We start from the raw sequence: 144,179 nt of genomic DNA on the forward strand, positions 1-144,179 counted from the left end.
TTTTTAGAGTAGATTAGAAATTAGGGAATAAATGGAGGAAGAAAGATGAGATTCCTAGGCGCCCTTGACTTGTTTGATAGTAGCATATATATTTAGGCTTTGCCATGCGTAGTATCCTCCCTATGTGCTAAAAGTGCTTATGATACTTTGGTTATTTGGATAGCATATTTTGTGATGCCTATGTCTCATTTTCTTGACTTATGTTCACTTTGTTCTTAATGCTTAACATCTCGTGGCTCCGTGAATACTTACTTTAGTTTGAGAGTCGGAATGAAACCGTCCTTAGTGAGTCATGTGCCATGTGTGGTGAGATTTTTGTATTAGTCCATATTATTGTGCTTGTGTCTAGAACTTGCCCAGTATGTGAGTTGAAGCGAAATTTTAGGTGATACTCGGTTTGAAAAATAATTTTAGGCTATTTTTGTTCTTTTTGAGTTTAATGCTTATCACAAATAAAATATATCTCTAGTTAACCATTTTGAGCTTATAGACTTTTATTTGGCACCCACATTACAAGCCTAAACCTCTTTTGTTCTAAATTAACATTGTTTTGATCCTTTTACCTCTTAAAGCACTTTAATTATGAGATGAGCGCTAAAAGGAGTAAGAAGGGACTAAGTGTGGGGTAAATTTTGAGTGGAACCGGTGAAAGGAAGAAAGGTGTACTTGTTTTGTAAAAGAATACACCACTAGTGGAAATTGCAAAAGAGAAAAAGAAAAAAAAATTAGATGAACAAATTGATATTTTGTTCTTGCTAGTGGAGTGTAAATAACGATAGTGCTTAAAGAAAGAGGGAACGTTGTTAGGGATGATTTTAGTTGTGAAATTAAAATTGCGATTGAAGAATTTGCGCTTAATGTTTATTATGTGATGTGTTAAAGTGCTTAGGAGGGTTAGCTACTATTCCTAAAATATATCCTTCCCATCCCTTAGCCCACAATACAACCATAAAAAAAGTCCTAATTATATTTAGACGGAGTGAGGCTACATTAGTAGAGATTTACATTAAGGGCAAGCCTATGGTACCAATTGCATGCATGTGACTTCTTTTATGAGAGTGAGTGATATTCTTTGAAATATATGAGTCTTTAAAATATATTTGAGCATTTGATTTAAGTGTGTGGATTCAACTTACTCTTTTGTTCTTGTTGTGAGGGTACATGGTTTCATGAGGGATAGGTAACATTATTAAACTTCTCTTTATGATGTTGGGTGTTCAAGCCATGAGTGCATTGTGACATTGAGTTGGTTTTTGAGGCTAGGATTGTTAGGAGCATGTTGTCTTTGTTGTGAATATTAGTGAAGTATGGCATAAGAATAGGGAAGTGTATGTGATTGCATATGCTAAGGTTTAATTGTTGCTATCAACTATGGTCATTGGTGCAGTGTGCCTCAATTGTGTAAAATTAAAGTGCTCAAGGATAGTGTGAATTGTTGGTTGACTCGAGGATGAACAACGTTTAAGTGTGGGGTAGTGATGTTTGGCTATAATTTCGTATTTTTAGTGTATTACTTACCTTCAATTTTGGGGCTTTAATGCTAAACTATACTATATTTGTGCTTAATTGAGTTTATTTTATGTGTAGATACATTGAAGATGAAATTGGAGCAAAGTTAACATTTAAAGTGTAATTCATGCACTAAAACAATGAGCTTATGATTATATAATAATAAGAAAATTATTTATGAAGAAAGAATAATTGAGACAAGGATTGAAGACCAATGCGAAAGAAGACAAAAAGAAACAAGGCAAAAGAAGAGTTGAAAAGTAAGAAACGAGAATGAGAAAGGAATTGAAAAAGTTGGCAACAAAATTGAATTGAAGCAGCAGCAGGCGTAGCGAGATACTTAGCTTGCTATAGAGAAGGCGAGGCGAGCTTTTTTGCTCGTGACAGAGCGTGCGTTGCGAGGCCTGTCGCGAGGTGTTCGCGTGTTTCGTATTTTAAAGCCTATTTTGTCTTCTATTTGGTTTTGTACTTGGTTATTTTGTTTGGGTCTTTTTCCTACACATATAAATAGTCATTAAACATAATTTTTAGAGGAGGAGACCGATTTGGAAACCGAGATTAGACCTAGGGAGTGCACGGAGCCGCCGTGGAGGCCGGAATTCATCAGATTCCATCTTTCTTCCATCAAACTTAGTAATCTTTACTTTTTCTTGATGATTTGTTGTTTTGCTACCATATCTATGTGGAGTTAAACCTCACGTTCTAGGGTTGTGTTTGTCATGAATATTGATGTTTATTAATTATATTACCGTTAATTTGAGTTATCATCTTTGGTTATTTCTCTAATTCTGTGCATATATAATTGCTTAATTGTTTGGCTAGCAGTTGAGTTCTATTTACTATCTATGCTATGCTTAGGAACCGAGATTAGACCTAGGGAGAGCACGGAGATTAGACCTAGGGAGAGCACGGAGCCGCCGTGGAGGCCGGAATTCATCAGATTCCATCTTTCTTCCATCAAACTTAGTAATCTTTACTTTTTCTTGATGATTTATTATTTTGCTACCATATCTATGTGGAGCTAAACTTCATGTTCTACGATTATGGTTGTCATGAATATTGATGTTTATTAATTATATTACCGTTAATTCGAGTTATCATCTTTGGTTATTTCTTTAATTCTGTGCATATATAATTGCTTAATTGTTTGGCCAGCAGTTGAGTTCTATTTACTATCTATGCTATACTTGGGAAAGCCGTGCTTAGATTAGAGTAGAATTGGAGAGAGCTTGTTTCTGAACCCGTGGCTCGGGGAGAGATTTCACGGTTAGGATAGGAATATACCTAACAGTCTTGCTTAGTTGAATACCGTATTATATTCATTCATGATAGATTCAAGACCATAGGAATATAGGGTTGATATATTATGGATAGACGGATAGTAATGTAGAAACATGCTATTTATATAAACGATCCGGTCAACTAGCAACCATAGATAATTTGGATTAACAGGTGTAATTACGAACTCAATAGGATTGATAAACCGACCACAACCCTGGAATTTATATCTCCCTTGGTTACATGTTTAAATTTCACAATAGTAGTTGTAATAGAAAAGTTAAACTTTTGATCATCTTGGACAGTAAATTGATTTTAGTTTTCTTAGTTAACGGTTAATCTAAATCTTTGTGGGTTCGACATCCGACTTTCGAGTCACTTTATTATTTGACGGTCATATATTCGTGCGTGTACTTGGGGAACCAACAGTTAATTCTAATAAACAATTTAAAAAGTATAAAATTATCTCGGACAAATGTTTTAACAAAAACACTTTTTACCTTAACACTTCAAGCGAACATGATTAAGTAGAAATGAGATATGTAGCAAAAAATGACAATAAGTTTTCAATGACGTTAGTATGGTAGTAATTGTTTACTCTAATTGCTTAGAAGTATAAATATGGACTCCTACTTTTATTAAAGTGAGGCTTTTCATTCTTGCAACATTGCCTAGTAAGGTATGTAGACTTGCGTGAAGGGTTTGTGGTTTCAGGTAAAGAAAAGAAGGTATGTAGACTTGTTAAGTCTTTATACGGACTAAAACAAGCACCCAAACAATGGCATGCGAAATTTGACCAAACAATGTTGTCAAATGGTTTTAAGATAAATGAATGTGATAAATGTGTGTACATTAAAAATGTTCCAAATCACATAGTCATTGTTTGCCTATATGTGGATGATATGCTGATAATGAGTAATGACATTGCCAACATAAATGCTACTAAGCGTATGCTCAATAGCAAGTTTGATATGAAAGACTTGGGAGTTGCTGATTTAATTCTGAGAATTAAGATACATAAGACTCCTCAAGGTCTGGCATTGTCACAATCTCATTATATTAATACAGTACTTGAAAAATTCAAGCACTTGGGCTTTAAAGTTGCAAAGACTCCAATTGACGTGAATCTTGCATTAGCAAAAAATAAAGGCCAAAGCATATCACAATTGGATTATGCTCGTGCGTTGGGATGCTTAATGTATATCATGAATTGTACACGACCAGATATAGCTTGTGCTATAAGTAAACTGAGTCGATATACGAGCAATCCAGGCCAATCTCATTGGATGGCAATAAAATGAGTTTTGGGATATTTAGAACATACCCAGAACTTTGACTTGCACTACAGTAAATTCCCTGCGGTGATTGAGGGATACTGTGATGCAAATTGGATCACCGGTTCAACTGACTCTAAGTCCACGAGTGGATATGTATTCACTATTGGTGGAGGAGCGGTATCTTGAAAGTCGTCCAAACAAACATGTATTGCCCGCTCTACAATGGAGGCTGAATTCATAGCCTTAGATAAAGCCGGTGAAGAAGCTGAATGGCTCCAGAATTTCTTGGAAGACATTCCATTTTGGCCCAAACCGTTGGCACCAATATGCATACATTGTGATAGTCAAGCGGTAATTGGAAGGGCTGGGAGCGTTATGTATAACGGTAAATCTCGTCATATACGACGAAGACATAAAACCGTTAGGCAATTACTCTCTAGAGGAATTATCACGATTGACTATGTAAAGTCAAGTGATAATGTGTCGGATCCACTTACAAAAGGCCTAACTAGAGAGGTAGTTGAGAAATCATCAAGGGGAATGGGGCTATGGCCGAGAACAAGTCATTGTGGCGGTAACTCTACCTAGAAGACTGGAGATCCCAAGATCTAGGTTCAAGGAGATCAAACAAAGTCATTAATGACGGTTCAACATTGTCAAATAAAATTTTAGTCCATTCTCGTGATGAGACAATGTTCAGTACCAAGGATAAAGCATTAAGGCTTTTTAATGATTTCTAAATTTGATACGGGGTATATCAAATAGTGTATCTACAGGATGACACGTTTAGGAATCACCTATGTAAGTGTGAAGTGTTAGCCGCTTCAAGGAGAACTTTGTAAGGCCAGTTCTCTACGCACTTATGAAACCAGGCGGTGTTCATGGCTGAAACGAACACAACAATGAGAACCAAAGACGGTTAAGGGTTGATTGTGTGACTTATGGTTGTCTAGGTATACACCAAAGATCGACGGTTCAAAGATATCAAATCTACCGATTGACCGAGTATATCCGACATAAGTTTACTACGGAAAGTTCAAAGGAAAACCTACTTATCCAGATGCGATTAATCCTTGCTTGTAAATCACACAGTTTTTCCATGCATACTTCCGTGATATAGCCATTCCCCATTCATGTGGGGGATTGTTGAGGTTTTTGTTTTTAAGATGAAATAGTCTTAAAATGAGGGTGAATGGGAAATGGAGGAAAAATAAAATTTTTGAGTAAAATTTTAAGTTTCCCTCTTGACAATGAGACATTGTCCCATATTGGAAGAGGAAAAGATTTTTGGTGGGTATATATATAATTGCTCTTCTTGTAGCTCTTAAAGAGTTAAGAAGAAAGCAAGCCTCGCGTCGTCGTCGTCGCTCGCTCGCTCGGCTCTGCTTCGGCTACGGCTTCGGCTTCGGATTTGGATTTGGTCAAATGATCGATTGATTGATTAATTTTTTGAACCAAATTTATTTGTTAATAGTAAATATTAATGTAAGATTATCCATATTTGTAACGGATATTTTCCAATCCGTGTATTGACCACAAGGCAGCCGCCTAATGCTCTTCCCACCATGAATGTACTTGCTCCACAAACAAGTGCTTGCTCCACAAACAAGCTAATGCTTGCTCCACAAACACCATGGAGGGTGGACGATTGTTCTTCTTCAACACTGGCTGCTATATATATGTGCAGCAGCTGTTGAAGAAAGACACATAATTCACAAGACAAAATCTGAAAACGCTCAACAGATTTGGCTATACATTGCACTCCTTCCTCTCAGCATTTCCATATGATTTTCTGAGTTTCTACTCCTTCGTTCTGCATTGTTTTTAACTTCAAACAAAGCAACTGTAAGTGTGATTTGCTACCGAATTTTATGTTCGCTGAAATACTGGGGTTTGAAGTACCGCTACACCAGTGTGTGATTCGTTCTATCCTGGGAGGAAATAATCCATTACCTTGGGTACTAGGAGGGGATTAAATTCCTTAAGGAAACACTGTGAATTCAGTGGGCTCGAATTAATTACTGTTTCATTACGATACTTATATTTTGCAGAATTATTATTTACAAATACAGCAATATTGGCGGGACTAACAATCTTAAGGAATTTAATATTTATTTCTGTATTTGTGTTATTCTTATTATTATGCAAACTAAAACCTTTGTGGTTTTGTGTACTCCCGTTTTGGAGAGTAAAGCCTTCGTGACGTTTTGTTGGAGATTAAAATCTACGTGATTTTTACTCCAGTTTGAAAACGTTTATTAAACGTTTGTTTATGTCATTCTTTTACAGAAAAAATGACGACTGAAAGCGAAAACCAAGCTGTTCCGATGGTGACTGCCAACGCATCTACAAGCCGAACACCGGCATTGGCACCGGCAGAAAAACCCGAAAAATTTTCTGGGATTGAGCAGAAGATGTTCTTCTACTTAACTACGTTATGTCTACAGAAGTTCATCAAGGAAGATGTTCCTGATCTGCCAGATAAAACTCCAGAGAATGAACGCTTTATCGTGATTGAAGCGTGAAAGCATTCTGATTTTTTATGCAAGAATTATATTCTTAGCGGACTGGATGATAATTTGTATAATGTATACAGTAGCGTGGAGACGTCAAAAGAATTGTGGAATGCGCTTGAAAAAAAATATAAAACTGAAGATGCCGGGATGAAGAAATTCGTTACCGCAAAATTTTTGGACTACAAAATGGTAGATAGCAAGTCTGTTATTACCCAAGTCCAGGAATTGCAAGTGATTATTCATGATCTACTTGCTGAAGGTCTTGTCATCAATGAAGCATTCCAAGTAGCAGCAATGATTGAGAAGTTGCCTCCGTTGTGGAAGGACTTCAAAAATTATTTGAAACACAAACGAAAGGAAATGTCCCTTGAAGATCTCATTGTTCGGTTGAGAATCGAAGAGGACAATAAAGCTGCTGAAAGGAGAGGCCGTGGAAATTCAACAATAATGGGAGCAAATATTGTTGAAGATAACAAAAAGAGGAAGAAGGCTTCTGGTCCGAAATACAACCCAAGCAAGAAGCGGTTCAGTGGAAACTGCTACAACTGTGGAAAAACCGGACACAAATCTATGGAGTGTCGTGCTCCGAAGAAAGACAAGAAAAGGGGTCAAGCAAACATGGTAGTAAACCATGATGATGTTGATAACTTGTGTGCCATGCTTTCTGAATGTAACTTGGTGGGAAATCCTAAACTGTGGTGGTTTGATTCAGGAGCCACTCGCCATGTTTGTGCAGTTAGAGAAGCTTTTGCTACTTATGCTCCTGCTGGACCCGGAGAGACAGTTTATATGGGAAATGCTTCAACAGCAAAAGTTGAAGGATATGGGAAGATATTTCTGAAAATGACTTCTGGCAAGGTCATGACTTTGAACAATGTCCTTCATGTTCCTGAAATGAGAAAGAATTTAGTCTCTACTGTACTTCTTGTTAAGCACGGTTTTAAGTGCGTTTTTGTGTCCAACAAGGTTGTCATTAGTAAGAATGAAATATTTGTAGGAAAAGGTTACCTCACCGAGGGCCTTTTCAATCTGAATGTAATGGTTGTGGAAAACAATAATAATATTTCAGCTTCTTCTTACTTACTTGAGTCAAATGATTTATGGCATGTACGTTTGGGTCATGTCAATTATAAAACCTTGCGAAAAATGATTAACTTGGAAGTACTGCCTAAGTTTGAATGCGAAAAATCAAAATGTCAAACATGTGAGGAATCTAAGTATGTTAAACATCCTTATAAGTCAGTTGAAAGGAATTCAAATCCTTTAGACTTAATTCACACAGATATTTGTGACATGAAGTCAATACCATCTCGCGGTGGAAAGAAGTATTTCATAACTTTTATTGACGATGGTACTCGATATTGCTATGTTTACTTACTGAATAGTAAAGATGAAGCAATAGACGCATTCAGGCAATACAAAAATGAAGTTGAAACGCAACTTAACAAGAAAGTAAAAATGATAAGAAGTGATAGGGGTGGTGAATATGAATCTCCTTTTGAAGAAATATGTTTAGAATATGGAATTATTCATCAAACAACAGCCCCTTACACGCCCCAATCTAATGGGATTGCGGAAAGAAAGAATCGCACATTAAAGGAGATGATGAATGCGTTGTTGATAAGTTCTGGTTTGCCACAGAACTTGTGGGGGGAAGCCATTCTTACGGCTAATCGAATATTAAATCGAGTGCCCCATAGCAAAACACAATCCATTCCATATGAAAAATGGAAAGGAAGGAAGCCCAACTTGAATTATTTTAAAGTGTGGGGGTGTTTGGCAAAAGTGCAAGTTCCTAAACCCAAAAGGGTAAAGATAGGACCGAAAACCGTTGATTGTGTTTTCATAGGATATGCGACAAATAGTAAAGCATATCGATTTCTGGTTCATAAATCAGAAAATCCCGACATTCATAATAATACGGTTATAGAATCAGATAATGCTGAGTTTTTTGAAAATATATATCCGTATAAAAAGGAATGTGAGTCGTTTGGTGAAGGATCTAAACGACCTCGGGAAGAAACAAAAGAAAGTACATGTAATCAGGAGAATCCAAGACGTAGTAAACGTCAAAGAACGTCTACTTCATTTGGACCAGATTTTGTGACTTTCTTATTGGAGAATGAGCCTCAAACATTTAAAGAAGCTATGACTTCTTCGGAATCATTGTTTTGGAAAGAGGCAGTCAATAGTGAAATAGAATCCATATTGAACAACCATACATGGGAATTGGTTGATCTTCCTCCTGGAAATAAACCTTTGGGTTCTAAATGGATTTTTAAGAGAAAAATCAAAGATGATGGCACTATTGATAAATTCAAGGCAAGGCTCGTAGTCAAAGGGTATAGACAACGAGAAGGTCTAGACTACTTTGATACATACTCTCCAGTTACAAGAATTACGTCCATACGGATGTTAGTAGCATTAGCTGCAGTGTATGGTCTTGAAATTCATCAAATGGATGTTAAGACGGCCTTCTTAAATGGAGAGTTGGAGGAAGAAATTTACATGGAACAACCTGAAGGGTTTGTGGTTCCAGGTAAAGAAAAGAAGGTATGTAGACTTGTTAAGTCTCTTTACGGACTAAAACAAGCACCCAAACAATGGCATGCGAAATTTGACCAAACAATGTTGTCAAATGGTTTTAAGATAAATGAATGTGATAAATGTGTGTACATTAAAAATGTTCCAAATCACATAGTCATTGTTTGCCTATATGTGGATGATATGCTGATAATGAGTAATGACATTGCCAACATAAATGCTACTAAGCGTATGCTCAATAGCAAGTTTGATATAAAAGACTTGGGAGTTGCTGATTTAATTCTGGGAATTAAGATACATAAGACTCCTCAAGGTCTGGCATTGTCACAATCTCATTATATTAAGACAGTACTTGAAAAATTCAAGCACTTGGGCTTTAAAGTTACAAAGACTCCAATTGACGTGAATCTTGCATTAGCAAAGAATAAAGGCCAAAGCATATCACAATTGGATTATGCTCGTATGTTGGGATGCTTAATGTATATCATGAATTGTACACGACCAGATATAGCTTGTGCTATAAGTAAACTGAGTCGATATACGAGCAATCCAGGCCAATCTCATTGGATGGCAATGAAACGAGTTTTGGAACATTTAGAACATACCCAGAACTTTGGCTTGCACTACAGTAAATTCCCTGCGGTGATTGAGGGATACTGTGATGCAAATTGGATCACCGGTTCAACTGACTCTAAGTCCACGAGTGGATATGTATTCACTATTGGTGGAGGAGCGGTATCTTGGAAGTCGTCCAAACAAACATGTATTGCCCGCTCTACAATGGAGGCTGAATTCATAGCCTTAGATAAAGCCGGTGAAGAAGCTGAATGGCTCCGGAATTTCTTGGAAGACATTCCATTTTGGCCCAAACCGTTGGCACCAATATGCATACATTGTGATAGTCAAGCGGCAATTGGAAGGGCTGGGAGCGTTATGTATAACGGTAAATCTCGTCATATACGACGAAGACATAAAACCGTTAGGCAATTACTCTCTAGAGGAATTATCACGATTGACTATGTAAAGTCAAGTGATAATGTGTCGGATCCACTTACAAAAGGCCTAACTAGAGAGGTAGTTGAGAAATCATCAAGGGGAATGGGGCTATGGCCGAGAACAAGTCATTGTGGCGGTAGCTCTACCTAGAAGACTGGAGATCCCAAGATCTAGGTTCAAGGAGATCAAACAAAGTCATTAATGACGGTTCAACATTGTCAAATAAAATTTTAGTCCGTTCTCGTGATGAGACAATGTTCAGTACCAAGGATAAAGCATTAAGGTTTTTTAATGATTTCTAAATTTGATACGGGGTATATCAAATAGTGTATCTACAGGATGACACGTTTAGGAATCACCTATGTAAGTGTGAAGTGTTAGCCGCTTCAAGGAGAACTTTGTAAGGCCAGTTCTCTACGCACTTATGAAACCAGGCGGTGTTCATGGCTGAAACGAACACAACAATGAGAACCAAAGATGGTTAAGGGTTGATTGTGTGACTTATGGTTGTCTAGGTATACACCAAAGATCGACGGTTCAAAGATATCAAATCTACCGATTGACCGAGTATATCCGACATAAGTTTACTACGGAAAGTTCAAAGGGAAACCTACATATCTAGATGCGATTAATCCTTGCTTGTAAATCACACAGTTTTTCCATACATACTTACGTGATATAGCCATTCCCCATTCATGTGGGGGATTGTTGAGGTTTTTGTTTTTAAGATGAAATAGTCTTAAAATGAGGGTGAATGGGAAATGGAGGGAAAATGAAATTTTTGAGTAAAATTTTAAGTTTTCCCCTCTTGACAATGAGATATTGTCCCATATTGGAAGAGGAAAAGATTTTTGGTGGGTATATATATAATTGCTCTTCTTGTAGCTCTTAAAGAGTTAAGAAAAAAGCAAGCCTCGCGTCGTCGTCGCTCGCTCGGCTCGGCTTCGGCTACGGCTTCGGCTTCGGCTTCGGATTCGGATTCGGATTCGGATTCGGATTTGGATTTGGATTTGGATTTGGTCAAATGATTGATTGATTAATTTTTTGAACCAAATTTATTTGTTAATAGTAAATATTAACGTAAGATTATCCACATTTGTAACGGATATTTTTTAATCCGTGTATTGACCACAAGGCAGCCGCCTAATGCTCTTCCCACCATGAATGTGCTTGCTCCACAAACAAGCTAATGCTTGCTCCACAAACACCATGGAGGGTGGACGATTGTTCTTCTTCAACACTGGCTGCTATATATATGTGCAGCAGCTGTTGAAGAAAGACACATAATTCACAAGACAAAATCTGAAAACGCTCAACAGATTTGGCTATACATTGCACTCCTTCCTCTCAGCATTTTCATATAATTTTCTGAGTTTCTACTCCTTCGTTCTGCATTGTTTTTAACTTCAAACAAAGCAACTGTAAGTGTGATTTGCTACCGAATTTTGTGTTCGCTGAAACACTGGGGTTTGAAGTACCGCTACACCAGTGTGTGATTCGTTCTATCCTGGGAGGAAATAATCCATTACCTTGGGTACTAGGAGGGGATTAAATTCCTTAAGGAAACACTGTGAATTCAGTGGGCTCGAATTAATTACTGTTTCATTACGATACTTATATTTTGCAGAATTATTATTTACGAATACAGCAATATTGGCGGGACTAACAGAAGTTTCATACCTTTCTCACACGAACACCACAGAGACTCATTTCCAGTTGGTTCTACAAGTTCTGTAAATCTTTGACGCTCAGACCAGAAAGCTCTTCACCCATCATTTGTCTAGAGTTCATAAATCAACTGTACATTAAGAAACATGCTACTTCAACATAAAAATTGATACTTGACTGATATAACTTAGATATACATCCCATTTCTAACAATTGTGACTTACCACTTCTTAAATCTATAACACCATTTGAGATGGTTTTATTATCGGATTTTCACTCCCCTACATTGAGCGGTTTCTGAGTTTATATAGTATAAATACCTCTATAGAATCCTTCAGTAAATTGCATAATTCACTGCGGTATATTTAGCAAAATGTAGTATTCTTTAGAAGAGCATGCTAAGCCTCATTTTTTTTAAAAAAAGTCTTCTAATCATAAGAGAGACTGAATGACGTTGCTTGATACTTCAACGCCTTGATGTGAGGGATGGTAGTAAAGACATTGTTGGGATATTACTATTGTAACTTATATTAAAGTTCAGCAAAATTAACTTGTTCTTCCAATAAGAAATACGACAACCAAAGACTAGCAGTAAATATGATCTTTTTGGCTTGAATTTATTTTCTTTATTCTGCTCTCTACCGAAGTTTCTAAGCGTTTGACTAATCAGATTAAATAGAAACGAAGTTATTTTTTTATAAATAAATAGAAAATGTCACTGCCTTTCCCATTAGAGACATGGGATCCAAAGGATTATTCAAAGTTATAGCTATGTTACTTTCTTTTCATCCCTCGCGAATTGAGCTTCTCAAATTATATCTCAAATAACAATAAACTGATATATCTCATAGAAATTTATAGAGGTTTTAGGCCTACAAGGCCTTTTACAATATTAAATTTAAGAAAATGTCTTTTTTAGATTTCTCACGTGTAAAAGAAAGATCTCTTACGTGTAAAAGTAAATCTCCCCTGTGTAAAAAAAGAGGTAGGATCATAAAACTAAAAACATGTTTGTAAAAGGCCAAAAAATCAATTGACCCTAGAAATTTATCCATTCTTTTTATAAAATATTATTCCTATGAGTTTGGGCCTGGGCTCAGCACAGGCCATTCTCGTAAAAATTGTGTTGGGTAGCCACTTTTTAAAGTGGTATTTACTTTTTATCCAGCATTTTTAATCCTGAACAAAAGTAGCCACTAGTTTATTAAAATTAATATGAAAAGACGGTGTTGCCCTTTCTTCTATCTCTTTTCCTTCCCAAACGGAAATACAGTATTTATACCGGTGATGATAAAAAAATGGTTCGCTATCAACATAACATGTGGCTTCTCCATAAGAGTATTCCGAGAAACTTATACTATTGGAATTTGGAGGTACAAATTCAGATTACGGAGTTAGATGTGTCAAGGACAATTGATCCAGAACTTAGAGTTGGAAGTTCAAAAATTAAGGATACTTGGTCCTTAACTTAGAGTTACAAGTACAGAAATTAAGGACATGTAGTCCTAAACTTCGAGTTCCAAGTTCAAAAGTTAAGGACATGTAGTCCTGAACTTAGAGTTACAAATTCAAAAGTTAAGGACATGTAGTCCTAAACTTAGAGTTACAAGTTCAAAAACTAAGGACAAGTAGTCCTTAACTTAGACTTACAAGCTTATAAATTAAGGACAGTTAGTCCTGAACTTCCAGTAACAAACTCATAAGTTAAGGACACTTGGTTCTGAACTTAGAGTTGGAAGTTCAAAAATTAAGGACACTTGGTCCTTAACTTAGAGTTACAAGCACAGAAATTAAGGACAAATAGTTCTTAACTTAGAGTTACAAGCACATAAATTAAGGACAGGTAGTCCTGAACTTCGAGTTCCAAGTTCAAAAGTTAAGGACATGTAGTCCTGAACTTAGAGTTACAAGTTAAAAAGTTAAGGACGAGTAGTCCTAAACTTAGACTTACAAGTTCATAAATTAAGGACAATTAATCCTGAACTTACAGTAACAAGTTCATAAGTTAAGGACACTTGGTCCTGAACTTTATGAGCAGAAGGTTATTTGCGTCCGGACGGGTAGAGTTTATTAAAGCAGTTGCTAAAGACTAAAGATATTTTAAATTGTGACTTAAAAGTAAATATATGTCTTATGTGCATTTTCCCCACCATTCTACACTAGTATTATAATTATTTTCTACTTATTTAGAAGGGGGAGTTGAGCTGCTCTTCGTCGTCCTGCTTCGGGGTTATTTTTGGAATTTTTCATCCATGCTTCAGGGTTATTTTCGGAAATTTACCCTCTAAGTGGCTTAAAGTTGTTGTGGTGTACATCCCTTTTGTTCAACACGTAAGCGCCAGGACGGTCTTCAGTTTCTCATCTCACCCCGTGCGCTCTCTCTCTCTCTTTCTCTCCTCTTTGTCTCTCTTTAGATTCTTTGGGTATAGATCTCTCTATTCCACTTCGTTTTCTCCCTAAGTTTGGAATTAAAGCTGCATATTATAGGCTGTTGATTTTGTTCCTGGGTTTCTTTTGGTATTCGAGAGGTCTGGTTGATTTGAACCCAAGACGAAGTTGCTTCCACTATAACTCTTCGCAACAAAGCAAGACTGGAGAAGATGACCATTTGTGATTGGCTATTTGCCGCGTCTATCAGGTGTTGGGGTGTACTTTGCTTTGTCAAACATGTGGTATGCAATTCTTGAATCTTCCCATGTGTCTGTCATTCCTTCTTTGTTTTTCCTTTTAGGTTTGGAATTAAAGCTATGTAATTTGGGTTGAGTTCATTCTCATAGGATTGGAGTCAGTGCTGGATATGTATCTTCAAAGAGCGACGAGTGTAGGTCTTGTAAAACGTGGCTGCCAACGAAGTTGGACTCACTGTTTGTCTGCTCATCCTCTTCCTCACTCTGCTTTGCGCAATTCGATTTTCTTTTTATGGTTGCTGGGTGATTTATTTCTCTTACTCCTGTTGTTCCCCGTGATGGCGCTGCTGAAACGTAAAATTACGAGTTCTGTTGAGAGGCGAGACTTGCTTTTGTCGGAATGTCATATACGTTGTTGTGTGCTACTTTGATGACAAGTTTGACTTGGTTCTTTCAGTTAGCTTTCTGTTTCATCTTGTTAAATCTTATGGATCTAATTGGCTTATTAACTGACATATAACGAACTATATATATGAATTAAGTTGTTAGTTAAAGCTGACATAGGATTCATGGCAATTCGATACTATAAATGAATTCAGGATGAGGTGCATTTTTTTGGTTTTAATATTTAAAAAGCGATAACCAATTGCTTGACTTATTTTTATTGGGTTCTCTGGAGTTTTATTTGGATTAAGGTTTAGGAAATTGGATAAACGAGGAGAAGTAAAGAGAAAAAAGACAGGCACATCGAAAAAGGGGAAGAGACTCTATGTCGCGGAATTGTTGGAGATGGATGCTGACTTAAAGGGGGTGGCAGGAAATGAATTGGGAGTTGGTGAGGTTGGAAAGATTTGAGACTCTGGCTGCTGAAATTTTGAAGAGGTCGAGTTTTCTTTGTGTAGGCTACGATAATTTATTTTATTTAATTTCGGTTTAGCGTTGGGATATATGTTACCTGGAGGAAGATTATTATCACATGACAGATTGGTTAGGTCATTGCGAAGAAAGAAATTTACCTTTTAGAATACAGAAGATTGGTATGGTCGTGTAACTGCATTAGATGACGTGATCGTAGCAGCAGATTTATCAGCTCCTAATATGCTCATATGTGCTTACAAAATTAACAATGAGACCGAAAAAGAAGAATAGTTTGCAAGGAGATACTTGTATGTGCCCCTATGATTACTTTGTATTCGTCGATTACAGAGAAGCTGAATATTGATGTTGTTGCATTTTCTCTTGCTTCCATTATTTTCACACATTGGAGAACTTCAATTAAGTTGTCGATAACACCAGCAGACATAATGAGGATCTTGTTATTCTCATGTATTGAAAGGTTGAGCAATGTTGTGACTGCATTCTCCCGGATTCTTGTATCACGGGAACCAAGCATAGTCACCAGAAATGGAATAGCTCTAGACTCAACTATGATTCTGCGATTGTCCATTCCAGTTTTCGCGAGCAATCTTAGCTCATATGTTGCCCGTCTCTGTATATCTGGAGATCCTGTTGCCAGTTTTCTAACTAAAAACTCTGCTGTCATTTTCACAGCATATGTGGCAGCTTTAGTAGCAGAAATGTAGTCAATCGCCTTGTCACATTTCTTAATCTTACTGCTGCTGCTACTTTCTGAATCTGAAGAATATAATGTAGGTTATGTTGTTGGGATGTTGTTCTCTTGGCACCATTGATGGATTAGACTTTTCAGTGCATAGTTGGGAATGAGAGCCACATGTATCAGCCTCTGACCACTTTTTGGACAAGTGTGGTGCCTTGAATTTATCCACTGAGCAATTGAATTCCGATCATAAATATGGCCTGATGCTACTATCACAGGGTTCCTCATCAAGTCGAGTGAAATTGGACAGCAGGATCCATCAAGGATGTCGAAAACCACTGAATAACACGAGGAGGGTTGACCAGCACGAGTACTCATTAGTTCTGGCAGCTTCAAAGTTTGCTTAATCATAAGGTGTTCTTCCAAAATTGTTGCTTTAAAGTTTGTCTCCAGATTGTGTGAACCAGCTTGAAAATGCAATTTATTTGGCAAATGAATAAGACATGCATACAAGAATTATTTTTTTGGTCTTTTACTGATTGTATATGATATTGCATTCACTTATATGATGCGCTTGTATATTTGTACCTTCATTTTGGCTTAGAGCATTCTAAACTTTGGTTCTCAAAGTGCAAATGGAAAATATTATAAGCAAGATAGAAAGTATTAGAAGATGAAATGTAGCTTTTGGTGAACCAAGTTGTTCAACTATGCAAGAACTTATATTAGGAGACATGTCTTGTTAACTTCTCTTATTGTGCAAAAGATGTTTGGCTTGTGAACTTACTACAGAAATACATGTTCATAACTTTATCTGTCAAAAAGGTATCCATCTTAAATTGCCAATTACAATTTGACGAAATGATAATCTTACACCTCCACTGACCCCTTCCTTGGCAGGCTAATCGGCATTTTAGTTCTACGAAGATTCTATGGTATGCTCCTCTATGAATAAACAGTTTGTTCTCTTGGACTAACTTTTCCCCTTTTAGATCTGGATTTCATCATTTGAAATGAATTGTCTTTGCGGTCTCCCTTCATCCATTCTCAACTTGTAGGTACTCTATTCGAGCTCTCAAAGGACGAGGGGTGAATCACTACTTTAAACAATTCAACTTTGCTTATGGAAGCTTAGATATTATAGTTGTGCATACATGATTGTATGAGGTAAACCGCTTGTTTGTTTTATCTATTTAATTGGCTTTCTGTGCCTGTTAGCATTATTGGTGTCTCTGAGAATTATAAATGAGCTGCATTTTTCCTTTCTATTTTATTGCTTTGGTATCTTTACTCGACCACTAATTGATTGCATTATTGAACATACATATGGTTTCCACTAACTGATAGTATTTGCAAATGCGGTTCCTTGTCATCTGAATAATATGCACTTTCAACTTCTTTGTCGCTTATCCGTCAAACCAATATAAGGTTATTGAATAATACTTTCAATACAACAGTTAAGAGTTTCAACACCAATATATCAGATAACTTCTGAAATCTTAGCTCGCCTCATATTTGATAGTCATATTAACTTTGCCAAATTTTGGATTGTGTTAGATTTGATAATGTTATAAGTAATTTCGGATGAAAATAAGGGTTGTGATGCCTCCTACTATGGAAGTTAGTAGGGTTCTATAAGCACTTTCGACTGTCTTCTTTGATGTTATTTGGCTTTTATATTTTCACTTGGCATTATACATACAGCCAGAAATTCTCTCATATTCAAATTCGGAGATTTTAACTTTTTAGTCAACGCTGAACATTAATGTGAATTTGCGAAATGGATAAATATAGAAGAATGAAGATATTTATAAACTGCTACAATTATGAGTGCAGAAATGGCTTCTGACCTATTGTGTACCATAGCTACCTCACTGCCTGGATTCTGCTTCAGCCTCTCCCCCAGCTGATTCTTTGTCTTGCTTCATTTTTTTCCGTTGGATTGGAATTTGGTTTTCGAGAAAATAAAAATGGATCTTCAAGAAAACTGCTTTTATCATGTCTATATTTAACAAGGATGGGAAGTTGGTTAGCCTTTTGTTGTCGAGCTTTCTATGGTAAACTTTTAACTTTATTTTTCTTGTTGATGTTGTTGTTGTTGCTAGGTTACTTCAAATGGTGTTGGAGATAGGCAATCACAATTGCTGAAAGACACACTTGAAAATAGTGAAAGCAAATGGTAACTTCAAGCTGCATTATTTTTAATCCAAAGAGAAAATATGATAATGCATTTTGTGACCTGATCTCCGTATGTGACTAAAGTGATATCGTGTAAATGTAGGTGCATTGCTGTCGGAATTCATCTATTGGTAGGTTGCGAAGAAGATACTACTCTAACGGAACTAAAACACAAATTACAGTCTTTACATGGCGTATTCCTGAAATATGGAGTGGTAAGTCAAAGTATTAATGCTAATAGTCCATATCTCCAAGAACCTAAGGAATACCTAATACCATATACCATTTTCATCTGCAAATCTGTTTCTCAATATCCACAAAATCTAAACATATCCCAAGGGCTTTGATTTTGTAGTAAGAGCGCAACACATGGTGTACATTAGGTGTACGCCACGGGTTCGAATCTTGCCGAAGATAAAAGCTCGGATTTTAAGGGGAAAAGGGTAGAGGGATATGAACATTATCTAATGAGGTTCGAGCCGTGCGCCACTGACCATCGGGAATTTCTTGTTTATAAAAGAAATTTAATTAACCTATGTTGTTCTGGTTTTGCTTTTTCCTATTTAGGATGCATATATAAGTGGACATGATTGTGCTGATAATGTTGAGAAAAGACCTATTGCAAAATCCAAAACTGGAACTGTCAGATATAAAGGACCTTTGCTGACTAAAGTGAATCAGAACTTGCCCTACTCTATGTGAGTATTTCTCTTGATATTCAGTAGACTTTTGAGACTAAGTTTACCCTTTTTACTACCATTGTATACATATTCTCTTCATTTTTGGTTTTCTTAGGCAAAATGTAACTGGGTTCCTACTTCACGAAGTCTGTGCTATAAAGATCGTGAGTATCTTGCATCTGGTTCAATATTTTACATAAGCACCTTATATTATGTTGTTGATGTTATAACAATAAGTATTTCTAGCAGGTATCCTACTTAGTCACCTTGAAAGGTAATGTTGTGCAGAAATTTTTTCTCCATCAAAGAGGCAAAGAGATTATGTAGATATACCGGGAATATTGATGTTTGTATTTGTTATTGTCATGAGAAGGAGTGAATAGAGATCCAATCAATTTTTGGTGATGAATCCAACTTTTTCCCGTTCTTTGGAGTAAGGGGGGAGGGGGCGGGAGGGGAAGAGAAGGGACCAAAAAAGTGAATTCATTCGTGATAGTTGTAATAGTAATCATTTGATCTGACTAATAAAACTTTTGATTTTAATCAATTGTTAAAATATTGCAATTGGGTTGAAATTATGAGTTTGTCACATTTTTAGTTTAACAAGTTTTAGCAATATTGAAGAAGGCTGTGTGTTTACATGGCCATTTTCATCTTTTCTTTAATTATTTTGGTCGTGGATATTGAAGGAAAAAATGTAAGTAATGAAGAGGGAGTTAAGGAAAGTATTGGTATTTGGAAGGTCAAAGTGCGTTGGAAAATAAAGCAGGTAGCCATCAAGAAGAAGATGAGTTGTGAACTTTTTTCTTCTGGCTTCTGCATAGTTATGTTCTGTTATTAAGTGGTAAAAGTGTAGATTTTATTAGATATTAATGTTATTTTTTCTTGTTAACTTTTGACGTGTAGAAGTAATTGCAGTAGTAATCCTTTGATTTGACTAATACAACTTGTTAATTTTGATCAATTTTGAGTGCTACACTAAAACTGATTTTAGTTTAACTTCAAGTATTTGAATATAATAATTTTCCACCATTCATAGGATATCACTAAAATGAATTAAGATAATACCTTTTCCTCAAGTGAGCTCCTCACAACCAGTAATATATAATAGAGTTCTTTTACGCACTTGATCCTTTTTAACTATTATTTAAAAAAATAGCATCATTTATTATTTATTCCATAAAGAGCATTTTTTTCATTATTAGCATATTATAAAAATTAAGCTCAATATTTATCTTTTTCACTCCATTTTTAAAAATCTGATGCATATGTGAATGCCACCTAAATTCAGATGTATTGATTTATACGTCTTTTATACTTTGTATATCAAGTATCACTTTTAATTCAAAATGTATTTTTATGTATATAATTTTTGTATATTTATTTGTGAAGTGCCATCTTATTTTAAGATGTATTTTTAATGTATATTTCAAATATATTTTATATGTCAAGTGTCATTCTAATTCATGATGCATTATATATATATATATATATATATATATATATATATATATATATTGTATATTTATATGCCATCTTAATTAAATTTAAGCTATATCTTTTTTATGTATATTTCACATGTCTAAGTGTCATCTTAATTGAAGATGTATTTTTTATGTATATTTTTTGTATATTTTATATGTGTTAATTCAATATATATTTTTTATATACATTTTGTATATATTAATATATATTATTATCGAAGTAAGATCTTTATGTTAAGAAAGGAAGAAAGAAGGAAGAGAAAAACTTAAGAAAGATAATTAAAAGGAAAACGAATGGAACAAATTTAGAAATTATATTGGATTCGGAAAAAAATAAAATTAAGAAAATGAAGAAAAAGAAAGAAAGCTAATAGATAAAGAGAAAAAAAAAAGCATGATTTTTGTACAAAGAATTATGGGGGAAGTGCACAGATAGTCATTGATTAGAGATGTCTTTACTTTTTAGCCACTGTTTTAAATGTATTTACTCTTTAACCAGTGCTTAATAAATTTTTACCCGTCGGACAAAAATACCCCTGTGCTAGACATAGGTGTTGTGTAAATATTAAGGACATGGTGTCCTTAACTTCATGAATGTTGTATAAATATTTAGGACAAAGTGTCATGTATTTGCACCTTCTGCTGCTAAACTTTAGGACATCATGTCCTTAACTTCATATGTGCAGTGTAAATGTTAAGGACATGGTATCCTTAACTTCATGCATGCAATGTAAATGTTAAGGACATAATATCATTAACTTGTATTTGCAACTTCTGTTGTTAAACTTTAGGACATCATGTCCTTAACTTCATATGTATAGTGTAAATATTAAAGACATGATGTCCTTAATTTCGTGTATGCAATGTAAATGTTAAATACATAATGTCCTTAATTTGTATTTGCACCTCCTGTTGTTAAACTTTAGGACATCATGTCCTTAACTTCATATGTGAAGTGTAAATGTTAAGGACGTGGTGTCCTTAACTTTATGTATTCATTATAAATGTTAAGGACATAGTGTTCTTAACTTCATGAATGATGTGTAAATATTAAGGACAAAGTGTCCTATATTTGCACCTTCTGCTGATAAACTTTAGGACATCATGTCCTTAACTTCATATGTACAGTGTAAATGTTAAGGACATAGTGTCCTTGACTTCATGTGTGTAATGTAAATGTTAAGGACATAATATCATTAACTTGTATTTGCAACTTCTGTTGTTAAACTTTAGGACATCATGTCCTTAACTTCATATGTATAGTGTAAATGTTAAGGACATGGTGTCCTTAACTTCATGAGTGATGTATAAATATTAAGGACATGGCGTCCTTAACTTCATATGTGCAGTGTAAATGTTAAGAATATGATGTCCTTAACTTCATGTGTGTAATATAAATGTTAAGGACATAATATCATTAACTTGTATTTGCAACTTATGTTATTAAATTTTAGGACATCATGTCATTAACTTCATATGTGCATTGTAAATGTTAAGGACATGGTGCCCTTAACTTCATGTGTGCAATGTAAATGTTAAGGACATATTGTCCTTAATATTTTACACATCATTCATGAAGTTAAAGACACCATATCCTTAATATTTACACATCACTCTTGAATCAATTTTAATAGAATAGTGGCTATTTTTGCTCAACATTAAAAATACTGGCTAAAAAATAAATACCACTTAAAAAAGTAGCTATACCACGCCATTTCTACAAGAATTATTAACTTTCCATTCAAATTGCTTATGTTTAGAGATTAATAATTAATATTTCTATTTTAATGGAATTATGTAATACAAATATAAATATTTTTCTGCCACAACTGTAATATTGGATTTCATATATTTCTTTTAAATTATAAAAGGTACGTAAAGTTCTCTATATAATAAGTAAAGGTTTTTGGTCGTCCAAGGATAAAATCGTCATTTTGATACCAACACGTGTTTTCTAACTCTTCTTTTCTTCGTATCCATAGAAATAGAATGTGTTCCAATAATCCATTTTTTACCGAGCTCTCTCTCTCTCTCTCTCTCTCTCTCTCTCTCTCTCTCTTCTCTTACATCATATTCTTCCCGCTTCTGATTTTTTTGTTTTCGAAATTGTCAAGTTTAGTTCAAGAGTTTTGCTCAGCGCTACTGTATATATTTATGACTAACAGGTAAGTATTCACGATTTGGTGATTTTCCCTCTTCCTCTTCTAATTTCATAGACTACATTTGCCGCATATGCTAGAGTTACTTGTTTCTTTAGCTCTTTCCTTAACTGATTCTACTTATGCATGCTTTGTTTTGGATATTTGGTGCCAAATTTGTTGGTTTTGTCCAGATGACTTCAAAAGGACGTTCTTTGAGAGGTCCTGACGTTTAGGAGATCTAGGCGGTCTACAATGAGGTATTGTCCTAGAGATTTTGCCCTTTTCTCCTTCCTCCTCCATCACCGCTGGCCCCATTAGAAAAAATAAATTTATTGAAGGCAACTGTAGAATTTTCGAGCCTTTGGCTCTTTTTTAAAGTGATTCTGCACATGCCTGTGTTCATTCGCTATTTAGTGTCAATTTGGTAGGGATCAATGGTACTAAAAGTAAGTCAATGGGAATAGAAAAAAGATCTGTGAACAAAACTCTCAAAGGTCAATAATGAATTTATGTTCTACCAATTATTTTGGTTGCCTTTTATCTTACTTATCTTCTGCATTTGTGCCATTTTTTTTCCTAACAATAATGGATCGTGGAGTGTACGTCTATTCAAAAAATATTGTTAGCCCTGCTATGTTCTTTCCTACTATCTTGTATGTCTAAAGGTGAAGGAGTACTACAAGGCACAATATAAAACATTTGCGAAGCCGTTGAATATTAGCTGAAATATCTTGAATTTCTGAGAAGACACAAGTATGTTTAGATTCTCGGATTATGGTCATTATGTATATTCTTTTACGTGCTATAATTCCCTTGAAAAGAATTTACATCAACATTTATGGATTTCTTTTTGTTTCAACAGATTTATGCTCTTAAAGGAGAGGATATAAATTTATTGGTAGAAATTGTCATACTACAATGTTCTGACCATTTTATTCTCTTTGATGCATTTCTAGGTTGTTACAAAGCATACCACAAGCAACCATTGTATTTGGCTATCAAGAGTTTCACTACTGCTTCAGACATCAAAAAAGAAAAAAAGGAAATTCACTATTGCTTCGGTGTACTATTGTTATGCTTAACTCTCCCCCAAGTTGAGTCTTCTGTTCTTTTGTTTTGTATGCAAGGAAGAACTAAAGAGTAACTGGATTAAAAGAAGAATTCATGAACTGCTCTCCAAGGCAGCCACTTATGCAGCTTCTGTATGTAGTCCAGGTCAAAAAGAACTGCAGTTTTGTCTTCTTCAGAAAACCAGACAGGTTTCTGGAATCAGATTGTAGAAGTGGTCATGTTGCTGGTTTGCGCTTGGAGAGGAAAATTCTTAAAGGTAACAGTATGCTGCTAAAGCCTGTTAAAGAGACTACATGCTTATAAAAAATTTCTGGCCTCCCTTTTTTTTAGGGGGTAGATTTTTCTTCACTAGAACTTTTCTACTCTTCTTTTTGTTCTATTTAATGGTTTTAGCATGGAGTTGACATTGGCCAGTGAGTACTTTTAATGTTGTAAAGATTTATTGATAAGATGGGGGAATCTCGCACACAGACGTGTGTACAAAAGGATCTTTTGACGAGGATTTATGTTTTGTTAGGTGCTACATGTTGAATTAGTTGAGGTCCGTATAAGTTGATATGGACATTATCTTCACTTATAAAGACATAATCTATAAAACTTGGTTGAAAACCAAATGATCCCTTAATTTTTTGTGTGTGTTTGTGTAATTCAACAGATGCATGTTCTCTAAGGTTATTGCTAAATTTTTTACCATTACTCTAATAACTCTTTATAGATAATTTTGATGACGATACTTAAAATATAGTACATGAGAGGTTTCATCCTGCAACTCAAGAACTGTATGTAGTAATGTCTTCATCACAAAAGCTTCGCTGGTTAACTAGATACTTGCACATCCTTTGTAAAATAAGATAGCTGCACACTATTCTATCATCAATTGTACAATCCAAAACTATCAGATCTTGCACCTACTAAAATATTTGAAATTCATTCTATTCCGTCCTAAAATATAGCTTGTTGAATGTGAGTTTATCTCAGTTACCTGCTTTTGGCTTTTTTTTGATAAAGTTATTGTAACGCCCCGATCGGTCATTTTGAGTTCTAGCGCGTCGTTCGGCGGTTTGAGGCCTTGAGTAGCTTCACTTCAGGTGTTATGATTTGTACGCGTGGTCGGAATTTAATTTCGGGAAGTTCGGAGTTGGTTGGAAAGAAAATTCTAAATTTGGAAGCTTTAAGTTGGAAGAGTTGACCAAACTTTGACTTTTGAGTAAATGGCCTCGGAATCGTGATTTGAAGGTTCCAATAGTTTTGTATGATGATTTCAGACTTGGGCGTATGTTCGGGTCAAGTATCGGGTGGCCCGGGAGTATTTTGGCGCTTATTATGGAAAGTTAATATTTTAAAAGTTTAAGAATTTCCTAGTTGAAGTGGATTTTGAAGTTATCGATGTCCGTTAGGGATTCCGAGCCTGAGAATAGTTCCGTATGGTGATTTTGGTCTTAGGAGCATGTCCGGATGTTGATTTGGAGGTCCGTAGGTCATTTCGGCGTCATTTGGCGAAAGTTGGAAATTTGGATAATTTTAGGAAGTATGACCGGGAGTGGACTTTTTAATGTAGGGGTCAGATTCCGATTCCGGAAGTGGGGGTAGGTCCGTAATTTCAATTATGACTTGTGTGCAAAATTTAAGGTCAATCAGACTTGATTTGATAGGTTTCGGCGTCGAATGTAGAAGTTTGAAGTTCTAAGGTTCATTAAGCTTGAATTGGAGTGCGATTCGAGGTTTTGATGTTGTTTGATGTGATTTGAGGCCTCGAGCAGGTTCGTATTGTGTTTTAGGACTTGTTGGTAGGTTTGGTTGAGATCCCGAGGGCCTCGGGGTGGTTCCGGATGGTTAACGGACAACACGAAAAAACCATTGTTCAACTCTTTGACAACATGAAAAAACTAAAAGCTCTGCCCTGCAATCAATTTTTGGATTAAGGGAATGCTGAGGCAGCTGGTATCTGGTGTAACCGCACCTGCGTGAAAAGGGCCGCAGGTGCGATCCCGCAGAAGCGGAAGAGAGTGAGGACTGGAAGTCAGCATGTGCGGAAGATTTTTCGCTGAAGCAGATGCGCACCTGCGGTGAAGGAGCGCAGAAGCGAAGGAGCTGGCCTTGGGGGAGAGCCGCACCTGCGAGTAATCCTTCGCAGAAGCGGCAAAAGGACCGCAAGTGCGAAGGCCGGGGCTGGGCAGTGAGTTGTTTTTAAGACGAGATTTGGTCCATTTCTTTCATTCTCTCTTGGTTTGGGGCGATTCTTGGAGAGCTTCAAGTGGAGGTTTTCATCATCAATGGCAAGGTAAGTTATCCCCACCTATTGTGAGTTAAATACAAGGATTTTATATGGATTCAAGCATGAAAATATGTAGAAATTTGGGATTTTGAAGAAAAACCTAGAATTTGGTATTTTTGGATTTTGACCACGAAATCGGACATGAAATTAGGAATAAATCATATATTTGAGTTCGTGATGTTATGGGTAAAGTTTATCTTCGAAAAGTTTCGGAATCCGGGCACGTGGGCCCGAGAGTTGATTTATCGACTTTTCGAGCGGAGTTGAAAATTTTTTATATTGATTAATTATGGGTATTATAACGCATTTTGATTGGTTTGCACCTTGTTTGCATAGTTTTGGATCGACAACCATCGGTTTGAGGTGTTAGAGTGGCGTTGGAGCCGACTATGGAGCTTTGGAGCGAGGTAAGTCTCTTGTCTAACCTTGTAAGAGGGAATTTACTCTATAGGTGATTTAGATTAATAATTGTTGCTAATTGAGGGGGCTACGTACGCACAAGGTGACGAGAATCCGTGCGTAGCTACTAATTATGCTATGTCCGGGTAGTTTAGGACTCAAATCATGAATTACTTGTAATGATTGCATCCTTTATTAATTAAAGCACTGGAATTATAGTAGAAATTGTTAGAGGAAATAGTAAAAGACTGAAATTTCACATACTTGAATTTTTTGTGCAAATTACTTGACCGTTAATAGAAATTGTACATCCTTATGTGTTAGCCTTGCGATAACTTCTCATTCCGAAGGTTCATAAAAAAATGTCCTCTTGTGGATCGGGCCGAACACTTCGGCAATATAGATGCATCTATGGATTGTGCCGCACGTCCCTCGGCAATGTACACGACACTCTGGATCAGGCCGAACGACATCGGCATAAATCGTGCTTAATAATGAAAATTACACGATGCCTTGACATTTTATTGCAGCTTGTGAAGATAATTGATTAATTGAAAAATTATTGTTATTCACCTAAACTATGTCTATTTAAATATTTCTATTTTAATATTATTGACCCATAGTGAGTGTCAAAGTCACCCTCTTGTCACTACTTGTTCGAGATTAGACTTGATACTTACTGGGTACACATTGTTTACGTACTCATACTACACTTGCTGCACATTTTTGTGCAGGTACATGTATGTCTAGTGATCTTTTGGGCGCAGAGGCGCAACTATCGCGGGAACTTTCGGTGAGCTGCATCCCGTGCTACGAATTCGCAGCTACAGAGTCTCCATCAAAGTTATTTATATACTTCTATCTAATTTGTATTCTAGACAGATGTTGCATTTATCATGTTTTTCCTAGTTGATGCTCATGCACTTGTGACACCGGGTTTTGGGGGTTCCTACTGGATGTTTGGTACGGTAGTTCACATAACCATCATTGTTTCACTCTGTAAATCTTATTTTATACTAATTAGTTAATGGAAATTTTGATTTCATAGGTAATAAAGATGGGTAATTGAATTAGTACATTACCGTTGGCTTGCCTGACGGCGGCGTTAGGCGCCATCACGATCTACAGTGGATTTTGGGTCGTGACAGTTCTATTGGGGGTCGCTAATATTAATCTTCTACTCTTGTTTGTACAATAGTTTGATAACTAGACAGTCCATTAATCTGGTCTATTTTACATGTAAAGATTATTAAATGAGAAGGAGTGCTCAGATTTTTCAAGCAGATTAGTGATCCTGAATGATAACACAAAAGTCATGCAAGATATTCGGCTTTGCTAATTATGATATGGTAACCTATCCTATCTGGTTCATCTTTATCAATCATATGGTTTCTTAATCAGTACATTGTTCATGAAGTAGGGATCATTGATTCTTTGACTTGCAGGAGTTGCTCTCTCCTATGATGCAGCTTGGGAATTGAATTCTTTTTTCTGGCTGACGGCGAAAACTCTTTGAGGTCAATGATTTTCTACTTGATTTTCGCAATACTTTTTTTTGTAAGTGAAGGTAGTAATTGGCCAATGTGTTCTGCATAATGGGTTGGGAAAGAGGAAGGTTTATTTGCATATTATCTCCTATGTCACTCCATTGTATTATTAATTGGGATTTAGCCTGGCTATTTTTACAAGTATGTGACTTCTTGTTCTGTGCTGTGATAGTTTCTTCTCAGATAATTAGTGTAAATGATTTCATGAAGTTTTTCCTGCCATGTTTAAATTTATTTGGTTAATAGTATAGGAAGCCTATCAAAATGTGCTTGTAAGCCACATTTCTCTTGCTTTGCTTGGAGCAGTGAGGTTATGACTCTATCTGTTGATGACCTTTATTATTAGAGTCTCTGCAAAAGAAAACCCTTTTCTTCTTTCGTGAAACTTCCATATGATCTACTTATCTAGGAGTCTGGATATCATAATCGTGTGTGAATTTGAAAATCTTCTTATAAATGAGTTCATGTGAGTAGGTGTGTATTAGCTCTCACTCCCTGAATCATTATGTTATCAGTAGATAGATCATTGTTCTTTCCGCTACCAGAAATGCACAAACTTATGTGTATTTTTAGGAATTTGTTTCTATTAATGCTCAAGGGGTGGTATACTTGGTCTTCTGGATAAAAGTTCAATTGGAATCTTTCAAAAATAGTTTCTCTTACCTTAAAGATTATTTGTGGCTAAATTTCCTTTTTTTTCCATTCACTTTTTTCCCCTTCAGTTTTCCAGTTCTATTTGGTAGTTTTATGTACTTCCACACCACATTGATTCAATCCCTTAAAAAATATATGATGTTTCAATTGCTCTCGCTTTAATTATGTAGGTTGTTGATCTGGTACTAAAGTTTATGCGCCTAGATCCATCTTGGTTCATAGTTGATTTTCCATTTTATCGATTTTTCTCTGTGCGCTTGTAATTGCTTTATTTTTGTTCCTATTACTCTTCTGAATATAGTGACCTCCAGATCTGTAACTTATGAAATATACTCAGACAATCCAAGGATCAATTTCTCTAAAATGCATTACTTCTTCAGTGCCTATCCAGATTTAATGCGTTGAAAGGCTTGCCCACTTAACATTTATTTATTGTAGTTCTAGGGTGTGTTTGGCTTGAATTGGTTTTTGATGTTGTTTGATGTCATTTGAAGGCTCGACTAAGTTCGCAATGTATTTTAGGACTTGTTGGTGTGTTTGGTTGAGGTCCTGGGGGCGTCGGGTTGATTTCGGATGGTTAACGGATCGAAATTTAGACTTAGTGCATTGCTGAAGCTGGGAGTCTACTGGTGTAATCACACCTGCGGAGATTTGATCGCATGTGGAGCTCGCAGGTGTGTGTTGTGTTGTGCATATGCGATTTTGGAGGGGAGTGTGCAGTGGTCGCAGGTGCGCGGGAATTCCCGCACCTGCATGACCGCATATGCGGTGATGGGAGCGTAGAAGCGGAAATGGAGATGAGAGCTGGGTCCGCACAAGCGGCTTTGTGGCTCGCAAAAGCGAGTCCGCAGGAGCGAAACCGTGGGCCGCAGGTGCGGAGGAAACTGCAGAAGCGGGCGATGGGTCGCTCCTGCGACACCGCAGAAGCAGGTAAGTGGCCGGAGGTGCGAGAAGGCCTGGGCAGTGTTTTAAAAACGAGGGTTTCGTATTTTTCTTCATTTTGAACATTTCAAGCTCGGGAATTGGCGATGTTTTAGAGGATTTTCGAGGGCTTTCTTGAGGTAAGTCTTTTGTGCTCATTTTTAATCAATAATCTTGTTTCCCCATGGAATTTCCTACCTAGTTTGTGTGTATTTAAGGTGGAATTTGGGAGTTTGAGGCTAGGGATTTGGAAAGTTTGATTTGGGAATTTGAGTGGCAATTTGGTGTTGGATTTTGGTAAATTTGGTATGGTTGGACTCGTGGTTGAATGGGCTTTCGGGTTTTGCGACTTTTATCGGATTACGAGACGTGGGCCCGGGAGCCAGCTTGTGAGCCGATTTTTGACTTTTGATTTATAACTTTGTATTTCCTTATGGAATTGTTTTCTTTAGCTCGTGTTGATTGTATCGTACTGTTTGTGGCTAGATTCGGGATATTTGGAGGCCGATTCGCGAGGCAAGGGTATGTTGGAGTAGAGATTTGCGCGATTTGAGGTAAGTAACAATTCTAAATTTGGTTCTGAGGCTATGAAACCTCGTATTATGTGCCATATGATTGGTTTTGAGGTGACACACATGCTAGGTGACGGGCGTGTGGGCGTGCACCGTAGGGATTATGACTTGATCAACTTCCATGGAACTGTATAGTTAAAGAATCTGTTGTTATCCGTACATTCTCCATGTGTTATAGAAATTGAACTGCAAATCATATTAGAAATCATGTTTAGACTATGTGTTGGCACTGTAGGGACCCACAAAGGTCGTGTATATGTTGATTATTTGCTAAGTTGTTGTTTTGTACTCAGTCATAGTTTTTCTTGCATATTATATCTCAGTCTTTATTTGTTCTTTTTTGCTACATTATATCATTTCTGTTGGGCTGATTATTATGATTATTGAGAGCCCGAGAGACTGGAGAGGTTGATGACTGAGTGAGGCCGAGGGCCTGATTGTGAGGATATTTATAGGATCGGGTTGCATGTCGCAACATGTTTCATTGATTTATGCAGTGATTGGCTTGTTATAGCGCTTGGGCTGAAGGAGCCCCTCCGAAATCTGTACACACCCCCAGTGAGCGCATGTACCTACTGAGTGCGAGTGTCGAGCGACTGAGAGGAATGAGTGACTGTGAGGTTGGAGTGATCGTGAGGTTGGAGTGAATGGGAGAACTGAGTGACTGATGCTCTGAGAGGATGCATTTGCCTTCATTACTGTTTCACTTCAGCTGTCATATATCATCGTCTTGCAATTTCTGAAAGATGTTATATTTTGTTTTACTTGAACTTGACATGAATTAACTGTTTTGGCCTTAATTGTCGAACTTGAAAGCATGCCTACCTTCCTATGTTGAAATTACTGTAATTAAACTTTACTTGTGAAGCTCGTCACTACTTTCAGTCTTTTATTTAGTCTTGTTCCTTATTGAGTTGGTTGTACTCACGCTACATCCTGCATTTTGTGTGCAGATCCAGGTATTTTTGGACACGGTGGATGTTGATTTTCTTTGCGCAACTCGATCGTTGGAGATTCCAAGGTAGTTGCCCGGCGTTCGCATACCTTGTCTCTCCTTTCCTATCTTTCCGCTTATTCTATTTAGTTTCAGACTATCATAGACAATATTTTCCAGACTTATGATGTATAGATGCTCATGTATTCTGTGACATCCCAATATTTGGGAACTTGCGCGTTGAGTTTTGGGTTTCTATCCTGTTTATGAGAACTTTTTATTATTTAAACTGCTTTAACTCATTTTCGGTTAAAAGTGTTGGAAATAATTTGAAATGTCGGCTTGCCTAGTACCACGTTAGGTGCCATCACGACAGATTAGGATTTTGGGTCGTGACATTATCGGTCAGTTTTTACACTTCTCATGTAAGATATCACTAATAAAATGTCCTATATTATAAAAAATATAGTTGGATACAAACGCAACTCAATATTTGAAGGGCATATAAGGAGTTATCACTATCAAGCATACTAAACCACATTTGTAATGTGTTCTTAATAAAGACAAAATAATTGATGAATAAAAACATCTTGATAGGGGACCATAACTCTTTTACTTAAGATCAACAAGTTTCAAAGTCGGAGATATAGTTCAGCTCTTCAGAGTCAGAGAAACAACAGAGGGAACAAATGAACATCAGTTCCCTTGGTGACTGTACCAATCAACTTCCCAACAGATGTAAAGTTGCTGCCTGCACACGCAACAATGCAAAACAGTGCAGCAGTCAACTTCATTGGGAATGCTCCTGTACCAAACATGTTTGTATCATTCAAGTGATATTACCAATATTATATTAATATTAAGCCAAAGATAAAACATCATTTGAACATTTTAAAGAATCAATCCAGCTTTCTTTCAAGTTTGTGCATCAATCCAGCAATCGATTCTCAAGTGCTTCAAGAACAAAGAACTATATAACAAGGATTAGTTCCCTGCATTGAGTCATCACATGTCCTTAGTTGTGTCGCACCTTTGTTAAAGCTTCTTACTTGTAATTCCTACTTAGCTTAGTTAGAAGCAATTGCGTAGGAAAGTTTTGTTAAATCATAAACTCTGTGTTTGTGTCTTGGCTAGGTTTAGTCGAGTTGTAAGTCTTTGTAATAGAGTTGTTACAAGTTAGTAAGGAATTAAGAAGTTAATTCCTAGGTTACAATAGGTTGTAATCTAAAGTTGGCTCAGTAGTGAAGTTGAAATCCTACAAGGGTAAGTCGTGGTTTTTAATCCCGTGAGCTGGAAATTTTCCACTTAAAATTTTACTGTGTCATTTACTTACTGTTGTGTGTGTGTTCTGTGGGAACAGATGTACACTCTTAGTTTCTATCAACCATACTTTTTTTTTCTTTCAACCAAACTAGCTTATAACTTTGTGCCAATTATAAATGTTCTCTGGTTTAGCAAACAACAAAAAACTTGAAATTATCGGTCAGTTTTTACACTTCTCATGTAAGATATCACTAATAAAATGTCCAATATTATCAAAAATATAGTTGGATACAAACGCAACTCAGTAATTGAAGGGCATATAAGGACTTATCACTATCAAGTATATACTAAACCACATTTGTAATGTGTTCTTAATAAAGACAAAATAATTGATGAATAAAAACATTTTATAGGGGACCATAGCTCTTTTACTTTTGATAGTATCACTTTTCTATTTTTCTATTATACTAAGAGCCCGTTTGGGCATATAAGTTTTTTCCCCTTTTTCCAAATTGTTTTTTTTCGAAATCAGCGTTTGTCCATAAAATTTTTAATTTTCACTTGAAGATGCATTTTGAAATTTTTTGAAAATTTGAAAAATTCCAAAAAGTTATTTTTCAAAATTTTCACTCAAATCACTCACAAAACTTCAAAATAACCCAAAATTATATTTATGTCCAAACACTAACTCTAAATTTTAAATACTATTTTCACTTATAAATTGTTTTTTCTCCTAACACCCACTAAGTAAGTATTATTTTTCCTTCTGTCTTTTTCTTTATTTTCTAATGCAGTGGATATATCTTTATGGAGCAAATGTGTGGTGGCCAAAGCCTTTAAAAAGTGATAAAAACGTGTATTTACCAACCAACAAAAAAAAGTGTACGGTGGCTGTTGATAAAAACGTGTATTTACAAACAATAAAAAAGCGGTGTAGAAATGAAACTAGGATTTCAGCCTTATAGATTCTGAATTTAAGGACCCGTTTACGGTTTGTCCATAGTATTTTTTTTCTTTTTTTCAGATTTGTTTTTTCAAAAATATATTTGTCCATGAAATTTTACAAGTTTTTGGAGATTTTTCAAAAATGAGTTTTTCAAAAACTAAAATTTCAAAAATTTCAAAAAAGAAATTCCCAACTCATAAAACTGCAATATTGTTTTAAGTGAAATGCATATCCAACCCTAATTTTAAATTACTAATGCTATTTTTCACCTTAACTACAAATACTACTTTCTTTCAAAAATTATAATTTTTATGTTCAAATGCCTACTTAGAATGACGACTTCAAGTGTTAACAATAACTGGGTTCTACACTAAATATTGATACATGTTGAATGAATTTCTTAATACCAAATATAATGTTTGAGTAAAAGTTACTGAGTTGGACCAAACCAATAACTAGGTTTCTTGCCTCAGCCCCTGTACAGTGGTGGTTGAAAGAATAAATAACTCACGTAAATGAGGTACTAACTCACTATAAATAACCTGTGGAATCAGTGAGTTTTGACACAAAACAATTTGGACTTTCTTTCTTTGTATTTTTCAAAGCAAAGGCAATGGAGGGGAAGACTATGGTCAAGTTATCTCATGTGGTTGCTTTCTTGCTTCTTGCATCACGTAAGTTAGCCTTTTCTCACGCTCATTTCTACTTATTTTTATTTAAATATTTATTTCAAATATTCAAAAACAGAACTTATTACCTATATTATCTCTCAAATAAGTAGTAGTAATTATTTTTGTGAATTATTTATTAATTTGAATTACAGTTTTTCAACCTCTTACGGCAAGAGATCTGGTATTCGAAGTGAGTGATGAAATAGATGTCTTGCGATTTCCAATGGCAAAAGAAAACCAAGTGAAAACACTTGATGATGTCTCTAAACCCTTTTTTTGTCCAGGTTTGCTCTCTACTCTTTCTTCTTCTTTTAGTTACAAATAACAACAATAACTAATTTTTGGTCTCAAATAACCTAATGTCGATTGTATGAATCACAATGTTACACTAATTAATTAAACTCATCTCGTTCCAATAATATGTAAATACAAATAATAGTATTTCCTAGTTTCAAAGCTATTGTATTTTTTAAAGTTATTAGTAAGGATTTAAATTATATATACTTATAGTGAAAGATTTTTTTTATTATCAATGTAGTTTAACATGTGACAGAAAGTTAGTTATCAATTTTAATAGGTTGACTCTTATTAATGTTTATTATATATAGAGATTTACTTGTACTTATTTTACAAGTGAGTTGATTGTTCAATAATTATTTTCATCTGTTAGTACCACGTAAACTCTCTTAATAATATTTTAAAATAAAACATGAGCTAGGGAAAAGAGTAGTTTATGTTTTTTTTTTTTGGGGGGGGGGGGGGGGGTGGGAGAATATAAAATAATGTAAAAGGCCTTTGTGTTTCCATGATGTTTACGCACTTATAGTTTATGTATAATAGATTTTTATAAGTATTATTATAGTGTCATGTACTATATATTCTTTTTTCTTTTGTTTCATTATATATTCGGCAAGGGCCAAATATACTCATCTATTTTCGAAAATGGTTTAAAAATACTCTTCTTTATACTATTGGGTTATCTATACCCCTGCAGTTATACATTGGGTTCAAATATACCCCTCATTTAAACGGAGGGACACGTGTCATCGTCCTATTGGTCAATTCTAAATATCTCCTAATTAATTAAAAGACTCATTATACATACCCAAAAAATAATTTTTTAAAGCAATTATTTTTTGTAAAAACTGAAATTATTTTTACTAAAAACTAAAAAACGAATTTCTTTTTTTCAGTTTTTACAAAAAATCGCTTTAGAAAAAACTGAAAAATATTTTCTAAAATAATATTTTTGTAAAAACTGAAAAAAAAAACTAAAAAGCAATTTTCTAAAACAATATTTTTTGTAAAAACTGAAAAAACAAATATTTACTTTTTTGAGTTTTTAGTTAAAAATATTTCAGTTTTTTCCAGTTTTTAATTGCTTTAGAAAATTATTTTTCAGTTTTATTTTTCAGTTTTTACAAAAATATTATTTTAGAAAATATTTTTCAGTTTTTTTAAAGCCAAAAAAAATATTTTCGTTTTTTTCAGTTTTTAGTAAAAATATTTTTTAGTTTTTTTCAGTTTTTACAAAAAAAAAAAAAAAATTATTTTTCGGATATGGGTAATGAGTATTTTTAATTAATTAGGAGATACTTAGAATTGACCAACAGGGCGATGACACGTGTCCCTCCGTTTAAATGAGAGGTATATTTGAACCCAAATTATAACTGCAGGGGTATAAATAGTCCAATAGTATAACGATGAGTATTGTTACACCATTTTTGAAAATAGAGAAGTATATTTGACCCTTTGCCGTTATATATTTTTAACTATAGGAAAGCAATCATGGCCTGAACTTGTGGGGAAGCCAGCGGAGACTGCTAAGAAAATAATTGAGAAAGAAAATCCCATAGCCAAAGTTCAGTTTTTGTTCCCTGGTATGGTTAAACCATTGAATTATGTTTGTGGTCGAGTTTTTGTGGTTGTTAACTGGAAACTCATTGTTCAAATTACTCCCACAATGGGTTAATTAAATAGTTCTATGGGACTATATATTATGGAAGATTTAGAATAAGCTGCCCCAAGAATTAATAAATAGAGTACTGGTGTTGTATAGTGTACTCTTCATTTACTCTACTATTTCAAGATAATAAATAAAATAAGCGTGGCTTATTTAATTTGTGTTGTATATTATAATTATCTTGCTTCATTCTCTTTTATATTTGTTGTACGTCAACGTATCTTTTATTTAATTTGGCGTTGTATATTATAAGTCTCTTTCTTTACAATTTAAGTTTTTAAACGAAATAATCATATAATTTGATATTGTATATCACAGCAGGCACTAGACAAATGCATGTGAGGGAGCTTGTTAAAGGCATAATTTATTAAACAAATATGTCTCTCTTCGGTACAACTTAAATATTTAAATGATATAATTACATAATTCAACGTGATATCAGTAGGAAAATATCCAGAGTTCCATCTCATTGGCACACATAAAAAAAAAATATATTCTCATTGTTCATATTAATGTTTACCCTAAAAAATGGATAACAATTAAATTTATAAATAGTTTTAAGAATACGCGGATTAATTCGATACAAACGGTAAATTACGTTATATTAAACAGATAAATATATACTCCCTCCGTTCTAATTTATGTGAACCTATTTTCTTTTTAGTCCGTTCAAAAAAGAATGACCCATTTTTAAATTTGGAAACAATTTAGTTTAAACTTTCAATTCTACCCTTAATGAGAAACTTTTATAACCACACAAATACTCTAGACCTCTTTTTGACTTGTTTAGGACCACAAATTCTAAAAGTCTTTATTTTTTCCTAGACTCCGTGCACAATCAAACATGTTCACATAAATTGAAACGGAGAGAGTGGTAAATTATCAAACCGCTTGAGGAGGATGATTCCAGCCTTAATGAAATATCCACCCTCGATCCGGACTCACAATGGCCAACACTGATGAACAAGAATAAGAACTTTCAATAACAGAAAAAATAATAGTATCTTGTCTTGGAATGCGTGCGTTACAATGTCTTCAGTGAATAATGAGACTCCCCTTTATAAAAGGGAAGTTTTACTGTTATGACCCAAAATCTACTATAGGCCGTGATGGTGCCCAACGTCGTCGTTAGGCTAGCCAACACTTAATTATTTATTTTTATTATTTGTAAAGTCATAAATCTTGTTCAAATAGAGAGGTCGGTGCATTAAAATAACTCGTAGTTACTTACATTTTACTGAAAATATAAGGTAAAAGTGTGCCAATGCAGTTCACCGTAAAGTCCTCGCAACAGCCGCGCTTTTGCTCCCGAAAGACCATCAGACATATATATTCATACCTGCACGATAAGTACAGCAAGTGTAGCATGAGTACGTAAATCAACACGTACCTAGTAAGTATCTAGCCTAACCCCGGAGAAGTAATGATGAGGGGTCGACATCGACACTTACTAGAGGTCTAATAAAGCAGTATGCAAAATCCTAAATAGATATGAAGCACAACACAACAGTAATAGTGGGATAAAACGGTATCCAGCATAATCTTTCAAAATTCTTTTAAAGATATAAATTTCTCAATCTCGTATCCTATCTCAACAGCTCGGAAAAATATCAAGTGCCAATATCAAATGAATAAGAAATACCATATAAAATGCAAGGCATCAATGGAAGGATAATCTCGTAAATATTTGGACTACTAGCGATATAACACACGATTATGCCGAGGTCGTACGACCCGATCCCGTAAGAAATATGATACTACCGAGGTGAACAACCCGATCCCATTATAAATGTGTACGCTACCGAGGGTCGAACAACACGAATCATAGATGCATCTATTATACTGCCGAGGCGAACGACCCGCTCCCACAAGAGTGTGGTATATAATCTTGCCGAGGCGAACGGCCCGATCCCATAAGAGTAAAAAGCTTTAACGGGTCCTTGACCCCACTCACGAATATACGTGTGAGTTACGACATTTAAGAAAAACTTTGTAATGAATATGCACAATGCGAGAGAAATTCATAAGGGAAGCACAAATTATTCCGTGAATTATCAAGTAGCTCGTTACATCTCTACAATAGCGAGTCTATCACCCTATGCAAGTCTTGTCTCAAGTCGTAACGCGAAATAAAGAAATTAAACAAGCAAAGATAACCCAAATAATACAATTATAGCATTGTGTGAACCTAAGTCTATCTGGACATAATAAGAAATTCTAGCATATGCACGAGCACCCGTCACCTCATACGTGCCTAGCTCCCACAACATGTAGCACATAAGAATATAACACGTACGGGGTTCCCTCTCACAACGTTAGAAATGAGACTTACCTCGCTCCGAAGTTTCATAACCAGCTCCAACGCCACTCTAACACCTCAAATCGATGCCCGTTGCTCCAAAACTAGTCAAACAATGTGCAAACCAATAAAAATATACTCTAATACTCATAATAAATCAATTTATAACAATTCCTAACACTGCTCGAAAAGTCAATAAAGTCAACCCTCGGGCCCACGTGTCCAGATTTCAAAAATTATTGAAAATAAATATTACCCATAACTCATGTGGTCTATATCCAGAAAATCATCCAATTCCATCGATGAATCGACTCTCAAATCAAGGATTTACCATTTCTCAACTTTGAGCTCAAAATCCTAATTTCTACAATCCAAATACGGATAAAAGTAATACCCAACGGAAATAACCATGGATAAATATCAAAATAAAGGTCATATATTTACCCCCTTGTTGAGACGAGAACAACGTCGCAAAAATCATATCAAACGGAGCTCTACAACTCAAGATATGGCCAAAATACTAAAGTTCTCGGTTTAAAACACTGTCTAGATGATTTTTCTTCATCGCCTTCGCGGGATACCTTTGCGTTCGCGAAGAGTAATTTTTTGCGTCGACCGGTCAACTCAGAAATCCTTCTTCGCGTTCGCGGAACCTCTCTCGCTTTCGCGAAGAACAAAGCTTCGCACCAAAAACCAGCAATTTTGTCCGACACGGAAATGGGCATAACTCTCTCATACGACATCAAAATTCAATGATTCTTATTTCTATGGATCCGTAATTACGATATGGGTCTGATAATTCAATATAATCACAAATAAAAAGTCATTTTCTCAATATAGTTCCCTTTATGCCCAAAGAGACGATGCCGAAATATCAAATAAAAGCGCGACACAACCCAAACACATCCTAAACACATCCGAAGCCTCCGGGACCCCATTCAATCATACAAACCAGTCCCAAAATATAATACGAACCTACTTGAGGCCTCAAATTATACCAAACAATATCAAAACCATGAATCGCACATCAATTCAAGCCTATTGTACTAATGAACTTTTAAACTTCTAAAACTCATGCCGAACTATACCAAACCAACCCGGAATGACCTCAAATTTTGCATGTAAGTTCCAAATGACATAACGGACCTATACCAACTCCCGAAACCATAATCCAGAATCGATATCAATAAAGTCAACTCTCGGTCAAATCTATCAACCTTCTAAACCTTCAATCTTCCAACTTTTGCTAAAAAGCATCAAATCAACCTACGGACTTCTAAATCCAAATCCGGACATACTCATAAGTCCAAAATCATCATACAAACCTATTGAAACTTTTAAATCTTGATTCTGAGGTCGTTTACTCAAAAGTCAAACCTTAGTCAACTCTTCCAACTTAAAGCTTCCGAATTTAGGAGAAGCCTACGATTGAGAATAGGATAGTTCTTCAAAAAACCCAAGCAGAATTGAAAAAATATCTAAGCTTAGAGGAGCAGTACTGGAAGCGGAAAGCAGGGATGACATGGTTTGCTGAAGGTGATAGAAACTCTAACTTTTTCCACAATTATGTTAATGGTAAAAGGCAGAAGTTGCAATTGAAATGGATACAAAATGCTGATGGCAACTGGCTAGAAGATCAGGAACATATGGCTAATACTGCAATTGAGTTCTACTAGAAGCAGTTCACTACAGAATGGGATCCCACAGATTACTCTATGCTGGAGAACATACCTATAATGGTTACAATGGAGCAAAATTTAGAGCTGTGTAGATATCCAACACTAGATAAAGTTAAGGCTGCAGTTTTTGCACTTAGTGATAATAGTGCCAGTGGTCCTGATGGATTTACTGGACTATTCTATCAAGAGTGTTGGGATGTAATTTGCAATGACATACACAACATGGTTCTTCAATGTTATGTGGGTGCAACACTACCAAAGTTAATCACTTATACCAACTTGGTACTACTGCCTAAGAAGAACATGATTGAGACTTTCTTAGACTTAAGACCTATAAGTTTGAGTAACTTTATAAACAAGGTGTCGTCCAGGGTGATTTATGACAGACTACAAAGATTTCTACCTTCTCTAATCTCTCTTAATCAATCTGGATTTGTGAAGGGTAGGAACATATTTGAGAATATACTTCTTACACAGGAAATTGTCACTCACATAAGACTGAGAGGTAAGCCAGCTAATGTTGTCATTAAGCTGGATATGGCAAAGACTTACGATATGATATCTTGGAAGTATATGTTGCATGTATTAAGGAGAATGTGATTTGCAGAACACTTTATCACAATGCTGTGGAATTTGATCTTTAATAATTGGTATTCGGTCTTGGTGAATGACCAAACCACATGTTTCTTCAAATCAACAAGGGGAGTGAAGCAAGGAGATCCTTTATCTCCAACATTATTTATATTATTAGCTGAGGTACTATCTAGATCTTTGATTTGAGGATACAACTTTTAAGGGATTTGGTATGCCTAAATGGACTGATCTTTTGAATCACCTTGCATATGCTGATGATACAATAATATTTGCGTCAGCTCACCCCCCTTCATTGAACAAGATCATGGCAGTCCTTCATAGATATGAGCAGGTATCAGGCCAGTTGATCAACAAAGCTAAGATCTCATTTTACATGCATGATAATGTATCACGTGTAGTGTCTCAGGCAATGGGAGATATTACAGGATTTACCAGAGGATAATTCCCAGTCGTTTACTTAACGTGTCCTATTTTCTATGCTAGAAGAAGGAAGGAATATTATGCTGAGCTAGTGAAGAAAGTTAAGGCTAAGTTGCAGTCCTGGAAAGGAAAACTCCTATCGTTTGGAGGAAAAGCAACACTGATTAGTAGTGTGTTGCAAAGCATGCCTTTGTATCTACTATCAGTTCTTGACCCCCCTAAAAATATTATGGAACACTTACATCAGATCTTTGCAAGATTCTTTTGGAGTACTAAAGAGGAAGGAAGGAGTAGACATTGGACTTCTTGGCAAAACTTATGTCTTCCTAAAGAGTAGGGAGGACTAGGTTTCAGATCAATACATGATGTCTCAAGGGCACTTTTTGCTAAACTTTGGTGGAGATTTAGGACCACCAAAACTCTATGGTCTAACTTTATGTGGAACAAATACTGCAAAAAAATAATACATACTGTTATGCAATTCATACAAGGTTCTCATGTGTGGAGAAAAATGTTGAATGTTAGGGAAGAAGTAGAACATGAGATCCTTTGGGAATTGAAGAGTGGAACAACAAATATATGGCAAAAAAACTGGATATGTTTGGGTGCACTATATCATGTAGTGCCACCAGAATTCCCAATAAATGAGGAATTACAAGAGGTATCAAATTAAGGTAAGGAGGAGCATGGAATGAGCAGCTGCTGGAACAAAGTGTACCTGAAGATATTGCAGAACACATTAGACAACATTTCCACTATGAAGGCAGTGAGGAATACTGGGACAAATCACAATGGATGCCAAACTCTTCAGGCAAGTTTACTATTAGTAATGCCTGGCATTTCCTCAGACATAGAGAAATCCCTATTCCAGAATTCAAACACATGTGGATTAAAGGATTCCCATTCAAAATCTCATTTTTCTTGTAGATATTATGGAGAAATAAATTACCTACAGATGATATATGGAAAAGGAATGGATATATACAGGTATCAAGATCTTGGTGCTGCCAAAATCCACAGGAAGAGACCATTGATAATATTATAACGACCCGACTTGTCGTTTTAAGAATTAGTGTCCCGTTCAATGGCTTAAGACCTCGAGCATCTTCATAGTGTGTATTATGACTTGCGCGCGCGGTCGAGTTTGATTTTTTGATGATTCAAGATTTAATTGAAAGAACAATATATTCTTGTTTTGGAAGCTTAAATGAAAAGAGTTGACCGGAGTTTGACTTTTGTGTAAACGACCTCGTAATGGAACTTTGATGATTCCAATAGTTTTGTATGGTGATTTTGGACTTAGGCGTATGTCCGGAATTGGAGTTGGAAGTTCGTAGTATAATTCAGCTTATTTTGGCAAAATTAGAAAGTTGATATGTGCTCATTATATTATTCTGTGTGTAGACAAGGACTATTAATATGATGGATATCAATTGGATATGATAATAAGTGTACGAGGCATATTATAAGTGATGTGGGGTCTAAGGAGAGGACTCCATATAAGGAGTTATGTGATTTATGACCTATAAAATTAAAGCTTTTCGAGTCTAGTTTCTAACGCTTCAAACCGTTTGTCATTTGGACACTCCTACAAGAAGTTATAACCAAATTACTAAATGCTGGCATAATACAATTCTGCGGCCAATTCTGCGGTCCGCAGAAGTGGTTATGCGACCACAAAATGGTCGCAAACTTGTCCAGTGAAGCCCATTTCTGGGCATCAGTTTTGCGGTGCAATGTGCGACCCGCATACCAATTGTGCGATCCATTATGCGACCGCAGACTTGAGTTCGGAGGGTTAATTTTCCTATTTTCATAACCCGACCCATTTTGATAAATAGCCTTTGGGGCTTATTTTGGGGTGTTAATCTGAGGGTTTTAGAGAGAAGTAAGAGCATTTTAGAGAGAGAAGGAGAGAATCTAACATTTGAATCATCCAATCTTGCACCAATCTTCAAGAATCAAGGAATCCAATCACATGATCTTCATCTAAGAGGTAAGATTCAAATCCCCAGTCTTCAATTTCAAGTTTTGGGTAACAGATGGGTGATTGAGAGTATGATTCTTGGATGTAAGAGTATTATGCATATATGCTTATACCAATAAGGTTTGTGGGAAGATTATTGAGCTCAAATAAGTAAGGATTGGGTTGTGGAGTGAAGGAAATCTTGTAGAAGAATCTTGTAACCAAATTTGCACACCTAGTGTTTGATAAAATGCTCAAATGAGCTGAAACCATGCATATCTTCCTAATTATAGTTCACTTTTATTATGTTTATAAATAGATTGAAGTTGCTAGGATTTCTGGAACATTGTAGTAATGTAAGGAAAGCTCAAGAAAGATTAGAGCCGTCCGGAGGCCAATTCATATGAGAATGCTATTTTGGAATATCGGCCTTAACTCCGTTAAGGTAAGTGTCTTGTATAACTTTGTGTGGGGAAAACTACCCCTTAGGATTTGATATGATTGTGTCATTCATGTTATGTGAAGGTCGTGTACGTGAGTTGACGAGTGGGTACATGACCTATATGTGGTATTTGACCAGTTTGGACCGTTAGGCTCCTTTTATACACTTGTTTGTAAATATCGTGTCATGATTATATCTTTTGTTGTTAGAATTGTTTGTACATGCTTTACTTGAAATTTTTAGCACATATTCCATCCTTGTTGTCAAGTTTACCCTTATATGCTAATTGTTAATTGTAGTCACTTGTTGAATTACTGCTTTGTTTGTTACATGCCTTAATTATTAATTGATGCGTATAAAATATGCCTTGATTGTGGATTGTTATTACCTTTCTATTTGACTTCGTGAGCTATCATGTAGCTTTTTCATTAATTGTGACTTCTTCGTGTAGACTCGTTCTTCCTTTTGATTTTGTGGTACACCGTAATTAGTTGTTTAATTTGTGTTATTGGAGGAGCGGGTTGCACGCTGCAACTGGATTTTTTTTATGTTTATATTGTTGAAGCGGGTTGCAGATTCAGGTACCTCAGTGTTGTTGATAATCTTACTAATTGATCGGACATTATTGTGGAGACTTAAGGTATACCTGCTGTCACGTTCGCATGCCTCAAAGTCACCTTCTGATATTTTCCTGCACTGTTGATTTTATTATGGAACAATTGTATTTAGAAATTTTCTAGTAAACTCTGTAGAGCTTGTGACTTGTATTACCGGTTTTGGGATTGTAGGAAAATTTTCTATTTCATATTTATTCCAGATATTTGGTTGAATTATTATCATTTCAACTGAATTTTTTAAAAATGGCTAATATTATTCTAACGTTGGCTTGCCTAGCAAGTAAAATGTTAGACGCCATCACGGTCCCGAAGGTGGGAATTTCGGGTCGTGGCAAGTATATTCCTAACTAGCCCCACTACTGACAAAGTTTGGAGGACATTCTTGGGGGCAGCAGGGATTAATATCTTACTGGTGCAGGTTAAACAAGTTATAAGGGCTTGGTGGAATGCAAAATGTTGTCCAAAACTGAATCCTTTGTTTAAGACAGCTCCAGCTATCATCACTTAGGAATTATGGAAGAAGAGAAACACAGGCAAAAATGGGGGATCAGTGTCTACTAATAGAGTCATACATAAAGTTAACAAGACTCTTCACTTCTTGGCAAGAGTTAGATATTCATGGTTATCCAATATACCATTACTATGGCCTGGCATGATCGAGGTTTTTGAAGAATATAGACCTATTCTGATCACTAGAAAAGTCACATGGCAGATGCCTTATGGAGGATGGTATAAATGTAACACTGATGGTGCTTCAAAAGGAAATCCGGGACATAGCTCAATTGAAATTTATGTGAGAGATGATGCATGTGATTTGATTCATGCAAGAGCAGTTGAAGTTGGCATCACTACCAATGTTGTAGCTAAAGCAAAGGCAATACTAGAAGGTCTGGAATACTGTGTTGAACAAGATCTACATCCCCTCATATTGGAGACAGACTCCTTGGTTTTGAAGAAGGTGATAGAAGGGGAATGGGATCCACCTTGGTGCTTAGGTGCAGAAGTACAGAAGATCAAGGAGATAAGGAATCGTTTCAGTATGATCTTCCAACACGTGTTCAGAGAGGGCAATACAATGGCTGATTTCTTAGCTAACATGGTGTTTTCTTTTGCAGTTAATCTTCAGTTTAACAACTTTTATGAATTGCCTACTGCAGGAAGGAGACTGATCAACAAGGACAAATCTCAAATCTCTAATCTAAGAGTAAGGATAGCAAAGAGAAAAGCACCTGATTGATGGATAGCAACGTTAATAAAATGACAGATGTTGCTTCATGCTTATTCACTTATGCCTCTGTGTCTCAATAAGACATCTCTCAGTGGTATTAGCTAAGCTCATTCTGGTGGTGTCTTATTGAGATATGGAAAAACTCAAATAAGAAGGCAAATGAGTTTTTGTCATAAAAAAAACATTATGCTCCATTCCAATGTGACTGCATACTGGAATTCAATGTTCTACAGTCCACATATAGCATTACAATTGCTGCAGAGTTATGATTCTGGAACATGACTATTGTTAGGCTGCATTAGGAAGCTCGGGAAATCAAATTGCAAGATCTTTACAAGGCATTCTAACAGAATGCAAGGATGGCTGCTAAGAATCTTGAAATTCAACAACATGACAACACAGGTGGGCAAACAGTGCTGTGATATTTGGACAAACAATACACGTGGTCAGGTAATTAATCTCTCTGTCGGGATGTACAGTGTAATCCTATATGGCATCATGAGTTCAATTGATATTAGTAAAGATTCTGGGTATTGGACTGTAATGGGCAAACAAGTCTATTATATTACTCAAGAATTATACAAAATGTGCAAACGTGTTCTTGGGTGTATATGGTACAGCAAAACCAAATCAACAGTTAATTTGGCTCCTGATAGTGAAGAATCTTTCACGGCTACATCTGATGAACATCCTACCAAGATGCATGGTTTATTTTAGATATTACGACATTTTCTTTGTTCTGGGGTGGCAGATTTGAACTGAAAAAGAGCATATCGAGACAAATAGCTGATCACAAATAGTGGATGTTGAAGGGTCGAAACTGGAAAGAAACATCTTCCAATGCTGCGAGTGAGCACATATGTGATATTACAGATTAAAGAGCAGATCACACGTCTTCAGAACGATCCCATTTTGGTACTACTTCTCACATTTCTTTTGTCCAGTGGTATTAGTGTGGTTGCATACTCATTCTGGAGATGAGAAAATACTATATTGTACACATTCTTCAAGCGAGCAGTGTTTGTTTTATCCAAATGATCTTATTAGCCCCATGACTGACTACAAAGAAAAAAGGAATACATCATTGAGGAGGTCATGCTATACATGGATTTATCAGATTTGGATAGCTTCAGTGCAACGGTAAGACTGGCTGGAGTCCATACTTGCCTTGTCCATTGGAATCTTGTCCTATGGAATGCATAACTTGGTGCCTGATGTGAACTTTGGAGGTGCTACTGTTTGGTTGTTGCTCTTGGCTGTTGGATCACTAGCACTACTTTTTCCTGGAAGCATATATCCCATATCATTGTAATAGCTAGCTTATTATTTCTAGTCTTACTATTAGATACTAGAAGCTTTCATTTATTACATTGTCTTGAAAATCTTGTAATTTTGGACCCCTTTTTTTGGGTTATATATATATATATATTAGCCACTAAAAAAAAACTTCCCAAAATTCAACTCCGACCAACCGTACAAGTTATAAAACATGAAGTGCAGTTACCCAAGGCCTCAAACCACCGAAAGATGTGCTAAAGCTCAAAACGACCGGTCGGGTTGTTACATTCTCCCCTACTTAAATATACGTTCGTCCTCGAACATGCCAAGAACTGCTCTGGAGTTGTCCAAAATCACTGTTTAACACCTCATGTACCTACCCGTGCCACAACAACTCATGTGAGCGTATTAGCTGGAGCCAGACTGAAGATCCTTCCTATAACCTTAGCGAACAAGCTTCAGAACCAAATTCCAACATCCAGAATTCTCCACGAGACCCAATTCTAACATAAGAACACTACATCAATCACCACACACTGTACCAAATACTATCATGCTACTCCGCTGAAATCACACCATGCACTACATAAGTCGTTTGACCATAAAAGCATCCTCCGACCACAATAGCTGAAGTTTCACGAATCTGATGCTCGCAGTACACCTCATAACACATATAAGCTCTGTTCCAACTCTCGCAATACTGCCACGATGAAAGAGATGTGTAAAAACTCATAACCACCTACCGAATCAATAAATCATTGAGTCTCTCATCCTGACAAGAACAATTACCTCATTATGAATTGAATAACGATAGTTTCTCTTTAAAATACCCAACATAACTCCGATCGCACTGATCTAAGGCCCAATAATCTCGTCTCACCCATACAAGCTGCTTGGGCAATAAACCACCTCAAACAACGTCTAAAATCTCATACGATGCCATTAAAGCACCAACACGCTTCAACCCGAGTATGACCCATAAGGAAGAACGAACTCTGGCAAAGAACCATCCAACCCGCGTAACTAATAACACGGCCAAACAGATGTTATTAACCTATCTTATAGATGAGAAACAAGGCACACAAAATAAGTTTAAGGGACCATACTCAACATCTCACTGTTGCGGCATGCAACCCGATCCATACATGATACCGTTACGGCTTACTACCCAATCCGAATGTGACATTGTTGTGGTGCGCAATCCGATCCACAAAACATACCCTTGGTGGCGTGCCACCTGATCCAAATAATGTACCCGTGGCGGCGTGCCACCCAATCCACACATAACAATCAATAAGGAAAGACCCATCAAGCCGAAATGCTTATACTTACGAAATGTCCAAATGTCGGCCACAAGCACGCCAAGTGCTTAATACAATTTTGGGGAGACGGATAACACCATACGCTACAAAAACCCAAGCACAATTAAGGTGAAATAAATGACCTGTATTTCGAGAGCTATCTTGCTCATACAACACCACAAGCTACACATGATCACAATACATGTGCAAATAATCAAGGCTTTTGGACAACGCACATGGCATAATATAGTATTACATAGGATAGTTGACGAGATGAATAATATCTAACACCCGAAGACTCCTCCACAAACAGTGCTATGCTGAATGAAAACATATGACCTAACGTAGAGCATACATTCACTTTAGGTCCACCAATGGACCTCAAGCCGATTCTGATCATACCATATTGGGATAACATCCTTTCAAGGATCCACAATGACCATATTCATGACACACACGAGCAGTCGTCCAATTTGGACCAAACTTCCATAGTCCACAACCAAATGAATAGAGCACCTTTCAGGCATAAACTTCTCACATTAGCGATAGTACCCGAATCTACATACTTGGTTTCAACCCTTAACAATCAAGTGGCTAATATGTCACACTTATACAAATTTTTCCGTGGGATACGCTCCCACGACCTTCCGCACTAGGAAGCGAAGTCTGCACCTCCATATCACCAATCGTACTAATTTTGTAAAGCAAATCAAGAATCCGCAAATCGATACACATGCCCCTTACCCCGGACACCATTCTCAGGTGATACTGAAGAAAATGCCATCTTACTCTGAACATATGAATTCTTCCCTGCTAATCCGATCTCATGACATTCTTATCAACACCGAGTCACAACCTTGATCCTCAACTTCCAATTCCTATGCCGCTTACTACGCCTAACATGTCGTTACGCAAGAGTACAAGAATTCATTATAACCCCTGAACTACAAGTAGAATAAGTACTTCATTGGCTAGAAACCTTCCACTTAACTCATTTCAGAAGAACAATTGCAACACGCAACTGAATTCCTATAATCGCAGAAAATACAAACATCAAGTTGTGGTCTAAACTGCCATAACTCTTCTGGAATCCGCTTACATATAGCAATGCCATAGGAATCGAATACCTCCCAAATCCAACAAGTTATGGGGGCTGTCAAGCCTGCACGTACAACCACAAACCACTTGTATAACTTAACACGCCGAAGGAACTGATCATTGCCACAAACACATTGATTCAAACTATTACTAATCGTCCCAACTTCTTCCAATTTACTCTTGACTTGCCTTAGATATAATAATAGCTCCATTCAAAATAAAATATAACAAATTCAATCAGCACTCATCCTGAGTGACCGGAATCACGAGACCACATCGTCTTAATACCCATGAACCATCTCATCCACCCCTTATGCGCACAATAACATCTCCAACGGGTACCCCTATTCTGAAAGATCCTCTACGAATACGAAGTTATTTTCTTCCATCTCTGTAACATCGTACCGCAGACCTCCGGTGCCAACATAGAAACACTCCAAGTCCTTTTTATAATCCACTGTAAAAACTCGATCCTTAGCCACACAACGGACCCAAAATCCTTAGATGTTGTACTTTAATTCTTAAACCTACTTGAACCCTAGTTGAGAGTCACCTACTTTAACCTGGTCCCAAATATAACTAATTTCAACGCTCTGTCAGCACATGAACACTCTCTCAAAGAAGCAACCGAATGAATTCTTTCCCTTATGCATCACATCCACAATAAGCATAAGCTCTAAGTCTTCCCAAAACTTGCACAAGCAGACAACCGCGCGACCCAATTGTAGACGGTGGGCTCCCCCACTTAGCTTTAAGATACAATCACATAAATGTCAAACCCACAAAGATTCCTCCTTCTCAATTACCATGATCTCGCACCGTTAATCCACCATATTTCTCGAAATATCTTGTTAAACTTTTCATGAACATTCCGAATTATCAGCCACAATCGCATATTCGACCTTCTGCCCGGTAGTAAGTAGAACTCTTCGTAGAAACTTCATCAAAATTACGCAACCGCTAACCTTCTCACAGGAGATAACCCACCTGTGAAATTCCATACCGACATCTTCCAATGACACTGCACTTGTTACCACTACTACGAAATCAATAGAACCTTTTGACCATCATTGCTTCTGGATGTTTGGTACGGTAGTTCATATAACCATCATTGCTTCACTCTGTAAATCCTATTTTATACTAATTAGTTAATGGAAATTTTGATTTCATAGGTAATAAAGATGGGTAATTGAATTAGTAAATTACCGTTGGCTTGTCTGACGGCGGCGTTAGGAGCCATCACGATCTACAGTGGATTTTGGGTCGTGACAGTTCTATTGGGGGTTGCTAATGTTAATCGTCTACTCTTGTTTGTACAATAGTTTGATAACTAGACAGTCCATTAATCTGGTCTATTTTACATGTAAAGATTATTAAATGAGAAGGAGTGCTCAGATTTCTCAAGCAGATTAGTGATCCTGAATGATAACACAAAAATCATGCAAGATATTCGGTTCTGCTAATTATGATATGGTAACCTATCCTATCTGGTTCATCTTTATCAATCATATGGTTTCTTAATCAGTACATTGTTCATGAAGTAGGGATCATTGATTCTTTGACTTGCAGGAGTTGCTCTCTCCTATGATGCAGCTTGGGAATTGAATTCTTTTTTCTGGCTGACGGCGAAAACTCTTTGAGGTCAATGATTTTCTACTTGATTTAGTACATTTTTTTGTAAGTGAAGTAGTAATTGGCCATTGTGTTCTGCATAATGGGTTGGGAAAGAGGAAGTTTTTTTTTGCATATTATCTCCTATGTCACTCCATTGTATTATTAATTGGGATTTAGCCTGGCTATTTTTACAAGTATGTGACTTCTTGCTCGAAAATATGTTCTGCATGTTGATTTTGAGTAACCTATAGCTGTGCAAATTAAACAAATAATGTGTCGGGCAAGCGCCCGTGCGGTGTACGGGCGCCACTCGTCTAGTATATATCAACACAATTTGTTTTGTAGTACATCATGCATTAGGCCACCCGATCGAGTATCTAACATAGTTAAGCTAAATAAGGTAATTATCCATGAAAAGACAGTTTCCAGTCGTTGATATTGAATTAGATATATAGTAGTAGCTGTGATGATCAAAAAATGTCATCTTTAATTTAAATATTCATTTCTGTGTTTTATGAAGATGTTGGGAGCTTACCTGCTATGAGTTACGTATCACCTGAATAGTTGATGTTAATGTCGTTCATTTTCTAGAAATATATTGCTTATGAGGCCACTGTTAGTATTGTTTTGTTTTCATGTTATGTTACGTTGATTGGATTATGTATGTGTTGTTAAGATTGGTTTCTGGGATTCTCTGGCAGGTGGATAGGCCCAGTTACAAAGGAAACTTTGGCAAAATATTTGAAAATTTTGGGAGTTAGTAAAATACGGGAAATTGAAATGTGCGAAAGAAGAGATAAGTTATGTTATGTGTTTGGGGGCGGACTCTATTTCTCATTCGAGGACTATTAACATGATGGACACCTATTGGATATGATAATAAGTGTACGAGACATATTATAAGTGATATGGAGTCTAAGGAAAGTCCTAAGTCTAAGCCAAGTTGAAAAATTTCATAATAGACTAAAGTTCCAAATGAGTACGCACAAGACCAAATTTTTGATGAGCATATATATATATATATATATATATATATATATATATATATATATATATATATATATATATATATATAAGGAGTTATGTGATGGACAACCTATCAAATGAAAGATCTTCGAGTCTATTTCTAACATTTCAAATCGTTCATTATTTGGATATGTATACAGAAAGTTATGTCCATTTTACTGGACCCGTGTCATATGCGCGCCCAGATGCGCGATCACTTGCCCAATTGCGCGGCCGCGCACGTAGAAGCTCATTTAATACCTCCAAGGCCGGGTAGGGAGAGGGGCTAAGTTATTTTTGAACTAAAACCTGATATTTTTAGAGAGAAGTGAGAGTGTTCTAAAGAGAGGAAGAAGTTCAAGTGTCTTGTTCATCAAATCTTGCTCAAGCCTTGAAATCCAACAAGAAATCTCTCAAGTTCTTCATCTAAGAGGTAAGGTTCATACTCTAGTTTTTTCAATTTCGGATTTGGGAATAAGATGGTTGATTAGGACTATGATTCTTGAGCCTAAGAGTGTTATTTATATATGCTTATACCAATAAGGTTTGTGGGAAGATTTTTGAGTTCAAATGGGTAAAGATTGAGATGAAAATGGTAGAAATCTTCAAAGACTTTAATTTAAGATTTGAAGGTTCATTTGACATCGGAATTTGATAATTTTTGTATGGTTGGACTCGTCTCGGAACAGGTGTTCGGATTTCGTAAGTTGTTTTGAGATTCGAGATGTGGGCCCCATTGATGAATTTTTAGATGAATTTCGGATTTTAATCTGGAAAAATTAGTAAATTCATATTGAATTAATTCTTACGATTTGTATTGAGTATATTGAATTGTTTATGACTAGATTTGAGGATTTCGAACACGAATTTACGAGGCAAGGGTTTATTGGATTCTTGAATTTGCTTGGAAAGCGAGGTAAGTGTCGTGGTTAACCTTGACTTGAGGTAATAGAACCCTTAAATTATTTGTTATATGAAATGCATGTGAACGACGTATAGGCGAGGTGACGAGTGTCTATACGTCGTCAAATTAATTGTTTGTATAATTACTTGAAAAATCATAAATCGTTTTAAATCATGAATTAATTATTATATTAATTGTTTCTCTCGTGTTCTTTGCTCAATATCATGCCTTGAATCCATGCTATAATTACTACATGCTTATTTGATTTGTGTGACATAATTGCCACTTGACGTTTAGTATACTAATTATTAAAATGCCTATTGCATCCTTAATTTCTATAATTAATTGCTACTTGTCATCACTTATTTCTAATAAATCATAATTATTGTATGTTTGTTGTCTTATAATTTCATATTAATTGTTACATTTATTGGAGTAATTTCTTTTATAAGAATTGGTAAATGAATATATTGGAGGAGCGGGTTGCACGCCCCAATGAAAATGAAAGTGAATATATTGGAGGAGCAGGTTGCATGCCACAACAGAATTGATTGAAATGAATATATTGGAGGAGCGGGTTGCACGCCGCAACAGAATTGATTGGAATGAATATATTGGAAGAATGCGTGCAGAATTGATTGGAATGAATATATTGGAAGAACGGGTTGCATGCCACAACAGAATTGATTGAACAGATATATTATTGGAAGAACGGGTTGCACGCCGCAACATAATTGATTGAACAGATATATTGGGATCGGGTTGTACGCCGCAACATAATTGAATATGAATATATTGTGGGATCGGGTTGCACACTGCAACGAAAACTGATTGAAATAATAATTGATAATGACTGCCAAGTTGGCTTCAATTGTTGAAAAAGGATACCTGTTTTATTTATATTATTGTTGTTATTATTGTTATTGCGTACATGTTAATGTAAGTGACCTGCCTTAGCCTCGTCACTACTTCGTCGAGGTTAGTCCCGGCACTTACTGGGTACATGAGGTTTGTTGTACTTATACTACACTCTGTACTTCTTGTGCAGATATCGGAGTTGGTCTCAACGGCGTATAGTAGATTTGCTCGGATTCAGCTATTCGTAGGAGACTTGAGGTATATCTGTATGGCGTTTGCAGTTCTGAAGTCCCCTTCCACTTTATCATAGCTGTGTATTTCTTTCAGACAACTTTATTTTCATTTAGACCTTTATTTGTATTATTCTAGTAGCTCGTGCACTTGTGACATCAGTTCTGGGATGGTATTTAAATATCGCTATTATTATGGATTATTCACTTGATTTTATACTTTATTTTCGCATTTGTTTCATTGTTATTAATTAATTTAAAATAGTTTTAAAATGGCTAATATTATTCTAACGTTGGCTTGCCTAGTAAGTGAAATATTAGGCGCCATCACAATTTCGAAGGTGAAAATTTCGGGTCGTGACAGTAGCTTTCAACTTCTCTACGGCCAATTTGTTCTTTATTGTCTTTTCGATGCAAGGCATTAATTGCATGTCCAATAATCTTGCTGAATTAAACAATCAGATATACTTATTTTAAAGTAGTTTATATTAATTTTTAGTTGTTCATCACACGTCATTATTATGCGTCGGATTTTGAGTTTGTATTATTTATGATCAATATTCATTCAACGTATTATATGACGAAAATAATTTTTCCCTAGATTCTAATTGAACTGATTTTTTTTCTTCTTATTCTTCTTTTGTTGTAATGCAAATAGGAAGTTTAATTAATGCTTTACAACAACCCGTGTTTGGGATAGGGTTTAAGAATAGATGACACGATGGTTCTGGTTAGGGTGTTCAAATCGAATCGGACCTGCTCAAGTTTAATTTGATTTGATTTGGTATTGAGTAAAAAAATTCGAACCAAACCGACATATAAATATATAATTTTTATATATACTTTTAACACTTTATATAGAATTTTCTTTTAAAAAAATATCTAAAAATATTTGTAATCCTCTCATTGGATGTAATATTTAATAGAACTATGAAGTCTATTCATTTTTTTGTACTTTACATAATGGATTGTATTATCACTTTTCTTTATAAGTATTGTTAAAATGTGTCAATCTCTTTGTTCGTCCATATTCATATATCAAGAACTATTAAATTCTTATATCTTTTTGAATTTAAAATGGTATTTTGATAATTTAAAATTAAATAGGACAATAATATTAATTTTTATGTTTAATTATTAAATTTGATTACCTTAAAATCGTACATCAACAAAAAATTATTATTAGACGAAAAAAATATCTATCATATGTTACTAAAAATATTTTTCCATAAGAATATTTTAATAGATTATATTTGTCGGTTTTTCAAATCTTCTAACCAAGATATGATGAAGCTCTTGATCTTCTCAAGTTATCATATGTTACTAAAAATGTTCTTCCATAAGAATATTTTAATAGATTATGTTTGTCGGTTTTTCAAATCTTCTAACCAAGATATGATGAAGCTCTTGATCTTCTCAAGTTTTAGTTTCTGCCTCAAGTTGTTTCATATTGGAAACTCGTCTTACACATTGAGGAATCCTACCTAGTTTATAATACATACTAGCAAAAAGTCCTAGTGTAACATTGTGATCAAATCAAAGGAATTTTTTTCTTTTCTTTTTTTGGTGTTAAAGTACTATCAAGAGGTGGCAGTATTGTCTTAATATAAAGCATAAACAAAAAGAAAAGAACAAAACGAAGGACGATATTAGACCAAACTTCTGCGAAAAGATATAATTAGAGTGAAAGAGAGCAAAAATCTCAAATCTCCTTTACGTGAGTTAGTGTAATTAACAGATTTGATGCATGTTTATAATTCAAAAGAATCAAATTCAGCCTATGGTAGATAATAATTACCCGCATCAAATGTTTACATCAAACCATAAAAACTACCTTACTTAGCAGCTAAAAAATAAAGCGAGAATACATATCATTTGAAGTAATTAAGTGATAAATACTTGTATAAAAAACATGTGTCTTGCATTTAGTTTGGTGTAAACGTTATAGTTAAGTGATAAATGTGTATATGAAAAACTTTCTGCTTATAAATTTCTCTTTTCTGGTTTTGTTTGAGTCTTGTCCTTAAAGACTACTGTCTAATTTATTGAATTTTATGCTCAAAATTATATAGAAAGCTAAGCAGGTCTGTAGTTAATTGTGCATATATATTAGAGCATCTTTTACAAAATCAAATTCAAAACAAATACAAGTTCAATCCATAGGCTAAAAAGATAATGTAACTAGAACAAGTCGAGTATCATATCATGATACGGGAAATTTCCTTTCCCGAAAAATTGTATTATGCAAGTAAAGTAAAAATAAATTTTTAGTTATATGTGAACTGTTAAATTCCCTTAACACGAGAAAAAAAATTATTAATTTAGTGATAAAGGTGATTCAAAAATTACCTTGGATAATAAGTTCAAATCCAACGTGTGACGCTCCAGTATTTTTCTGAATGCTATTGTAATATGAATTTCTAGCTTCACTACCAATTACATTCGGGGCTAGTATATATACCCACTAGCAAAAGGAAATATTGAAGCCTATTATACGCAAACAAAAGGAAAAAAAATACAAGCTAGTATATACAACCACACTTTTTTTTCTTTCAACCAAACTAGCTTATAACTTTGTGCCAATTATAAATGTTCTCTAGTTTAGCAACAAAAAAATAAAGCTTGAAATTATATGTAACGAATCGGCCGGTCATTTTGAGAGTTGTAGCCATGTTCTCCTATTTACATTTCATTTTGTGTCTTATAGTTGTTATGTGACTTGTCGGGGTAGTCGGTTCTGGTCCGGAGGGATTTCGGAAGGAATTGAGACACTTAGTCTCAAGGTTGAAAGTTTAAGTTGGAATGGTTGACCGGATGTTGACTTATGTGTAAACGACTTCAGAATGGAGTTTTGATGGCTCCGTTGGGTGATTATGGACTTAGGAGCGTGTTCGGATAGTGATTTGGAGGTTCGTAGTTGAATTAGGCATGAAATAGCGAAAGTTAAAAATTTAGAAGTTTGACCGAGAGTGGACTTGGTGGTTACCGAGCGTGGATCAGGGTTCCGAGAGCTGGAGTAGGTCTGTGGTGTCATTTGTGACTTGTGTGTAAAATTTGAGGTCAATTGGACGTGATTTGATAGGTTTCGACATCATTGGTAGAAGTTGAATTTTCTTAGTTTCATTAGGCTTGAATTGAGGTGCGATTCGAGTTTTTGATATTTTTTTATGTGATTTGAGGGCTCGACTAAGTTCGTAATGTGTTTAAGGACTTGTTGGTGTGTTTGGTTGATGTCCTGGGGGGCGGGGCCACGGGTTGATTTCGGATGGTTAACGGATTGAAATTTAGACTTAGTGCATTGCTGAAGCTGGGAGTCTGCTAGTATAATCGCACCTGCGGAGCTTTGATCGCATGTGGAGATCACATGTGTGGGTTGTGTTGCGCAAATGCGATTTTGAAGGGGAGTGTGCAGTGATCGCATGTGCGAGGGAATTCCCACACCTGCGTGGCCGCAGATGCGGTGATGGAAGCGTAGAAGCGGAAATGGAGATGGGAGTTGGGTCCGCAGAAGCAACTTTGTGGCTCGTAGAAGCGAGTGAGCAAGAGCGAAAGCGTGGGCTGCAGGTGCGGAGGAAACTGCAGAATCGGGCGATGGGTCGCTCCTACGACACCGCAGAAGCGGGTAAGTGGCCGCAGGTGCGAGAAGGCCTGGGCAGTGTTTTAAAAACGAAGGTTCCACATTTTTCTTCATTTTGAAAATTTCAAGCTCGGGAATTAGCGATTTTTGAGAGGATTTTCGAGGGGTTTCTTGAGGTAAGTCTCTTGTACTCATTTTTAATGAATAATCTTGTTTTCCCATTGAATTTCCCACCTAGTTTATGTGCATTTAAGGTGAAATTTGGGAGTTTGAGGCTAGGAATTTGGAGAGTTTGATTTGGGGATTTGGGTGGCGATTTGGTGTTGAATTTTGGTAAATTTGGTATGGTTGGAATCGTGGTTGAATGGGCTTTCGGGTTTTGTGACTTTTATCGGATTACGAGACGTGGGCCGATCGGCCGGCTTGTGAGCCGATTTTTGACTTTTGATTTATAACTTAGTATTTTCTATTGGAATTATTTTCTTTAGCCTGTGTTGATTGTATCGTACTGTTTGTGGCTGGATTCGGGATATTTGGAGGTCGATTCGAGAGGCAAGGGTGTGTTGGAGTAGAGATTTGCGCGGTTTGAGGTAAGTAACATATCTAAATTTGGTTTTAAGGGTATGAAACCTCCTATTATGTGCCTTATGATTGGTTTTGAGGTGACACACATGCTAGGTGACGGGCGTGTGGGCATGCACCGTAGAGATTGTGACTTGGTCAAATTCCATGGAACTGTATAGTTGAAGAATCTGTTGTTATCCATACATTCTCCATGTGTTATAGAAATTGAACTGCAAATCATGTTAGTGTCACGACCCAAAATCTAATCGTCGTGATAGTGCCTATCGTGGAACTAGGCAAGCCACAACTCAACATCTCAACACAGTAAAATCTTTGAACATAAAGATGGAAGCAATTTAATAATTAAGGAAAGCCTTTTCGAAAACAGAAATATCCAAAATACGACACAATCCATCCCAAAACCGGGGTGTCACAGAGTATATGAGCGTCTAAATCAGAATACAGTCCACTACAGTATTTAGAGAAATAAACTGAAAATACAACTAGTGATAAAGAAGGAGAGTCAAGGCCTGCGAATACCGTGTAGCTACCTTTGTAGTCTCCAAACTCTGAAGCCTAAATCAGCAACCGCCGCCATGACCAGAAACGCCTGGATCTGCACACGAGGTACAAGGAGTAACATGAGTACATCCAACTCAGTAAGTAACAAGTCCAAAATTTAGACTAAAAGGTAGTGACGAACTCAACCGATACAGATAAAATAGAAATAAATGTGCAGAAACGTAGGCATGCTTTCAAATTAAATAGGCAACTCAAAACAGTAAGGTACAGAAAATCCGAACAAGGTAAAGAATATAACTCTGCTATATCCACATGCCAATGCACATGTTGTATGTGATGCACCATGGTGTCAGCCTCATGTGCTCACACTCTCGAATGCTCAACCACTCGGTACTGTATATGGCCCATACGACCAAGGGAAGATCCATCCCAAAACATATACATCACTGATTATAAGTCACCCAGTACCGAGGAAGGCCAATCCAGCCCTGTGGAGAAGATCCATCTCCAAGTATCAAGTACTTTGGACAAGATCCATGTCCAGGGAAGATCCATCCCTCAATAATATCAACCACGCTCACTGGGGGTGTGTACATACTCCGAAGGGGCTCCTACAGCCCAAGCGCTATCATAAAATCAGCATAACTGCTGCGGCGTGCAGCCCGATCCCATAACTGTCACTCATAATCAGGCTCTCAACCTCACTCAGTCATCAATCTCTCCAGTCTCACTCACGGGCTCACAATATCATGTAAACCAGCCCAAAACAATGATATGATGTATCAATAAATAACAATTGAGACTAAGATATGATATGAAATGCATGAATATGAATGAGTACATAATATCAATGAAATTAGTGAGATGACATCAAGAAACGACCACTAGGGTTCCCAATAGTACCGGCATAAAGCCTACATATGATATCCAGCATGATTGACAGCTCAATTACTTTATCACATGATGAGAACACGGATATCAACAAGATAGAGTCACTATACAGTGCCATGGAATCAACCAGGCCACAATTTTGAAATAAGACTACAATCGCGAACCTTTGTTTTTAAACATTCTGTCCAGGCTTTCCACACCTGCGGCAACTTAGCCGCTTCTACGGTCTCTCATGCGCGCCCACAAAGTCCGCTTCTGCGCCAAACTCCGCACATGCGCCCAATTTGTCCGCACCAGTGCACTCGCTTCTGCGAGACAAACCTCCGCTTCTGCGGAGTCAAGCTTCAAGGCCAAATCCGCTTCTTCGCCCCTTATGCCGTATCTGCGGTCGCGCAAATGCGGGAACATCATCGCACCTGCGACCTTCAGCTGCATCACTCACTTGGCCGCTTCTGCAGCTTACCTCCCGCTTCTGCGGGCACACATCTGTAATGAGACTTCCGCAGGTTCGATTACACGAGCTGAGTCCAAACTTTAGTAGCCTTACAACTTCAAATCTTGACCCATTAATCACCCGAAATCAACCCGATACCCCCGGGACCTCAACCAAATATACCAACAAGTTTTATAACTCGATACTAACTTAGTCAAATCCTCTAATCACCTCAAACATCGAAAACATGAATTACACACGGATTCAAGCCTAATGAACTTTGAAATTTCCAAATTCTACAAATGACGTCAAAACCTATCAAATCACATCCGATTGACCTCAAATTTTGCACACAAGTCATAAATGATACCACGAACCTACTCCAACTTCCGAAAATCCAATCCGACCCCGATATAAAAAATTTCACTCCCGGTCAAACTTTCCAAAATTCCAACTTTAGGCATTTCAAGCCTAATTCTACTACGGACCTCCAAATCACAATCAGGACGCGCTCCTAAATTCAAAATCACCTAACGGAGCTAACGGAACCATCAAAATTCAAATCCGAGGTCGTTTGTACATAAATCAACATACGGTCAATTTTTCCAACTTAAGCTTTCAAATAAGAGACTAAGTGTCTCAATTCATTCCGAAATCACTCTGGACCCGAACCAACTAACCCGATAAATCATAATACAGTTGTAGAACACAAAAGAAGCAGAAAATGAGGAAACGAGACTACAACTTTCGAGACGACCGGCCGGGTCGTCACATCCTCCCCCTCTTAAAAAAACGTTCGTCCTCGAACAAAGATAGAGACATACCTGAAGTGGTGAAAAGATGAGGATAACCGCTGAGCATATCATGCTCGGTCTCCCAAGTCGCTTCCTCGACCGGTTGACCCCTCCACTGAACCTTTACAGAAGTAATATTCTTCGACCTCAGCTTTCGAACCTGCCTATCCAAGATCTCCACCAACTCTTCAACATAAGATAAATCCGCATCCAACTGGACTGAGCTGAAATCCAACACGTGAGACGGATCGACGTGATACTTTCGGAGCATAGAAACATGGAATACTAGATAAACTCCTGCTAGACTGGGAGGCAAGGAAAGCTCATAAGAAACCTCCCCAACACGTTACAACACCTTAAATAGGCCGATAAACCTCGGGCTCAGCTTGCCCTTCTTTCCGAACCTCATAACACCCTTCATGGGTGACACCCGGAGCAAGACTCGCTCTCCAACCATGAATGCAACATCACGACCCTTCCGATCCGCACAACTCTTCCGTTTGGACTGGGCTGTGCGTAGTCTATTCTGAATCACCCTAACCTTCTCCAGAGCATCCTGAACCAAGTCTGTACCCAATAATCTAGCCTTGCTCGGCTCGAACCAACCCACTGGAGACCTACACCGCCTACCATATAAAGCCTTATACGGTGCCATCTGGATGCTCGATTGATAACTGTTGTTGTAAGCAAACTCTGCAAGAGGCAAGAACTAATCCCACGAACCCCCAAACTCCATCACACACGCTCGAGGCATATCCTCTAATATCTGAATAGTGCGCTCGGACTGCCCGTCCGTCTGAGGGTGAAATGTTGTGCTCAACTCCACTCGAGTACCCAACTCATGCTGCACGGCCCTCCAAAACTGTAATATAAACTACGCACCCCGGTCAGAGATGATAGATACCGGTACGCCATGAAGCTTGACGATCTCGCCGATATACACTCGAGCCAGCTGCTCGGAAGAATAGGTAGTCATCACAGGAATGAAATGAGCTGACTTGGTCAGCCTATCCACAATCACCCAAACTGCATCAAACTTCTGCTGAGTCCGTGGAAGCCCAACAACAAAATCCATAGTGATCCGCTCCCATTTCCACTCCGGATTCTCTAATTTTTGAAGCAACCCACCTGATCGTTGATGCTCATACTTCACCTGCTGGCAATTTAGACACCGAGCCACATACTCTACTGTCCTTCTTCATTCTCCTCCACCAGTAATGCTATCACAAGTCCTGATATATCTTCGTGGCACCTGGGTGACTAGAATACCACAAATTGTGAGCCTCCTGGAGAATCAACTCATGCAAACCATCTATATTGGGCACACATAGCCTGCCATGCATCCGCAATGCACCATCATCCCCAATAGTGACCTTCTTAGCATCACCGTGCTGGACCGTGTCCTTTAGGACAAGCAGATGGGGGTCATCATACTGACGCGCCCTGATACGATCATAAAGAGAAGACCGAGAGACAACACAAGTCAATACTCGACTCGGCCCAGAAATATCCAATCTAACAAACTTGCTAGATAAGGCCTGAACATCCAACGCCAATGGACTCTCTACTGCTGGAAGATATGCTAAGCTCCCCAAACTCTCCGCCCGGCTACTCAAGGCATCGGCCACCACATTGGCCTTTCCGGGATGGTACAAAATGGTGATATCATAGTCCTTAAGAAGCTCCAACCACCTCCGCTGACACAAGTTAAGATCCTTCTATTTGAACAGATGATGCAAACTTCGATGATCAGTGTAAATCTCACAATGAACCCCGTACAAATAGTGCCGCCAAATCTTCAAGGCGTGAAAAATAGCTGCTAACACAAGGTCATGGACATGATAGTTCTTCTCATGGGGCTTCAACTGGCGCGAAGCATAAGAAATCACTCTACCCTCCTGTATCAGAATACACCTAATACTGATCCGCGAGGCATCACAATATACTGTGTAAGAACCGGAAGCTGATGGTAGAACTAGAACTTGAGTTGTGGTCAAGGTAGTCTTGAGCTTATGAAAGCTCTCATCACACTCATTCGACCACCGGAAAGGAGCACCATTTTGAGTCAATTTGGTCAAGGTTGATGCAATAGACGAGAAACCCTCCACAAAGCGACGATAATAACCGACCAAGCCAAGAAAGCTCCGAATCTCCGTAGCTGAGGATGGCCTGGGCCAACTCTGAACTGCCTCTATATTGTTTGGATCCACTTGAATACCCTCGCTGGATACCACGTTCCCCAAGAATGCCACTGAGCTGAGCCAAAACTTGCACTTGGAGAACTTGGCATAAAGCTTCTCTTCCCTCAACCGATGTAACATAACCCGCAAATACTGGGCATGCTCCTCCTGGATACGAGAGTACACCAGGATATCATCAATGAATACAATAACAAACGAGTCGAGATAAGGCTGAAACACGTTGTTCATCAGATGCATGAACGTTGTTGGGGCGTTGGTCAGCCCAAAAGACATTACAAGGAACTCATAATGACCATAACGGGTCCTGAAATCTATCTTAAGAATATCCAAATCTCGAATCTTCAACTGGTGATACCCTGACCTCAAATCAATCTTTGAGAACACCCTTGCTCCCTAAAGATGGTCAAATAGGTCATCAATGCGCGGCAAATGATACTTGTTCTTGATCGTGACCTTGTTCAACTGCATATAATCAATGCACATCCTCATAGAGCCATCCTTTTTCTTCACAAACAGAACCGGTGCACCCCAAGATGACACACTAGGTCTAATAAACCCCTTCTCAAGGAGCTCCTGCAAAGTCAATATCCCTGTCGGGAGGCATGCCGGCAGGTCTACAGGAAACACATCCAGAAATTCTCGCACCACCGGAATAGAATCAATAATAGGGGTCTCAGCACTATCATCCCTTACAAAGGCCAGATAAGATAAACAACCCTTCCCAACCATCCTCTGGGCCTTCAAGTATGAAATCACTCTACTAGGATCATAGTCTAAAGAACATCACCACTCGATCTGTGGCAACCCCGGCATCGCCAACGTCATAGTCTTAGCGTGACAATCCAAAATGGCATGACATGGAGACAACCAATCCATACCTAATATCACATCGAAATCAACTATACTAAGCAGCAAGAGATCAAATCTAGTCTCTAATCCCCCAATAGTCACTACACACGACCGATACACACGGTCCACAATAATAGTATCGCCCACCGGCGTAGATACATAAATAGATAAAACTAAAGACTCACGGGGAATATCCAAATAATGAGCAAAATACGATGATACATATGAATAGGTGGAACCAAGGTCAAATAATATAGAAGCATCTCGGTGACATACTGAGATAGTACGTGTAATCACTATGTCTGAAGCAATAGCATCAAGTCTGTCAGGGAGTCCATAGAAACGGGCCTGACCACCACCTGATCGGCCTCCCCCTCTAGGGCGACCCCTAGCTGACTTAGCTCTACCCTGAGCTGGCTAGGCGGGTGGTGAAGTAACTGGTGCCGAAGTCGAAGGCTGACTCCTCTGCTGAGATGAACCTCCCGAAAGGCGTGGACAATGCCTCTTGATATGACCCAAATCTCCGCACTCAAAGCAACCTCTCTCTGCAAATGGCGGTGGGGACTGAAGGGAGCCCCGAGCACCGGGATAACTGCTAGAAGGCCCCGACATAGATGAACCCTGAGTTGATGGTGCATGAGACGAACTCTAAGCTGGAAGGGTACTGAGAGATGAGTGACCCTGATGAGAACTAAAAGAACCATGGCCAGATGATGCACCACGGTGAACTGGGCGAGCCGTCTGGGCATGCCTATAAGGACGACCTATGTCGTGGTGAAACTGACCTCCAGAAGGAACACCACCAAAACTACATGATCCACGAGACCTCTTGGCCTCCCTCTCAACCCGCTCCTGGCTGTGGACCGACTCTATCTCCCGAGTAATGTCGACAACCTCATCAAAAATAGCACCAGACACCCCCTCTCTAGTCATGAGCACCCGCAGCTGAAATATGAGGCCATCAATGAACCTCCTGATCCTCTCCCTATCAGTGGGAACTAGCCAAACCGCATGACGGGCCAACTCAGAAAACCTCATCTCATACTGCATCATAGTCATATCATCCTAACGTAACCTCTTGAATTGTCTGTGCAACTACTCTCTGCGAGACTACGGTACATACTTATCCAAGAAGAGAACGGAGAACTCCTGCCATGTAAGTGGCGCTGCACCAACTGGCCTACGCCTCTCATAAGCCTCCCACCGAGTAAAAGCAGCTCCAGTAAACTAAAAAGTAGTTAACGAGACCCCACTGGTCTCCAGAATATCTGTTGTACGGAGGATCCTCTAACATCTGTCCAAGAAACCCTGGGCATCCTCCGCCTCTGTCCCGCTGAAGGATGGAGGCTGAAGTCTGTCAAACCTCTCTGGTCTCTGCTGCTCATCATCAGTCATAGCAGGAACCACATGGGCCTGAGCAGCTGCCACCGGCTGGGCTGGTAGTGCCCCCGGTGTCTGGAGTCCCTGCATCACCTGCTCGAGTGTGCGGGCGGCAGGAGTTTGAGCACCTCCTCTGGCCTGAGAAGTGGTTGATGTGGCCGAAACAGAGACCGCATGAGAAAGACTGGTACACATGGTCAGAATCTGATCTAAGGCCTCTTAAAGTCCCGGAATCACAATAGGCACAGGTGGTGCCTGAGCTGGTCCCATAGGCTCATCCACAACTGGAGCCTGTTCCTGAACTGGGGCAACTGGTGGATCTGCAGGTGTTGCCCTAACTGCTGTGCGAGTTGCACCTCTGCCCCTACCGCGACCTTGGCCTCTCACGGAGCTGACTGGTGGTACTGGTGGTTGTCCACCTTGCCCAGTAATACGTGTCCTCACCATCTGTGAGAGAATAGAATAACAAAAGTTTAGTTATCAAAATCAACAGATTTGCACGACAAGAATTCAAGAATGTGAAGTTTCCTAAGGGTTCGGCAGCCTCTCGAAGATAAGTACATACGTCTCTGTATCGATTTGCAACTCTACTAAACCTGCTCATGACTCGTGAGACCTATGTAACCTAGGCTCTGATACCAACTTGTCACGACCCAAAATCTAACCGTCATGATGGCGCCTATCGTGAAACTAGGCAAGCCACAACTCAACATCTCAACACATTAAAATCTTTGAACATAAAAACGGAAGCAATTTAATAATTAAGGAAAGCCTTTTCGAAAATAGAAATATCCAAACTACAATCCATCCAAAAACCGGGGTGTCACAGAGTACATGAGCGTCTAAATCAGAATACAGTCTACTACAGTGTCAAGAGAAATAAACTGAAAATACAACTAGTGATAAAGAAGGAGAGTCAAGGCCTGTGAACGCCGTGCAACTACCTTGGTAGTCCTCGAACTCTGAAGCCTAGATAAGCAACCGCCGACGTGACCAGAAACGCCTGGATCTGCACACGAGGTGCAGAGAGTAACGTAAGTACATCCAACTCAGTAAGTAACAAGTCCAAACTTTGGACTTAAAGGTAGTGACAAACTCAACCGGTACAGAAAAAATAAATATTACTATGCAGAAACATAGGCATGCTTTCAAATTAAATAGGCAACTCAAAACAGTAAAGTACAACAGATCCGAACAATGTAAAGAATATAACTTTGCTATATCTACATGCCAATGCACATGTTGTATGTGATTCACCATGCTGTCAGCCTCATATGCTCACACTCTCGAATGCTCAACCACTTGGTACTGTATATGGTCCATACGGCCCAGGGAAGATCCATCCCGGAACAAATACATCACTGACTATAAGTCACCCAGTACCGAGGAAGGCCAATCCAGCCTTGTGGAGAAAATCCATCTCCAAGTATCAAGTACTTCGGACAAGATCCATGTACAGGTAAGATCCATCCGTCAATAATATCAATCGCGCTCACTGTGGATGTGTACAAACTCCGGAGGGGCTCCTATAGCCCAAGCGCTATCATAAAATCAGTATAACCGTTGTGGCGTGTATCCCAATCCCATAACTGTCACTCATAATCAGGCTCTCAACCTCACTCAGTCATCAATCTCTTCAGTCTCACTCACGGGCTCACAATATCATGAAAACCAGCTCGAAACAATGATATGATGTATCAATAAATAACAACTAAGACTGAGATATGATATAAAATGCATGAACATGAATGAGTATATAATATCAATGAAATCAGTGAGATGATCGCAAGAAACGACCACTGGGGGTCCCAATAGTACCGACATAAAGCCTAAATATGATATCTAGCATGACTGACTGCTCAATTACTTTATCACATGATGAAAACAAAGATATCAATAAGATAGAGTCACTATACAATGCCATGGAATCAACCAGGCCACAATTTTCACGGTGCACGCCCGCACGCCCATCACTTGGCATGTGCGTCACCTCAATACCAATTACATAACACATAATTCGGGGTTTCGAACCCTCAGAACCAAGTTTGAAAGCGTTACTTACCTCAAACCGAGCAAATCTCTACTTCGAAATGCCTTTGCCTCTCAAATCGGTCTCCAAACGTCCCGAATCTAGCCACAAGTAGTACAATACAATCAATATAGGTTAAAGGGATCAATTCCACAAGAAATATACTAAATCATAGCCAAAAATCCGAAATCGATTCAAACTCGACTCCCGGGTCCACGTCTCGAAATCCAACAAAAGTCACAAAATACGAAAGCCCATTCACTCAGGAGTCTAACCATACCAAATTTATCAAAATCCGACATCAAATGGCCATTCAAATCCCCAAAACTCACTTTCCAAATCCCTAGCCTCAAGCCCCTAAATTTTACCTCAACACCACACAATCTAGTGGGGGGAAATAATGGGGAAACATGATTTATGATTAAAAAAAACGAGTACAAGAAGCTTACCTCAATAATCCCCTCGAAAATCCTCTCCAAAATCGCTTAAGTCCGAGTCCAAAATGTTGAAATAAGACTAAAATCGCGAACTCTTGTTTTAAACATTCTGCCCAGGCTTTCCGCACCTGCGACAACTTAGCCACTTCTGCGGTCTCGCAGGCATGCCCACAAAGCCTGCTTCTACGCCAAACTTTGTACCTGCATCCCATTTTTCCGCACCAGCGCACTCGCTTCTGCGAGACAAACCTCCGCTTCTGCGGAGTCAAGCTTCAACGCCAAATCCACTTATGCGGTCGTGCAGATGCGGGAACAACATCGTACCTATGACCTTCAGCTGCATCACTCAATTGGCCGCTTCTGCGGCTTACCTCCCACTTCTGCGGGCACGCACCTGCGATGATACTTCCGCAGGTGCGATTACACCAGCTGAGTCCAAACTTCAGCACCCTTACAACTTCAAATCTTGACCCGTTAATTACCCGAAATCCACCCGAGGCCCCCGGGACCTCAACCAAACATACCAACAAGTCTTATAACCCGATAATAGCTTAGTCAAATCCTCTAATCACCTCAAACAACATCGAAAATATGAATTACACACGGATTCAAGCCTAATGAATTTTGAAATTTCTAAATTCTACAAACGACGTCAAAACTTATCAAATCACGTCCGATTGACATCAAAATTTTCTCACAAGTCATAAATGACACCACGAATCTACTCTAACCACTGGAAATCCAATACGACCCCCGATATAAAAAATTTCACTCCCGGTCAAACTTTTCAAAATTCTAACTTTCGGCATTTCAAGCCTAATTCTATTGTGGACCTCCAAATCACAATCCGGACGCGCTCCTAAGTCCAAAATTACCTAACGGAGCTAATAAAACCATAAAAATTCAAATCCGATGTTGTTTGCACATAAGTCAACATCCGGTCAACCTTTCCAACTTAAGCTTTCAAATAAGAGACTAAGTATCTCAATTCTTTCTGAAATCACTCTGAACCCGAACCAACTAACCCGATAAATTATAATACAGTTGTAGAGCACAAAAGAAGCAGAAAATGGGGAAACGGGGCTACAACTCTCGAGATGACCGGCCGGGTCGTCATAATTAGAAATCATGTTTAGACTATGTGTTGGCACTGTAGGGACCCAAAGAGGTCGTGTACATGTTGATTATCTGCTAAGTTATTGTTTTGTACTCAGTCACAATTTTTTCTTGCATATTATATCTCAGTCTCTATTTGTTCTTTGTTGATACATTATATCATTTCTGTTTGGGCTGATTATTATGATTATTGAGAGCCCGAGAGACTGCAGAGGTTGATGACTGAGTGTGGTCGAGGGCCTGATTGTGAGGATATTTATGGGATCGGGTTGCACGTCGCATCATATTTCATTGATTTATGCCATGATTGGCTTGTTATAGAGCTTGGGCTGAAGGAGCCTTTCCGGAGTCTGTACACACCCCCAGTGAGCGTATGTACCTACTGAGTGCGAGTGTCGAGCGACTGAGAGGAATGAGTGATTGTGAGGAATGAGTGACTCTGAGGTTGGAATGAATGGAAGGACTGATTGACTATTGCTCTGAGAGGATGCATTTGACTTCATTACTATTGCACTTCAGCTATCATATATCACCATCTTGTAATTTCTGAGGGATGTTATATTCTGTTTCACTTGAACTTGACATGAATTAATTGTTTTGGCCTTAATTGTCGAACTTGAAACTATGCCTACCTTCCTATGTTGAAATTACTGTAATTGAACTATAACTGTGAAGCCTGTCACTACTTTTAGTCCTTTATTTAGTCTTGTTACTTTTTGAGTTGGGTGTACTCACGCTACACCCTGCATTTCGTGTGCAGATCCAGGTATTTCCGGACACGGTGGGTGTTGATTTTCTTTGCGCAACTCTATCGTTGGAGATTCCAAGGTAGTTGTTCGGTGTTCGCAGACCTTATTGTCTCTCCTTCCCTATCTTTCCGCTTATTCTTTTTAGTTTCAGACTATCATAGACAGTATTTTCCAGACTTGTGATGTATAGATGCTCATGTACTCTGTGACACCCCGATTTTTGAGAACTTCCGCATTGAGTTTTGGGTTTCTATCCTGTTTATGAGAACTTTTTATTATTTAAACTGCTTTAACTCATTTTCTGTTAAAAGTGTTGGAAATAGTTTGAAATGTCGGTTTGCCTAGTACCACGTTAGGCGTCATTACGATATGTTAGGATTTGGGTCGTGATATTATCTTCAGTTTTTACACTTCTCATGTAAGATATCACTAATAAAATGTCCTATATTATCAAAAATATAGTTGAATACAAACGCAACTCAATAATTGAAGGGCATATAAGGAGCTATCACTATCAAGTATAATAAACCACATTTGTAATGTGTTCTTTATAAAGACAAAATAATTGATGAATAAAAACATTTTATAGGGGACCATAGCTCTTTTACTTTTGATAGTATCCCTTTTTTATTTTTCTATTATACTAAGTAAGTATTATTTTTCCTTATGTCTTTTTCTTTATTTTCTAATGCAATGTATATATCTATATGGTACAATAATGTGTGGTGGCCAAAACCTTTAAATAGTGATAAAAACGTGTATTTACCAACCAACAAAAAAAAAAGTGTACGGTGGCTGTTGATAAAAACGTGTATTTACAAACAATTAAAAAGGGTACAGAAGCGAAACTAGGATTTCAGCCTTATAGGTTCTGAATTTTATGACCCATTTGCAGTTTGTCTATGGATATTTTTTTTCTTTTTTTTCAGAATTTTTTTTTCAAAAACATGTTTGTCCATGAAATTTTGTAAGTTTTTGAAGATTTTTTGAAAATGAGTTTTTCAAAAATTAAAAAGTGGTTTTGTCCACTTTTTCAAAATTTTCACAATTTTTTTTCCCGACTCACAAAATTGCAATATTGTTTCAAGTTAAATGCATGTCCAAATATAATTTCAAATTCCTAATGCTATTTTTCAGCTTAACTACAAATATTATTTTCTTTAAAAAATTACAATTTTTATGTCCAAATACCTACTTAGACTTCAACTGTTAACAATAAATGGGTTCTACATTAAATATTGATACATGTTTAATAAATTTCTTAATAAATACCAAACACATTATTTGAATAAAAGCTACTGAGTATATCCGTACTCGTAGCCCGGTTTATGACTCCGCCCTATACCGTGGTTGTTGAAAGAATAAATAACTCACGTAAATGAGGTACTAACTCACTATAAATATCCTGTGGAATCAATGAGTCTTAACACAATACAATTTGGATTTTCTTTCTTTGTATTTTTCAAAGCAAAGGCAATGGAAGGGAAGACTATGATCAAGTTATCTCATGTGGTTGCTTTCTTGCTCCTTGCATCACGTAACTTAGCCTTTTCTCATGCACATTTCTACTTATTTTTATTTAAACATTTATTACAAATACTCAAAACAGAATAATTTATTTTGGGATTGTTGATTTTAATTACAGTTTTTCAACCTCTTACGGCACGAGATCTGGTATTCGAAGTGAGTGATGAAATAGATGTCTTGCGATTTGCAATGGCAAAAGAAAACCAAGTGAAAACACTTGATGATGTCTCTAAACCCTTTTTTTGCCCAGGTTTGCTCTCTACTATTTCTTCTTCTTATAGTTTCTAATAACAACAATAACTATTTTTCGGTCCAAAATAATCTGGTGTCGGTTATATAATATTGTTCATATTAAACTATTTAAGTTCATCTCATTTCAATATTATGCAAACACAAACAATATCATCCCCTAGTTTCAAAGTTATTTTATTTTTTCAAAGTTATACGTAAAGAATTTCGTATTAATATAGTTTTAACATGTGATAGCAAGTTAGTTACTATTTTTAATAGGTTATCAATAATTAATGTTTATTATAGAGATTTACTTGTAATTATCTTACAAGTGGATTGCTTGTTTAAATATTTTTACACGGCCGTTAGAGCAACTTAAACTCTTTAATAATATTTTAAAATTAAAAACGAGCTAGGGAAAAGGTTTTATGTTATTTTTGTGGGGGTGGGAGAATCTAAAATAATGTTAAAGGCCTTTGTGTTATTCCACACAGATCTTAAAGTTCCATGATGTTTACCGACTTATAATTTATGTGTAATAATTTTTTTTCTAAGTATTATTATAGTATTCTTTTCTCTTTTGCCTCATTATATTTTTAATTATAGGAAAGCAATCATGGCCTGAACTTGTGGGAAAGCCAGCGGAGACTGCTAAGAAAATAATTGAGAAGGAAAATCCCATAGCCAAAGTTCAGTTTTTGTTCCCTGGTATGGTTAGGCCAGCTAATTATGTTTGTGGTCGAGTTTTTGTGGTTGTTAACTGGAATCTCATTGTTCAAATTACTCCCAGGATGGGTTAATTAATTAGTAGTTTTATGGGACCATTATGGAAGATTTAGAATAAGCTGCCCCAAGAATTAATAAATAGAGTACTGGTGTTCTATAGTGTACTCTTCATGTACTCTACTATTTCGATATAATAAATAAAATAAGTGTGGCTTATTTAATTTGTGTTGTATATTATAATTATCTTGCTTCATTCTCTTTTATATATGTTGTACGTTATCTTTTCCAATTTTGCTTTTCTTTCGGTTGTTAGGGAAGGTTGAAGACATTATTAAATAAATAAAATGCGCAGTCTTTCTTAACCATTTAAGTTTTTAAACGAAATGATAATATAATTCGATGTATCATAGCATGTGCCGGGCAGATGTCGTCCTAAGTTCAAATCTCTCAACACTACTACCCATCCACGGAAATATGGTACCATGCTTGACTCGAGGAAAAGAGTCACGATGCACGTGAGGGAGCCTGTTGTAGGTATAATTTATTATATAAAAATGTCTCTGTCTTTAGTACAACTTAAATATTTAGATAAGATATTTACATAATTAAACATGATATCAATTGGAAAATGTCATGAGTTCAATATCATTTCACACATAAAAAAAAAAGGATTTTTACCTTCTTATACACTATTTGAAACTTTATTACCCTTGCTACTCAAGTTACAATTTAATTACACATGCATATACAATTTAACAATTATATACACATTATGAATTAAATGAGTATCCCTTTATATTAGGAATTGAATAAGGAATTAATTATTTTCAATCCTTATTCTCTCTCCCTCCTGCGCTCTCTCTCTCTCATGCGCTCTCTCTCTCTCTCTGTCACTCTCTCTCTCTCTTAATATCTCATTCTCTGTTCTTTCCCCAATTTTTCTTCCTTTGATGTCCTCTATTTTTATCCTTTCATGTTGTATATATTTTTAATGGAATTCATCAATGGATTTCAATCGTTTTACTATAGAGTTTTAACTTAGCAGTTTCCTTTCATATTGCACAATTGATGTTCAAATTGAAATTGTCAATCAATAAATTTTGAAGGCGTTTGACTCTCCACCATTGACAGCCATTGAAAGCTTTGAATTCGAATTTGAGTTTTCAAAAACCATTATTTGTTTGGATTGGGTGTTGTTGCAAATAATTGGGAATATTGTTTGGAGTTTATATATCAATTTTGAGGGTGTTTGGTAAAGATTAGACTTGATTTTGGCTGTACGAAATTGTAGTAGAGTTGTAGTTTAATTGTATGTAAATTGTATTCTGTTGTAGTTATATATTATTTTTTATTTGAATGTTGTATGAAAGTTAAAAAATAGCTGTATAATGTATGAATCGTTGTATAAAATTTGTATTTAAGTTATCAATATAATCTTTTTACATAAAGTTATTGATATGTATCAAAATTGTATTAAGAGAGAAAGTTTTTATTATAATTTTAGAGAGGAAGAAACACACACCACATACAAAATATATACAAATCAGATACAAAATATACAAAAAGACATATTGTATAAAATTTGTCTGAAAATTGTATTTAAGTTGTATGATGTTGTAGATATATTTTAACTGGTAAAAATAATGTATGAAAGTTGTAGATAAGTTAAAAATAAGTGTATACTATATAATTAGTTGTATGAAATATATTTTTAGTATGTATGTTATTGTAGATATATCAATTTGTATTAAATTTGTACGAAATTTGTTTTAAATTTGTATGTTGTTGTATCATCAAATTGTATAATATTAATTGTAAGTAAGATGTATCCATTTTAGTACTGATTTAAATAAGTTTTGTTAATTTGTGATAGATTAGTGTATTGGATAAGTTAACCAATCAAGTGAAGCAGAATACTTTACTAGCCACGCACGATAGTTATTAACTTCGTAAAATCTTTGGATAAATTTTGGTACATATCAACAACTTTATGCAAAAAAATAGTATTGATAACTTAAATACAAATTTTATACAACGATTCATACATTATACAACTATATTTCAACTAATAAAAAGGGTAATTAAGTAATTTACCCAAAACAAATTAACTAATAAAACAAATACAATATAAGATGAAATAGGGGCAAAGCCCTACTCTAACAGAAACAAAAGAATAAGGGGGCAAGCAACTTTATTCGGCAAAAGCAAAACGGGCAGAGGCGATCAAAAGCAACCACAAAGTGGGTTTACTCTGTTCTCGCAAAGGGAAAACAAAGAAGGGGAACAAGTTAGGTAACTGAATTCTAAAACTTTTTCATGGTAATCTGATTCCTTTACTTAATACTTAGCACACTATTAGCTATTACTTCGTTAACTAAGGGAAGAAACAACAAAACTCAAGTTACTTTTAATCTAGTACAGACAATGGAATTTTATATACATGATTCTTATAGGGCTGAGTAGATATAATTTTAGAGTTTTGATTAAGAATTTGAAAGATAAAGTTAAGGAAATTGGGAGAAACTCATGAGACTTTTCCATGAATTAACTCGGTATAGCATATGAATAAGTTGTATTTAATAGATTTTGAAGTATTCTAAACTACCAGTAGCGTAAGTACGTATAAATTGACCAATTAAGAGTCAAACATGAACTCAAGGGTTGGGTATTCTAAATTAGCTATGAATTAGCTAAAACAAGGAAATTAACACGAGATCGATATTGATGTGATTATAGATTGATTGAAGAAAATCGTATAGATCATTCGAGGTGACGAGTTTGGTATTTCGCACGAAGTACTATGAGTAGTAATCTTACCGTAATTTAAGTTTTCATAACTTGCATGATTTACACATGATTTTTAATATGAATATGTTACCGATTATTTTGAGTTGCATATGGGACAAGTCTTTTACTCGATATGATACCGAAATAGTTAATTGAGATGATTACTGTTGTTTTAAATATTTTGTTGTCACTAGATATGTTTTACCGTTACTCGAATTTACTCTTATCGAAATAAAATTTCATGATTTGATAAGAACTGATATGCCCTACATTATTTTAAAATATTTTCCTACGAGTATATATGGATTACAGAGACAAGTATAAATGGGAGTAGACTTTGAAGGATCCAGTAGCTAACGGCGGGTTCGTTAGACTTGGTGCACCTTGTAATTACCGATTACCATTATAGCCCCTCACTAGTGGTAAGGTAGAACTAGCATACCGTTATCGATTTTCCTCGAGTAGGAACTACCATTATATTTGACTTCTTGCAAAGAAGTTCACAGTTATACCGATTACATGATCCATTCATTAAAATCTCCCAAACATGAATATTGATATTACACAGTATTTACCGAGCTTATTACCGAATTGTCAATTGATTTATATTACATTAAAAATATGATGATACTGATTATTGTTTATTGTTTCTGAAAGGGCATTCTTATGATATTTTCTGTTTAATAAATATACTAGCATATTTTCTGACTTGTCCCCAATAAAAACGGTTGTGGTTAAGTGTTATTACTCACTGAGCTAGCGAATCATTCCCCGCTAATATTTTTTACAGAGACAACAGTTGACGCGGGCGAGGATTTCGTTAATTAGAGCGCGCAGGTTGATAGTTCTTGGTGAGCCTCGCACTTGTTCGCCTGGGCAGAGATTTTATTTATTGTTATGGTCTTTTCTTTGAACTCTTAGAGTCACTCCATAGTCATTCTTTTAGTGTCATGAGTAATCTTTTGTTATTATAGACTTATGTTGAGTATCGCTCTTATTATCAAAGTTGGAGATAAATTAGTATTTCTAACTGTTAGTGGGTGGACTATTAATGATAGATATTGGTTTGGGTTAATTGATAAAGTTATTATTGTTTGGATTGATATTAGGATGTTTGGTTGTTGATTTGAGACAGGAAAAGTTTTTGGGATAGTCCAAAAACAGGGAAAACTCTGTCCGATTTTCTATAAAATACCGATGAGGCTTACTTGAGGCACTTGCTCCTAAGTGCTAGTCATGATCCTAAATTGGGTCGTGACAAAGTTGGTATCAAAGCTTAGGCTTTAAGTCTCGAGTCATGGAGCAATGTTTAGTAGAGTTTTGTTCATGGGTATGTAGGCGCCCATACTTATGATATTGAGGCTACTGAACATCTAGGAATATTTTTTCTTCTTTTATTCTTTGATTGTGCGTTGAGATTGACTTTGGAGTATTTCTTTCGCAGATTGCTAGGACACGCACACCCTCATCTACTGGATGCGGTGTTAGACGTGGTACTACCCGAGGTGGCGGACAAGTTGGGACTCATCATACTAGAAGACAGGTCGCTCCTCAACCTGAAGTTGAGAACATGAGTCAACCCCAAGCTACTATGCCAGATCTAGTGCAAGAACATGGGGTTCAGGATGCTCCATCGCCAATGCCAACTGTTGTACCTACTATTACCTTACCTGCTGGCGCAGTGATAAGGTTATTGAATATGTTAGAGGCATTGGTGCCTACTCAGGGTGGAAGTTCAGCTCCTCATGATACTTTACAGACACAAGCACCTGCATAGACTCAGATTTTCGGGAATAAGGAAGTATCCCTACAAGAGTTCCTCAAATTGAAATCACCAAAATTCACAGGTTCTAATAATAGCAGATCCTCAAAGTTTCATAGATGGGACACTCAAGGCATTGCGTGCTCTAGGATGTTCTAGTGAGAGGGTCGTGGAGCTCGCAACATACAAACTAAAGGATATGGCTAATACATGGTATGAAACTATATTGCTAGGAAGGCCAGAGGAGCAGCCCCACTGACATGGGACGAGTTCAGTAAGTTGTTTATGGATCATTTTCTTCCAGATAGCCTGAAGCAAAAATATGTTAGAGACTTTGAGAGATTGGTTCAAACTCCAGATATGGATATGTCAACCTACAACACGAAGTTTTGTAATCTGGCGAGATATGCTCCTTACTTAGTGCCTACCCATGAAGCTCGAGTTCGGAGGCTTGTTGATAGGTTGGTTGGTCGTCTATACACTGCAGTAGCCCCACATATGAAGACTTTGTCCTACACTAATGCAGTTGATCTCGCTAGAAAGATTGAAAATAAGGTACGTGATGAGCGCGCAACTAGTGAATTACGTAAGAAGGCCAAGACAGGAGGATCTTTCAGTGGCAGTTTTAGTGAAAATCGCAGAGCAGGAAATCAGAGACAACAACAACAACAAGGTTCTCAGACAGGGACACATTTGTCTTCACAGTCCGCATACAGACCACATTACAGACAGGGTACTAGGGGACCATCATCATTATCTAGACATCGTAATTCTAGGCAAATATATGCCATTGCTCCAGTCTGCCAGACCTGTGGTAGATCACATTTGGGCCAGTGTCGTGTTCTAATTGGAGAGTGCTTTCGATGTGGCCAGTTGGGACATCACTTGAGGGATTGCCCTCAGCCTCCGAGGAATTTTAACCAGGCTTCTACTCAGTCAACTGCACCTACTCATACTACTCGTAATACCTTAGGTGCTACAGATATAGGAAATAGAGGTCGATGTGCTGGAGATCGTGCTACTGTGAATCAAGGACAAGGGAATGCTGGTAGAGGTCAGGCGAGAGTTTTTGCATTTACTAGACAGGATGCTCAGGCCTCGAATGCAGTGGTTACAAGTATTCTTTCTGTCTGTTCATTTGATGCACTTGCGTTGATTGATCCGGGATCTACTCACTCCTATGTCTCCTCGTACTTTGCTTTGAGGTTTAGTAGACAACCTGAGCTATTGAATGATCCTTTTCTAGTTGCTACTCTTGTTGGAGAGTCTTTATTAGCGGAATACGTGTATCGTGCTTGTCAGATTCGGGTTGAGGGTAGAGATACTCTAGTTGACCTTATTGTACTTGATATGATTGACTTTGACATGCTGATGGGAATGGATTGGTTATCTTCTTGCTATGCTATCGTCGATTGTCATGCAAAGATAGTTAAGTTTGAGATACCAAACAAACCTAGTTTTGTTCTAAAAGGGGGTCAGGTTCCAGAGACTTGCAAAGTTGTATCTTTTATGAAGGCTCAACGACTTCTGAAGAAAGGTTGCTTGGGTCTCTTAGCTATTGTAAATTACACGATAAAGGAAACAATTAGTATAGAAAATGTACCAGTAGTGAGAGAATTTTCTGATGTATTTCCTGAGGATTTACCAGGATTGCCTCCAGTACGAGAAATAGACTTTGGTATTGATTTGCTACCTGACACATAACCCATATCGATACCCCCATATCGGATGGCACCAGAAAAGTTGAGGGAGCTAAAGTAACAGTTGCAGGATTTGCTAGATAAGGGTTTTATCAGACTTAGTGTATCACCATAGGGTGCATCAGTACTGTTCGTAAAGAAGAAAGACGAGTCCCTGAGAATGTGCATTGACTACAGGCAGTTGAACAAGATTACAATACGCAATAAATATCCTTTGCCTCGTATAAATGACATGTTTGATCAGTTACAAGGAGCTGCCCACTTTTCAAAGATTGACCTCCGATCTGGTTATCATCAACTTAGAATCAAAGATGAAGATATTTCTAAGACTGCTTTTGGAACTCGATACGGGCACTATGGGTTTCTTGTGATGCCTTTTAGACTGACTAATGCTCCAGTTGCATTCATGGATTTAATGAATATGGTGTTCAAGCCGTTTCTAGATAGATTTGTAATAGTATTTATTGATGATATCCTCATATATTCACCTAGCCAAGGTGAACACGAGAATCATTTGAGGACTGTGTTGCGGACATTGCGAGAATATTGGCTTTATGCTAAGTTCTCAAAGTGTGAATTTTGGCTGGACTCAGTATCATTTTTGGGGCATGTGGAATCCAAAGATGGAATTATGGTAGATCATATGAAGACAGAAGCTGTGCAGAAATGGGCCAGACATACTTCTCCTACATCAATTCGTAGCTTTTTAGACTTGGCGGGCTAATACAGGCGTTTTGTGCAGGATTTCTCCATAAAAGCAGCGCCACTGACCAAGCTAACACAGAAAAATACAAAGTTTCAGTGGACGCAGGAATGTGAGCAGAGCTTTCAGAAACTCAAAACATGTCTGACAACTGCACCAATATTAACCTTACCATCAGGTTCTGAAGGATTTACAATATTCTGTGACGCCTCAAGGGTGGGATTAGGATGTGTTCTCATGCAAAATGGTCGCGTTATAGCTTATGCTTTGAGACAATTGAAAAAGCACGAGCAAAAATATCATACACATGATTTGGAGATGGCTGCAGCGGTATTTGCTCTAAAACTTTGGAGGCATTACCTATACGGCGAAACTTGTGAGATTTATACTGACCATAAAAGTCTGAAATATATCTTTTAGCAGAGAGATCTGAATCTTCAGCATCGTCAATGGATGGAACTACTCAAAGACTATGATTGTTCTATTTTGTATCATCCTGGAAAAGCCAATGTGGTGGCTGATGCATTGAGCAGAAAACCTATGGGGAGTTTGGCACAAATAGCTCCTGCAAAGAGACTTTTGGCCAAAGATATTCAAAGACTAGAAGATATAGGTATCAGATTTAGTGTCGCAAATTCAGAGGCATTTTTGGCTTGTGCTCAGGCTAAGTCTTCATTAGTTGAGCGCATTAAGGCCATCTAATATGAGGATGAGCGATTATGCAAATACAAAGATGAGGCCTTAACTGGTAAAAGCAAGGATAAGATTATTGAAAGTGACGGTGTTCTTTGAATGGGTGACAGGCTATGTGTAGCAAACGTAGATGGGTTGAGACAGTCTATTCTTGAAGAAGCTCACAACTCTAGATACACTATACATCCTGGATCCACAAAAATGTATCATGACCTAAAGCAATTTTATTGGTGGGAAGGTATGAAGAAAGATGTTGCTAACCTTGTTTCTAGCTGTTTGACTTGCCAGCAGTTCAAGGCTAAGCATCAACGACCTGCAGGTCTACTACAACAAATTGAGATTCCAGAGTGGAAATGGGAAAGAATTACGATGGATTTTGTGATTGGCCTACCCCGTACTCTTAGAGGTTATGATTCTGTGTGGGTAATTGTAGATCGATTAACAAAATCAGCATACTTTTTGCTAGTGAAGACTACATATAGTGGAGTGAGGTATGCACAGATATTTATGAACGAAATTGTCCGACTTCACGGAGTTCCAATATCCATCATCTCTGATAGAGAATCACAAGTTACTTCACACTTTTGGAAATCTTTTCAAGAAGCATTGGGTGCACGAGTACATCTTAGTACTGCATTTCATCCACAGACAGACGGGCAGTCAGAACGTACTATACAAATCTTGGAGGATATGTTGAGAGCCTATATTCTTGAGTTTGGAGGTAGTTAGGACTCCTATCTACCTTTAGCTGAATTTGCTTACAACAATAGCTTCCAGTCCAGTATCCAAATGGCACCGTACGAAGCATTATATGGTAGAAGATGTCGTTCTCCTATCGGATAGTTTGAAGTTGGTGAGACTAACTTATTGGGATCCGACTTAGTACAAGAAGCTATGGACAAGGTCCAGTTAATTAGACAGAGATTGCTTACAGCTCAAAGCAGACAAAAATCTTATGCGGATAAGAGAAGAAGAGACTTAGTGTTCGCAATTAGAGACAAAGTGTTCCTACGAGTCTCCCCTATGAAAGGCGTGATGCGGTTTGGGAAAAGAGGAAAGTTGAACCCCGGGTTTATAGGACCGTATGAGATACTAGACCGAATGGGAGTTGTGGATTATCATTTGGCACTTCCTTTTGAGTTGTCTTTTATTCATCCAGTGTTTCATGTCTCAATGCTAAGAAAATGTATATCAGACTCATCTCAGGTGCTTGAAGCACCGACTATACCGCTCGATGAGAAGTTGTCTTATGAGGAGGAGCCGATGGCTATTGTTGTTAGACAAATAAGAAAACTACTGTCAAAAAACATTGTGTTCGTGAACGTCTTATGGAGAAATCATACTGTTGAAGAAGCTACATGGGAAATAGAAGATGCTATACGAGTCAATTATCCTCATTTATTTCAGTCTACAGGTACGTACCTGAGCTAAATTCGGGGACCGAATTATAAGGTAGGGAGAATGTAATACTTCTCATTACAAAAAAGGGTAATTAAGTAATTTATCCGGAAAAAAAATTAACTAATAAAAAAAATACAATATAAGATGAAATAGGGGCAAAACCCTACGCTAACAGAAACAAAAGAATAAAGGGGCAAGCAACTTTACTCGGCAGAAGCAAAACGGACAGAGGCGATCAAAAGCAACCACAAAGTGGGTTTACTCTGTTCTAGCAAAGGGATTTACAGAGAAGGGGAACAAATTAGGTAATTGAATTCTAAACCTTTTCCATGGTAATCTGATTCTTCTACTTAATACTTAGCACACTATTAGCTATTACTTCGTTAACTAAGGGAAGAAATAACAAAATTCAAGTTACTTTTAATCTAGTACAGACAATGAAATTTTATATACATGATTCTTATAGGGCTGAGTAGATATAATTTTGGAATTTGGATTAAGAATTTGAAAGATAAAGTTGAGGAAATTGGGAGAAACTCATGAGACTTTTCCGTGAATTAACTCTGTATAGCATATGAATAAGTTGTATTTAATAGATTTTGAAATATTCTAAACTACCAGTAGCGTGAGTAAGTATAAATTGACGAATTAAGAGTCAAACATGAACCCAAGGGTTGGGTATTCTAAATTAGCTATGAATTAGCTAAAACAAGGAAATTAACATGAGATCAACATTAATGTGATTATAGACTGATTGAAGAAAATCGTACAGATCGTTTGAGGTGACGAGTTTGGTATTTCGCACGAAGTACTGTGAATAGTAATCTTGCCGCAATTTGTGTTTTCATAACTTGCATGATTTACACATGATTTTTAATATGAATATATTACAAATTATTTTGAGTTGCATGTGGGACAAATCTTTTACTCGATATGATACTGAAATAGTTATTTGAGATGATTACCGTTGTTTTAAATATTTCAGTTGTCACTAGATATGTTTTACCGTTACTCGAATTTACTGTTATCGAAACGAAATTTCATGATTTGATAAGAACCGATATGCCCTACATTATTTTAAAATATTTTCCTACGAGTATATATGGATTACAGAGACAAGTATAAATGGGAGTAAACTTTGAAGGATCCAGTAGCTAATGGCGGGTTCGTTAGACCTGGTGCACCTTGTAATTACCGATTACTATTATAGCCCTCACTAGTGGTAAGGTAGAACTAGCATACCGTTACCGATTTTTCTCGAGTAGGGACTACCATTATATTTGACTTCTTGCGAAAAAGTTCACAGTTATACCGATTACATGATCCATTCATTGAAATCTCCCAAACATGAATATTGATATTACACAGTATTTACCGAGCTTATTACCGAATTGTCAATTGATTTATATTACATTAAAAACATGATGATACTGATTATTGTTTATTGTTTCTAAAAGGGCATTCTTATGATATTTTCTGTTTAATATATATACTAGCATATTTTCTGACTTGTCCTCAATAAAAACGGTTGTGGTTAAGTATTATTACTCATTGAGATAGCTACTCATTGCCCGCTAATTTTTTTTACAGAGACAGCAGTTGACGCGGGTAAGGATTTCGTTAATTAGAGCGCACAGGTTGATAGTTCTTGGTGAGCCTCACACTTGTTCGCGTGGGCGGAGATTTTATTTATTGTTATGGTCTTTTCTTTGAACTCTTAGAGTCGCTCCATAGTCATTCTTTTAGTGTCATGAGTATTCTTTTGTTATTATAGATTTATATTGAGTATCGCTCTTATTATCAAAGTTGGAGATAAATTTGTATTTTTAATTGTTAGTGGGTGGACTATTAATGGTAGATATTGGTTTGTCTTAATTGATAAAGCTATTGTTGTTTGGATTGATATTAGGATATTTGATTGTTGATTTGAGACAGAAAATTTTTTTGGGATAGTCCAAAAATAGGGGAAACTCTGTCCGATTTTCTGTAAAATACCGATGAGGCTTACTTGGGGGCACTTGCTCCTAAGTGCCAGTCATGATCCTAAATTGGGTCGTGACAGATTCATACATTATACAACTATTTTTCAAGTTTCATACAACATTCAAATAAAAAATATATATAACTACAATAGAATACAATTTACATACAATTATACTACAACTTTACTACAATTTCGTAAGTATATTGTATGTCATGTGTTCTTCTTCTTCTTCGACGAGTTTCAATCTTAAATTCAGCCAAAATCAAGTCTAATCTTCACCAAACACCTTCAAAATTGAGATATAAACTCCAAACAATATTCTCAATTATTTGCAACAACACCCAATCAAAACAAATAATGGTTTTTGAAAATCCAAATTCGAATTCAAAGCTTCAAAGCTTTTTAATGGCTGTCAATGGTGGAGAGTCAAACACATGAATACTAAAAACTCTTTACTGCTCATCGTCGAGGAGGATTTTCATCCAACTCATTTCATCCAACTTTGGACAGTAGTACAATGCTTCAACAGAGCTATTCAATAGAAAAGCCAATCACCTTTAAAGAGTTCAATACCAAATTTAATTTGTGACTGGTTCAGGTATTTTGTAGCCAAAGTTTATCGTTTCGAGGCTCATAACCCACTTGATGTTCAAGCCAATCTTGTCAATCACTCAAGCTATTCCAACAACTCAGCACGATCTAGGATTGTATACTTCGGGCCTACACTTTTCCGATGTCGGGAGCTGCTATTGCTACTATCAGATACTCAAACATAGTTAACACCATTGTTCCCTTAAGTTATACCTTTTTCCAAGCAAAGAATCCCCTAATTTAAGGCATTAATAATGGATTGCGAGCCTTTTAAGGTGGAATGTATATAATTTATAAGTAATCCTTGTTTATGACGGGTAATATACAAAATTAGGACAATTTTAGTAAATAAGTTTCTAATATTGTATAGGAAGGAGAAAATCCCTAAAAAAATTAATCTTATTTTAATTAAGTAAATAAAAGTGTCACATCACTAACCACTTAAGTTCTTAAACGAGATATGGTCACATAATTTAACCTTGTAATATAAACAATTAGAACATATTGTATCTACTGCCCACAATTACTGCAATTTTAGGAGAAACCATACTCGAAAATTGGTACTACTCGCAATTATGGTAACTGTTGAATTTGCAAACTTTGAAAGAAATCTGCAAAATTTGTGACGCCTAGTACTGTGACCATGCTCATATGAACGTACTAAACAATCTCATTTTCTTAGCAACGCGAACTGGTAAACAATCTCAATGTAGAATTGCAGATTTAACCTTCAAATCTCCTGTGAATGTAAGTCAAACTTTTGTTATAAAATGCATAAACTAGCATCAAGAACAGTCCAATCGCACTCAATTTCTGTCTTGATTCCGTAGTCTTGAAACTACTTCAACCAGAATATAGCCTTATTCCATAACAATATTACCATTACCAGTGTGACAACCACTTCCCAATCAAAATGAAAGAAAATACTAACGATGAGAAAACACTGCTGCCATCATATAACACCGCGAAAATGCCAAAATTCTTAAAACATCAAAATCCCAGTTCAGGGGAGATGGCAAAGCCACATCTCTACAACAATAAGGAATGAAACGACTAATGAGAAAAGGCAGAAGCACTCTAAACCTAAAGACCAAAGGAATTACGCTCACGCTTGTAGGAACTTTTTGTCTTCAAATGGTGTGATCCATTGCTCAAACTCTGAAAGCCTGAGTTGGGCGTCAAAGTCCTTCGCGTTCCATGCTCATCATGTAGCAAGTTGTCAATGATATCAAGATGTGGAAATTCATTGGCAAATACACTCTGGTACTCAGAGGGAATGTGATCAGGGGTTCTGTAGTTTAAAGGCTTGAACATATCAAAATTCCTATTCTCATTTCGTATAGAAGCATGATCTATCGATGTATTCCTGCTTCTGTCCCTCCAGGAATACTCCCATTGCTGTCCATTCTGCATGGTATCATGATTCACCATTTCATATGAATAGCTTGGTCTAATTAGACTAGGTTCTATTCTTTCCAAGCCCTGTGGAAAACATACCGGGCCAGAGATCGGTAAAGGTAGTTGAGGATATGAATCTGAAGAGTAAACACTGAATTATGCTGGTACTGCTGAGAAATCGGGGCTTGGTTGTGTATATAGCCGCTACTGCTATTATTTCTCGGTTCAATATGTGACCCAACGCCGGCCATCTGTCGGTGGTTGACGATTTCTTTCTTGTGAAAATTTCTGTGGCAATTACAAGCTGCACATTTCAGGGCTCCTGGGGTCCCTTGTCCTTCACTAGGCATGAATTCTCCACATCCATCGACAGCATGCCCTCCCATACTTGCAGCATGATTCTTGAGACATTCCCCGTATCGGATTGAGCTAGTAGTGTCCCTTACTGAGGTCGTCGATGGTGGTTGTAGTTGTGTTGGCCCGAGAGTCATATTTGGTTCTCGATCCAAGTGCATATCCCTGTCTACTTTATACGAATTGAGCTGGTTATGCTGCTGAGCAAGGGTGTGCTGATCCAACGCTTGGCTAGGGCTGGGAAAGGTGCTTCCACGGCCATGGGCTTTTCAGCTGTAGCAGGGGCAGTCACTTGATGAGACAGGAAATTCTCAGATGTAATTGCAACTGACTGCACTAAGGGATTCTCCATGTCTTTTGGCTCTAAGGCTTTATGAGGATCAGCATTCAATAACACAGCAGTTTCAGCTGAATTAAACAAGGGAACTGATTTCTGAGTCAGGTTGAAGTTATCTGAGATCGATCTCTTAACTGAGATAAGGTCATTTTTAACTGAGACCTTCAACTTGGACATCGACTGAATGGCCGAGCCTATACTTCTTGGAGGGTTTCTAGGAGAACTTACACTTGGCATCTCCAAGGAAGGTTTTTCTCTATCAGCCTCAGTCAGCTCGCTCCGATGCGAAATTGCTACTTCCTGCTTACAATAAAAAAGAAATGCCATATAAGAAATGCCATATAAAAATTGGAAGTCATTGAAAAATGACATACACATAATCATTGCGTCCACAGAAAAGAACTTTTTTCCTCTAACTTTGTAAATGGCGAAGGCTTAATGTACACATAAACTAAGGAAGAACAAGCATGCATGCCAGCAAAATACATGGTCGCTCTCTAATATATCAGGATATAGTATTCCTCACATGAATATAAAGATGAACAGGAGACTAAGCTTGCCACAGATTCTATCTTTTCTTACATTTCCTTTTTATCCAATCTATACACCAACATAAAGGAAATAGCGAAAAGAAAGGAACAGAGTAAAAGCTTTTTAATAAAACAAATGTTTTAGGTGCCACAACTATTTCTGGGAAGAATTTTAGTGGATCCATAGAAGGTAAATTGATGATGGGTAAAAAGAGAAGATAACAACCTTCTTCAACACTTGCTGCCGAGCATCTGGAAGATCATCTAACAGCTGACTATGTGCTTTGCTAGCGGAATCAGCTACATCACTAGTTGACTTGCTTTGATCTTTATGGTTCGAAGATAGTCCAGTTGTAACAACCGGAGGAATCGTGTATGTGGAGCACGTTGATGAATTAACGTTCATAACATAAGGACTTGTTCCATCAATCATATTCTGTGGAGCTGAAAGGCCACTTAACCTGCAGCAAGTAGTTCCTATAGAAGGATGCATTTTAGAGGTGCCTGTATCACAATTAACAGGACTTGCATCACTGTCTCCGAAATCAGGATGAGCTACTTCTGGAACGACATGTAGCGAATTAGAAACATCTGAAACCTCTTCAAGTATGTCTGGCTTTTCAAGTACTGCTTCTGCCGCCTCAGTCTTGTACTCATTTTCACCACCAATAAGCTCATCTCGTTCAGTCTTCTGTAGCTCCATAACACCCCTCTCCTTATCCATTGCTTTCTGCTCCTGTTTACCCTGGATTAAAAGGTAAGAATGACAAAAGGCTTTCAATAAAAATTCTGAACCGAGTACTTTTCCACGAAGCGAAAAGGATAAACATTTTCACTAACCCTCTTAGTGAAAAAAAACTGACAAAATAAGAGCTTCTGCATTAACTAGTTCACTAAGGCTATAACTTTTAATCTATCCCAGCACCGATACGTCACAATTTTCTCTTTACCCTCTTTCATTTGATTTCTTAATCTAAAGGCTTTCTTCTTTTTTTCTTCTATTTCTTTGAGGGAGGTGCAGTTACCCAAAGAATGAATGAAATGATTTAACTTTCAATTCTGCTTTTATTATTGCAATATTGTGTTTTTATCGAGCTCATAATGAAAAATATAAAAAAATTATAGCTAGGAAGTAGGACAACAGCATACGCAATTGTCGAACAACACATAAAAATTACACTGATGCCAACAATTAAAGCTAAGCAAAATTTTCAAACCAAAGATATTACACCAAAAGTAAATACTAGAACTCAGACATGAAGAGCTCCTTAGTGTAGCATTTCCCGTAAGTGCGCTTCACACAAAAAGAATTCCAAGCAAGGCTAAATATTGCTCTCTTTACCCAAACGATAAATAGCTGATAAAACAGACTCAATTTTAATATTTAACTATTCATTGTGCTTGAGGCATGCACAAATTTAACTTCAGCACTTCAGTGGAAAAAAGTAGCACATAGTTAATGTGAAAATTCAGCAATGGATAACAGATGACAGAGGCAACATAAAGATGTAGTAAGTCATCCACTTGACAAAACCTCCTGCAAAACACTGTCTCAGTATCTTAATGGATAAACTGTAAATAAAAATTATTTTGATATCTTATCTATGCAAAATCAAAAACCATAGACATAAGCAAAAGATAAAGGCTAAAGCTTTTACGGTGGGATATACAGTTGTTACAGTGCTTCCTATTAGAAGAGGTGCCATGATAAATTACGTAGAGGTACCAAAACTGGATTTAAAGCACTCACTACTTCATGGTGGATATCTCGCGACCACCAGGAAATCTGCATGACAGCGCCAGCAACAATGAGCGTTTTCTTGGACAAAACAGTGTCATAATCCGCTTCATTGGTGAAATCAAGAGATACTTGTTGAGAAGTGTAATGTGTAATTTTCACTTGGCCTTTCAGAGGGTTCTTTGCAATGAAATCAGCTCGAATTTCTTTGATTCGTGGCTTCCTTTGGAAGAAATTCCCTATCAAAGAGAGCTTACAATCGGGGACAAAGCTTTCACAGTAGTTTCTGGAAAGGTTATTGCCTGGCGTCCCCTATAGGTTGAATATTGCACTTGGATCAGAGGTTTTGATTTTCGATCCTCGTGGCATTCTCCTATTGTAAGAGCATCTAATGGCTGATTAAGTGTTGCACATGCCAAATCAGCTGCAGTACTAGTTGACTTGCTTCCATATTTCCACCCTCTAAAAAGTTGAAGCACCGGGAATTAAAACTATCACAGACATTCTCAAAAGATATCCAAATAAATGCCGAAAATAAGTGGCAGAAAAATGTTACCTGCCATACGACTTTTGGCTGTTATGGTTTGAATAAGTCTCTCTGAAAGACACTGACTCTGTGGAACACATCGATGAACTATCATCCATATCAGATGGAATTCTTTCTGCAATCCCGTCGGAAGCAAATGAAAGGCCAATTGACCCACTGCAACTAGTTTCCGCAGAAGCATGTATTTCAGAGGTTTCAGTACTGCAATTGACAGGACTTGCGACTCTTTCCTCGGAATCAGAATGAGTTGCTTCTGGGACACAATCTACTGAATCAGAAATATACAAACCATCTTCAATGTGTGTGTTTTTAGGTGCTGCTTCTGACTTTTACTCCCGTACTCATTTTGGCCACCAATATGCTCATTCTTATCTAGCTCCATAATGCCAAGTGTTTCATCCCTGCCTTCTTCTTTAGCTGTGTGATTATCCGGTTTCATCTTTGTCTGCATTACAAGGTAACCATGAAAAACTACATCAAAACACTATTCCAAAACAAGCACTTTCTTCAGGAGGCAAAAAGGATAAGAATTTTCACTTACCTTCTTGGAACTCAAAAGAAAATTGTCAACTAAGAGCTTCCCCGCACACTATTTGACAAAGACTACAACTTTAAAATTACTCCTAGCACAATCAGTTTTCTCTTTAAATCAACTTTAAAACAATTTGACAACATTTGTTTCTGCTTCTATACAGCATTATTATTATTATTATTACTGACAAATTTCTACATTGCATTACCACTACATATTTTCTCAATGATTACCGTCTTTCTGCATAAGGAACTTTTTATTAGTCAAGCTCAGTGACGAGATCACAAAAGAAAGCAAAAGCTAGGCAGTACAATAGCAGTATATCCATTCATCTAATACAGCACAGAAACTACACTAATGATGCCAATAACTAAAATCCAAGACCCCAATTTTCAATCCAAAGATAGTGCAACAATGGTAAATACTAAGTCTCAGACAAAGAGTTCCTTGGTCCAGCATCTCCTAAAATTGCAATTTAACATTTCCAAGCAAAGGCTATAATTGCTTTTCAACAACAACAACCCAGTAAAATCCTAGAAGTAAGGGGTCTGGGGAGGGTAGTGTATACACAGACCTTACCTCTACCCACATGGAGTAGAGAGACTGTTTCCGATAGACCCTCGACTCAAGAAAACGAAAAAGACGAAAGAGACAATATATCAGTACCATCAACAGAAACCATAGAAATAATAAAGCATTATAAACCAAAAAATAGTTGAAACGCAATACAATAACCAGTAAAGAAAAACGGGAGAATAGTGAGAACACAACATAAACTACTAAAAATCTAAGACAAACCCTATCAGTCTATCCTCACACCCGGAACGAAGTAGAAAAATGTTCAACTACCTCCTAACCTACAACCCCAATGCTCGATCTCCAAACCTTCCTATCAAGGGCCATGTCCTCGAAAATTTGAAGTCACGCCATGTCCTGTCTGATCACCTCTCCCAATACTTCTTAGACTGCCCTCTACCACTTCTCGTTCCCGCCAAAGCCAACCGCTCACACCTTCTTACCGGGGCAATCAGGGCTTCTCCTCCGCACATGCCCAAACCATCTGAGTCTCACTTCCCGCATCTTGTCATCTATAGGAGCCATGCCCACCTTCTCCCGAATATCTTCATTCCTAATCTTATCCATCCTAGTGTGCCCACACATCCACCTCAACATCCTCATCTCTGCTACTTTCATATTCTGTATATGTGAGTTTTTAACCGGCCAACACTCTAGCCCATACAACATGGCCGGTCTAACCACCGTTGTATAAAACTTACCTTTGAATATCAATGGCACTTTCTTGTCACACAGGACTCCAGATGCTAACCTCTATTCATCCAACCCACCCATATACGTTGTGTGACGTCCTCATCGATCTCCCCGTCCTCCTGGATAACCGACCACAGGTACTTGAAATTGCCTCTCTTGGGGATAACCTGTGATCCAAGCCTGACGTCCATGCTCGCTTCCCTCGATTCGGCGTTGAACTTGCACTCCAAGTATTTTGTCTTTGTCCTGCTCAACTTGAAACCCATAGACTCAAGAGCTTGTCTCCAAACCTCCAACCTCTCGTTAACATCGTCTCGCGTCTCATCAATCAGAACTATGTCATCAGCGAATAACATACACCATGGAACCTCCCCTTGAATATGTCGTGTCAGTGCGTCCATCAATAGGGCAAATAAGAACGGGCTGAGCGCAGATCCTTGATGTAACCCCATAACAACTGGAAAATGCTTTGAGTCGCCTCCCACTGTCCTAACCCGAGTCTTAACTCCGTCATACATGTCTGCATGTCTTTGATCGCTCGAATGTAAGCTATTGGCACACCTTTTACCTCCAGGCATCTCCAGAGAACCTCCCTAGGGACCTTGTCATACGCTTTCTCCAGGTCAATAAACACCATGTGCAGATCCTTCTTCCTATCCATGTATAATTCCACCAACCTTCTAATAAGATGGATAGCTTCCGTGGTCGAACGACCCGGCATGAACCCGAATTGGTTGTCGGATATAGATACCGTCCTCCTCACCCTCATTTCCACCACCATTTCCCAAACTTTCATAGTGTGACTTAGTAACTTGATACCCCTATAATTGCTCTTCATCTTTGAAATTTTAAATGTTGATAACAACCCCAACACTCCTCCTTCTAACAAAGTAAATTGACAGTCTATACGAAAACTTATCAACGTGTAATAGGTAACAGATACAAAGTAAGGATATATATATATATATATATATATATATATAGGAATTAACTTTCTTGACAAAGCATCCTGCTAAACAATGTCTTAGTCACTTAAACAGACTACTCAATCCTTGATCACTTTCAAGGATCGCTTGATCATAAAACTATTGTTACCGGCGCCATCGTCCTACGCCAACCCTCTTCCCAAACCCCCTCGTTTATCCAAACTTGAGACGGACTATATATTGTGAAACTCACATAGAGTTCCTTAAAATAAAATCACTCAGGCAATCAACCAGGTTTCGTGCAAATTAGCCGGTGTAAACTATATATATCAGGATTCATTCGTAAATATTTTTTTTGCACGTGGTGTCAACTTACCCGACCCTCCTCATTAACCCTTAATTGGAGACAGCTATACTATACCCTTCCTTTTTTTTTGTGAAGGCGGTGTCTGGCCCCAGCTTGCACGCGCCTCGACTATATAATCGGGTACCTTCTAGCTCCCGCCAGCACAAGTATCGGATAACTCTGCCCCTGCTTACACAGATCGGGAAATATCACCTAGTATTTTTTGCCTCCATTGTACTTTTACCTTCCTTGCTTAAAACAAATGTTCTAATAATTGCACCTAAGGATGTGATCTGATGGTCAATTAAGTGGGAGGAGAACCATGAGTTCTCGGGTTTAAATCTTAGCGGAGGAGGTGATTTCTTTTTATAGACCTTAACCTTGGTGGACAGAGTTATTTGGTACTTATGTTGATGGGAGGCAACAGGTACCATTTTTACAAAAGAAAAAAACTCTTTTCTAAGTATGGAAATAATTAAACTATTTCACTAATCTTTTATAGCGACACAAATATTATTGAGATTGAGAGAGTAATAACTATGTAATCAAACACTATAGAGTACTCACAAATAGACCATGAAATTCTGGGGTCTACCGGAAAACCTCCATTTGAGCACCAGCAACAATAATCCTTTCTTTGAACAAAACAGCAACATAATCATCTTCATTAGTAAAATCAAGAAATACATGTAGAGAATCGTAAGACACAACCTTCACTTGGCCTTTCAAAGGGTATTTTGCACTGAAACTAGCTCGGATTGCTGTCATTTTTGGCTTTCTTTTAAAGAACTTTCCAACCATTGTAAGTCTACATATGGCGGCGGCTGCATCTCAATACTCTTTTGAAAAGATTACTGCTGGACATCCCATGTAAGTTGTACACAGGGGCGAACCAACTTTGTCGGAAGCGTAAAACAAAATGTTAATAAGAGTTAATATATATATATATTTAATGAATATTCTTTTTTTTAAAATTAGACAAGTGAGTATGTAGAATTAAAAAAATGAGCGGGTTAAGTTAATTAAAGCAGCTTCTATATAAAGGAAAAGGAAAAAGAGAATCATGAATTCTCAACTCATTTTTTAAACGGCAAGGGCGAAATATACTCATGTATTTTTGAAAATGGTCTAAGAATATCCCTCGTTATATTATTGGGCTATATATACCCTTCCCGTCATACTTTGGAACAAATATACCCTTCTTTTGAATGGAGTGCCACGTGGCAGCACCACATGAAAACGACCTTTTTTTTTTTACCCGATCCATTTTAAAAAACCCACCACCCAACCCGTTTTAAAATTTAATTTTTTCAGTTTTTTTAAAGCATATATTTTGTAAAAAATAGAATTTTTAAAAAAAAAAACTGGAATAAAAAAAGAATTTGTAAAATATATATTTTTAAGTCTTTTCAATTTTTTTAAAATATATTTTTTGTAAAAACTGAAAAAGAAAATATATTTTTATAAAAACTGGAAAAAAAGACTCTACTAAAGCAGTGGACTACAGATGCATTAGTTTTTAAAAAAATAAAAATATTTTTCAAAATCTTTTTTTAATTTTTACAAAAACAAATACTTTAAAAAACTGAAAAAACTCAAAAATATATTTTGCAAATTTTTTTTTTCAGTTTTTACAAAATATATATTTTTCTGTTTTTAAAGCATTTTTTAAAAAAATTATTTTTTTGTAAAACTGAAAAAAAAAAAAGGAATTTTCAAAATATATATTTTTTAGTTTTTTAAGTTTTTTAAAGTATTTTTTTTGTAAAAACTGAAGAAAAAAAAAAGACTTTGCAAAATATTTTTATTTTTTTTAAACTAATGCATATGTAGTTCACTGCCTTAGGATAGTCTTTTTTTCCAGTTTTTACAAAAAACATACTTTAAAAAAGCTGAAAAGACTTAAAAATATATATTTTGCAAATTTCTTTTTATTTTTTTCAGTTTTTACAAAACAATTCCAGTTTTTACAAAATATATACTTTAAAAAAATTGAATTTTAAAACGGGTCGGGTGATGGGTTTATTAAAACGGATCGGGTAAAAAAAAGAAATGGGTCGTTTTCATCTTGCGCTACCACGTGGCACTCCATCCAAAATAAGGGTATATTTGTTCCAAAGTATGACGGGAAGGGTATATATAGCCTAATAGTATAGCGAGGGGTATTCTTAGACCATTTTCGAAAGTATAAAGGTATATTTGACCCTTTGCCGTTTTTTAAAATATGGACTCGTTTGATTAATTTTGAAATTTTGTTTATTTTAGAATGACTTCATTTTCAAATACAATTTTAAAGGGGAAAATAGCAATTTTGATCTACATGTTATTGCATTATCTAGTTTCGATACTCGTGTTATTCAACGAGTGTAATAGCATGTTTGGCCAAACTTTTAAAATTAGTTTATTTTGAAAAGTATTTTTTAAAAAAAATATTTTTGCTTAGAAGCAATTTGTCTTTGGCTAATTAATTTAAAATACACTTTTAAATAGCAATTGATATTTGGTCAAGCTTTTAAAACGTATATGTTAAGCAATTAGAGAGTAAGAATAGTGAAAACAAAATTGAGCAATCAAAAGAAATATATCAGGGTCTCGAAAATAACAGTAGCAATATTTAGGACTTGTTTGGAAAGTCGCCATGTAATTGGATTTGGGTATAATTAGGTGTAATTATACAGTTTTGGCATGTTTGTATGACCAAGTAATTACATGGTCAGCACGTAAATGGGTGTAATTAAGAGGTGTGTAATTACACTCTCAATTCTCAATGGGGAGCTAAGAATAGCTGGTAATTACATGGTGTAATTACCAATTTTTAATCTCTTTTCTTTTCTTTTTAATTTATTTTTTATTTCTATTCTTTTTTATTTTTAATTTGTTTTTTTAACTTTTTAAATTCTTTTTTTAAAATATTTTTTTTTTACATTATTTATTTTTTATTTTCTTATTTCTCATTTATCAACCTTTACTTCACGTGTTTCTACATAATTTCTCATACTTTGTTTCTTTCTTAATTATTTTTTTATTACAATTAGCTATGTTATTATTCTAATTTTTCTAAAAAATTATACCATATAATCTTAGAAGGAATAAGTCATCCACAAACTTGACTTATAATGAGATGTCATTAAAGTTAATTTTTGTTATTGGATGAGGTTATATGCAAACTTAACAATTGTAAAACCCCGAAAAAAAAACTTTTGCTAATTATTATGTTCTCACTCAAACTCTAAGTTAGACACAAAGGTGTGTGAAAAGTTATGAAGGTATAAAATACATAAATCTTATGTTTAGAAGGTTGAATTGATGGTAATAAGAGGAGAGAAGTAAATTGAAATATATTGGAGTTGTTTTAGGGATGAAAATGACCTTAGCCGCACATGACCTAAGTTTCAATTAGCATATCTATCAATATATAATGTAACGATCCGATCAGTCGTTTTGAGCTCTAGCGCGTCGTTCGACGGTTTGAGGCCTTGAGTAGCTTCGCTTCGGGTATTATGACTTGTACGTGTGGTCGGAACTGAACTTCGAGAAGTTCGGAGTTGATTTGGAAAGGAAATTCTAATTTCGGAAGGTTTAAGTTGGAAGAATTGGCTAAGTTTGACTTTTTGAGTAAACGACCTCAGAATCGAGAGTTGAAGGTTCCAATAGGTTCGTATGATGATTTTGGACTTGGGCGTATGTTGAGGTTAAGTGTCGGATCACCCAGAAGTATTTCGACGCTTATTATAGAAGGTTGGCATTTTAAAGGTTTAAGAATTTCATAAGTTTTGGTTTGAAGTGGATTTTGATGTTATCGATGTCCGTTTGGGGTTCCGAGCCTTGAAATAGTTTCGTTATGTCATTTATGACTCGTGTGCAAAATTTAAAGTCATTCCGGATTAATTTGATATGTTTCCGCGCGAGTTATAGAATTTTGAAATTCGAAAATTTATAAGTTTGATTCGAGGCGCGATTCATGATTTTGATGTTGTTTGACGTGGTTTAAGGCTTCGACCAAGTTCGTATTGTATTTTGGGACGTGTTGGTATATTTGGTTAAGGTACCGAGGGCCAAGGGTCGATTCCGGATGATTAATGGATCAATTTTTGGACTTAAGGAAAAGTTGGAAAATTTATGCTAGTGGTGAGATCGCTTCTGCGGAAGCCTAGTTGCAGAAGCGAGATGGGCTTCGCAGAAGCGGCCAAGCATGACTGAGGCTGGGGTCTCAAAAGCGGGAAGGTGGACCGCAAAAGCGGAGTTGGCCAAGAAGGCCTGGGGCCGCAGGTGCTTGAGCGCAGAAGCGGAAGCACAAAAGCGCTATTTGGGACGCAAAAGCGGAGGTTGCTAGCTTGCTATGGAGCCACACCTGTGATGGTTTCCGCGGGTGCGGAGCCGCAGAAGCGGCTATTTGATCGCATATGCAAAAGGTCGTATGGGCACTGAGGTTCTTTTAAAAGCGGAATTTGGCCCATTTTCTCTCATTTTCACTTGGTTGGGGCGATTTTGGAGAGCTTCAAGGGGAGATTTTCATCAAGCAACACAAGGTAAGTGATTCCCACCTATTACAAGTTAAATACATGGTTTATATATGGATTTAGACATGGAAATTAGTAGTAATTTAGGATTTTGATATTTTTGGATTTTGACCACAAAATTGGATATGGAATTGAGAATAAATTATATATTTGAGTTCGTGGTATTATGGGTAAGGTTTATCTTCAAAATAATTTGGAATCCGGGCACGTGGACCCGAGGGTTGACTTTATCGACTTTTCGAGCAGAGTTGAGAATTGTTTAAATTGATTAATTATGGGTATTAGAGTATATTTTGATTGGTTTACACGTTGTTTGACTAGTTTCGGATCGATGGGCTTTGGTTTGAGGTGTTAGAGAGGCGTGAGAGTCGGTTATGAAACTTCGGAGCGAGGTAAGTCTCATGTCTAACCTTGTGAGGGGGAAACTACCCCTAGGTGATATTTGTGGTTATGTGCAACTAGTTGTGGGTTCTACATATGCACGAGGTGATGAGAGTCCGTACGTAACTAAAGCATGTTTATGTCCGGGTACACTTAGGATTGCATCATGTAATAATTGAATTATTTGAACTCATTCTACTGACTTAATTAATTGAAGTTATAATTCAAATTTATTTAGAAATAAATATATGTACACTAGGCCAAGCCTTAACACTTTGAGTTGTGGGCGAGTTATTGAGAAATGACAAAAATTATATTCATTTTATGCTCATATGCTATATTATAAACACGTGTCTCGTAATTCGGTGACTTCCTTCCTTTTCTTGTGGAGCGGGCCGAACGCCTCGACAGTATATAGATACATCTATTGTTCATGCCGCATGACCCTTGGCAATGTACATATTATTCTGGATCGGGCCGAAGGACCTCGACAGAATCGTGCGTTATATCGCTAGTAGTCCAAATTTGTGGTTCGGTAAGCCCACAATACCCCCGGTAGTACTTCTGGCCACTTGACTTTTGATTCTTTCGATCGCTTCTTCACGTTGTTGATGATGACCTTATTTGTCAACTCAGTTTGACCGTTAGCTACGGGATGATAAGGTGCTGAAGTAATTCATTTAAATTTTCAACATTTTTAAAAAATCAGTAACCTTCGCGCCTACGAATTGCGGGCCATTATCGCAAACGATTTCTGTTGGGACTACAAATCGACATATTATATTTTTCCAAATGAAGTCCATAACTTCCTTTTCTCGTACCTATTTAAAGGTACCTGCTTCCAGCCATTTTGGAAAATAATCCGTTAGAATTAACAAAAATCGTATTTTTCCTTTGGCTTGAGGAAGAGGACCTACGATATCCATCCCCCATTTCATGAACGACCGCGGTGATATGATTGAATGTAGCAATTCTGTTGGTCGATGTATATTATTTGCGTATCATTGGCACTTGTCGCACCTTGCTACAAAATTTTCTGCTTCATCTTCCATTTTCGACCAATAATATCATGCTTTTATTAGTGTTTTTACTAACGATCTTCCCCCGGCATCATTACCACAATGCCCTTCATGTACTTCTCTCATTACATATTCAGTTTGTGAAGGTCCAGGGCACCGTGCTAAAAGTCCTCCAAATATTTTGTGATATAAATTTTCCCCTATTAGGCAATATTGAGCAGCTTTCAATCGTAGCAATGGGATTTTTTTTATCCTCGGGAAAAATTCCATGCTGCAAAAAGTTCACAAACTCATTTTTCTAATCCCAAGTTAAATTATTGAAATTTACCTCATTCTTGGTTTGGTCAAGGGCTGAATGAAACAAGTGTACCACAACTGCATTTTCTGCATTCGACTCATCAGCCACGGATGCCAGATTTGCCAATGCATCATCTTTTGTGTTTTCTTCCTTGGGTATTTGTACAGCTTTTCAAGTCTGGAACTGTCTCAGTAACTCTCATACTTTTTCTAGGTATTGCTGCATTCGTGTCTCTCTTGCCACGTAATTTCCTTGCATTTGGTTTACTACCAATTGCGAGTAGCTTTTGATTATGATTTGTTCAATACCAAGTTCTCTCGCGATCTCTAAACCTGCAATCACAGCTTCATACTGTGTCTTATTATTAGTAATTGGATAACACTTTATTGCTTGTCTTATGACTTCTCCTGAATGTGGAATTAAAACAATTCCCAAATCTTCTCCTTTAACATTTGAGGAACCGTCAGTAAACAAGGTCTAAGTCCCCAGATTAGATCTGGTGAACACTCGTAGCTCTTTTTCTGCTTCAGGAAGTAGGTGTGAGCTGAAATCTGCTACAAACTCTGATAGTACCTAAGACTTTATGGAAATTCTAGGATGATATATAATATCATATTCGCTAAGCTCTATAGCCCATTAGCCAATCTTCCTGACAATTCTTGTTTGTGCAATATATTGCTTAGTGAAAAAGCAGTTATTACATAAATGAGATGACATTAAAAATAAGTTCGTAACTTTCTTGATGCCATAATTAATTCTAATGCAAGTTTCTGTAAATGTGGGTACTGTGTCTCGGCATCTAATAAGGATTTACTAACATAATAGATCGAAGACTGTTTACCTTTGTCTTCATGTACCAGTGCCGCGCTTACCGCCACTTTTGACACAGTCATGTAAATGAGCAATCTCTCCCCGTCTCTTGGCTTTGCTAACAGGGACGGTTTTGATAAGCATGACTTTAAATCCTTCAGAGCTTGATGGCATTCGTTAGTCCATTCAAATTGATTTTGCTTTTACAATATTGAAAAGAATTTAATATATTTTTCTGATGATTTGGATATAAACCTTCCCAAAGCTGCTACCCTACCTATTAATCATTGTACCTCTTTTTTGCTCGTGAGCGCATCAGGTATTTCCTCAATTGCTTTGATCTGCACGCGATTCACTTCAATACCCATGTTAGAGACAAGAAATCCCATGAATTTACTTAAAGAAACGCCAAAGGCGCATTTTTCGGGTTTAACTTCATGTTATTATTGCGGAGAATTTTGAAGGTTTCTGTCAAGTGTTGAAAATGGTCCCCTTCTTCTGCTGACTTGACCAACATATCGTCTATGTAGACCTCTATGGTTTTCCCAAGTGTTCTTGAAATATTTTGGTCACCAATCTCTGGTATGTTGCTCCAGCGTTTTTCAAGCCAAACTTCAGGACTTTGTAGCAACAAGTCTCCCTATCTGTAATAAACAAAAAAATTTCCTCATCTAGAGGATCCATCTTTATCGGATTATAACCAGAATAGGCATCTCAAAAACTTAAAAGTTCATGACGTGCGGTAAAATTAATTAACTGATCTATATGCGGTAAAGGAGATAAATCTTTAGATCAAGCTTTATTTAAATCAGTACAATCCACACAAACTCGCCACTTTCTATTTTTCTTTGGAACTACAATAGTATTAGCTAAATACCTCTCGTATTAAACCAATTTTCAGAAGTTTTTGTACCTCATCCTGGATTACTTGATTTTTAAATACCCCTTGCTTCCTTTTCTTCTGTTTGACGGTTGGGTGCAATGGGTCCTTATTCAAATTGTGAGTCATTACCTCTGATGGTATACCCGTCATGTCTGAATGCGACCAAGCAAAGCAATCTGCATTAGCACGTAAAAATCCAATCAACTTACCTTTCATTTCCGGGCTCAGGTTTGCTCCGATGTAAACTTTTATGTCAAGCCAGTGAACGAATAATATGACAACTTCAAGCTCCTCCGTGGTTGTTTTGATATTCTCATTTTCCTCTGGTTCTTGAATCATATCAGCTCTCAGATCTATAATCAGCTTGACCTCTCGAGCTTCCAGTTGAGGTGTGCGTTAAATTATCCTCAACTGAGTTCTTTAATTGCTATTTCACACCTCCGTCCTCGGATATTGCATTTGTGATCACCACTGAATTGACATCTCGTGATGCCTATTGATCTCCCTGGATTTTTCGAATTCCTCATTATGATGGAAACTTAATGACTTGATACAATGTTGACGGGGACGTTGAATCAACGACCTTCCCAAAATTATGTTATAGGCCATGTCCGCATCTACTGGAATTTAGTGTCTTTGATTACACCTTCTGCAAACGTAGCTAATACAACTTATCCTTTTGTGATGACACTTGAATTGTCGAACCCGGACAGTGACCGTGCTTTTGGTATGATTCGATCATTCGCTTGCATCTCGTTCCCCACCCTCAGTAGGATGATATTTACTGAGATACATGGGTCAATGAATACTCGTTTAACATTAGTATAATGTACAAGCAGAGATATTACCAGTGCATCACTATGAGAAATTATCAGGCCATCCACGTCTTCATCATCCAACACTATGATGTCACCTTCCAAAACTTGGCAAACCCGTTTCCCATTGGTAACGGTAACCTTGGATGTCGTTCTTGCAGTCATATATGTTGCCCCGTTACATTCTTCTCCCCCAATTATAACGTTTACCGTTCTCTTTGGCGACGAGGACTTCGGTGGTTCTTGCATGTTTTTCATGTAAGATTGTTTTCCTTTTTCACTAAACAAATCAGTGAGATAGCCTTGCTTTAATAAATATTCAACTTCTCCCTGTAAGAGCCTACAATCTGCTGCTCTATGGTCATGATCATTGTAAAACTCGCACCAAAATTCATGACCCCTTTTGTTACGATCTGGCCTCATCTATTTCGGCCACCGTACCTTGTCACCTATTCCTCTTAGAACGGCTACTAACTCTAATGTATAGACATTGAAACTGTAATCTCCTATTCTGGCTTGAGAGTTTGAATTATTACTTTTGGTTGTGTCTCGCTCCTTTTGAATCAGGAAAAGGAACTTGTATCCTTTTGCCTTGATCTTGAATCAAACCTAGCATATTCTTATTTAGTTCGGGAATCTCGTCTCGCATGTCCCATGTAAGGTTCGTACTTGTTCTTACCGGACCTCTTTTTCATTTTCGAATGCCTAGATCCTGACCTCTCTTCTGCCCTTGGCTGGGTAACCGTGTTTTCTTCTATTCGCATCTTCATATTGTATCTATTGTAGACATCAATCCAAGTAGTTGCAGGAAACTCCCGCAAACTCTCTTTCAACCTTCTCATGGCTTCTGAACTCTTTTCATTCAAATTACTTGTAAACGCCATAGCCGTCCAATCATCAAGTACTCGTGGCAACATCATCCTTTCTCGTTAGAACCTATCCACGAATTCTCTGAGCAAATCCGTGCTTTTCTGTTTTACTTTGAAGATATCTTCCATCCTTTTCTCTACTTTTTGGGCTCCCGGATGTGCTTTTATAAAGGAATTTGCAAGCTCAGCAAAAGAGTCAATAGAGTTTTCAAGTAAGAGTGAATACCATGTTAACACCCCTTTCGTGAGAGTTTCGCCAAACTTTTTGACCTAGACCGATTCAATTTCCTGCTTGGTTAAACTGTTGCCTTTGACCCCCGTAGTGAATGCAGTATCATGATCTCGTGGGCCGGATGTCCCATCATACTTAGGGATATTTTAAACTTTTTGGGAATTGGTAAAGGTGTTGCACTTGGCTTCTAGGGCTGTTGTGAATATTTATCAATATCCACACCCTTGATTATTGGTGGCACACCAGGTATTTGCTCTATCTGCCCATTTTTCTCCTTGAGTTGTTTTTGCAAAGTTAGTACTAAACTTTGTAAATTAAAATTATTCGGAGTACCTGATCCTCCATCTATGAATTCATTTGGTATTTATCCACTTCTTGAATTGTCGAGTCCTGAACGCGGATTTTCCAGGGCGGTATTTACTAGTGGAGGAGTCTGCACAATATTGGGCAATCCACTCGCAAAATCCTGCAGTGCTTCATTCACGTGTTGTGCAATCAACTGCTTCAAAGTATATTTCTCGTTAGCCTGTTCGCCTACTTGTTGCCCATCAGTACGAGTAGCAGACCTTTCAGGCGAACTTTCTCGTGAATGTTGTGGAGTAGATGTAGGTGTGTGATATGGTGGAGTTCCGCCTTGTTGACCTCTCTCACCCACCCGATCAATTTCATTAGCAGTAGACATATTTTATTGCTAAGAAATAAAATTTAGAAAGTGAACAGATTATCAGATTCCCGGTAACGAAACTAATTTGTTTAACCCAAAAATAGTTTTTTATGGTCAAAGCTAATATTAAAGAAAAGCGGGTTACTGATAACTAAATTTACTTCACTTTCTTAGAAATACATAAATAAAATAAATAATTGTAATAATAAGTAAAAGAAAGAAAGTTTATTGTTGATTGCTAATTTCTCCCAGAATTGCGGATTGAAATCTTGAATCAAGTTAAATAAAATGCTGATTGCATATATTTAGAGATATTCGGATGACCGTACAAAATGAGGTAAGAGTCCTTATATAAGGATACACAACTGTAACGATTTCCTGACTTAATTCTTACTCATTATTGGCATTAACTGCCTTAATTACCCATTACTAAATTCGCATGTAACTGTTATGATAATAATAGAGGATCGCGCATAATCAAAGCTAATGCTGATTTTCTTTTCATATTTACAACCGATTCATGAATCTTCCCCTTTTATGGTCTTCATGCATCTCGTGCCTATTTCCTCTTTTTCAGCTGTCAGATCTGGTACCTTCTCTGATAAAACATTGTGGGTATTTTATACGCGCCTTTCTGTCTTTCTTTATTGACCCATTTATAAGTGCCACTTGTCACCTCCCTGTTGGTCCACGTTCATGCCTTTCTTTCATCAATACAAACGCGAGCATACTAGAACCTTGAACTGTGAGGCACCACAGGAATGGGGTCCAGGCGATCGGGCTGGGATCGTCAACCATACTGATCATATGGTGATATTTTCAGAATCAGAATCAGAATCAATGGAACTCCCCATCAAATAAAAGAAAAGAAAAGAAAATGCTTAGAAAATTTACAAGGATTGTTTCGAGAAAGTTTATATATTTATCTATTTGAATTTTATATTTTTTCAGAAAAGAATAGAAAAGAAAAGAAAGAGAATTTTCATGAATGACATCAAGAAAAATTTTATAATAGATATAAGAGTTGTTTGTTTCAACTCTTCATCAGAAGCTTTTAGAATATTTCTTTTATCATGCATACATACTTCTTTTGAGAGTCTCGTTCCAGCTTTAGTGAGAGGATTGCTTTACTTACTGAGTACCGTCGTGGTGTACTGACGTTCTCTTCATGAGAACCTATATGTCAATGTAAGCACATATTTTGCAGGTAAGTAGGCTACGAGCCAGGATATCCTTCACCCATTATCAGTAGACTTGGTGAGCTCCATTTTTGTTCATGGAGTTCGTTGATTCCAAAATTTTGTATTAAAATTCAGTATTTCTTAGGGGCTTCATAGACAGAGTCGGAACAGAGTCATGGGTGTCTACTTGCATTACATTTGTTTTTCAATGTATTTAAGATAACAACATGAATTTATTTTTATAATATTATTTTATTTAAAGATACAGAAAAAAATTTGTTTTAGATTATGTTAAATTGTGTCAAGGTGCATTGCACAATAGAAATAGAACAGAATAGAAAAGCCTATATGGTTTGCTCGGTCAAGTTAAGGCACCGAGTGCCGGTTACGACTTGGTTAGAAATCGGATCGTGACAACTATGTCAAAATGATAGATTACTTTTTAATATTTAAAAAATATTTTTATTTTTCAAGCTTTATTTTTGTGATTCGATATAGTTGCTCATTTTTTTTCTCTTCATTTAGCATAATTGTGCTAATATTCTAGTTTTGAAACTACTCCTCCTAATTAGAAATAATGAATCATTAATAAACTTAGCATAATGAGTGATATCATTAAAGTAGAATCTCATTGTTGAATGAGGTTATAGACTTATGTTTTTCTTTCCTTTTGAATTATAGTTACTTAAATTATATTGAAACTTATTTTATGTTATGTTGTAATGTTAAGAGTATTATGTTAATTTTTTTTGGATTTTGAATTTATGTTATATTTTCGCTTCCATGAATTTTATTTGCTTTAGTAGTATTCTCTTATTAATTCAGATTGCATTTCATTTATTTTTCAGTTAAAATTGATGCATTATTTTTTAGTAAAATATTTGAGTAATGTTATGGCATTATATTTAAAAATATTAATTATTTTATCAAGCATGCCGTCCATGATATTCTTACAAATATGTACTCTTAGTTTTTATAATTGATTAAAGTTAAATATTATTAATTTGAAAAATATATATATTAATTATTTTTATAATATTAGTTACAAATATATGATTAGTAATTAATATAGTTTCAAGAAACAATATCTATCTTAAATATCAAATTTAATATTATTTATAAAGGCATATATTTATTAAATTTTAACTTTTAATTTTTGATAATTAACTTTATATTTAAAATTTAATCTTAAATGTGTAGTCACACTTGTTCAATAAAATAGTACACTTGTAATTACATTATGACAAACAAAGTGGTCGTTGTAATTACAATACAGTGCAATTACTAGGCAGTATAATTATTACCCTAGTAACTACTTCAATTTCAATTACCTTGTGACTTTCCAAACACACCCTTAATGAACGTGAAACATTGTCAAAAGATGGTGTAGACGGCCGAATTGGTCAGCAGGAACACAGGTTGGACGTGTTTGTGTTTTTTTTCTTTTGTTAACAAGGGAACTTGCCTGCTACCCATAAGACTTAAAGTTTAAGTTAAATATTGTAAAATATTATTCAAATCGATCAAGAGCAAGAGGATTATAACCTTCTTTTTAATTTTTTGGGTGGTCTGGAATTCAACCAAATACGCTTTCGTTTCCAGTACGTATGCAGTACGGTAATCACGCAGTCTCCTATATTTGCCAAAGTCAGTAGATAATACTTATTATTTTAGTACATTTCTCAACCTAACCCTCCTAAACTAATGTTGTTTTGTGCCCAAGGAATCCATGTCTTTGGATAGGAAACTAAAGGAAAATCAATTCAACCTTCTTACTTCTTGCTACCATTGCCAAGTCAACAGTTAGAAACACATTTTGTCAAAGTCAAAATTAATAGGATTAATAATAAAAACTTAACTCGTTCTTGTTTGAATCAAGTACTGTTTCATAGAATTTCCGTGCCTATAAATATACCCTGTTACATTTCGTTATGATTCTCATTATCACAACAACCTCCAAATATTATCTGCCTCCAAAAATAATGGATTCAGTTAGAAGATTCATTTCATTATTTCTTATTATTGTCTCCATTATTTTCACTCAAAATACCTTATTATTAGCAAAAGCATCTAGGCCTATGGGTGTGTCTGAATTGTTGACATCGTTGCCAAGAGGTCAAGTTCCATCATCTGGTTCTTCTTCTTGCACCAACATTCCTGATCAAGGTGGCAACGGCTCGTGCCCATAAACTTCAAATCTTTGCTCTGCCTAATCAGGACGAGTCCAAAATTCAATTGTCCTGTCTTTCTTCTTGTTCTTCAATCAGTGTATGATCAACTTTTCATACGATCGCCGGCCATGTCTATCACCATGCATGTACTAGTAAGGAGATTTACGGGTTTCTTCTTACGGAAGCGGATGGTATGTAGCAACCACGACTTGAATTACTGGTCGTTGGGAAACCTTACAAGACAGGATGAAATCTCTTATTTCCACAGCCTAAAAATCACTTCAATGAATTCCACCGCCTAAAATTCCCTTCGAAGAATGCAGAGAATATATCTAACCCTAGTCATCTCTTGTCGTCTGAAAAAACCCTCGTTTTTCAACACCCATAGTAGTGCTTATATAGACTAGTACTAGGGTTTTAGGAGGAGGACTAGCTAATTAGTTAACAGGCTAATTAGTACCCTTGTGGGTGGACTCGATGCAATAGCAATTTTCCAACGGTGCATGATTGGCTTTTCGTGGGTGATATGATCTTTGTAAAGCTTCCGTGGCGTCCAAGAAAGCTGAGGAGAAAAAAAACCTTCGTTTTGATGATCACGGACATATGGATGAAATGTTTAGAAAATTAATTCTTTGATAGTTTTGAGTCTTCTCATTCTTCAATTTATGAATATTTTACTTTGTAGTTTTTCTTTAACTTGGAGAAACCATTGAACAAATTAGTGGTAAATCCAAGTGACTGATGTAAATAAATATATATAAATCCATGCCGAAGGCATATATATATACTTCTTTTGTGTTTCTAACAAGGTAGACGAGTTTTAGAGCCACGGTAAAGTTGTCTTCGTGTAACCTATAGGTCACGGATTCGAACCGTGAAAGTAGTCACTAGACTATTTATATTACGCCCTTGAGGTGTGGCCCTTCGCCAAACTGTTTGAAGGCGGAATGCTTTGTACACCGTACTGTCCTGCCCTTAACATTATGAGATACTAGTAGCAGCGTCAGCGTCAACTATGTAGTTTGAACATTGAATTCAAAACTAAGTTACGAAGGTATTTGAAAATTTTAGAATTTATATTAAGAACCATATGCTATTTTACCTAACTAATTAAACTCTTTGTCGTTCTTTGGAAAACCATTTTAGACAGTCGTAAATTTGGAGAAACTCTCTTTTAACTTTTTAAGTGGAAGATGACTAAGCGTGCAACACAAAGGACATAGTATTTAATTGCATGAAAATAAATAAAAATAAGAAACAAACATATTGCGTATTGATATTAAAGAAATTCTTTAAATTGGATACGAGGAAAAGTCGAAGCTGGGTTGTGTTAACAATGCAAAATTGGTGTCTGGTCAAATCTTTATATTTTTAGTGATCAGTGCTAAACACCCATCAACAATTTTAAACTCAGTAATTAACTAATGATCATTTAATTACTCAATAATTAGTATGTTAAGCAAATATGCATACTTATCTTAAATTTGCCAAGTTTATGATTTTTGCAGCTGCCTAAATTGACTAAAGAGATAAAAGGAGTTGATGATAAAATGAAATTTTAATTAATAGTTTAATACTAAGCAACTAAATTTGACCATATATAAGAAGGATATTTAGTAACGGATTGAAGGATTAATTATAATATTATTAATTGCTATAACATATCGCCTTTGCGTGCATATATTAAAATGGTTATCGTAGGTAAAATTTCATTCAAGGAAATTTGTTTTGTTCAAATGGCTGGTTAAAAAAAGTGGGATCATTATAAAGACAACTCAGAATTCCATAATGATCATCTAATTAATATCTTCTTGATTACCTTAAACTTATATTGTATCCTACGAATTATATATGTTTTTGGATATAAACTTGGAAGAGGAGTTTGGAAGCAGCAGGAAAGTTGTCTCCGTGTGACTTATCGGTCACGAGTTCGAGCCGTATAATCAGTCATTGATGCTTGTATCACGGTAGACTGCCTACATCACACCCTTGTGGTGCGGCCCTTCCCCGAACTCTGTATGAACACGAGATGTTTTATCCATCGACTGCTTTTTTATGGATATAAACTTGCAATTAACTGTTTTTCCTCGTACTTGTGATCTTTAAAAGACCAAAATTGAAATTGAAATATATGAGAATCATAATGAGATCTAGCTTAGTGTATTTATCTAGAGGCACAAAGAATGTAAAATAGGACTTGTTTCAAAGCAGGGGCAGAGCTAGCACACGAGTTACGGGTTTGGTTGAACTCAATAACTTAGGTTCAAACTATGTATTTGTCTTACGAAATCTATTAAATATTCACAAATTGTTAATTTAGAATTTGGTAACTTAAATGAACTAAAATTACGAACCTATAAGCTTCAAAATGTGGCTCCGCCTCTGCTTCAAAGAGTATTGAGCAGTTTTTTCTTTTAAAATTTTACTTTTTACTTAAGTCAAAATGTGTTTTTAGATGAGGGTATTATCACTTTTAGCCCGCGCCAGAAACTATTTACATTTGGTAGCCGAAAAAATATATAAAATTTGTATTATTTTTATATATAACATACAGAATATATAAATATACAAAAAATATACAGATTTTATACATTTCTTCAGCTATTATTTTACAATGGCCATACAATGTCATTTTCTCTTTTAGATGTTGACTGGGCAATGGTAGTAAGAAGGTCGAATTGATTTTCCGAAAAAGGGCCAAAATTGCCCTTGAACTATTTGAAATAGCTCAAAAATGCCCTCCGTTTGTTTTTGCTACCAAAAATATCCTTGACGTCTATGTTTTGGACCACAAATGCCTTTAATCAGTTAGTCTTGCCATTGAAGGTGACATGGCAGTCCAACTGGATTAGATTTGCTTACTTGGCCATCCACCTAAGCAATCCAGCATGGCAAAATTATTTTTTCAGAAAAATTATTTTTCCGAAAATTTTTATTAAAATACAAAATTAACACTTATTTCGAAAAACGTAAAAAAATTCCGGAAAAATTATTTATTTCGGAATTTTTTATTAAAATATAAAATCAACACTTATTCCGAAAAAAGTAAAAAAAAAAATCGGAAAAATTATTTATTTATTAAAATATTATATATAATATACAAAATAAATTATTTAGTTATGATGAGTGAGATAGAGGATATATGTTCTGCTATTTTAAATGCTTAAGTTGAGGATTTACTGCACGTCGAACTTGTTTAGGCAACCTCGAATTAAATATTTGGGGGTTATTTTTCCGAATTTTTTTTACTTTTTTCGTAATAAGTGTTGATTTTGTATTTTAATAAAAATAATTCGAAATAAATAATTTTTCCGGATTTTTTTTTATTTTTTTCGGAATAAGTGTTGATTTTGTATATTAATAAAAATTTCGAAATAAATAATTTTTCTGGAATGTTTTTATATTTTCGGAATAAGTGTTGATTTTGTATTTTAATAAAAAAAATCGGAAAAATAATTTTTCCGAAAAAATAATTTTGTCATGCTGGATTGTTTAGGTGGATGGCCATGTAAGCAAATTTAACCTAGTTGGACTGTCATGTCACCTTCAATGGTAAGACTAACGGATTAAGAGTATTTGTGGTCGAAAACATAGACGGTAAGGATATTTTTGGTATCAAAAACAAACTGAGGATATTTTTGAACTATTTCAAATAGTTCAAGGACATTTTTGGCCCTTTTTCCGTTGATTTTCCAACTGTTTCCTATCCAAAGACATGGATTCTTGTGCACAAAACAGCATTGTTTAATTTAAGAGGATTATGTTGAAAAAGGTATTTAAAATAATATTATATACTGACTTTAGCAAATATAGGAGCTTGCTTAATTAGACGGGTCATATTTTAAGACGCGACCAGAAAGAAATGTAGTTAATTTTTATAAGATGTCTTAATGATTACAATACAAATGCTAATTAGTTTTGAACGCTAAGGTAAGCCACCATTAATTTCTTGACATTATCACTGCATTCGTAATTTCTCTTTCTTTTTAAGGTTGATGTCAAGATTACAAGATCTGAATGAGCTATGCTCCTCCTCCAATGGAGGATTCAGAACTCTCTAGAATGTGCAGTTCGAAGAAAGAGAGAAATGAACAATGAGGAGTCTCTGATTTGAAAAAAGTGACTCAAAATATCTATTACTGAGTAGGGTACACTTTATATACATAAGCAACTAAGAAAGGGTAAACGAAAATGTAACAACTAAACTAACTAAGCTGACAGCTGGAACTTCACTAGAACAGACTAAAACAGACTAATGCTCTGCTGACTCAGCAATATGTATACAAGTGTGTATAAATATAATATATAATCTCAATACCCCCTCAAGTTGGAGGTCAGGCAATCACAACCAACTTGCGAAGAACAGAGGAATGCTTCACTCCAGTGAGAACTTTAGTGAGAACATCTGCTAGTTGTTTTTCAGTGCCAATATGATGCAAGGAAATAAGGCCCTCCTAAAGCTTGGTGCGCACAAAGTGGCAATCCACTTCAATGTGTTTTGTTCTCTCGTGAAATACAGAATTTCTGGCAATGTGTATAGCAGACTAGCTGTCACAATTAGGGGTGCTTATCGGGCGGATAATTATGCTTAACAGTTCTGCTTATCAGTTATTGGATTATAAATGTAGTAATCCGCTAGACATCCAATAAGACAACGGGCTGATTGGTATCGGATTAACGATTATCGGGCAGTTTATCGGCTAAACCAAATAAAAAAAAATTGAAAAATCATTCAATCAATACCAAACGATTTCAAATCAATACCAAATTTTTAATACCATCTAAGATCTAATAGTATTTTTAAATTGAAGAGTCTTCTTCTAATTTTCAACCTAGTTCATATTCAAGACTACTCATACACGTATGAATCAATCAAACTTTCAGTAACATTCGATCTTCACAAGAAATCTAGATTGTAAAATCAAAAATTCTAAAAATCATACTTTTAAAAAAAGGATATAAAACCAGACAATCCAGCTATTACGGATAAAACCAGCAGACAATTCAACAAATTACTTTCAATAGTACTTTATATACATAGGGATAAAAGTATAAATATAAAAAAATTTAACAGGTTAACGGTTTACCCGATAAAAAAATTGAGTAATCCGCCCCCAAAGCGTTAAGCCGTTAATTATAAAATATCAATCTGTTCACCATCCATTACCCCGATAATTCGATACCAATAAGCCATTGGTTCGGTTCGGTTAACAGTTTCGGTTTGGTTTTGAACCGCCCTAGTCACAATGTATAGGTATGGGCAAGGAGACTGGAACAGTGAGTTCTTCAAATAACCTGTGTAGCCAGACTAGTTCACCTACCACCTTCCTAAGTGTTATGTACTCTGCTTCTGCAGAGGACAAGGAAATGATTTTCTGTTTCTTAGACTTCTAGCTCACAGGGCTGTCTCCTAGAAGAACAATGTAACCAGACACAGACCTCCTAGAATCAGGGCAAGCTGCCCAGTCAGAATCACAGTAAGCAGTGATGAAAAGATCTGATGCATTGTTGAAGTATAAACCCAAAGTAGGATCTTTCTTGAGGTACCTCAACATATGATAAGCTGGATGTAGATGGGGTTCCCTGGGATCTTGCATAAACTAGCACAACTGTTGGACCCCATAAGCTATATCTAATCTGGTGTTCGTAAGGAAATTCAACTTCCCAACCAATCTCCTCTAAAAGTAGGATCATATAAGGGAGAGCCCTCCTTAGCCTTCAGTTTCATTGTGGGATCAAGAGGAGAGGTCAGGCTGGTTGAGTGCAGGAAGTCATATTCTTTCAAAAGATCCAAAACAAATTTTCTCTGTGAGATAATGATACCATCTTCCTTGTAAAGGACCTCTAGTCCTAGAAAATAGTGTAGCTGTCCCAAATCTTTTATTTTGAATTTGTCATGTAAGAAAGCTTTGAGCTAACTAATTTTCTCTAAATCAGTCCTTGTGAGTAGAACATCATCAACATAAACTGCTACAAAAATAGTGGAGGAACCCTGCTTCTTGTAGAACAGGGAATAATCATGCATGGAATGTGTGTATCCCTCTATGTACAAGGCCTCAGTCAACTTATCATACCATTGCCTGCTAGCTTGTTTCAGCCCAAAGAGGGACTTGTTCAACTTGCAGACTAAGTTTGGTAACTGCAGCTCAAGCCCTGGTAGAGCTTTAATGTAGACTTCCTCATGTAGATCTCCATGAAGAAATGCATTATTTGCATCTAATTGGTAAATCTGCCATCTTTTCTTAGCTGTAATGGCAATTAGGGACCTGACAGTGGTCATCTTGACCACGGGAGAAAACGTCTCTGTGTAATCTATTCCAGCTTGTTGCGTGTACCCTTTCACAACTAATTTGGCGTTGTACCTTTCTATGCTACCATCTGCTTTACGTTTTACCTTGTACACCCACCTACAACCAATAGTGTGCTTCCCCTTTGGCAAAGGGATTAAGTCTCAAGTATCGTTGGTATACAAGGCCTCAAACTCTTGAGTCATAGCACTCTTCCAACCAGGATACATGACTGCCTCTTCATATAAAGTTGGTTCTCTATCATGACAAATATTTCTTACAACATACTAACTACTAGGGTGCAAGTCATCAGGAGCAATGCGATTATTTTGTGAAAATAAAGCATGGAGGGAAAAGATGGAATTACACTTCAAATTGGGTAGATTGCATATATAATCACTCAAATAAGAGAGGAGTTTAATCCCCCTGCTAGATCTTCTCTGGCCGATAGGCTCTATGATAGAAGGATAAGGTTGAGTAGTTAGAGGTGATATGGGAATATGGAAGTGTTGAGTATGAGTTTGTAACTCAGGGTAAGAGGGTGTGTTAGAAGGAGAGATATGTGACATATCAGGAAGAGGAGTTGCGGTGCTAGAGGAAGGAAGGTGGGGGACTGATTTGTGTCCCCTTGATCAGTTGTAGGAGTTGTATGAGAAACAGTAGTGTAATCAGGTAGATGATCTGTAGAAGAAGCTGTAGGAAATAATGGGGGTAAGCTTTGTACGTCTGAAGTGAAAGTAAAAGGGAAAATGGTTTCATGAAACAAGACATCCCTGGAGATAGATATTTTTTAGTGGCTAGACTTAGCACTTTGTAACCCTTTGTCCCAAAGAGATACCCTACAAATATATGTGGAGTGGCCCTTAGTTCAAACTTGTCTTTGAGAGGTTTGGGCACAGTAGGATAACATAAATAGCCAAAGCTTCTCAAGTAAGAGTAGGTTGGTTTCTTGTCATACAACAGTTCAAAAGGATATTTTTACTTTAAGGGAACTGTTGGTAGTTTGTTGATTATAAAGGTTGATGTAAGGACACATTCTCCCCAGTATTTTAGTGGTAATTTGGACTGAAAAAGGAGTGGCCTGGCCACTTCAAGAAGATATTTATGTTTTTTTCCTACCACCCCATTTTGTTGGGGTGTATAAGGACATATTTTCTGGTGATTTATACTCTTTGATTGAAAGAAATAAGAAGCTTCATTGCTAGTTAATTCTAGGCCATTATCAGTCCTTACACACTGGATATTGATTTGGAATTGATTTTCTACCATGCTCATAAAGGTTTTTATGATTTGAAGTGCATTGCTTTTACAACTTAGAAGGTGTGTCCAGGTTGACCTACTGTAGTCATCCACTAAGGTGAGGAAATACTTGAAATTATTATGTGTTACCACATGATAAGGGCCCCACAGGTCAACATGAAGAATTTCAAAGATATTTGTGGTGCTGGTTGTTTTCTGAGGAAAAGGGAGTCTCGATTGTCTAGCCATGGGACAGATAGAACAAATAAATAGTTGTTTGGGAGAGAAGGATGCATGTATAGTGAAAATTTCTCTTATCTTATTGAAGGGTATATGACTAAGTCTATAATGCCATAGTAGATCCACACTATCTCTGAGAGAGGTAAAGGAAAGTCGAGTAGAAGCATTGTCTTTATTATTGCAAATAAAATTATTTACAGTAGGGTGGTGGGTATGGGATATACATTGTACTGCATTCATATCACTAGCATAACCGTAAAAACAAGGAAGTGCACACTTTGAAACAAAAATGAGACTATCTTTCTTTAGACATTGAGAATAGAGAAAGTAAAGTCCATCATACAACTTACCAATCTCCAGAGGCCTTTTCAGTGAAGGGGCCTGTAGTAAACAGGAAGTGTCGGAAAAGGAAGCAATACACTTGAGATGCACTGCTAATGAACTAATGGAAACTAGGTTAAATTTGAAGGGTGATATAAACAAAACCCAATGTAAGGTGATTTTAGGGGCTAGATGTACATCTCCAATTTGGGTTACTTTAACTTTGTAACCATTTGGTAGTTTAACAAGCAAGGGATATGGTAGACTTATAATATTTTGTAGGTGAGTTTTATCGAAATTCATATGATGTGAAGGTTATGAATCTAATATCCACAAGTCATCTTTTGCATTAAAACATTTGCATGATTGATTATCAAAATCAATGGAAGAAGTGCAGGCAATCATACCTGCAAAATTCACAGAAACTCCACCAGAAACACTTGTATTGTTTTCTCCTCCATTCCCAACTTGAAAATATTGCAGCAGACTGAGAATTTATCCATATTGTTCCTTTGAAAGGCCCATGTTCTGATTGCCTCCCTGATGCTCTGATTCATCTGCTTTGGTTGACAATATGTCTGATGATATTCCCTGTACACTTGCCACTGCGTTTGCCACAGTGCTTTTTCCCTTATTGAACCTTATGTTGTTGTTACTGTTGTTATAGCCCTGTGAATTATGCTTATGCTGCTGTGAACCCTGTCCAAAACCTTGAGGGTATCCATGCAGCTTGTAGAATCTGTCTTTGATATGTCCTGGTCGTTTGCAGTGGTCACAAAATGGCCTAGGCCTGTTGTTTGAAATCTGATTCCCACCAGGTGAGTAATTTGTCTTAAAAGTTCTTCCCCCTACATTGACATTCAATGTAATAGAATCAAAGGTCAATTGGTTTATGGTCTTGAATTCTCTCTGCTTCTCCTCATGTATCAATAAAGCAAATACATGTGCCATGGAAGTCAATGGATTCATCATGAGAATGCTCCCTCGAACAACTGTGTAAACCTCGTTAAGTCCCATTAGGAACTGTATGAGTCTTCTATCCTGCTGTGCCTTGTGTATGCTTTCCTTTGCTCCACAAGTGCACACACAACTACAGTGAGTTTTAGCACTTAGTGTATTCAACTCTTCCTAGAGTTTCTTCATTTTCGTGTAGTAACCTATGATGTCAAGCACTCCTTGACTCAAATCGTTAATCTCTTTCTGGATTTGGTACAACTTAGCTCCATTCGTCTGATCATATCGATCCTCCAATTCCTTCCACAATTTGACGGAATTATTCAAATATTCAACACTGTCAGCAATATCCTTTGCCAAGGAATTCAGAATCCATGAAGTGACCATGTCATCACACCTCTCCCACTTGAGAAACTGTGGAGATGTCATATCGGGCCTTACACACTCTTCGTTGATAAACCCTATCTTATTTTTCACCGAGAGAGACCTTAGCACTCCTCTTCTCCAGGAACGATAACCAACTCCATCAAAAGGGACAGGTACTAAAGCAGAACTTGGACTATCATCAAAAGGGACAGGTACTAAAGCAGAACCCGGACTATCATATGGATGAATATAAAGAGAGCTAGTTGCACCAATTATCGTTTGTGTGATCGCCGCCGTCGCCGCCTCATCAGTTTGATCCAGAACCGCCATGAGAATATTGTTGGTCACCAATTATTTTGGGACAAATCAGGTAGATCATTGCTCGCGTAGCCGGAATTAAGCTCAAAAACTTCTATTCACTAACGAATCGTTGGTGGATATGTCGATTTGAAGTTTTCTCCAAATTATTTGTTTGCGAAAGAAAAACCCTAGCTTATTCTGTGATTGAAAACGAAAGAACAAAGAAGAGATTCAACAGCGTGATTGATGAAGAAAACCTCCGCTCTGATATCATGTGAAGATTGCAAGATCAGAATGAGCTATACTCATCCTCCAATGGAGGATTCAGAACTCTCTAAAATGTGCAGTTCGAAGAGAGAGAGAGAAATGAACAATGAGGAGTCTCTGATTTGGGAAAAGTGAAACTCAAAATATCTATTACTGAGTACTGTACACTTTATACACATAAGCAACAAAGAAAGGATAAACGAAAATGTAATAACTAAATTAATTAAGCTGACAGCTGAAACTTCAGTAGAACAGACTAATGCTCTGTTGACTCAGCAATAAGTATACAAGTGTGCATAAATATAAAAAATAATCTCAATATAATCTCAATAGTTTAAGAGATTGTCATGTGAATAACATAAAAGACAAGAGAGATAGAGAGAGGGGAGGGGTGAAACGACCCAAATAGTATATCAAATCAACTAATTGTATTAACTCAATACTAATTGAAATGACAAAGCAAATACTAACTATAGTAAAGATATTCTAACAGAAAGCTAAGAAGAAAAGGGATGAGAATTATAGATACAGAATTGGGGATGAGGAAATGAGAGATACAAAGCAAGAGATGAGAGAGAACACTGAACATCACAAAGATACCTAAGAATAAAAAGGCAAGGCCAAATTTAAAAAAAGAACGAAAAAATCAAGATTTAGGGTGTGTTTGGTATGAAGGAAAATATTTTTCGGAAAATATTTTTCAATTTTTCCATGTTTGGTTGGCTTAAATATTTTGGAAAACATTTTCCTTATGAAGTCATTTTCCTTATGAACTCTTTTTCCTCCAATTGGAGGAAAATGTTTTCCTTATCAAGAGAAGGGAAAACATTTTCCAAAACTCTTTTTCAACCTTCCCCACACTCACCCACTAACCCCACCCCTCTCTCCAAAAAGGCTTCCTTTTTTTAAATTTCAGTTTTTTTTCCGTCACCCCCTATCCCCCCCCTCCCCCCCCGCAAAAAAAATTTACTTTTTTTGTAATTTCAAATTTCTGTTTTTTCGAAAGTTTATGACTTCATGTTTATTGTATCTAAATTATTTATGAATACTCTTGAGAAGTTATTTTCCTTAATTTGCATACCAAACACCGAAAAATGAATAAAATTACTACTTGTTTTTCACGAAAAATAGAAAATATTTTTCGTTATACCAAACACACCCTTAATAGGGAAAAATTTAGTATTTTTAAATAATGTTTTTCTTGTTAAATTTAAAAGTCTCTTCAAGATACGCTAAATACTTACCTGCACACAGTCGTTACGCCGAACCAATCAAAATTACCATGGTTACGCGATTTAATAAAATAAAAATATGCATTAATTAACCATGATTAATTCCTAGAGAAATAATAAATGAATATTATGCATTTAATATATAAATTCAGAGCCGTATCAAGGATTTAAACTTTATGGCTTCAACCTTTAAGGTTTTTAACATTGAAGTCATTATATTTTTAAGGTTATGGGTTCGTATCTAATATTTATTATAATTTTAATGAATTCTTACTAAATTTATATTCCGCTGAACCCGGTAGCAAATGGCTAGATCCGCCCCTCTATATATCTATATATCCTTATTTACAACAATATACAATTAGTTGAGCAGTGCCTTTACACGGTCTTACGACTTTGCGAGAAACTGTATTTTTGGTAAACCATCATAGAACTTGGTCATTATTATTTAATTAGCTATGTGATCATCTAATTTAAAAACTTAAATTAATCAAAAAAAATATTTTTATTTACATAATTACGTCCATCAATGACTGTTACCTCGTGTGAGGGGTTACCCTTCTCCCGATTTTGAGGTTGTTGGGATTATGAGAATTAACATAATGAGATGTAACTGAGTGTATATATAGTCACGGTAATTCTATATCAGGACGTGTTCCAATGACTAATAAGTTACTTTTGTTTTTCTATTATTCTATTTTATTACTTTAATTTGGCAAAATTTGTTATCAAGTGTTGACTTGGCAGTGGTACGTAGTAATTAGTAATAAGGTTGAATTGTTATTCCTTTTTGTTTCCAATCCAAAGACGCAAATATTTGGGCACAAAACAGCCTCTCTTAAAGAAAGTTAGGTTGAAAAATGTATTAAAGTAGGTATTATCTGCTGATTTTGGAAAATAATAAGGCTTGATTACCGTACTGCATACGTGGAAATTAAAGTGAAAAGGATTAGGTCTGGTTTGAATTTCTGGCCACCAAAAAAAATAAAAAATAAAAAGGCCTCCTCCATCTGATCCTAGAATACTGCTCTTATGCATATTTTACACAATCAAAGAGATATAGTTTGAGTTTCTTTTCTGAACTAAGGGTCGGATTTAGGGGTATTATCAATTTTAGCCCGTCAGATACTATTTATATTTGATAGCCGAAAAAATGCATAAAATTTGTATAATTTTTATATATAACATACATATATATGTACAAAAAATATACAAATTTTATATATTTTTCCGGCTATAATTTTTTCAGCGACTAACAGTTCCCAATCAAGATTTGAGAAAGAAAAAAGAATAACCATATTATCAGACTCCATAAAAGAGAAGGCCAAACTTTTTAGACATCAAGTCCCCAATTGGGGTGATAAAAAAAACACATTTTTCAAAGCTAATAAAAATGGAAACCAAGAAAGGCAGAATCACTCTTTACAAAATGTCTCCTTGCCACTAGAGGGTTATAACCTCCTTCCCAACTCCAAAGACCACACTCTCCTCCAGAAACCTCCTTCCCAACTCCAAAGACCACACTCTCCTCCAGAAACCTCCTTCCCAACTCCAAAGACCACACTCTCCTCCAGTACATTATTATAAGGAATACAGCCTAAACACTAACGGCCTATTATCCGCCCCATCGATGGAGCTGAGCTTGTCAAAGACCATTTGGAGGCCTATATACTCCAAAGCCATTTACACCACAAGCCACGTTCGAGTAGTCAGGAACGTGATATGGGTAACTAGGATCATTTTCCACATTCCTCATTCCAAGAAATGATGGATCAGAACCCATCATTTGCCACTGGTTAGGAACTAAACCATCAATCTGCCCACTTATAAACCGTGGATTAGGCTGCCGAATCATATCCCTACTAACACTATCAAAAGGGCCTCCAGAAAAATTATGCTGGATCTCATCATGATAACTTCGTGTTCGCTCAAATCTACAGGAACTTGTTGAGGGACCTAGGTCAGCGGCAGGCATCCCAATATCACCAGGGAAAGAGAAATGCCGATTCAGATGGTGTGACCCATTGTTATAACTTTGATGAAAGCCTGTGTTGGGCATCGAAGTCCTTCCAATTCCATGCTCATCATCAAGTAAGTCGTTGATGATATCAAGATGTGGAAATTCATCGGCCAGTGCACTTTGAGACTGGCGTCCAGACGTGCAGGCTGGAAACTCGGATGGGATATGATCATGGGTTCTGCTGTTTACAGGCTTGAACAAATCAAAGTTTTGAAACTCGTTTATCATAGAAGCATGGTCCCGGGACATACTCCTGCTGTCCCTCTGGGAACTCTCCCATTGCAGTCCATTCTGCAGGGTATCATGATTCATCATTCCATATGAAAAACTTGGTCTGATACAACTAGGTTCTATTCTTTCTGAGCCTTGTGGTAAAAATGACGGCCCAGAAATCAGTGAAGGTGATTGAGGATATGACTGTGAACTGTTAACCACTGGACTTTGAGAATAGGGTTGACTAAAACCAGCCGAACTTCCAGAAACAGGATTGCCCACAATTGCATTTCGATAGGACTGAGGAACATAACTGTGTGTTGCTGGTGATGGGTCAGAGCCCAGTTGACCAGCTGCACTCACTGAACGGGCAAGTACTGGCGATGCCGGAACCATGGAAACAACAGGGGTAGCAGGCCTAGGCCCAGGTACTACAGGAGCACTCAAGGGTCTGGACAGGGCAGGAACTTGTGATTTGGGCTTTTCAGTTGTCGCAGAGGAAGTCACTTGACGAGATTGGAAGTTCTGAGGTATAATAGATACTGAATGCACCGAGGGCTTCTCTGCTGTGTGTCGTTCTAAAACTTTATGAGGATCAGCCTTCGACAACACAGCAGTTTCAGCTGAATTAGCCAACGTTGTCGATTTATGAGTCAGCTTAGGACTTTCCAAAGACAATCTTTTAACAGAATTTGGATCACTTGTGGCCGAGACCTTTAGTTCTGACTTCGACTGAACGGCAGATGCTGCACTTTTTGGAGGGCTTCTAGGAGGAGACATGACATGCGGCTTCTCCAAGGGAGGTCTCTCTGTATCAGCCTCTGTCAGCTTTCTCTGCTGTGAAACTACTATTTTCTGCATACAACAAGAAAACGTGGCAATGAAAGTTGGAACTCGCTGACAAGAACATAAACAGAATCATGGCATCCACAGTAAAGAAATTGCCCTCAAAAAACAAAAAAAAAGGAACTTGCTTAACAAAAAAACAAACGAATAACAAGCAAGGATACCCAAAAAAAAACATGGTAGTTTACCAATATTTCAGGAATACATTGTGTTTTGCACGAATAGAAAGAAGAACAGGACACTCAGCTTGCAAGATTTTTTTTCACCTCCTTTCTATTAACTATATAAACATGAACGAAATGCTGAAAAGGGAGTGAAGGAGTTAAAACCCCGAAAAGGAAAAACAAATATGCTTTTGAGTGTTATGACTCACAATTCTCAGTAAAAGATTTTTTGATTTTTTTCTTGGATGAAATCGAGTCAACGGGTAAAAGATTAATAGCCTGTTTAAAAGTGTTTTTTTTAAAAGTACTTTTGGTGAGAAGCAGTTTGTGTTTGGCTAATTAATTTGAAAAATACTTCTAAGCAGCAATTAGTGTTTGGCCAAGCTTTTAAAAAGCGCTTCTAAGTGTATTTATCTCAAAAGCACTTCTCAAAAAAGTGCATCGAGGAAGAAGCTACTTTTTTCTGCTTCTACTCAAAAGCACTTTTTTTTCTTCTAAAAGCTCGGCCAAACACTTCAACTTTGAAAAAAAAGCATAAAAAGTGCTTTTCAACTTGGAGAAGCTTGGCCAAACAGGCTATAATGCATAATGGGAGAAGAAGACAAACCTTCTTCACCACTTCTTGCTCGTGCGAATGCGCAATAGCCTGAGACTCCGATCTAGTTGCCCCACAACTTACAGGTGTATTACTTAGCCGCCCTGCATCTGGAAGAGCATCTACTGGCTGACTATGTGTTTCACTAGCGCAGTCAGCTGCATTACTGGTTGACTTGCTTCTGTGGTTAGCCACTCTAAAAAGTCACGCACCAGGAATTAGAACAACAACAGACATCATGAAAGATAAGCAAATGGATGCCAAAAAAATAAATTATAGAAGGTCACCTGCTGGGTGATTTCTGGTTTTTATGGTTCGAAGTCCCTCTGTAAGGCGCATTCGTAGCCGCTGAAGGGACTGAGTCAGTAGAACACGTTGATGAACTATCATCCATAACAGAAAGACTTTTTCCTGAAATTCCATTCTGTACAGATGAAAGGCCACTCAATCCACTGCAGCTAGTTTCTGTTATAGGATGCATTTCAGAGGTGTCAGTATCCCAGTTGACAGGACTTGCGCCTCTGTCCTCAAGATCAGGATGGTTTGCTTCTGGGACACAATCGACTGAATCAGAAATGTCCGAAACATCTTCCAGTATATCTGTTTTTCCCAATGCTGCCTCTGGCTCCTCAATCTCGTAGTCATTTCCATCACCGATACACCCATCTCGTTCAGCCTTCTCTTGCTCAGTAATACAAATTTTCTCATCCCTCCCCTTGTCCTTTGTTTTGCGATTATTCTTTTTCTGTTTTCCCTGAAATACAAGGTAAGAATGATAAAATGTATTTACACAATATCCCCAAAAAAGCACTTTCTTCAGGAGGTTAAAAGGATAAATACTTTCACTAACCCTCAACGGACAGTTAAGAGCTTGCACACCAACTAGTTGACAAAGTCTACAACTTTGAAACTGTCTCAACACAGATTCTAGTCAAAATAAAATTAACCCTCTTTCGTTCTTTTCTCTTTTTCTTTTTCTTTTTTTTCCTCTGTTGGGGATCCCAGAACATTCAGTTCTACTACTATATCACATGCTTTTTTACACATTTGTGTAAGCAACTTTTATCAGCCAAGCTTTAATGAGCATATCTTGAATAAAAAAAATTTAGGTGGTGCAATGGCAGAATATACAATTATCTGATATACAGCATAGAAACTACATTAGTGATGCCAATAATTGAAAGCCAGGACATGGTTTTCAATTGAGCTGACATAAAGCTCCTTGCTTCAGCATTTCCTAATTCCTACAAGGCTATAACCACAATTTGCGCATAAAAAGAATTTCAAGCAAAGGCTAACTTTGCCCCTCGACCCCTAAAGTTAAATAGCTGATAGCAGAGACTCAAACTCTAATACCAACGCTGCAGGAGCTTTTTTTAAAAACAATGATCTGTAGCCTCAGTTAAACAGATGTTCCAGTAAATTGTAAATAAAAAATATGTCAGATATCTTAACTGTGTAATCAAATACCATAAACATATGCAAGGACAATACCTGCTTTTTCTTTGACTTCTTTTCCTTGTCAGACGCTTTTTTAGCTTTCAGCTCAGTTTCAGCCAGCCAAGAAGCCTCCTCTTCACGGATGAGCTCCTCTTGCCTCTTTAAAGCAACAGCTTCCTGATATGCGACCTCTATTTTACTACAGAAGGTAAATAACCAAGTCATTTTTTTAATCAGTATATTCAAATCATTGTTCCATTTCAAAAAAACAAAAAACAAAAAATTGTTAACCGTCAAAAAGTGCAGTATGACAACTACCCACAAATTAGACAAAATGGACGAGCTTTGCCGCTCATTACACAATATTAGGTACAACATCATCTCACATCAATGCAGAAAATGCAGTTGACAATGCAGCTGCTTCCAAATTTGAGGTTTGCAAATATAGTTAGATCTCTTCTAACTTTAAAGGTCGGCAAAACTAATTAGTGTGTTAGACTGCCTCTACTGTTAAAAGTTTCCAAAAGACCCTGACGCAATACAAATGGAACCCAAAGCAGAAGCTATGTCTAGCCATTTCAATAGCAGCAATCACAGTTAATAGCAAATAATTGATTAAGTGGTTTACCTGAAAATATGTGCAAGGACAAATATCTCAATGGTTCGACGACCTAGTTCAGTTAGGCGCCTCTCGTCACGCACAATGGAATCTTTGTTGAAGTCCTCTCCTGAGGCACCATCCTAAAACAAAGAATAGTAGAATAAGTACTTGTCTTTCTTCCCCTTCTTTTTCCCAGGAGAGGGGGAACAAATTCCCCGGTGATACCCCAAAAAGAAAGGCAGTAAGAGAAGTGACTCTGACTAAAGTAACTCTTGGACCATATTTACAATTTTTCAGTTATGCTAGGCATTGAAATAGGACCCAATTCAAATGTCATCCACAAAAAACATAGTTCACTCACAATTATTGACCTTGTTGCATGACAAAAGCTCAATCTCATTCTTACTGACTTTCAGTGGCTTATCCACAAAAGCAGTTAAAGATATATCCAAACACGTTAAGGAATCATAACAAAAGCGTGTCCACAAATAGGAAATATTACTGAAGCATACTTATCTCTCACAAAATTTTTGACAGAAGGGCTAATCTATATTTCACTAAAATACAAAATTAATCCAAGAGCAGCAATAACAAGAAACTGTCGTACAATATTCAAGCCATAAATTTGGAACATTTCAGAATAGAGCTTCAACCACGGATTGTGTCACTTACCTTTGTACGGTTCTGGGGACCTTTCTCATCCTTTGGAGGCAGCGGTTCCAATGCAGCCCTCTCAAGCAATAGCAAGACATCATCCACCAAGACAAACATGTCTTCTGCCAAACGAACAATAGGAACGAGTTGTTCTTCTGCATCCAAATGTTTCCCCTTACCTTTCTTGCCTTTAGTCTGGCCTTCAATAGCCTTAAGCCCACTGTACAAAGAGTCCATCACCAGAGTAGATGTAACCTCTTTTTCAACGAAGAAGTACTTGACAAGAACTTTCAAAATCGAATCTGATTTCTCCCGAGACATGCTGCACCTAGAATTTTGGTCCATTCCCAGCCAAAAAGCACAGAAACTGCATTTCCATGTCACGTGAGATGTCAGTATGCTATGATAAAATGCTAAAAACATCAAAAATCTAAAAGTGAGCACATATAGCATTGCCTACATGAGGATTATGGGGAACAAATGTCATTCAACAGAAAACTAATCCACATTCACCACCACAACTAAAGAGCTAAATAAGACACCACAAAACTTAGATATTAGAAGCTAGAGAACTATCAAGGCTAACAGTCTCTAGAACCAGGTAAGCAATAGAGAAAATTTAAGAACTATCAAGGCTAACAGTCTCTAGAACCAGGTAAGCAATAGAGAAAATTTACGGCATACCTCGACCATCTAGCTTTATCCTCTATCAACTTTCCAAGTCTTCCTCTCCGCTCTTCAACGAAACGGCGGCAAATCTGCTCAACATTGGTCAAATATACTCTAACAAGCTCCCTCCTATATTGACAGTCAAGGCAACGAAAGGGACGATCCGCTCTCTCCCTGCAAACAAAGAACACAGGCCAGAATCACCATTTGAGATCCATCACGACATCCATGGAACAAGTTAAGAATACTCAATATTATAGAAAATAGATATTCAGTAGCAACAAATCTCGTCTCCTAGGTCTACACTTTGGTGTAAGTTGCAATGGTGTCCTAACAATATTATACACAAAGTAGCAACATTTCTAAAAGTCATTGTGTCCGTATTAAAAACCATGTTTAACATGACCCTCACAGACATACCACAAACACGCTCCACACACAAATCATTGATCTCCCAACTTTTCCTTTCTTCGTTTGACCACAAATATATATATGACATCATAATGTTTGAAGACTACTATTTCAGTATCTCATTCTTCCTGATATATACAAAGCCTAATAACACTACAACAACAACAACAACATACCCAGTCTTATCCCACACCGTGGGGTCCAGGGAGGATTTGAATCCTGTGTTGTAAATCAAACACTTAATAGAAAATTCATGCCAGTATGTCCATGTCAAACATTTATGGCATGTTCACATACATGTTGACATCATCCTGTTTGATAAAAATTTATATGGGAACACCTATGTTGAACGAAAAGGTCGAACCAAGTAGCACTTTTAAATCTTCACATCCAAGCATGAAGAGGAATCACATCGACTTAGACTAGCAAATGGTGGTGGAATAACATACTATTGGCTAACCATGCTATCGGTAATGTAAGATACAGAAATTGGTATAAAATTATAAATTAGGGAGAGGGAGATCAAAGTGAGAAAAGACCTGATAACTTGAACTTGAGCTTTAATTATGAGGGTATCGGCATCAATAAACCCTTCTAAGACTTTTGAAAGCTCCATAAACTTTTTCCAACCCCAATCATGCTCTTTCTTCCAGAAACGATGTAATGTATCTGCAGAAATTTGCAACTGTATTTTAACACGAACATGCGAGGACTTCAATAGATCCATCACAAAACACCATATGTAATGTACCCACCTGAATACTTGGACTTCTTAGGATCTTTGTTCACCACAGCAATAGTGAATTGAGCAAAATGACTCCAGCCTGTTTTTATCAAAAGACAAGAAAACATCAACAACACAGCTACAGCAACACTTGAAGATAGGTTGGGGTGAACTACCAACATTATCACACCTGGAAGGAGCTTGTCATGATTAGCCACACACAGAAACAAAGAGAGATGATTGCAGACATCGCATCCTTGAGGGTAAATCAAAATATACCTGTTGCCAACAGTTTGATCATATCAAACATTTGTTAGTAATTTTATAATTCCTGAAACAGATAATTCTCATTCAATGAGAGGAATAAACAAGTATACAAGATTACAGTAAGCTTCAATTAAGGGTGTAAGAATATCAAACTTCGTACAACCCAAACTCCAAACATAAGATGAAGCAAGATAAACAGTGTCTGTGATTACCTCTATGTCAATGAAAAAGGAGAACCTAGTGATCACACTCAAGCTGACATCAGCCTATTTTCTAAGAGTAAACTAACAGTGTTTGCAGTCATGCAATTTCTCTCAGAAAAAGATAGTGGAAGAGTGCAGGGAAGAGGCTCCTGTAATTTTCTCAGGTCACCTATTAATCATTCATCTATCCCAGGAAGTAAAAATGAATTTACTTGTTTATATTCATCCAATTTCAAAGGGGGTTGTAAATATGACCTAGACAAACTGCATGCCCCTCTCCTTTTACTTCCTTAGAAAATCACCGGAAAACCCCTTTCTTCTTCTCTTTTGTTACATCCTGCTCTTGGCTGCTTATCTAACCCAACCTAACATATCCCCAACCAGAAACAGAGTACATGTAACCAACTTACTCCATAACTTACTCCGTAATTTTCTATTACAAGATAAGTTGTGCGCCCATCTCATTTTACTTCCTAACAGAGCACTGGGAATAGCCCTTCCCTCTTCTCTTATTTACATCCTGGCTCCTCTACTAAACCAATGTAACATCATCCAAACTAATAGAAAAGGGTACATACATAAATAACTTTATCCACAAACTTACTTCCCAACTCAACAGGTAGAAGATAGAAAGTCTAATTTTTCCTATTACAATTTACTTTATCCAAGTAAATGGTGGAAAACCATTAACATATGAAAAGTAGCAGCAGGCAGTTTTTGAAATGGATACACACTGGACAGACAGCATTTTGCTCGTTGAACAATACATATCTCGTTCTACAAGTAGTTGAAAGATGAGAACACATTAAATTCTTTCCGGTTAAAAGAAAGATGAGAACACATATAAGGGAACCGAACAAATATATTCACAAATAATTCTTGCCAAAGATGTCATACCATTTGAAGCCTCCGACCTCAAATGCATTACTCCGAAGTTCTCTCTTGTTAATTTGTGAAAACTTATCAATCTTCCAGGTATATTTCCCATAAAGCTCGGAAGGTTTAGGTCCTAAGAAAATAAAAGAGGATAACTGAATAAATAAATCAAAGGTGCTTCCGATAAGCACGTAGAACGGTAGAAGGATACAAAAGGACAGAGCTAGTTAAGTGTAAAGAAGAAACTTCTGAAGAAATACTAATAGTCTCACAGCCTAGAGGCAGTTAAAACACATGCATTATCAATATCAAGTCGAAAAACAGTTACACATAGTTACTGTTGCGTCTTTTTGATCAACAGTATAACATCCCCACCACTAACCCCGAATGAAAAGCGCATATAAAATGGAGTCAAGCAACTATAGTAGAAAACTACTCTTCTAATGATGTAAATGGATCTCATCATATCACAATTGTGAAACACCAAATTCGACAAGAGTGGGTTACTCAAGTGGTGAGCACCCTCCACTTCCAACCAATAGGTTGTGAGTTCGAGTCACCCCAAGAGCAAGGTGGGGAACTCTTGGAGGGAGGGAATAAAAAAAAAAAACAAAAAAATTATTTTAAAAAAAAAAAAAACACACCAAATTCCACAGCAGAGAAGTTACTTCTTGTAGAATCCATTTCATATTATTGCTTAGGTCAGAGATAGAATATCAATGGTCATGTAACCTCCAAGAACTTACACTAGACGTGTTCACTTTTCATTTAGAGACTTGAAAAAGGACAGCAAGCTAGGTTGGAGTGCACTACCAGCAGCTTTGGTGACAATATAAGAGCTCACAGAGGTAGAGATGGTAAGGATAAAGAATTACGAAACTGATTAAGGAGAAAGAAATATGTGTGTGCATGGTCTACTATCAAATAGCCAGGAAGTATTGGCAACGAGATGGTTATATTGAAAACCAACAGCATATGCAAGGGTAACCAGTAATTAGTAGGCAATGATTGACATTCTAAGGTTTCATCTTCAAAATCAATCATGTCTCCATCAAATAACATCTAACTGAAAACCATCTCAAACTTAAAAGTGAATATTACAGGTATATTTAATAAGCAATGATTGACATTCTAAGGATTCATCTTTAAAGTAAGCAAGCAGTTCACTAAATATGAAGAATACATTAAACTGATTAAACACTATTAACAAGACTCAGACTCAGTAATATTCAGAGTTCTGAAACCAAAGAAGAAAGGAGCTGTCAATCCAAAAATAAGTATGCAGTGATTCCGCTTATTTTTGCAGAAAAGAAAGTAATGGTGGATTCAGATACGTCTGTCATGAACCAACTCAAGCAACTGACAATCTATTACATGAATGGTCCAACTTCCCCCAACTAAGTACTAGTCTCCTGAAACTCATTACCCTATTATGCAACTTAAAGAAACCAACAGAACTATTCTTATACGGGAAAAGAACACTGAAAATCGCAAGCAGCATCTGTCAAGAATTGAAAGAAGACTTCAGAAGTACAAAGAAAAACATTGAAACAGGCAAGCAGCATACCAGCATCTTCATCATCATCACTATCCCAGTAAGGAGGCGATGTGGACGGAGTTCCATTCTCCAACTGCTCCGAAGACCTCCATTCGGCCAACGCTTCACTAGATTGGCATCTCTGCTGGCCATTTGACACTCCCTCCAACGACCTCCCCGTACCTGCTTCCTCAGATGCACTTGAAGCCATTCTCACCCCACAACTCTCACCAAACTATTAAAAGCTCCACCTTTCTCATCCAAAAATAATTAAACCCCATTAAAAATACAAACAAAAACCTTTCTTTCCACACCTTTACAGTCTTAACTTCAAAAGGTAAAAGCAATGCAACAAGCTGAATCTGTAGTCAGTGGCGGAGCCACATACAGTGAAGTTGAACATCCTTCGTCTGATAATTATACTAGTGTAGATAGAAAATAATACTGCATATATAGGTCAAAATTACTTTTTACACATATATTAGCGAAATTACTGGCTTCGCCACTGCCTGGCCTTATCTAAAACTTCTCAGCCAAACTTATAGTAGTACATAACCTGGCCAAAATAAAACAATACAAATTTGTACATATTCCAAATAAGGACATATTCCAATTCACTATACCTGAAAACCCACATTAGAATAACTCCCAATAAACCCTAGTTCAAACCCAACTTCCACAAAATCAAAAGAACCCGAAAATTAACTCAATCAATAAATTCAGATAAACCCAGAAAAATGAATCAATTTTTAATTTACCATAAACCCAATTGAGCAAAAACCCATAAACCCAATTGAAAATCAACATTCCCAGATCAAAAAAACAATAATTCCAAAAAAATAACCACAACACAAAATATAAAAATAAACCCTAAAACACAATTAAAAAAACAAAAGGGAAGCAAAAAAATAAGGAAAATAGTATAATAACATAAATAAAATAAAATTAGGAGAGTAGATCAAGGAAAAAGGAGCAGACCTGAAGCAAAAGAACAAGGCTTTTGTCAATGGAAGCTGTGAAAAGAAATAAAGAGAGAGATTTGAGAGGTGGAAGAAGCAGCAGAACAGAGGCGGAAATAAAAAAATATAATTTTTATATATACCCCTTTATTTCTTATTCTTTTTTTTTTTTAAATAATTCATATAATTACATGAAGATGGGTTTGGGTATTGTGTTTGTGTGTATCTCTATATGTATATCTCTTTCTTTACCGCTTGTTTGGATTGTTGTTAGTATAGTTTCATAATATATCGTATCGTAGTATATTATATTGTACTGTATCATTTGATAATTATAATATCTGAATAGATTATGTCGTTTGTCATGGTTTCATGATATCACACAGCAACAATATGAAGAATAAATTTGTAATATTATAAAGAAAAATTATGATACAGAATCAAATTATTATATAAAAAGGTAGGGTAAATAATAAAATAAAATTATTTAATAATAATGAAGAGTGAAATTGAGAGAAAAAGACAAGGTAATGACGCGACCACACCAAATCACTCGTTACACAAAGTGTCACATTTCGTCGTTATGTAACGATAGATTTAACGATACGATACAATAAAATTTAAGTAACAATTAAAACAAATATCGTATTTAAAGTAATAATACGATACAATACAATGGGTAACAACCATCCAAACAAGTTATTAGTATTTGGGTTTTCTTTTTTCCTTTTTGTTACTTTTAAAAGGTTTTTTCCTTTATAATTATTTCATGTTTTTTCTCTTTTTTGTTAATGTATATTTTTAGGATTTTCTCTTCTCTTTTTATGATCGAGCGCATAAGGATAACTTTATCTACCAACGTTTGAACAGGGAATAGCTCACATAATATTTTTGCTTCCTTTTAGGATTTTTCTCTTTATGATGATTTATTTTTCTTTATAATTATCTTATGAGTTTTCCTTGTAGTGACAATTTTATTACTATGCTTGTTCGTTTTATGATGGTATATTTAGAGTGTTTTCTCCTTTATAATTTTTTTTTTCTTTTTTTTTTTTGCTATTTGCTGACTTGAATTTGAGGATTTTGTTTTTTGTTAGCCCTTGAGTTATTAGTAGGAACATGGGAATAAGGACTTTGCTGTTTATCTCCTTCAAAATGGCCCAAATTACCGGTACCTTCTATCATCAAAAAGAAAAAAGAGATTAATATTAATATTTTTAACAGTTATTTAATTAATTTAAATAATTAAATATGTAGCAAACCCTCCCCCTTTCTACCCCACCTCTCACCCCTTGAGGGTCCCCTTCATAACCTAGATGCCCTACTCTTAACAGTTAACACTTGTACACATTAAGGACTTTTGGGGATCTTTTTTTTCATGAAGAAGGTTGATATCCTAGTAAAAAAATAAAAAGTTGATAAGCTAAAATTGGTCCCACCAATTTTAGAATATTGTTTTGGGTATTTTGGTGAGTTGGGTTGCATTGAGTTTTGGATAAGATCACTATTAAGTTGGACTAATTCATGGGCTATATGTGGGCCGATCCAATTTTTGTATTTTGTAAAAATAGTACGGGCTAGTCAGTTTTTGCACTGGTAGTTGAAAAATATCAGCGTTTGCAGAGTCATTGAAAAATAGCCATTATTTTGCTGCAATACGGGCCGGTCCAGTATAATATACTGGAGATTGGTGCACCTGTGTATGAACTTCCAGCATATTATGTTGGAACTCCAACGCGTGAAAAGTTCCAGCATAATATACTGGAGATTGGAGCACCTGTGTATGAACTTCCAGCATATTATGTTAGACCGGTATATTATCCTGGAACTCCAGTATATTATGCTGGAAGTCCGGTATATTATACTGGAATTCCAGTATATCATGGTGGAATATTTTACGGATTTTGAATAGTGTTTTCGTTCAGATTTATCTTTACATGAAAAGTGACTAAATTTCGATTACTTTTAAAACTGTAGCTATTTTTCAATTACCACTTGTAAATCTGGCTATTTTTTTTAATTTCTCCCCTATATGTTTTGGATGATCTCAATAAATAGTTACTTTTTAGGTCGGTTATTAAAGTTTAGCCATATTTTAAATTATATTGGCAAAGTAATCATTGATCCTATCGTTGACATATAATTATGTGTATTCAAAAACCATTACAATTTAAAATACGGCTAAACTCTAATAGTCAGCTCAAAAAGTGACAAATTCAACTAATTTTTATGCATTTTTTGGTAGCTTGCAAACCAAGGTGTACCTCAATGAAGTTCCTCAAACGGTGTCAAACACCAGAGGTAAATCATCATTGTTGCACTTAGCTAGGGCCTAGGAGATATAGAGTAATTAGTTTCCTCTCTTGTCCATTCACCCTCTTATTATAGGAATTAAATTTAATTTTATTAGTAAATGCATTATTTTTCTTGTTTTGAATTTGATGTATGTATTTCTTGAATGTTTAAACTTAAAGTCGTTTAAAAAGTAACTGAAAGTAATATTTTAATAAAATTTATAGCAATACTTCTCAATATTATTAACTTAAAAAGCGATATTCAAAGCCTCATACCATTAAAGAGTCAATCTGATTGTATGATATCATCATATTACCAAAGATGGATTCTTTTTTAGAACTTAAATGTGCATGCATTTTGAAACTATTTTTCGTTTAAGTACTACTTCAATTGAGAGGGTAAAACGAATGTGCAAATATTTATAAAGATAATCGAGTACTTTTAAATACTATCTATGCGTATGTCTACACTTGTTTTCCCGATGGTAGGATAATTAGGAACTGACATTAAAGGCGGAGTCAAAATTTAAAATTTATGGGTTTAAAATTTTAATCCTTAAATTACTGAATTTTAAATTAATAATAATCAAAGCTACTAGGTTCGGTCGAACTCTTAACCGACAACGTGCTACCTCCGCCCTTAACTGCCGTGATCTATTCATATAGTATCATCTTTTACACCGCCTTTTGGTTAACATATCGATTGAAATAAGAAAGAAAAGCAAATATGTAGGATGAATGCAGCTCCTAATACACTAACTTCATGTACATATTTGCTTTTTTTATTTCCCTTCTTATATTCTCTTGCCTAAGTATCCTGTCTATATTCAACTTTAAGAGTTCTACAGAAAAATTTAGAGGTTGCAATTACCAATTTGCTCTTGTAAAACTGGTTTGACAATATAAGAATGTTCTGTTGGAATTCCTCAGCTGAATACTTGAGCTATTAAATCCATTAATATAGACACATGCAAGGCATAATTGATATATTTACTATCGTTTCATTCTTAATACATTTATCCCATATATTTTTATGAGGTGCACTATTTTTTTATTTTTTTTGCGGAAAAAAATAGCAAATTTTTATCTGATATGCTTGTGTCTTTTTTTGAGAAATTGGGGATTTTATTGAAAATATATCGCGTTGTAGGCTCCATCTGTATTTAACTTGTAAAAAAAAAATTCCGGGGCTTTCTAAGTAATTTTTAATGTAAGTTTTATCATACTTAGGCGGTGCTCATATATGTTATTCTTTGTTCTAATTGATGAGACGCAAGACGGTGTTAATGAGAGGTTGGATATTTGGAGACAGGCCCTTGAGTTTAAAGGTTTCAAGTTGAGTAGGACTAAGACAAAATATTTGAAGTGCAAGTTCAGCGACGTGACGGGGGAAGCGGACATGGACGTGAGACTTGAATCACAAGTCATCCCGAGAAAGGAAGTTTCAAGTATCTTGGGTCATTTATCCATAGGGTGGGGAGATCGACCAGAATGTCACGTACCGAATAAGGGGTGGGGTGAATGAAATAAATGTTAGCATCTGGAGTTTTGTGTGACAAGAATGTGCCACTGAAACTTAAAGGTAAGTTCTATAGAGCTGTAGTTAGACCGGCCATGTTGTATGGGGCTGAGTGTTGACCAGTCAAGAATTCACATATCCAAAAGATGAAAGTAGCAGAAATGAGGATGTTGAAATGAATGTGCGGGCACACTAAGCTGTATAAGATTCAGTGAAGATATTCGGGAAAAGGTAGGCGTGGCTCCCATAGACGACAAGATGCGGGAAGCGAAACTTAGATGGTTCGGACACATGCGGAAGAGAAGCCAAGATGCTCCGGTTAGGAGGTGTGAACGGTTGACTTTGGCAGGTATGAGAAGAGGTAGAGGCGGGTCTAAGAAGTATTGGGATGAGGTGATAAGGCAGGACATGACCCGACTTCAGATTTTCAATGATATGGCTCTTGATAGGAAGGTGCAAAGGTCGAGCATTAGGGTTGAAAGCTAGAAGATAGTTGAACATTTTTTTACTTTGTTTCGAGGGTGAGGCTAGTGTGATAGTATTTTATCTTGGACTACTAGTGGTTTATGTTGTGTTCACACTATTTTTTTGTTTTTTCCTAGTACTTTGTCATTATTTCTGTTTATTGTTATTGTTTTTCCATCTATTTTTTTTGTCTCTTACGATGCTGATATTATTTTTCTGTCTTTTGTTATTGTTACGGATCTATTATCTCTTCTCGTCTTCTTGAGCCGTCGGTCTTTCAAAAATAGTCTATCTACTCCTCCGAGGTAGGGATAAAGTCTGCGTACACAGTACCCTCCTCAGACCCCATTTATGAGATTTTACTGGATTGTTGTTGTTGTTGTAATTTATGCTCACGCTGAAAGTATTAAGTTTAGATGAACATGTAATAAAAAGTTGCATCAGCCTTGGTGGAAAATATTTCATGCTAAGAGTAGAGGAATTTGCTATATTATACCAGAATAATTTTTCAATTTCTGCAGTTAAAGAATATGTGATGAGTAGTTTCTCGACTTAAATAGCAAATTTTACAAGTATCATTGATGTGTGTTCCGTATATTATTTGCCTTGCATTTTATATGCTTTAATGATTAAACTACACTTTAATTGTGCGTAACAGAGTCTATTTTATGTGTAGGTGAATTGGAGATGAAAGTAGAGAAAAAAGGATACTTACAAGTCGAAAGCGTGCGCGGGAGTAGTTGAATAGGAGAAGCTGGCGACGCAAGGCTTGTAGCTGACGAGAGACCCGGCGAGGCGAGGCAGTAGGCGAAATCGAGCAGGCCTTATACGTGGCGATGCCAGGCCTGGGGCGAGGTCCACCAGGCGTTATGCCTCGCGAGGCCAGGTCTGGGCGTGCACATTCCGAGTTTTAAAGACTTATTTTGTCTCCTAGTTTGACTAGGACTTGGCCTACACATTTAGGTCTTTTCCTACACATATAAATAGACCTAAAAACGTCACTTTTGAGGACTTTTGCAACCGGAGGCAAGGATAGCTCGTGGAACAACTGTTGGGAGTCAGACTCACCAATTTCTACATTTCTTTATCTTTACTTTGTAATTTAATTATGCAAAATACCTTGGATATTATGATTATGAGTATGAGTAGCTAAACTCATAATCTAGGGTTTTGATGGAACCTATTGGAGGATGATTTTCATGTTACGTTAATATAGATTTGCCGTAATATTTTCTCTATTTGTTCAACTATATTATTATTGTTGTTGATTGAAGGGCCCTCAATCGACTGTGCCTATTTAGTGTGTATTACTTGGGAGAGGGTGCATATTTAGGTAGTTGTTGAACAATATCACTCCTAACGTATATGAGGGATCAAGACGAAGGGTTTAAAGGTGGGATTAGGGATAACGAAATCTTGGTGCGATCCGAGTGAGCCGTAATTAATGCCAGCTAGCGTAATTCGGGAGAATATATCTAGTAAATTATGGTAATTACTCGGGAGAGAGTTACAACAGTCAGAGTGTTCATGATCGATAGAGAAGACTTAGGCAAATTTATAGAAAACGTAGTGGAAAAAATTTCGACAATAGGGGAAATCACAACCTTAGATCATTCCAATTCTTGTCTACAAATCGTAGTAGTTAGTTATTAATTGTTGCACTTTCATTACATAATATTTAGTTAGTAAATATCCAAATTGTTACTTAAATATTTCTGAAGATTGATTGCGCGAGTTCGTGCGAGTCTAGTAGTTGTGTTTGATAGGTTAATTCCCTGTGGGATTCGACTCCGGACTTATTAGCCGGAATATATTTGCAACGACCCCTTAGTCCTTTTTATAAGGCATAGTTGGGCGTGATCAAATTTTGGTGCCGTTGCCGGGGAATTAACAGTGTATTAATTGCAGCTAAAAGAATTGCTAGAATTCTTAATGTAGTCAATTTTCTTCATTTTAAACCAAATACATTGAAATTTTAACGTTTGTAGTCTTGGGTGTTACAGGTGCATGCCTAGGAACTCCTCGAGAACTGGTGAATTGTTCGAAGCATTATCAGATCCAGAGAAAGTTTTCAAGGCATTGAATCGTGCAAACAAGAAGGACAAATAGCAACAGAACTCAACAGAACGAATCGAACTAGATATGGATGATGTAATAGAAAATCCAAATAACAGAAATAATGCGAATGACCCGAATAATCAGGGTGTGGCGCCTCTTGTGCTAGAAGCAGCCTTGTATGATTAGGCACAACCCACCACCGAAAATCTAGCAACATTAATTGTAGTCCCTCAAATACAAGCGGAATCATTTTCAAATCACAAACAACATGCTATATTTGTTGCAGAACAAAGGACTGTCTTCAGGGTCTTATATTGAAGATCCTCAGCAGCATCTAAAAAATTTTCTGTCGATATGTGTCACACAAAGGCAACCTAATGTGACACCGGAAGTAATAAAGCTGTTATTGTTTCCATTCTCGGTGACGGGAGAGGCTCAGACGTGGCTTAATTTACTCCCCATAAACTCCATCACTACTTGGGAGGAATTAGTCAAGCAATTTGTAAACAAGTTCTACCCACCCAATAAGACTGCCAAATAAATTGATGAGATATTGAGCTTCAGGCAGAGACCAACAGAAACACTACAAGAAACGTGGGAGAGGTTTAAGAGTATACTGGTTAAGTGTCCATATCATGGCATTCCAGAGCAAATGTTGGGGCAGATGTTCTATATGGGATTGGCAGACAGCTTAAAGGCCAATGTTGATGCTTCAGCAGATGGAGTATTTTTGAGCAAATCATTCAAAGAATGCAAGATCCTACTCGATAAAATAGCTCAAAACTCAAGATGGATGACAAGAGACTCTACGATCACTCATGTGGTTCACTCTGTGGCTTTGGATCCAAACAACTCTATAGCCGAAAATATGGCCACTCTGATGACACAAATAAGTATCCTCACCAAGAAGATCGATAAATCAGGCCAGAAGCAGCAAGTACACATAGTTGATGTGACTAATGAGGGCTTGTGTACACCATGCATTAACTAACCATATGCATGCTCGTAGAGTGCAGAAGGTGACAACCAGCACTATCAGGAAGATATGAACTATGTGGCCAACTATGGGGGACAGAGGCAAGGTGGTCAGAATTGGGGGCAACAGAATCAACAGTATAGACCAGCACAATAGCAGTACAATAACAACAACAATCCTGAAGCTATGCGACCATAGGGTCAAGTGGTGCCTTAACAAAGGCAACAAGGTTACAACCAGCAAAATCAGCAGCTGGCTTATCAACAAACTCTACAACAACAGATTGTGAGATAAGATGATGGGTTCACTGAACTTAAGGGAATGCTGGACAACAATAACAGAATGTTGCAACAACTAATTGGGTCCTCTGGAAAAATGCAAGAGAGAGTAGACTCACATGAATCAGCGATAAAGGGTATTGAGGTTCAATTAGGACATATTTTTATGGCTCTAAACAATCATCCCCATGGGACGTTACCTGCAGACATACAAATCAATCCAAAAGATCAGGGCCCGAAACAGCTTATGGCAGTGAGTCTACGAAATGGTAGAGACCTAGATCTGGAGCAAGAGATTGTTCGCGAAAGCCGGCCTACTGAAACACTTGTGCCAATACCCATTGAGATCGATGATTCAACAAGGTTAACTGAGGTGACGGTACAACATGCACAAGAGAGCACAAGCAAAGAAAAAGAGGTTGCGGAGGAGACTGAGGTAGCACAAGAAACGATAGTAGAAGCAGTGCATGAGCAAGATAAAACTCAAATCACAGGAAAGAAGCGACCTCCAGCACCATTCCCGCAGAGATTAGCAAAATATCAGAAGGACGAGCAATATAAGAAATTCATGGAGATATTGAAACAAATATAGGTGAACATTCCACTGATTGATGTGTTGCGAGAAATGCCTGGGTATGCCAAAATGATGAAAGATTTAACGTCTTAGAAATTCGACTTCCAAGACCTGTCCACTGTTACATTGACACAGACCTGTAGTGCAGTCGTAACGAGACCCATAGCTGAGAAGTTATCAGACCCAGGGAGTTTCACAATCCCATGCACGATAGCTATGCTTTTGCTAAAGCATTGTGTGATTTAGGGGCAAGCATAAACTTGATGCCCTTGGTTATCTATAAAAGGTTAGGCATAGGAAGAGCTAGACCCACGTCCATGTTACTACAGCTAGACGACCGGACAGTGAAGAGGCCCTCTGGTATCCTTGATGATGTATTAGTCCAGGTTGGGAAGTTTGTGTTCCCAACAGATTTTTTCATTCTAGACTGCCGGGTTGACGAGGAGATTCCCATAATTTTGGAAAGACTATTCTTGGCCACTGGGAGAGCTTTAATTGACTGTGAAACTGGAAAGCTCAAAATGAGACTAAATGATGAAGAGATAACATTCAATGTGCAGAAATCTATGCGGCGACCAGGTGAATTTGCTAACTGCTCTCTAATAGAAGCCGTGGATGTCATTCTGGAGGAGGAAGATGAGACCTTGAACGCTAAAGACCCTCTAGTAGCCTGTCTCTTAAACTTAGATGAAGTAAATGGACAGGACTTGGCGGAGTGAGTGCTGGCTCTTGAAGGCCAAGGGTTTTGGAAAAAAGAGCTCGAATTTTAGCCTTTGCACTTAGAAGAAAGAAAATTTCCTCTAGCTAAGCCATCGATAGAAGAGCCACCAAAGTTGGAATTGAAACCGCTACCACCTCACCTCAGGTATGCTTTCTTGGGACCTAACTCAACTTTACCTGTTATTATCTCATCTTGTTTGTTAGATGTGCAGAAAGAACAACTTTTGCAGATATTGAATAAGTAAAAACTGTAATTGGTTGGATCATTGTAGACATTAAGGAGCCTTCACTAGTATGAGAACAATAGTAAGAGATATAAAGGAGTTTCTCATAACCATGGTTTACACTAAGGATTGGCGTTTAACATGTATTTGTTTACTCTGGTTATGGATGAGCTGACCAATACAATGCAAGTTGGAGTCCTAAGCTTACCAAGTAACATGTCTCGGAGAAGTTGGAGTAGGATGGCTTACCATGTTTTATAACGATATACTAAGAGGTGGTAGGAAGTCTGATTGGGGAGAAATAGTACCGCGATCTCAATGTATTAGAACAAAGGAGATATTCAAAGTTGTGTAGTCTCTGAAAAAAAGTGATAAAGCGCAGACTTGGGTGATGAAGAACCAATTTGAATTTATATTTACTATGAAGATTATATTTTTGCTTAGAAGACTGATAGATATTTATTGCAACACGAAGAAAGATCTGCACATAGAGTTCATTTACCTAGAAAGGCATATGATTTTATTTTGTTAAAGAGAAAAGGCATATGACAAAGTAACAAGAAATGTCCTTTTGATGGGTGTTGGAAAAGAAATGAATTCATATTGACAAGGAGCCTTCACTAGTGTAAGAACAATAGTAAGAGATATAAAGAAGTTTCTCATAACCATGGTTCACACTAAAGATTGACGTTTAACATGTACTTGTTTACTCTGGTTATGGATGAGCTGACTAATACAATGCAAGTTGGAGTCCCATGGCTTACCAAGTAACATGTCTCGGAGAAGTTGGAGTAGGATGGCTTACCAAGTTTTATAACGATATACTAAGAGGTGGTAGGAAGTCAGATTGGGGAGAAATAGTACTGCGATCTCAATGTATTAGAAAAAAAAGAGATATTCAAAGTTATGTAGTCTCTGGAAAAAATGGATAAAGCACGGACTTGGGTGATGAAGAACCAATTTGGATTTATATTTACTATGAAGATTATATTTTTGCTTAGAAGACTGATAGATATTTATTGCAACACGAAGAAAGATCTGCACATAGAGTTCATTTACCTAGAAATGCATATGATTTTGTTTTGTTAAAGAGAAAAGGCATATGATAAAGTAACAAGAAATGTCCTTTTGATGGGTGTTGGAAAAGAAATGAATTCATATTGACAAGAAGCCTTCACTAGTGTAAGAACAATAGTAAGAGATATAAAGGAGTTTCTCATAACCATGGTTTACACTAAGAATTGACGTTTAACATGTACTTGTTTACTCTGGTTATGGATGAGCTGACCAATACAATGCAAGTTGGAGTCCCATGGCTTACCAAGTAACATGTCTTGGAGAAGTTGGAGTAGGATGGCTTACCAAGTTTTATAACGATATACTAAGAGGTGGTAGGAAGTCTGATTAGGGAGAAATAGTACCGTGATCTCAATGTATTAGAACAAAGGAGATATTCAAAGTTGTGTATGGGCTGTACGAAGTCGATCCTGAATCAATTTAACCTTTTCCAAGGCATCCTAAACCAAGTCTGTACCCAATAGCCTAGCCTCGCCCGGTTCGAACTAACCCACTAGAGACCGGCACCGCCTACCATACAAGGCCTCATACGGAGCCATCTGAATGCTCGACTGGTAGTTGTTGTTGTAAGAAAACTCTACAAGTGGTAAGAACTGATCCCAAGCACCCCCAAAATATATCACACACATACGAAGCATATCCTCCAATATCTGAATAGTACGTTCGTACTGCCCATCTGTCTGGGGGTGAAATAATGTACTCAACTCCACATGAGTACCCAACTCTCGCTGTACAGCCCTCCAAAACCGTGATGTAAACTATGTACCCCGATCAGAGATGACACATACCGGTACGCCATGAAGTTTTACAATCTCGCGAATATAGACTTGAACCAACTGCTCGGAAGAATAGGTAGTCATCACAGGAATGAAATGAGCTGACTTGGTCAGCCTATCCACAATCACCCAAACTGCATCAAACTTTCGTTGAGTCCGTGGAAGCCCAACAACGAAATCCATAATGATCCGTTCCCATTTTCACTCCGGAATTTCTAACTTTTAAAGCAATCTACCTGGCCGCTGATGCTCATATTTTACCTGCTGACAATTGAGACACCAAGCTGCATACTCCACTATGTATTTCTTCATCCGCCTCCACCAATAGTGTTGTCTCAGGTCCTGATACATCTTTGTAGCACCCAGATGAATGGAGTACCGCGAACAGTGAGCTTTTTGGAGAATCAACTCACGTAAACCATCTACATTAGGCACACATAGCCTACCTTGCATCCGTAATACACCGTCATCTCCAATAATGACTTCCTTGGCATCACCGTGTTGAACTGTATCCCTAAGGACAAACAGATGAGGGTCATCATACTAACACCCTCTGATACGATCATAAATAGAAGACTGAGAAACCACACAAGCCAAAACTCGGCTCGGCTCAGAAATATCCAACCTGACAAACTGGTTGGCTAAGGCCTGAACATCCAAGGCTAAAGGCCTCTCTGCTACCAGTAAATATGCTAAGTTTCCCAAACTCTACGCTTTACGACTCAAGGCATCGACAACTACATTGGCCTTCCCATGATGATAGAGAATGGTGATATCATAATCCTTAAGCAACTCCAACCATCTCCGCTGTCGCAAATTAAGATCTTTCTGTTTAAACAAATGTTGTAGACTCCGGTGATCTGTGTAGACCTCATAATGGACACAGTACAAATAATGCCGCCAAATCTTCAAGGCATGAACAATAGCTGCTAACGCAAGGTCGTGGACCGGATAATTCTTCTCATATACTTTTAACAATCTGGATGCGTAGGCAATCACCCTACCGTCTTACATCAACACTGCGCCGAGACCAATACGCGACACATCACAATACACAGTATAAGACCCTGAACTTGTAGGTAATACCAATACTAAGGCTGTAGTCAAAGCTGTCTTGAGCTTTTGGAAGCTCTCCTCACATTTCTCGGTCCACCTGAACGGAGTACCCTTTTGGGTTAATTTGGTCGTAGGTGCAACAATAGAAGAGAAACCCTCTACAAATCGGCGATAATACCCTGCCAAACCAAGGAAACTACGGATCTCCATAGCTGAGGACGGTCTGGACCAACTCTGCACTGCTTTAATCTTCTTCGGATCTACCTTGATCCTTTCGCACAAAACTATATGACCCAAAAATCCCTCATCATCCTCCCGACTCCGGGAATACACCAGAATATCGTCAATAAATATAATGATGAAGGAGTCAAGATAAAGCTGAAATACACTGTTCATCAGAAGCATAAATGTTGTTGGGGCGTTGGTCAACCCAAAAGACATCACAAGGAACTCCTAATGACCATACCGAGTCCTGAAAGCAGTCTTCAGGGTATCGGGTTCTCGAATCTTCAACTGATGATAGCCTAAACGCAAGTCAATTTTAGAGAATACCCTGGCACCCTGAAGCTGATCAAATAGGACATCAATACGTGGCAATGAATACCTGTTCTTTACTGTAACCTTGTTCAGCTGACGATAATCAATACACATCCGCATAGAACCATCGTTCTTCTTCACAAATAAGACAGGAGCACCCCAAGGTGATACACTGGGCCGAATGAAGCCCTTATCAAGCAACTCCTATAACTGCTGGGGCCATACGATATGGTGGAATAGAAATGGGCTGAGTGCCCGGTAACAAATCAATGCCAAAGTCAATATCCCTGTCGGGTGGCATACCCAGAAGATCCACTGGAAATACATCAGGAAAATCCCTTACTATAGGAACTGACTACACGGTAGGAGTATAAATACTAACATCTCTCACATAGGCCAGATACGCATTGCACCCCTTCTCAACCATTCGTTGAGCTTTAAGAAATGAAACAACCCTGCTAGAAACATGATCTAAGGTACCTCTCCACTCTAGCCGCGGTAGACCTGGCATAGCCAACTTCACCGTCTTGGCGTAACAATCAAGAATAGCGTGATAGGGCGACAACCAGTCCATGCCCAAAATAATATCGAAATCCACCATACTGAGCAATAATAAATCATCTCTGGTCTCAAAACTGTTGATAACAATTAAACACGACCGATACATGCAGTCCACAATAATAAATTCACCCACGGGTGTAGATACATAAACAGAAAAACTCAAGGAATCACGGGATACGCCCAAATACGGGGCAAAATAAGATGACACATAAGATTAAGTGGAGCCTTGACCAAATAAGACTAATGCATCTCTATGACAGACCATAATAATACCTGTGATAACATAATCGGATTCAACAACTTTCTGTCCTAGCAGGAAGGGCATAATATCTAGCCTTGCCTCCCTTTCTAGGGCGACCTCTAACTGTCCGACCTCTACCTCTAGCTGGCTGTGCAGGTGGAGTGGCAACTGGTGCAGTAATCATGGCCTGAGAAGCCTGAGGGCTCTGTGGAATAGGTGGGGCCTGAGAAATCTGTGGAGGTGCACCCCTCCTAAATCTGGAACAATCTCTCATGATATGACGAGTGTCACCACACTTAAAATAAGACCTCGGAGGACGTGGCTGCTGGGACTGGCTCGGGCCTGATCGACTAGACTGCCCGCTGAAAGCACCCCGTACAGGAGGTACAGTAGACACTGGCGGTGCATAATATGGAACCTGAGGTTTGGGAGTAGCCGGAATACTACTAGAAGCTGGAAGTGCTAAATGGATTGAACGGCTCATATAATCTCTACCATGACGGGCTGCAACTGGGGCACGAGAATTATTATATGTGCCAGAATCTCGGGGTCTCTTAGATTCCCTCTCTTCCCTCTCCCGAGTCCGCATACCTTCCAATATCCTAGCAATTGACACCACCTGTTGGTATGTGATGTCCATCTCTAGCTCTTGGGCCATACTGAATATGATATTAGGGTGGAGAGCCTCAATAAATCTGTGAACCCGCTCTCGAATAGTAGCAACTAAGGCTGGTGCATGCCTAGCCAACTCACTAAATCGGACCGCATACTCTGACACGGTTATAGAACCCTAGCGCAGCTGCTCAACCTCTGCGCGCCATGCGTCTCTAAGACTCTGAGGAACATACTCCCTTAAGAACATATCTGAAAATTGAGTCCAACTGAGTGAAGATCCCTTAGCGGGACTATCCAACTCATGTCACACCCCTTTTCTACCCCCCAAAATGATATGTATATGAATTGTTGTGGGTTAAAGATTTTTTTCAATTAAAATGACAAACTTGAATAAGGATTATTTTATTTACAGAGTCGCTACTTGAAATTGAGTTTTTGAGTGTTCCAAGTCACCTTTTATTTGAATCCCTAGTCAAAGGAAGGTTTGACTTTATTATTATTGGTCTGCAAAAAATAAAGTCTGAGTAAGGAATTCTGTTGACCGGGGAGAAGGTGTAAGATTGTAACGACCCGACCGGTCGTTCGGGAGTTATAGCCCCGTTTTCCCCATTTCTACTTCTTCCTATATTATTCAGCTATATTATGTTATATCGGGTTAGTTGGTTCGGGATCAGAGTGGTTTCAGAGTGAATTGAGACACTTAGTCTCTTAAGTAGAAACTTAAATTGGAAAAAGTCAACTGGATGTTGACCTATGTGTAAACGATCTCGGATTTGAATTCTGATAGTTCCTTTAGCTCCGTTAGGTGATTTTGGACTAAAGAGTGCGTCCGAAGTGTGATTTGGAGGTCTATGGTAAAATTAGGGTTGAATTGGCGAAATTTGAAAATTTGGCGATTTCGGTCGGCAGTGGAAAATTTGATATCAGGGTCGGTATGGAATTCCGAAAGTTCGAGTAGGTTCATAGTGTCATTTGTGATGTGTGTGCAAAATTTGAGGTCATTCAGACGTGGTTTGGTTGGTTTCGGCATCGGTTGCAGAATTCGGAAATTTAGAAGTTCTTAGACTTGAATCCGAGGGTAATTTAGTGTTTGGATGTTGTTTTGAGTGATTCGAAGGTTCGACTAAGTTTGTATGTTGATATATGACTTGTTGGTATTTTTGGTTGAGGTACCGAGGGCCTCAGAGTGATTCCGAGTGGTTAACGAATTTATCGAAGTTGCAATTTGCAGCAGGAGCTGATGCTTCTGCTATTTTCACACATGCGGAAGAAAGCCTCGCAGGTGCAAGGCCGTTGGTGCGCGTGGGGAGTGCGCAGGTGCTGGCGATGCTGGGCCAAGGTTGGGAACGCAGGTGCGAATAATTGGCCGCATCTGCGAGCCCGCAGGTGCGAGGCCTTGAGCGCAGATGCGGAGATGAGAATTTTGGGCTGGTTTCGCAGATGCGCACCAGGGACCGCAGATGTGAGTCTGCAGGTGCGAGAAAGCTATCCGCAGGTGCGGAATCTGGGGGATTAAGTGAGTTGCACAGGTGCGGCTCCTTGGACCGCAAGTGCGGTCGCGCGAGTGCGAGAAAATGGCCGCATATGCGAAAAACCTAGACAGAAACCATAAATAGAACCCTTCGCGATTTTGGTGCGTTCTTCACGATTTCTATTCGGTTTTTGGAGCTTTTGGGAGAGATTTGAAGAGGGAATCAAGGGGATTTCGTTTAGGTAAGTTACTTGAGCCCTAATACTTGTATATATGGTGATTTTCCATTGTTTAATCATGGTCATTAGTGAAAATGAGGGGTTAGGGCTTGGAATTTTTGGAGAGTAATTTAAGGATTTGAAGGACCTAACGATGTTGGATTTTGATGAATTTAGTATGGTTAGACTCTTGAATGAATGATCTTTCTAGTTTTGTAAATTTTGTCGGATTTCGAGACGTGGACTCGGGGGCCGGGTTTGAGCCAATTTCGGGTTTTGGTCTAATTTTGTAGCTTTTCTTGTGGAATTCATTCCATTAGCGCGTATTGATGGTATTGTACTGATTGTGAATAGATTCGGAGCATTTGGAGGCCAAGTTCAGAGGCAAGAGCATTGCGGGGTAGAAATTTGATCGGTTTAAGGTAAGTAACGATTGTAAATCTAGTCCCGAGGGTACGAAAC

At 37.0% G+C, this 144,179-nt stretch overlaps 8 protein-coding genes and 3 long non-coding RNA genes across 26 annotated transcripts; 7 read left to right on the plus strand and 4 right to left on the minus strand.

Moving 5' to 3' along the window:
- Positions 1-14,109: 14,109 nt before the first annotated feature.
- Positions 14,110-19,420, plus strand: LOC117277718 (uncharacterized). 7 transcript variants are annotated; one of them, XR_004508060.2, is made up of 10 exons: positions 14,113-14,460; positions 14,566-14,652; positions 16,069-16,387; positions 16,874-16,908; positions 17,032-17,140; positions 18,079-18,152; positions 18,255-18,366; positions 18,719-18,849; positions 18,947-18,995; positions 19,081-19,420. It is a non-coding gene; the product is annotated as an uncharacterized lncRNA (long non-coding RNA). The 7 variants fall into 7 exon arrangements; XR_004508056.2 differs by having other exon boundaries at positions 14,110-14,460; positions 14,566-16,387; XR_004508057.2 differs by having other exon boundaries at positions 14,114-15,297.
- Positions 19,421-22,157: 2,737 nt separating this feature from the next.
- Positions 22,158-31,118, plus strand: LOC104100194 (uncharacterized). 4 transcript variants are annotated; one of them, XR_011411048.1, is made up of 10 exons: positions 22,158-22,480; positions 22,648-22,713; positions 23,413-23,783; positions 26,936-26,994; positions 27,447-27,550; positions 27,647-27,718; positions 28,925-29,463; positions 29,542-29,712; positions 29,810-29,877; positions 30,849-31,118. It is a non-coding gene; the product is annotated as an uncharacterized lncRNA (long non-coding RNA). The 4 variants fall into 4 exon arrangements; XR_011411049.1 differs by lacking the exon at positions 29,542-29,712 and having other exon boundaries at positions 22,172-22,480; XR_001970056.3 differs by lacking the exons at positions 28,925-29,463; positions 29,542-29,712 and adding an exon at positions 26,139-26,209 and having other exon boundaries at positions 22,199-22,480.
- A 2,441-nt stretch (positions 31,119-33,559) lies between these two features.
- Positions 33,560-71,452, plus strand: LOC104100195 (proteinase inhibitor I-B-like). Of its 3 annotated transcripts, none has more exons than XM_009607371.4 (3): positions 33,560-33,712; positions 33,862-33,993; positions 35,488-35,829. In XM_009607371.4, exons 1-3 carry the CDS (start codon positions 33,652-33,654, stop codon positions 35,679-35,681), a joined length of 387 nt encoding a protein of 128 aa, XP_009605666.1. In that variant the 5' UTR covers positions 33,560-33,651; the 3' UTR covers positions 35,682-35,829. The 3 variants fall into 3 exon arrangements, with proteins under 3 accessions (XP_009605666.1, XP_009605665.1, XP_009605664.2); XM_009607370.4 differs by lacking the exons at positions 33,862-33,993; positions 35,488-35,829 and adding exons at positions 70,393-70,524; positions 71,112-71,452 and having other exon boundaries at positions 33,567-33,712; XM_009607369.4 differs by lacking the exons at positions 33,560-33,712; positions 33,862-33,993; positions 35,488-35,829 and adding exons at positions 70,108-70,284; positions 70,393-70,524; positions 71,112-71,452.
- On the plus strand, positions 49,839-50,219 carry LOC138899545 (uncharacterized). Its single transcript, XR_011411240.1, has 2 exons — positions 49,839-50,067; positions 50,164-50,219. It is a non-coding gene; the product is annotated as an uncharacterized lncRNA (long non-coding RNA).
- A 4,613-nt stretch (positions 71,453-76,065) lies between the features above and the next one.
- Positions 76,066-77,484, plus strand: LOC138898408 (uncharacterized). Its single transcript, XM_070184474.1, has one exon. The coding sequence runs from the start codon at positions 76,066-76,068 to the stop codon at positions 77,482-77,484; it is 1,419 nt and encodes a 472-aa protein (XP_070040575.1).
- A 2,286-nt stretch (positions 77,485-79,770) lies between these two features.
- LOC138898409 (uncharacterized) lies at positions 79,771-80,820 on the plus strand. The gene is made up of 2 exons (XM_070184475.1): positions 79,771-80,290; positions 80,744-80,820. The coding sequence occupies exons 1-2, from the start codon at positions 79,771-79,773 to the stop codon at positions 80,818-80,820; spliced, it is 597 nt and encodes a 198-aa protein (XP_070040576.1).
- A 2,965-nt stretch (positions 80,821-83,785) lies between these two features.
- Positions 83,786-91,726, minus strand: LOC104100196 (TNF receptor-associated factor homolog 1b-like). Of its 2 annotated transcripts, none has more exons than XM_033657118.2 (5): positions 91,541-91,726; positions 87,766-88,201; positions 87,222-87,671; positions 85,698-86,216; positions 83,786-85,241 (listed from the first exon to the last, which is right to left on the minus strand). In XM_033657118.2, the coding sequence occupies exons 3-5, from the start codon at positions 87,261-87,263 to the stop codon at positions 84,774-84,776; spliced, it is 1,029 nt and encodes a 342-aa protein (XP_033513009.1). In that variant the 5' UTR covers positions 87,264-87,671; positions 87,766-88,201; positions 91,541-91,726; the 3' UTR covers positions 83,786-84,773. The 2 variants fall into 2 exon arrangements, with proteins under 2 accessions (XP_033513009.1, XP_018627622.1); XM_018772106.3 differs by having other exon boundaries at positions 91,397-91,726.
- Positions 89,611-91,597, minus strand: LOC138898410 (uncharacterized). The gene is made up of 3 exons (XM_070184476.1): positions 91,425-91,597; positions 90,074-90,210; positions 89,611-89,891 (listed from the first exon to the last, which is right to left on the minus strand). Exons 1-3 carry the CDS (start codon positions 91,595-91,597, stop codon positions 89,611-89,613), a joined length of 591 nt encoding a protein of 196 aa, XP_070040577.1.
- Positions 91,727-113,887: 22,161 nt separating the features above from the next.
- On the minus strand, positions 113,888-114,409 carry LOC138898411 (uncharacterized). The gene has a single exon (XM_070184477.1). The coding sequence runs from the start codon at positions 114,407-114,409 to the stop codon at positions 113,888-113,890; it is 522 nt and encodes a 173-aa protein (XP_070040578.1).
- Positions 114,410-117,150: 2,741 nt separating this feature from the next.
- LOC104100197 (TNF receptor-associated factor homolog 1b-like) lies at positions 117,151-128,262 on the minus strand. Of its 4 annotated transcripts, none has more exons than XR_004508064.2 (13): positions 128,077-128,218; positions 127,129-127,349; positions 125,583-125,694; positions 124,247-124,494; positions 124,031-124,160; positions 123,096-123,254; positions 122,430-122,778; positions 121,785-121,897; positions 121,211-121,355; positions 120,004-120,470; positions 119,729-119,912; positions 117,417-118,966; positions 117,151-117,336 (listed from the first exon to the last, which is right to left on the minus strand). XR_004508064.2 is itself a non-coding variant. In XM_009607375.4 (13 exons), the coding sequence occupies exons 2-13, from the start codon at positions 127,307-127,309 to the stop codon at positions 117,524-117,526; spliced, it is 3,441 nt and encodes a 1,146-aa protein (XP_009605670.1). In that variant the 5' UTR covers positions 127,310-127,349; positions 128,077-128,262; the 3' UTR covers positions 117,151-117,523. The 4 variants fall into 4 exon arrangements, 2 of the variants coding, with proteins under 2 accessions (XP_009605670.1, XP_033513008.1); XR_011411178.1 differs by having other exon boundaries at positions 117,151-117,314; positions 117,398-118,966; XM_009607375.4 differs by having other exon boundaries at positions 117,151-118,966; positions 124,247-124,315; positions 124,406-124,494; positions 128,077-128,262.
- An 8,276-nt stretch (positions 128,263-136,538) lies between these two features.
- LOC138898412 (uncharacterized) lies at positions 136,539-136,940 on the plus strand. The gene has a single exon (XM_070184478.1). It carries the CDS (start codon positions 136,539-136,541, stop codon positions 136,938-136,940), a length of 402 nt encoding a protein of 133 aa, XP_070040579.1.
- The last annotated feature ends 7,239 nt before the right edge of the window (positions 136,941-144,179 follow it).

Source organism: Nicotiana tomentosiformis, chromosome 9 (assembly GCF_000390325.3).
Source record: "Nicotiana tomentosiformis chromosome 9, ASM39032v3, whole genome shotgun sequence".
Taxonomy (NCBI): Eukaryota; Viridiplantae; Streptophyta; class Magnoliopsida; order Solanales; family Solanaceae; genus Nicotiana; species Nicotiana tomentosiformis.

Coding starts and splice junctions, on each gene's coding strand:
- LOC138898410 (XM_070184476.1), bottom strand. CDS start 91,597: ATGACAGCAATCCGAGCTAGTTTCAGTGCAAAATACCCTTTGAAAGGC. Junction 90,211..91,424: donor GCTCAAATGGAGGTTTTCCG/GTAGACCCCAGA, acceptor ATACATGGATAG/GAAGAAGGATCTGCACATGG. Junction 89,892..90,073: donor GATCAAAGACATGCAGACAT/GTATGACGGAGT, acceptor CTGATGACATAG/TTCTGATTGATGAGACGCGA.
- LOC104100195 (XM_009607369.4), top strand. CDS start 70,164: ATGAGTCTTAACACAATACAATTTGGATTTTCTTTCTTTGTATTTTTC. Junction 70,285..70,392: donor TTTCTTGCTCCTTGCATCAC/GTAACTTAGCCT, acceptor TTTTAATTACAG/TTTTTCAACCTCTTACGGCA. Junction 70,525..71,111: donor TAAACCCTTTTTTTGCCCAG/GTTTGCTCTCTA, acceptor TTTTAATTATAG/GAAAGCAATCATGGCCTGAA.
- LOC104100197 (XM_033657117.2), bottom strand. CDS start 127,309: ATGGCTTCAAGTGCATCTGAGGAAGCAGGTACGGGGAGGTCGTTGGAG. Junction 124,495..125,582: donor GAGGTCGGAGGCTTCAAATG/GTATGACATCTT, acceptor TGTTGGCAACAG/GTATATTTTGATTTACCCTC. Junction 120,471..121,210: donor AGAAGTCAAAGAAAAAGCAG/GTATTGTCCTTG, acceptor CTTGTATTTCAG/GGAAAACAGAAAAAGAATAA.
- LOC104100196 (XM_033657118.2), bottom strand. CDS start 87,263: ATGCAGATTTCCTGGTGGTCGCGAGATATCCACCATGAAGTA. Junction 86,217..87,221: donor GAGATATCCACCATGAAGTA/GTGAGTGCTTTA, acceptor CTTTTAATCCAG/GGTAAACAGGAGCAGAAAGC. Junction 85,242..85,697: donor GGCAGCAAGTGTTGAAGAAG/GTTGTTATCTTC, acceptor TATTGTAAGCAG/GAAGTAGCAATTTCGCATCG.
- LOC138898408 (XM_070184474.1), top strand. CDS start 76,066: ATGGATCATTTTCTTCCAGATAGCCTGAAGCAAAAATATGTTAGAGAC.
- LOC138898412 (XM_070184478.1), top strand. CDS start 136,539: ATGTTACTACAGCTAGACGACCGGACAGTGAAGAGGCCCTCTGGTATC.
- LOC138898409 (XM_070184475.1), top strand. CDS start 79,771: ATGGACAAGGTCCAGTTAATTAGACAGAGATTGCTTACAGCTCAAAGC. Junction 80,291..80,743: donor TCATTTATTTCAGTCTACAG/GTACGTACCTGA, acceptor TGATTCTTATAG/GGCTGAGTAGATATAATTTT.
- LOC138898411 (XM_070184477.1), bottom strand. CDS start 114,409: ATGGCGGTTCTGGATCAAACTGATGAGGCGGCGACGGCGGCGATCACA.